General features: G+C 41.4%; 7 protein-coding genes across 10 annotated transcripts; 4 read left to right on the forward strand and 3 right to left on the reverse strand.

Moving 5' to 3' along the window:
* Positions 1-12,238: 12,238 nt before the first annotated feature.
* On the forward strand, positions 12,239-26,303 carry LOC105007988 (leukotriene B4 receptor 1-like). The gene is made up of 7 exons (XM_010867152.5): positions 12,239-12,448; positions 20,364-20,789; positions 21,838-22,098; positions 24,549-24,652; positions 24,784-24,880; positions 25,217-25,257; positions 25,404-26,303. The coding sequence occupies exons 2-7, from the start codon at positions 20,373-20,375 to the stop codon at positions 25,723-25,725; spliced, it is 1,242 nt and encodes a 413-aa protein (XP_010865454.2). The 5' UTR covers positions 12,239-12,448; positions 20,364-20,372; the 3' UTR covers positions 25,726-26,303.
* Positions 26,304-26,400: 97 nt separating this feature from the next.
* LOC105007984 (leukotriene B4 receptor 1) lies at positions 26,401-30,788 on the reverse strand. Of its 2 annotated transcripts, none has more exons than XM_013132916.3 (4): positions 30,517-30,775; positions 28,441-28,978; positions 27,932-28,141; positions 26,401-26,897 (listed from the first exon to the last, which is right to left on the reverse strand). In XM_013132916.3, exons 1-4 carry the CDS (start codon positions 30,531-30,533, stop codon positions 26,517-26,519), a joined length of 1,146 nt encoding a protein of 381 aa, XP_012988370.2. In that variant the 5' UTR covers positions 30,534-30,775; the 3' UTR covers positions 26,401-26,516. The 2 variants fall into 2 exon arrangements, with proteins under 2 accessions (XP_012988370.2, XP_010865448.2); XM_010867146.5 differs by having other exon boundaries at positions 26,668-26,754; positions 30,517-30,788.
* Positions 30,789-36,224: 5,436 nt separating this feature from the next.
* Positions 36,225-40,842, forward strand: ltb4r (leukotriene B4 receptor). 2 transcript variants are annotated; one of them, XM_010867147.5, is made up of 4 exons: positions 36,225-36,509; positions 37,256-38,017; positions 38,423-38,705; positions 39,584-40,842. In XM_010867147.5, the coding sequence occupies exons 2-4, from the start codon at positions 37,284-37,286 to the stop codon at positions 39,956-39,958; spliced, it is 1,392 nt and encodes a 463-aa protein (XP_010865449.3). In that variant the 5' UTR covers positions 36,225-36,509; positions 37,256-37,283; the 3' UTR covers positions 39,959-40,842. The 2 variants fall into 2 exon arrangements, with proteins under 2 accessions (XP_010865449.3, XP_010865450.3); XM_010867148.5 differs by having other exon boundaries at positions 37,283-38,017.
* Positions 40,843-53,895: 13,053 nt separating this feature from the next.
* Positions 53,896-71,450, forward strand: LOC105007990 (solute carrier family 12 member 3-like). Its single transcript, XM_020043196.3, has 27 exons — positions 53,896-53,922; positions 55,170-55,521; positions 56,036-56,152; positions 56,239-56,314; positions 56,517-56,612; positions 56,912-57,051; positions 57,741-57,851; positions 58,006-58,114; positions 58,992-59,122; positions 59,932-60,016; positions 60,302-60,459; positions 60,697-60,804; positions 62,413-62,536; positions 62,639-62,740; positions 64,969-65,124; positions 65,351-65,450; positions 65,594-65,705; positions 65,816-65,959; positions 66,089-66,195; positions 66,345-66,427; positions 66,671-66,748; positions 67,740-67,844; positions 68,066-68,177; positions 68,274-68,360; positions 69,574-69,709; positions 69,847-69,914; positions 70,408-71,450. Exons 2-27 carry the CDS (start codon positions 55,186-55,188, stop codon positions 70,544-70,546), a joined length of 3,120 nt encoding a protein of 1,039 aa, XP_019898755.1. The 5' UTR covers positions 53,896-53,922; positions 55,170-55,185; the 3' UTR covers positions 70,547-71,450.
* A 40-nt stretch (positions 71,451-71,490) lies between these two features.
* Positions 71,491-81,881, reverse strand: LOC114828686 (protein mono-ADP-ribosyltransferase PARP14). The gene is made up of 7 exons (XM_029117393.2): positions 81,394-81,881; positions 76,353-76,477; positions 73,601-76,051; positions 73,249-73,476; positions 72,955-73,179; positions 72,696-72,762; positions 71,491-72,612 (listed from the first exon to the last, which is right to left on the reverse strand). The coding sequence occupies exons 1-7, from the start codon at positions 81,563-81,565 to the stop codon at positions 72,569-72,571; spliced, it is 3,312 nt and encodes a 1,103-aa protein (XP_028973226.2). The 5' UTR covers positions 81,566-81,881; the 3' UTR covers positions 71,491-72,568.
* Positions 81,882-83,009: 1,128 nt separating this feature from the next.
* LOC105007987 (protein mono-ADP-ribosyltransferase PARP14-like) lies at positions 83,010-90,548 on the reverse strand. 2 transcript variants are annotated; one of them, XM_020043195.3, is made up of 7 exons: positions 90,286-90,548; positions 88,971-89,095; positions 87,020-88,495; positions 86,695-86,931; positions 86,395-86,619; positions 86,230-86,296; positions 83,010-83,820 (listed from the first exon to the last, which is right to left on the reverse strand). In XM_020043195.3, exons 1-7 carry the CDS (start codon positions 90,455-90,457, stop codon positions 83,732-83,734), a joined length of 2,391 nt encoding a protein of 796 aa, XP_019898754.3. In that variant the 5' UTR covers positions 90,458-90,548; the 3' UTR covers positions 83,010-83,731. The 2 variants fall into 2 exon arrangements, with proteins under 2 accessions (XP_019898754.3, XP_010865451.4); XM_010867149.5 differs by having other exon boundaries at positions 83,010-85,928; positions 90,286-90,547.
* An 8,634-nt stretch (positions 90,549-99,182) lies between these two features.
* Positions 99,183-107,106, forward strand: LOC114830353. Its single transcript, XM_034290727.1, has 20 exons — positions 99,183-99,243; positions 99,334-99,384; positions 99,476-99,529; positions 99,647-99,745; positions 99,858-99,938; positions 100,117-100,200; positions 100,329-100,412; positions 100,546-100,629; positions 100,763-100,846; positions 100,954-101,037; positions 101,165-101,248; positions 101,382-101,465; positions 101,599-101,682; positions 101,816-101,899; positions 102,007-102,090; positions 102,218-102,301; positions 102,435-102,518; positions 102,645-102,710; positions 103,846-103,946; positions 106,931-107,106. Exons 2-19 carry the CDS (start codon positions 99,358-99,360, stop codon positions 103,900-103,902), a joined length of 1,392 nt encoding a protein of 463 aa, XP_034146618.1. The 5' UTR covers positions 99,183-99,243; positions 99,334-99,357; the 3' UTR covers positions 103,903-103,946; positions 106,931-107,106.
* Positions 107,107-122,408: the final 15,302 nt, after the last annotated feature.

Raw genomic sequence — 122,408 nt, forward strand, 5'->3', positions numbered from 1 at the left:
GCAGGAGTTCGCACTGGAGTTCCGGACCCTGGCAGCGGGATCAGGGTGGAACGAACGGGCTCAAATCGACCACTACCGCTGTAGCCTTCACGAGGACGTCCGGAGGGAGCTGGCTTGTCGAGACGTGTCCCTCTCCTTCGATCAGCTGGTTGACATGTCCATCCGTCTCGACAACCTGCTGGCTGCCCGAGGACGTCCCGGAAGAGACCCGTCCGTTCCACCCTGCCAACCTGACACCGCCGTCCCCATGGAATTGGGGACGGCTGCACTGCCGGGCAGATGTCGGGGAGGGCAGGTGCGGAGTGCCTCCAAGGGGCGACGAGGCCGTACTACTGCACCACACCGCACCTCCCTCCCTGAGTCGAGAGGCGACAGGCATGGCACTTCCGCGTCACCCCAGGTAGCACATGCACATTCGCCACTAACCTCTTCCCTCTCTATGTGCACTGTTCCTGTTAGGTTCCCCAGCTTTCCGCTGATTTCCCGGTGTAAGGCGCTGGTAGACTCAGGCGCAGCTGGGAATTTCATGGATAGGTCTTTTGCCCTGCGGTCACGCATACCCCTCCAGGTCCTCGCCACCCCCCTGCCCGTGAGAGCTTTAGACAGCCGGCCACTAGGGTCAGGTCTGGTCACGAGTTGCACTGTTCCCCTCCTCCTGATTACCGACAGCCGACACAGCGAAACCATTTCATTCCACATCATCGACTCACCCACGTTCCCCGTCGTTTTAGGTTTCCCCTGGTTGTCCCTACACGACCCCTTCATCTCCTGGTCTAGTCGACGTCTGTCGGGGTGGTCGCGGAAGTGCCAGGGTAGGTGTTTGGGTGTTTCCGTTGGCTCGACCTCGGTGGAAAGTCCAGACAGTGCGCCCGCCGTGCCCATTCCCCCCGAATACAGGGACTTGGCTACGGTTTTCTCCAAAGCCAAGGCTGCTGTGTTGCCACCACACCGGCTGGGGGATTGTGCGATTGACCTCGTTGACGGAGCCGCACTCCCGAAGGGTCACGTGTATCCACTGTCCCGCACCGAAACGGAGACTATGAACGCCTACGTTACGGAAGCGTTGGAACAGGGCTACATCAGGCCCTCCAAGTCACAGGTCTCCTCGAGTTTCTTTTTTGTGAAAAAGAAGGACGGTGGTTTGCGCCCGTGCATCGATTACCGGGCGCTGAACAAGATCACCATTCCGTTCCGCTACCCTCTCCCTTTGATCTCTGCGGAGGTGGAGAGGATGCACGGGGCCCGCTTTTTCACTAAATTAGACCTCAGGAGTGCCTATAACCTGGTGCGTATCCGAGAAGGAGACGAGTGGAAAACCGCTTTTAGTACCACGTCTGGCCATTACGAGTATTTAGTGATGCCGTACGGGTTGATGAATGCTCCTTCAGTCTTCCAGTCCTTCGTCAACGACGTATTCCGGGACTTGTTGTGCGAAGGAGTGGTAGTGTATATTGATGACATCTTGATATTCACTGCCACCCGCGCCAAACATGTCTCGTTAGTGCGCAGAGTGCTGGCTCGACTGCTGGAGCATGACCTGTACGTGAAAGCCGAGAAGTGTCTGTTTTTCCAGTCGTCTGTGTCCTTCCTGGGTTATCGCTTTTCCAGCACTGGTGTGGCTATGGAGGAGCCTCACATTGACGCCGTGCGTAATTGGCCGACCCCAACCACGGTTAAGGACGTGCAACGTTTCTTAGGCTTCTCTAATTACTATAGGAGGTTTATCCGGGGCTTTAGCCAGGTCGCGGCTCCGATCACCTCCCTTCTGAAGGGGGGGGCGACCCGGTTGCGGTGGACCGGGGACGCGGAGCGGGCGTTTGTGGAACTGAAACACCGTTTCACCACCGCTCCGGTCCTGGCCCATCCCGACCCGTCGCTCCAGTTCATCGTGGAGGTGGACGCGTCCGATTGTGGGCTCGGTGCCATCCTCTCCCAACGGACGGGGTGTCGTAACACGCTCCGTCCCTGTGCCTTCTTCTCCCAGAAGCTCAGTGCGGCGGAGCGGAACTACGACATTGGTGATCGTGAGCTGCTGGCCGTGGTTCGAGCTCTGTCGGCGTGGAGGCACTGGTTAGAGGGGGCTAAACACCCTTTCCTCGTCTGGACTGACCACCGGAACCTGGAGTACATGCGGGCAGCGAGGAGGCTGACCCCTCGCCAGGCAAGGTGGGCTATGTTCTTCACCCGGTTTGTGTTTACTCTCACCTACAGGCCGGGGAGTAAGAACGTCGGGGCTGACGCGCTGTCCCGCCAGCATGACACGGAGGAGAGGCCAGTGGATGATGCTCCCGTGCTCCCGGAGTCATGCATCGTGGCACCGGTGGTATGGGAACTGGACGCGGACATCGCCGGAGCGCAGCGCGACGAGCCCTCTCCGCCCACATGCCCTGAGGGTCGTACGTATGTGCCGGCGTCTGTCCGCGACCGCCTCATCTACTGGGCGCATACATCTCCCTCCTCCGGTCATCCTGGCATCGGGCCAACAGTGCGCGCCCTGGCCGGTAAGTACTGGTGGCCCACTTTAGCCAAGGACGTGAGGGTATACGTCTCTTCCTGCTCGGTGTGTGCCCAGAGTAAGGCACCCCGGCACCTACCTGTGGGCAAGTTGCACCCCTTGCCCATTCCACAACGACCATGGTCCCACATTTCTGTTGATTTCTTGACGGATCTCCCCCCTTCCCAGGGCCATACCACCATCCTGGTCGTTGTGGATCGGTTCTCGAAGTCCTGCCGCCTCTTGCCTCTGCCCGGCCTTCCTACTGCCCTGCAGACCGCGGAGGCCCTGTTCACACACGTCTTCCGGCACTATGGGGTGCCCGAGGACATCGTGTCTGACCGGGGTCCCCAATTCACGTCTAGGGTGTGGAAGGCATTTATGCAGCACCTGGGGATCTCGGTCAGCCTGACCTCGGGCTACCATCCCCAGTCCAACGGGCAGGTGGAACGGGTCAATCAAGAAGTGGGCAGGTTCCTCCGGTCCTACTGCCAGGACCGGCCGGGGGAGTGGGCAGAGTTTCTGCCGTGGGCAGAATACGCACTGAATTCTCTGCACCACTCCTCCACGGGCGTGACGCCTTTCCAGTGCGTCCTGGGCTACCAGCCGGTCCTGGCGCCGTGGACGCCGAGCCAGACCGGTACCCCTGCGGTGGACGACTGGTTCCGGCGGGCAGCGGGCACATGGGAGGCAGTACAATCCCGCCTCCGGCTCGCTGTCCGCCGTCAAAAGACCTATGCAGACCGCCACCGCGGGGAGGCCCCGGTGTATCGACCGGGCGACCGGGTCTGGCTCTCGTCCAGGGACCTGCCCCTCCGCCTGCCCTGCCGGAAGCTGGCCCCGCGGTTTGTGGGGCCTTTTAAAGTCCTGAGGAGAGTCAACGAGGTAACATATCGGTTACGCCTTCCCCCCGACTACCGTATTAACCCCTCGTTTCATGTGTCTCTCCTCAGGCCGGTGGTGGAGGGTCCCCTCCAGGGGTGTGAGGTGCGGGAGGTGCCCCCTCCCCCTCTGGACATCGAGGGGGCCCCGGCGTACTCTGTCCGCTCCATTATCGACTCGAGGCGCCGGGCGGGGGGCCTCCAGTACCTCGTGGAGTGGGAGGGGTACGGCCCGGAGGAGCGGAGCTGGGTTCCGGTGAAGGACGTCCTGGCTCCCGTCCTTGTCCGCGACTTCCATCAGCGTCGGCCGGACCGCCCTGCTCCGCGCCCCCCGGGTCGGCCCCGAGGCCGGTGTCGTCGCGCGGCTGGGGCCGCGCGTCAGGGGGGGGGTACTGTGACGACTGCGACCTCTGCTGGTTCACCTCCCCCTGCAGCGGGCGGGCCCCAGCGGTCGACGTCACCTGCTTTCTGACACCACCGTCTCATCATACATTTCACCTGTGTCTCGTTTGTGCACCTGTTCCTCATCATCGCTGTTTCCCCCGGTATATATGTTCCCTCTGCTCCCCCTGTCTTTGTGTGTAATTGTCTCTACTTTATGGAAGAGCTGTTCAACGCTTTGTTAATACATTTACTGATTTCTCTCGCTGGGAAACATTAAACTATCATTCCATCACGCCTTCTCCGGTTCCTCCTTGCTCCTCTCAAACCCCGAAGCCGTGACAGCTTGCAAAATGTGGTAATAAATCTCCAACGTCTCCATTTGTGCACAGAGCACAGACACTTCGGAGTGTGTCCTTTTCTTCTGCATCACTTGTGGACAATGTCTCAAGCTTGTCGTATATCTTTTGGTAATTTTCCCATAGTGCAATAGTGGAGTCTGAATGGCAGCTCCTGTGTTGTGCGACTTGAGATCAATTCTTGAATCACCAAATACACAAAATATTGGAAATTATATATATATATATATATATATATATATATATAGTTATTTCCAATATTCCAACACACAGCTCTGGAAAAAATTAAGAGACCACTACTAACTTTTCTTATATCAGCATCTCTACAAGTATGGCAGTCATTCCATTCCAGTGACTGTTAAATTCCAACACAGGCACACCTCATTTTACTTAGCTGGATGGCAAAAACAGTGCAAGTAGTACCTCAAAGGTAATTTGAATTAAAAAGTAACTATTCAGCATGACAACAGAGTTAAGGATGGGTATGTGGAATGGCGGATGTGCCCTCCTTGATGTGGGTCTCCAGGGCGCCCGTTTCGGCCATAGAGAGTGGGTAGATGTTGTTCCTGCCTCTGGCAGGATATCAGTGGCACAGTCCCAGGAATGGTGAGGAGAGAGATACCTGGCTTTTTTGGTGGAGAACCCCCCGCTTAGGTCTCTGTTGGGATGTTTGCTGGGAGGGCTCCCGTGGGACTCTCCACGTATGTGGCTCCACACGTCACCATCAGGCAGGTCTTCCAGCATCCCATCGACCATCCCAGGATCTTCCGTTTGCTCCAGATGATGTTGGGGTTGTGCTTTAGGAGCCATGGAAGACCCAGGATGACGGGGTGTATGGACGACGTCCTGACCAGCAATTCCACTCTCACTCGATGGCAGCTGTTGATGGTGAGCGTGAGACGGCGAGTCACGTGGGTAATCAAGTCAGACCCCACAGAAAGGCCTTCCAAAGCCCGAATGGGCATTGAGGACCTCAAATGGATCATCTGCAGCCGGATCGCAGTGACTAGGGACTGATGGATGAAGCTCCCCATGGCCCCAGAGTCAATCAGTTCTGTAGAGGGGTGAGAGAGAAAACCACCAGACAGCACAATCAGACAACAGAAAGGACGGGTGTAAGACACCTAGTGTGCCGGACTGTATTTTCTGGGTACTCACCCCCTCCCTGCTCTGTGTCTGTGCCAAGGAACACCCCTTCCGGAAATGCCCCTTCTCCCCACAGAACAGGCACAGACCCTGAGGACTCCGGAGTTCTCTCTCCTCCACATGGAGCCTGGTGATTCCCTGCTCCATGGACTTGGGCTCCATCCGAGAGGATAGGCGATGAAGGCGTCTAGCGACATGGAACTGCTTACGCAAGCCACCTCCATCCATAAACTCTTGCAGAAGGTGGTCCTTAGAGCCAGCCGTATGCTGGACACCTCCACTGTCCGGAATGAAAGGGCTGTGCTGCTGCCCTTCCTCAGGCGCAAAAGTCGCTCGCCCCCCATCCCGACCCATCTGCAGCACAGTCAAAAACGGCTCGGAATTGGGCCATGAATCTGGGAAACACCCTCTGTTCCCCAGAACCCTATCCCAAAGCGACATTGCCCATTTGAGGGCAAGCCCAGTGAGAAGGGAGATTATAGCGGTCACCTTCTCGTAATTGGAGACCAGCTGGTCCCCGAAATACAATTCACATTGTAGAAGGAATCCGCAACAACCCTCTGGATTGCCGTCATATTTTTCTGGCAGGGCTCTCCGGAGTTCCCTCTCTGGATATGACTAGACTCCACACAGTCGACTGGGGCAGGCTCAACAGGGCTCTCCCCACCTGACCGTGCTGCCAAGTGAGACATAATCTCGCCGAAAGCTGTTACTAACCCGGCGATCTGTCCCTCCATGGCGCAGAGTCTATCCTCTAGCTGCAGTGCCCATCCAGGGGGATCAGAATCTCCATCATGCCTGCCCTGTCTCATCCCGGGACAAGCGGTGTGGAAGCAAAAATAAACAAAAAAGCCAAACGAAAAAAGCCAAAAAAGAACACAAAGCCTCAGGGCGGACAGATTCTTTTGTGATGGTGCGAATGTAACGATTGCGTAAAAGTGTGGCAAAAAACTAAACAGTGATGTGAAACAGGTGCATCACTTTCCTGCTGGCAGTTAGTAAACCTGCGAGGTGGAGCGCCGGAGATGAAGGGGAGCCACGGTTCCACGCGAAGCAGTCGTTATAAAATGGTCGCCTGGGGAAAAATATGCCTTTCAGTGTAGCTTAACCATGTCATATCACTGACTGAGTTGCCAGACATTCTTCCCACAACACTTGAGCCATTGGAAAGTTTTTAGAACCTTTCACTTTCACAATAGTTGTGTTACAGACTTAAATTAGAATGAAAAACAATTATTGCCATTCACATGTTACAGTGGCAATTTTAAGTTATTACATCGAACAGATTATACCAAGGCCAGGTTTAAAATGTCCCCAAATCTATATTCTCTGAGTGATTGTTAAGATCCTGCCAATCTTATTATTATGTACTGGTTTTGCCCGGGGATTATTATGTTTAGGACAAGTCTTTTCCAAACCATGTGTTGGATGTTTGGAGTCAAGGTTTAATTGTGCCCTCTGGTGGCCCTCTAAGATCTACCACCAACGAAAAACCAACACTGGAGAATATCAATAGATTGTGCAACATACTATATCCATTTTGTGTGATGATTGTTAATTCTGGGTTATGCATTTAACCTTTCCATCTCCTCACATCTTCTACACATCTCATCCAAAGATGTCTCGTTGGCTTGTGAAGTAATGTGATGTTTTCGCTGATGATGCTGCACTCATGCTTGCTCAACCTGGCTCTCCCTGAATGAGAAAGTTACGAACATAGAGACTGTTCAACAATTTCTTCAAGCGATTTATGAATTTAGGCAAACTGAAGATAGTCAACGTTCTCGCCTTCAAGGTTACCCCAGATTAAGCAAGAGGCAATTGCTTTTTCAGATTTTTTTTTGATTTGCATGTGATAACGAAGCCTACATATATCTATTTCTCTCATTGGTATGGCTCTGGCTCAGTTGAGAGTAGATATTACCTGATTACATATGTCGTGAGCTGTGATTTTTGCCTCTGTCATTGGGGATCCACCAGGCTCAATTTGGGACTGGGTCTTGGTGGTAAAGATAGTTTCACGTTCGATATTTGACAGATATTCAGACATTCAAAGCTCAATATCTCGCAAACAATTTCAGATACAAACCCTGTGTTAGTCTCGCAGGGTTTGAAAGAAAAAAGTTGGACAACGCTGCACGGGTCTTGTTTTTTCGATTCAAATCGCAGGAAACATCTATGGCGATATTGTGCTAGTCAGTCCACCCGTAACCAAAGCATGTTGCAAGGGAGCCGCATGGATTTTCCTGACATTTCCCTGACATTTTTTTAGCTGCATCTCAGAGCAAAAGCCATGATCCGCAGAGAGCATCCAAAGCATCAGAGGGATCTCATTGTTGAAAGATATCAATCAGGAGAAAGGTACAAAATAATTTCCAAAGCACTAGATGTACCATGGAACACAGTCAAGACACAGTCATCAACATGTGGAGAAAATATTGCACAACAGAGACATTACCAAGAACTGGACGTACCTCCAAAATCATTGAAAAGACAAGAACACTGGCCAGGGAGGCTTCCAAGAGGCCTACAGCATCATTAAAGGAACTGTAGGAATTTCCTGCAGTGACAACGATCTCCCATATTCTTCATATGAATGGGCTATGGGGTAGAGTGGCAAGACGGAAGCCTTTTCTTACAAAGAAAAACATGCCAGGCTGAAGTATACAAAAACAAACATTAAGTCCCACAAAAGCATGTGGGAAAATGTTTTATGGTCCGATGAAACCATGGTTGAACTTTTAGGCCATAATTCCAAAAGGTATGTTTGGTGCAAAAACAACACTGCACATCAACCAAAGAACACCATACATACAGTGAAGCATGGAGGTGGCAGCATCATGCTTTGGGGCTGTTTTTCTTCAGGTGGAACTGGGGCCTTAGTCAGGGTGGAGGGAATTATGAACTGTTCCAAATTCCAGGCAATATTAGCACAAAACCTTCAGGCGTCCGTTAGAAAGCTGAAGATGAAGAGGAAGTTCACCTTTCAGCACGACTACGACCCAAAGCACACATCCAAATCCACAAAAGCGTAGCTTCACCAGAAGAAGATTAACATTTTGGAATGGCCCAGCCAAAGTCCAGTTCTGAATATAATTGAACATCTGTGGGGTGATCTGAAGAGGGCTGTGCACAGGAAATGTCCTCTCAATCTGACAGATTTGGAGCACTTTTGCAAAGAAGAGTGGAAAATTATTGACACGTCAAGATGTGCCATGCTAATAGGCTCCTACCCAAAAAGACTGAATGCTGTAATAAAATCAAAAAGTGCTTCAACAAAGTATTACTTTAAGGGTGTGCACACTTATGCAACCAGGTTATTGTGAGTTTTTATTTTGTATTTGTTCCCCTCAAAGGTTTCATTTTGTTTTTCAATTGAATGGTTCACATTATAGGTCACATTAAAGATGGAAAAGTTCTGACATGATTTATCTTTGTGTCATTCTTTTACATCACAAGAACCTGGCAGGGGTGTGCAGACTTTTTATATCAACAGTATAAACCTCAACCCATGTATATCTGTTTAGGAAGAAAGGGAAATGGGATGCTCTTTATAGATTGCTAGACTTTTTTTATGGATAATATAAATATGAGTATATTTTCTATGATCACATATTAAAACATTATGTAACGTTTAGAATTTCTAACCCTGGGTTTGTGGCTTAAATTGTTTGAGAGCTATTGAGCTTTGAATATCTGAATATCTGTAAAATATCGGAGGTCTGTGACGCCCTTCTCTGGGTTGGATCCGCAATCACACTCCACTGCTCATGAACGCACCCCAGTCATCAGATCCCAATCACCCTCATTCTGATCACCTGTGTCCCCACCTGTGTCTGGTTTATGTTCATATTTAGTTCTGTTCATTTCTCCCAAGCTTTTGTAAGCTATGGTTTATCTTCTGCCATTCATACTGAGCATTTGGTTTTCACTTCTGCCTAGTGCACTTTTCGTATTGATTCCATGTGTTTGACCTTAGCCTGATTTTCTCCTCGTCTCCGTCTTTAACCCTGTGATTTTGTATAGTTTGCCTCTCGTGGTTTTGACCCTTGCCTGTCTGACTGTGCCTTTGCCTTGCCCCGTCTGGTGTTCATTTCTCCTAAATACCTCTTACGCTCTGCTTCTGGAACCAGCCCATCCCCGCCTTGACCCATTCATTACAACGTCAAACTATCTTTACCATGGTAGATTTTTGTCCAAATTGTACCACTGTACTTGAGGTCAAGAAAAATATTAATGACATTGTTATGAAAGTCTTTCACAGTGTTATAACACGTCATGACATCTTTATGACAAGTCCAAAGTGTACCACCGTACTTGAGGTCAAGAAAAATATTAATGACAGAATTATCATGGTGTCATGACAACCAATGTCAAAACCAACCACATATCACAGTTGTATTTAATCCTAACACATAAAGCTAAATAGTTTCTTCCATCCATCCATCCATCCATCATCTTCCGCTTATCCGGGGCCGGGTCGCGGGGGCAGCAGTCTAAGCAGGGATCGCCCAGCCACCCTGCGGAGAAAGCTCATTTCGGCCACCTGTATCCGGGATCTTGTCCTTTCGGTCATGACCCAAAGCTCATGACCATAGATAGTTTCTTCTAGTTTGATAATCATGTTTATGACAGGTAATGTTTCTGACTAACTGCGCCACAGCATGGTTTGGCGTTTGCTCAGTAGCCGACTGGAAGGCCCTGCAAAGGGTGGTAGAAACTGCCCAGCACATCACTGGTACCCAGCTCCCGGCCATCGTAGACCTCCAGCACAAGCGGTGTCTTCACAGGGTGTGTGGCATCATCAGGGACCCATCACATCCATGCCACAAAATGCCCTCCTTCCATCAGGCAGGTGGTACAGGTCTCTTCATTCCCACACCAGCAGGCTCAGGAACACTTTCTTTCCATTTGCTGTAACCCTGCTGAACTCTGGGACCCATCACTAACCATATCCACCCTTTGTACTACTGGACTCTGACACTGCCTTGCAAAGTCTGAAGTTTTCAGTTGTTACAGGTACATGTCTACCTCGGGAACCTTATTGCTGCTATCCCTGCATTTCAGATGCACATGCTTCCCTACTACTTTAATAGTATTGTACTGTACTTCAATTACAATAAAGTTGAATCTAATCTAATGTCGTCATGGTTAATGTCAGGTTGTCATAACAAAGACATTGACAGGATATTTTGTCTTAGTTAATGTCAAGTTGTCATAACAAAGACATTGACAGGTTGTGTTGACTCAGGTAATGTCAAATTGTCTTAACAAAGACATTCCAAACAATGTCAACCTTGCATAAAAAATGACATAATCAACCGAATGACACCTAATGACCACATTCATAAACGTTCATAATGATTCCTACATGAGTCATTTCATTGCTATGACAGTATCATAACAATGTCATGTAACTCTTATGCACACCCAAAGTGTTACCAAAAAAATTTACTGACCCCTGTTCAAAAGTCTGCATACCCTTAATTCTTAATTCTGTGTATTGCCCCCTTTAGCAACAGTGATAACGTGCAGTCTTTTGTAATAGTTGTATATGAGGCCCGAATTCTTGCATGTGGTATAGCTGGCCATTTAATCTTGGCAAAATGTCTCCAGGTCATGCAAAGTCCATCAAATAGATATAACCTTGTCCGGCACTCTGCGGTCAGTTGGCTAATGACAGTTTTATCCGTACGTGGTTGTAGGTGAATGTGTGGATGTGTGAATCTGAAACTATCTTTACTTCGATGTTTCCCAAAAGTTTAATAAAGATCCCAACAACTGCTTGGTTTCATGTTTAGGTTACTGTATAGGGGAGTCATTTGTTACATACAGTAGGCCTATGTTAGATTTTCAATTTTGTATTATCACAATAGTCTTTTTATCATAATAGTCATCATCATGATAATATTCCCCTCGCGTTTCAGTAACATACATGATCATTTGTATTGCATGTTCTTAAAGTCATTCGGAGACGAACCTGTTTGAAACCAGTAGGCTTAATAACATTTATTATCATTTTATAGTATTCCGATTTAAGTAATATACTGTAGCCTGTTTCAACAAGAGTGAAGAGATTTATTTCAAAACTAAGAGCAATGCGCGTCAATGTACAACAGATTCAGTTTGATGGAAATATGTTAGATTTTTTAACTATCTGAAAATGTCACAGCTTACATCTGAAAAAACTTTAGTGTGCCCCTGTCTGATCAGTTGATAATAGTCATCATAAACCTTTCCAACAGATGGCGATGTTCAGCAAACAGACAAACATGAAAAATAAAGTAGCTTTCTTGGTTTTCTAAAATCATGTTAGACATGCATTGTTTCAAATACAGAATCTAGTGTGAAAGAAATTTAAGTGATGCAACTATTTAGGCAGTTAATATATTGCTTTGCAATTCTTTGTACTCTCTCAGATTGTAACCATCAATTGCTATTGATTCTACTCAGAAGTCACTTTGATTGTCTCACATTAATCTTATTTTTTATCAGTTTGAAAAGGTCTCTTTCTCTCTCTTTCGCCCCCACCCCCACTCTGTCTGTCTGTCTAAAGCTGGAAGTCATCATTTCAACACCTTGGTGGACTTTCAAAAAGAACTACTTACTTAGGCATATGAACATTTTAATTGTATTATTTAGTCAACCATTATTTGCTCAAAATGAATTTATTGTATATTAGTATTTTCAGACACTTTCCAAATGTTTTTTCTAATAAATTCCAATATTCAGCTACTTTCTTTTTCAATGATAAAATTCAAAATATTTGAATATTTAAAATGTTTGTGACGAAAATGTTAATATTTTAAATCAGTTTTAAAACTAAGTTGGATGTGTGTACACTTTGTTGACACAAAAATGTGTTATCTCAAGTATGATAAGGAGTGGATGAAGACAGAGGAACGCAGAGAGGGGGGCGCACAGGGCCCCTCCTTCCCCTTCACTTGCTACAAGTTACAGCAAGCGTGTCAGTTGGACTCGAAACAGCTATGCCAGTCACCGAATGACAGCGTGAGTGGATGTTAGAGGAAGAGAGAAAACAGGATAAATAGGAGAGAACTCATGAGGATAAAGCATCAAGGAAAGTAGGAAAAAGATAATTGCCATATACACTGGAAGAAAGGAAATAAAGGCGGTCTCATCCATCTCTGTCTTCTCCGTCTCTTTAACTACCCCGGGATATTTAGGTGAGTACCTATTCCTGCAATTTCTTTCCCCACATCCCTCCTGACTCTGCTCCTGTCAGTTAATGGCAATAGCAAATAGTGAAGCACTAACAGGAGCTATTTGTACCCTCGGATAACAAATATGCTGTAAATATACAAAGACATATGAATGTTCAGTCATTAGTGGTCCATGTGTCTCAGAATAAACATTCACTGTCTGCGACTGATATAGGATCAGTTTAGCCTTTGAGAAGACACCTAACATTGACTGTGTGGACCACTTTTCTCTGATCCCGTTGATGCATACAGACATTAGCCTGGGCCCTAGGGACAATTACATGTGAGTGCAAATAGTAATTCAAGGGGTTCAGGAAACCTACAGTGACCGGCTGTTGTCAATGCCAACTCATGTGCGTCAGACACCAACTCGTAGAATCAGAGAGAAACGTATTTGTGGATGTGCCTATAGATGTTCTGTTGTGCCTCGGAGCAGTCCTAACCGGTTTTGCTCTATTGATCCTAGTCATTTTGTATCTTAAATGTTGCTCTATATTAGTGGACGTTATTCAGATTGGTTTACATACACTATCCATTTGAACATGTATTTTTCCTGCGAAAATTCTCCGCACTGCAAGAGAATTTACTGAAGTCTCCCTGGGCCGTTTACTTCCCGATACCTCAGTTCTCTCACGCTACCTGTTAGCCAGCCTAGCAGCATTTCTAAGCAGCGTTTCCTTGATGCATGAATGGCTGTCATTGAATGGCTTGACACCCACACCCTCTGCCAAAATTTACTGCCTGACACTGTCAGAAGTAAAAGGAAAAACTATATCTGCGAAATATTTAGAGGTTAGTTTGTGCGTGCGTGCGTGCGTGTGTGTGTTTCTGTGGGTGTGTGCTTGCGTCCGTGTGTTTTAGATTATAAGGTGTGTTCATCTACTGAGTCAAAGCAAAGATATGTTTGACATGTATTGGCTTGCAATAGGTCTATTACTTAATAGACATCAACAGGTGAATAAATGTTTCTTTAGACATATGCTATGTGCATAATGTTTCCCTTTAGACATGCTATGTGCATAATATTTCCCTTTAGACAGGAACACAGTGTATGTGTCGGTTTGCAAATGTGCGGGTGTCATGACGATGACAGGTGTCGCCGATGAGATAAGACGTGTCGAAACGACGCCGTGTTGCAATCTAAACGGTTGTATAGATTTAGACAGTGACGATGGCCCTGTTCCCACCAAACATCATGATACAGGATTTATTCCAAATAACACCCTATCCTCAAAAAAGTTTATTCGGATTCACTGTTCGAAAATAAGTGAGAATGGTTAATTGTCTGTCAGACCCTCTTGTTGATTCTAATCGTATCGTTTAGTGAAGCCGGGATGTGCAGCAATTAGTCATGGAGTTGACACTGACCTTGTGATTCAGCTTTGTTTACAGCACATGTACACGCTGTTCTGAGTAATGCTAAGCCTACCCTGGGAAGTTCTCTCTTAGCATTGCCCTGCATGTGATTGCCCTTCCAAAATCCACTGACATGAAAAAAGACAGCTACTGTATCTATGTGGTTCTAGGTCCAGCACTGGGTTTTGTTGTAGGGTGAGGGATGAATCAATAGGACACTTGTGAAAATTGTGAAAATGGGACAAAAAAAAAATATCTCCATCAAAAAGCTTACATTTCAATTTTTTTTATTGTTCATTTCAGGAGAACATTTATTTGGTTGGTAGATATTTGAATATTGGCATTACTCAAACTGTTGTAGCGTATTTAATGTATGTTCACACTTAATAAAGCATTAATGAAGGATTAGTAAATATTTATCAACGATTGATTAAACATAACTCAAATACAAATATTTATAATCCTAAATTTACAAATCATTAGTGAAGCATTTTTGTCTGACCCTTTTAATTGTAGCTATAGGAGACTCCAGTCGGTAACATTTGAAACATGCCTTTAAGGATTGTAGAATGATCAGCAGTGACCCGCTGCAAGTTGTTACCAATGGTTGAATGAAAAGACAAGTACAGTTGTAATACGATTGCTTTAATTTCTCTTCACCCTATGGCTATTTGTGTATTGACAGTAAACCTGATATAAACATGCTACATGTTCTCCATGCCACATAAAATAATTTGTAGAATTGTTTGAAATGAACTTTATAATGTATGAATCGTCTGTTATGTTTTTTTACTGTGAAGTGTCGGCCGACATAAATCCCGCCCATATACCCAAAAAGGCAAGGCCCTGAGTATCATTAAATAAATACGGTAACCACAAACGTTGTGTTTGCTTAGCCACTCAAGTCTGGTCTTGTTAGGAATGAGTGAAGCAGAGAAATGTGTTATCATCCCTCAACTCTCCTACGTGTGTGAAACAGCTTCTCCCATTGTTTCAGCAAAAACTTACGGTAAATAAATACAGTAATGAAAACAAACCTTTTTGAAGTAAAAACAAAAACTGTTTAGACAACATTGTATGTTGTCCTGTTTTTTATATTTCTGTTTTCAAGTTCTGTCATCTTTTAGTTTTTTAATTAAAGTCCTCTGTGCTCACTTTGCCTGTACATTGGCATGTGTAATGCCAATGTGTAGCATTACACATGTACACAACACGCACACAGCTGGTACACACTTGAGGAATGTATTCTGCATAAGTAAACCTCCAATCTCCACATCTATGTATTCTTCATTAGCAAATGTATATTGTTAACTGCATGTATTCTCCATTAGCAAACCTCTGTGGTTGCCCCCGTACATGTTTTCTTAGCAAACCCATATAATGGCTTGCATTTATGTTTTCTCCATTAGCAAATCCCACCAAGCGCACATTAATCCACTGGTGTTTTATTCTTTCCTGGGTATTCCTTCTGATGCCTCCTGAACTGTCCTTTCCTTAATTATGCTCTCCTCTGTTTTGGCTCGGTTCAATATTGTTGTTGTAGCCTACAGCTCAGTGGGGGTTCTAGCTTGTAAGGCTCCCAGGGCGAACCCCCGTTTAGCAAACCCCCATACAAATATGAAGATATATACAAAAATAACACTCATTAATATAAAAATGTAGTAAGAGAAACAAATTGTAATATATAAATACAAATAAAAAAGATAATAGAATTATAACACTGTGACCCTATTGCTAACAACAAATACACAAATAAAGCTACTGCATAAACCTTTAAAAACCTTTAGGATATCCACTCAATAAAATCAGTATTGTACTAGTTAGGTTAAAACCGTTTTGCTGCAGGCTACACACATTATCATAATGAAACTATGTGACATTTTATATGTTATGTAAGCTAGACAGAAAACTGAATATTGTTGCCTTGTGTGTAATAGCATAGCAAGCAACCTAGGCTAACAAATATGTGTTATACTAGCCTCTTTCATCACATGCATAATATTATAGTCTACTCATAAAGCGAAGACATAGCTGCATTCCTTCATCTTTTGCACGTTTCTGCTCTTCTTTCCACTTTTTTCCTAAACTGGGCATCTGATGGCTTCGACCTTTTCTTATCCAATTGTGTTGATTTGGGACTCGAGCATCAAAACATTACCCATCCTCAACCAAGAGACAACACTTAACTAATTCACCTGGGTGGTGTGCAGACACCAATGTCCCAATGGGCTAATGCCCAAATCACTGCATGTAGATCTAGACTAAGTCTAGTACAGGGTTGCCTATGTGTGTTTTAGAATATGTGATCCTTGTCGCTAGTGATGTGCAGTTCACAAATGATTCGTTCGTTTTGAACAAATCTTTTTAGTAACTTTGGACTCATGAGTCCTTTTTTCTAATGAACTGTATCGTTCATTCAAATGTTTGGCAGTGGATTTCTACAACATGATCACTTGCTTCATACCCGGTTCTCTGCCTCAGTTATCCAATCAACTTCTATGTACATCTGCAGAGAAAAATAGATCAAGGCAGGAACATCATAAAGGCATGTTTACAGCTCTGGAAAATAATTTACACTATTGATCACTCCCATATTGGGCTACATGGACATGTTCTAGCCTGGTTTAAATCTTATTTATCTGAAAGATATCAGTTCGTATGTGTGGACGGCATATCCTCTGACTAATCAAAGGTATGTTTTGGTTTTCCTCAAGGCTCGGTTCTGGGCCCATTATTGTTCTCACCATATATGCTGCCTCTGGATGATGTAATCTGAAATCACAGTGTACATTTTCACTGTTATGTTGATGACACACAGTTATATATTTCAATGAAGCATTGAGAAGCCCCAAAATTTGCTACTTTGGAAGCATGTGTTTCAGATATTAGTAAGTGGATGACAGAGAATTTCTTGCTTTTAAACTCAAGAAAAAAAGAAATGCTCGTTTTAGGACCCAAGAAACAAAGAGCTTTGCTGGCAGATCTCACTGTGAACCTTTGACGGCTGCAGGTCATATCCCAAAAAACTGTTAGAAACCTCAGCGTTTCCCTTGACCGTGGCCTCTCCTTTGACAAACATCTAAAATATGTCTCAAGAGTTGCTTATTTTCATTTTCGAAACATTGCAAAAATCAGAAATGTCCTGTCCTTTTGTTACTTCCAGATTAGATTACTGCAGTGCTCTTCTTTCCGGTTACCCTGATAAATCAATAAATAAACTTCAATTAGTGCTGCACACGGCTGCTAGAATCCTAACTAGAACCAAAAAATGTGAACACATTACTCCTGTCCTAGCGTCCTTACACTGGCTGCCTGTTAGGGTTTGGGCTGATTTTAAGGTTTTACTTTTAACCTATAAATCAATTCATGGACTTGCTCCTACTTACCTTGCTGAAATGATCCAGCCATACATACCTACACGTAACCTACGATCGCAAGATACAGGCCTTTTAATTGTACCTAGATTTCTAAACAAACAGCCGGAGGCAGGGCCTTCCCTAATAGAGCTCCACTATTGTGGAATGATTTGCCAATTAAGGTTAGAAGTGCAAACTTTCAAGTGTCTACTAAAGACTCTTCTCTACAGCACAGTCTATGATTAGGTGTAGCATGGCCCAGGGGCGTGAAGGGTACCAGAATGCTTGATACCGTCCACCCTTGCTGTCTTGCCAGGTGGGCTCTCATCGCGACTGGGATGCCTTCCCTCCAATGCCATTTGGGGGCAGAGTAACTGGCTTGTTGTTGTCTCTCTGTTGAGCACTTGTACAATTGGGCTGTACTCTGCTGGCAATACTCTGCCCTCATTCAGGGTGGTTGCGGTTGATGGGGGTCCCTTTGGTTGATGGTTGGCAATGTGGGTGGATTGATTTTCTGCCTGTTGGGCGCTGTCCCGGGCCTCCCCCAGATAGGGCCACAGTGTCACTGGACCCCCCTGTCTCAGCCCCAAGGTCCTACGCTGATATATTATTGTGCTGAGGGAGTCGGATCAGTTCTCTTTCTCCACTATAAATCCCTGTAGATCTAAGGAATGCATTTTCTCAATTTTCCCTGTCTCCTGACGTTTTAAATTTAGGAGGACATGAGGTCTTGGCCCACACCTGAGGAGTACCAGGCTTGAAAGACCCATTACTTTCCCTGTCCAAAGTCCTCCTGGTTGTGTTGCAGATCGAGACGATACCTGACGATTTCAGCTGCCACTGTGCTGAAACCTCCTCCCTCCCCTGTGTTGTCCCTTTCCCTGTCCATCTGGTCATGCTCTGGACTAAGTTTAAATAGACTCTGGACTCAGCCCACATGCATTTATTAATTATTACAATTTGTACTCTTAATATCTAGTCAGTAGTCAAGCCTCTGAGCCTGGGTCCTCTCTAGGTTTCTTCCTACATTTCGGCCTTAGGGAGTTTTTCCTTGCCACTGAAATTCAACACTACTGTTTTTTCCTCCTTGGGGTTTAAGGCCGGGTGTTTTGTAAAAACACTTTGTGACAACTGCTGATGTAAAAAGGGCTTTATAAATACATTTGATTGATTGATAAATTTGATTAAGAGACCACTGCACCTTTTTCTTTCCTTTCCAAAAAAGGAAGGTTTTGAGTGAGGGACAGAAGTGTTAAAATTAAGAGACCACTGCTAATTGAAAGCTTCTGTTCCTCACTCAAAACTTTTCTTTTCAACTATTTTGGAAAGGAAAGAAAAAGGTGCAGTGGTCTCTAAATTTATTCGAGAGCTGCGGAAAAAATTTAGAGACCACTGAACCTTTTTCTTTCCTTTTCAAAAAAGTTGAAAAGGAAAGTAATTTTTTTCCGGAGCTGTATGTGTATATATAATTTATTTGGGAGTTGTATGTGTATATATTTTTTTGGGAGCTGTATATGTATATATATTTTTTTTGGGAGCTCTATATGTATATATACTGTTTGGCAAGCAGTCTGGTGTTCCTACACCAATGCAGGATAATAACCTATGAATTGTTTATAATGTATCCAAAATTGAGGAAACAACTATTTATAAGGGCAGTATAATTCCTTTCATCCTTTACAAATGTTACCTTACAAAATATGTTAACAATTCTTCACAGAAAGGTCAAATGTTTTGACTAATAGTCCGATTAGTTATTTATTCAAAGAAGATGTCTATGAAATGTTCTTGAGACTAGCCTGCAAGGAATAGTTAAATAACATCACTGACGCTTGATGTGTCTGAGAAGTTCAAATAGCATGACAGCTTTTGTAATGTATTGTTTTTTCAGGGCTGTATAAATGATATTTGAACACAGAATATAATAAGTAGTTTAGCTAGTTGATTACCGATGTCATGATAAACACAGATGAAAAAGGGCACAGAGCCTTTCCCTGAGTAAAAAGACTCTGACTCTGTCAGTATTATCCTTCAATTGAACAGTTGTTTTGTTCATTTCAACGACTGACAGCTGAGTTCTACCCAACCACGGAATAGTTGTTAGTTTTACCTTCACAAAGAGAAATAGTTTCATCATCTCATCTTCATGAGATGAAATAGTTTCAAACAGTAGCATTATAAAGACGTTTGTAACCGATAATTGGACACATTATTAGGTTAATGCAGTAATAGATGTTTTATTGTAATGATAAACACATATGAAATCATACACAGAGCCTTTACTTAAGTAGAAAAGTCTTGTGAACGAATGACTTGTTTTATTAGAACGGCTGCCAGCAGAGTTCTACCCCAACTACTGAATATTGGTTTCCAGGGGCTGTACTCACAAAACCTTTTACCTTTCCACTAGAAGGACTCCCAGCAGAAAAGGTTCTTAGCTAAGAGTTTCCTCTTAAAACCTATTTACAAAGCAGCATTACTGACTCAAATGAACGAAATGACTCGAAACATTCAAATTTATTACTGAATGACTCCACAATATGCGAGTCAGAAGGAGTCAGTTCCAACTGGCTGCACTCCAGAGGCCGATGAGCTACACTGATTTGACTTGCAATTGATACCACCACAGTGTTTGACTTCTACTGAACTCTTGAATGCAAATATATTGTCTCCATCTTGAAAGTCCCATAGGCCTGTTGTACATCTAACTTTGTTTCATATCATATCAAACCTGGGTTCAAATGCTATTTCAAATCTTTCAATACTTGCTGGTGAAGAGAGGATTCTTGATTACAATGGCTGACATTGAGTGAATGTCATGATATCATGAAGACAATGTGCTTTACGTGTTTGATACATTCCTTTATTTTCCCTTCAAGACATTAATCTGAGTGTGTAATCTGAAATGAAGGTGTAACCAGCCGCCTATGATGGGACTGGCAGTCTTGGGGCTATTCTCTTGATTCGTTTAACTAGGCAAGTTCAATCAAGAAGAGCGGAAGCCTGACAAGCTCAGTCAAGCACTGATAGATTATTATTAAGAAATTATTACCAATTTGAAATAGTGTTTCTATAACAAATACCTCAAAAAACGTTTTGATGTTGATTTAGTAAAACATGAGGCAATGTCTCAAATCAATGTTTTTTCATCTTTCTGTGTCTTGTAGATCACAGCAATGTCCCACAACCAAACCAATACCTTCTACCCTACACTGAAACCCAATCACCAAAGCATCCCTCCGTCCCTGCAAAGACCTTCCACGTCCATCTCTCCATTGTTCTCGACTGCGCCATCCATGTTTGTGACCATGTCCGCACACCTAATGAACACCACCACCCAGGACAAAAACGTTGTGGCCAATACCATTTCTACGACAGTAGGGTCTCTCATCCTGGTCCTTGCCTTTCTGCTGGGCTTCCCCGGAAACCTCTTCATCATATGGAGTATCTTGCTCCGGGCCCGCCGCCGCTCTGTTACTACCCTCCTCATCCTCAATCTAGCGGTGGCCGACGGCACGCTCATGGCCATCACTCCCTTCTTTGTGGTTTTCTTGGTCAATCAGGCCTGGGTGTTCGGCAGGGTCATGTGCAAGGTGGGGACATTTGTTCCTATTGAGTGGTATATAATATATTACTGAGTGGTATATAATATATTACTGAGTGGTATATAATATATAATTGAGTGGTATATAATATATTACTGAGTGGTATATAATATATAATTGAGTGGTATATAATATATAACTGAGTGTTTTATAATATATAATTGAATGTTATATAATATATAATTGAGTGGTATATAATATATAATTTAGTGGTATATAATATATAACTGAGTGTTTTATAATATATAATTGAATGTTATATAATATATAATTGAGTGGTATATAATATATCATTTAGTGGTATATAATATATAACTGAGTGTTTTATAATATATAATTGAGTGGTATATAATATATTACTGAGTGGTATATAATATATAATTGAGTGGTATATAATATATAACTGAGTGTTTTATAATATATAATTGAATGTTATATAATATATAATTTAGTGGTATATAATATACAACTAAGTGTAATAATATATACTGTAGTAATGGTCATGTTCCAACGCATAGATGGCTTATTAGCATATCAGCTAGCCTAATGTCGTATTATAGCCCTTCTTGTGTCAGACGGCACAGTTGATAGTATGCTACGTAGCTACAGTAGATATTATGCCATGTAGCTACTGTTGATAGTATGCTAAGTAGCTACAGTTGATAGTATGCTAAGTAGCTACAGTTGATAGTATGCTAAGTAGCTACAGTTTTTAGTATGCTAAGTAGCTACAGTTGATAGTATGCTAAGTAGCTACAGTTGATAGTATGCTAAGTAGCTACAGTTGATAGTATGCTAAGTAGCTACAGTTGATAGTATGCTATGTAGCTACTGGTTGATGCAGTGCTGCAGCAGCAATGTCAACGGCCTTAAACGTGATCAATGGCAACAGAACAATGATAACCTTTTCTGCCCTAAGACTGCCATGTTTGAAAAAGACAGTTGATACTTTATACAATGAGTACTCGACTTTTGCCTTGAATCCTTTCAATATGTACAGAATGTGCTCTCGCTTTTCTTTTGCCATTCCCTCCAGATCCTCTTCTATATGTGCCTGGCCAACATGTACGCGTCCATCCAACTGATTATGCTGATGAGTCTGCACCGTCTGGTCGTCGTGGTGTGGCCGCGTCGTGTCGCTGCACTCGCAAGCCGGAAGCGGGTACTGCGAGGGGTGGCGGCACTGTGGATGCTGGTCATTATCGCATCTGTCCCCCCACTGCTTTTCAGGGAGATCACAAATTTCCAGCAAACGAGAAACAAAGTTTGTACCACGGTACACGAGTACACGAGTTATGTGAGTGTCACATTTAATTCCTAACTGACTCACGGGCATTTTAAATTATTCGCAGTCTTAGTGTAACATACTTAAGCTACTAACACTAAATTACTTTGGAACTTATTAACCTACTTTGGAACTTAGTCCTCTTCATTCCTATTTGATCATTAAGTTTGGCATTTTTGTGATCCCATACGGAAAAAAAATGTATTTTAAATATATTTTTGAATACATTTGGAAATTATATTTCCGAACACATTTGGAAAATATATACCTGAATACATTTGGTAAATATATGTCAAAATGTTTGAAATTGGCCGCTTAAATATATTTGTAAAAAATATATTTCATGCAAGTATACCAGATAAGGTGGTGTTTCAAACCTGCGACCTTCTGTTCCACAGCCAGGCACGCTATAACCACTACTCCAAACAGGAATAGCTTGATAGGAGAGGCAAGTAGTGGTATTACCAAGTTTACCCTGTTACGTTAGACTATATTTGTGACTAAGATTAAATGTATTTTGTTAATGTACACATCTATAAAATGTGTTTCAACACCTAAATGTGATATAATCAATACGTCGGTAATTACAATTTCATCTTTTTCCTTTCACGGGAACTGAAAAATGCATTTTAATATGGGCTTCATTTTGTAATGTATTTTCTATAATCCATTACAATTGTAATGAGAGCACTGTTGATGGTGAAATACATTTGGACAAAACTGAAATGTATTTATACATTTTAAAATAAATTTCGGAATAAAAGCTGAAATTTATTTTGAATAAAGTTAAACCTATTTATACATTTTAAAATACATTTCAGAATAAAAGGTGTAATACATTTTGATACCTGAAATGTATTTTGAATAAAGAATAATGTTTGTATACATTAATAAATACATTTCAGAATAAAAGGTGAAATACATTTTGATGCCTGAAATGTATTTTGAATTAAGTTAAATTTTATCGACATATATTCAGCATACATTCTACATACATTTTGCATTGCAAAAATATGTTTATTTTCCATATGGGATAAGGTAACAGAAAATCAATAATTGCCTGGTAATATATCAGTTTTAAAATGGTGTGAATCAGAAATCCAATGAATTACTTACTCAGAATCAGGCAGAATATCCTGTGGCAGGCAGAATCAACAATGATCCAGCTTTGACCGTGATAAGAAGTCTTATAACAAAGAGGTTGTATTTAGCATGACAATGACCCAGTGATCCTACAATAACCCGACTAGGCAAGCCTAGTTCAGCCGGTCCGCAATAGAAAATGTTGCCACCTCGAGATTCAGACACAGGTCGCCCGCGTGAAAGGCAGTGTCGTTAACACCACAGAGCTGTACATGGCTGGGTGTCAGTACAGCCTCTTATCTCTATCCTGAACAAATTGTCATTTGCCACTGGCCGTTTTAATAGTTAATTGGCCATTCATGAATGACATTGATACAATTGAACTAACTAATGTTTCTCACTATGTATTGCATTTGCAACTGGCTGTTTGAAACGAGTCTGCCAAAGTTATTTCATTTCATGGCATAAGAAAACATTAACTAACTTCACATCAAGTGAAAAGACGAAAGAATCGTGGAATCTACCAGAAATAATGAATGTTGTTGCTTTCAATCGATTCTAACTTAGGTCTTCCATATAAGAGACATTGTTTATAACTGCTACACCATTAAGAATAATCATAAGAATTTAGCAATTTCTAGCAAAACTGAAGATGAACTATTCCAGGCCAGAAACAGTCGCAATATAACTGTATAGAATTTCAGGTTTCGGTTTAAGAAGTTTTCACCAACATGGAATAATTCACAATGCTTCGCCTGCGAGGAGATACAAACTCGGGAGCTGTAGTTCACAACTCTGCTTCTCATACCACTACGCTATTTAACAAGGGGTAGTCAGTCAGGCATGCACTCAGTCGGTCAGGCACTCAGTCAGTCAGTCTGTCAGGCAGGCACACAGTCAGTCAGGCAGACAGTCAGGAACTCAGTCAGTCAGTCGGTCAGTCAGTCAGGCACTTAGTCAGTCAGGCACTCAGTCAGTCAGTCACTCAGTCAGTCAGGCACTCAGGCAGTCAGTCACACAGGCACTCAGTCAGTCAGTCAGGCACTCAGTCAGTCAGGCAGGCACTCAGTCAGTCAGTCAGTCAGTCAGGCACTCAGTCAGTCAGTCAGGCACTCAGTCAGTCAGTCAGGCACTCAGTCAGTCAGTCAGTCACTCACTCACGGAGGGGAGGAAAGAAACAAGTCATGGTATTGTTTTAATTTCAGACCACGCAGTGGCCCTTTAATAGTTCTTTATTTTAACATGAATTTTTTTTTCTAAAAATTAAACTGTTATTGCTCAAATACATTGCTCTAAAAAAATCATCTGGTAAGCAATCAAGCTATAATTCAAGAGGATCTTTCTTCTGATTCAGTAATCCCCCTGTTTCCTCAGCGCAGACGGTTGTCCAGTACACATTGGAGACAGTGCTGGGATTTGTATTTCCCTACACAGTGATTGTAGGCAGCTACATCTGCATCCTGCGAAGGATTAAAAAAACAAAGTCAGTGTTCCCCACTCTTCAGTTCTATACTGTATGTCTGTGTTCACTACATTCATATCTAGATTTAAATTGTATTCATGCTGACCGTATTTACTGGAAATGCACGGTAAAATGCAGTTTGATTTGATTAGGTTTCAGAGGAGGATGCGCAGTGAAAAACTCATCCTGGCCATCGTGGTAACCTTCGGCGTCTTCTGGCTGCCCTACCATCTCATCAACATTGTGCAGGTAGTGAGAGTGTGTGTGTGTGTGTGTGTGTTTGACTGTGAGTGTATGTATTTGAGTCGAAACCAGAGCTTCACACCCCTTATAGCGGGTTAAGAAAAAAGGTCGGAGCCAGAATCAGAATTACATTTAATTTTAACATTAACACAGTTGCAGAATTTGACTTGTTTCTTGGGGCTGCTGGTGGCAGATGATGTGTGAGAACAGTTGACATACATTATATATTAATGTAATATATTGGGATATTATATTACGGTGACCATATACTACTCATAGATTTACAGTTGATTTAACAGTTACAGTGAAATCTATTCTCATGAATAATTGGCGTCTTTACAGATTGCTGCAGCTCTTACTCCAGATGGTCCAGCTAAAGTAAGGTAAGGTTTCTGAAAGGGTTTTATTAAGGACTCATATTGTCTTACCTCTTTCATTTTGTAGTGTCATGATGCGAGTTATTGAATTGTTATCAAAAAACTAACAACCCTGTTTACTGGCATCGCCTCTGTCCCCTTTTCTCGCCTAGCCTCGACAAAATCTGGACATCCTCCCGTGCCATCACCTCGACCCTGGCCTTCATCAGCAGCTGTGCCAATCCTCTCCTCTACACTTTTGCTGGCAAGTCGTACATCCGGAAGAACGGAATTGCATTCATGGCCCGCCTGTTTGATCGGACGGGAAACGACTCGGCGACCAGGAAGAGCCAACAGAACAGTGGAGACAGAGAGAAAGATGTCGGCAGCGTGGAGCTGAAAGACATGGATGAACAGCTAGAATCAACAACTAGCACAAACAATAAAGTTACAAGCCCTATCAATGAGAAACAGTTGAAGAATGGCAATTACTGACCTTGAGATGTGTGGATTTGGATTATATCGCAGAAACTTTAGAAGGGAATGCGCCGCGTATGTGGTGTCCTGCAGATCATTAAGTGACCACCAGAGGATGTAAAAGTCATGTTCCCTAATGAAACCTGCCGAACCACTTCCGAACCTGGGCTGTGTTCCCCATTTAAAAGTAAAACCCACTTGAACATTCTGTCAAACAAAAATTCCGTACTGAACCAGTTGAAAAACAAAAATAGAAAGTGTTGAGTTGGGTTGGGGATCAGCATGGCTTCTTCCACACCATAACAAACGTTCCAGGTGAATGGAATGTACCCCACCTTTCTATGGTTTGAGGTCGTGCATTAAGCTCGGGGCATTGGGTCGGCCTCTCTCTGCTCTATTGGTGTGTGTCTGACTCTGTGGGTGTGTATGTGTGTTGGGGAGCTGTTATAATGTCAGTTTGTGTGTGTGTCTGTGTGTCATAGATTTACTGCTGTACTGTACATTGTAATTTCAAATCATTAAACTGTAGTAACACTTATTGTAATACATTAGTAATTGCAACAAAATGTGTTGCTACATTTAGAATTTCTGTAAAGCTTGGAATGCTATCATGGAAGGTTGGTTGGTTGTGACAGTCAACTTACATTGTGAAATAAAGTTAAATAATAATATTAAAATGAAAAACATCTCAGGCACAATACAGCTGCCATTTATTGATTAAGATCACCACAACACAGATCACAAAAGAGACATATCGTGCAAAGCATGCAGATCCTTCAGAATGTTGAGTAATATTTTGGGCATTATTTTCACTCTTCATCATCTCCCTCTGTTTTACCTAGAGCTGTTGTCATCTGTTTATCCTCCTCTCTTTTCACTAGAACCGTTGTCGTTTCTTCTGCTGCTCCAATCGGTTCTCTGCCATCTCCATATTTCTTCTCCTCGTTCTCTCTATCGTCACAGTTTGTTCTTCTGCCGGCCTTGGAGGCCTGCCTCTCCAGAAACACATCCACATCTTTTAATCTCCCAGGAGAGGAGGCGGAGTTACTGTGGGAGGAGCATGAGCCCGTCAGGGTATACAGCAGAGGGTTGACCGCGTTGGAAAGAAAAACTAGTGCTATGACAATCGTGCTGGCTCTCAGACAGAAGTTGTCCAGTTTCGTGGATGGCCTGTTTAGGACAATCCACACCTGAAATAAATAGTATATTTCATTTTTAATAGTGAATAATGACAATAAAAATATTTTCTGTTGATTTTAATTACATTTCATCGGTCATCTGTCTTTCAATGCAGTGGTAATCGGTTATTTGGACATCATTGGTGCTTCTTCCTTCATTTTGTGTTTATAACCCAGACCTGGGATTAAATATTATTTCCAAGAAAGTATTTAAATATTTTCAAAGTACTTGAAAATGAATAACTCTAATACATGGATAGGTCTTAGTTGTTTGGATGAAATACTTTTAAATATTATTTTAAATAGTATTGCAGAAAAGAGTTTGAAAATATAAACATTCAAATAAAAAGTATTATTTTGGTATGTGTCTTATTTTTTACCTCCTAAGACCTGAGTTTTGATAATGTATGCATTTATTTCTCTTAGCTATTTGGGATTAGCAGGACCTGATAAGTATAATATCTAAGCATTAATCTTGAAAAGGAAATACTATTTGAAAACAATGATGTCCTCATCTGTGGACACAGGGTTTATTTTACTGAGACAGTGACCTCAACTGTGGACACAGGGTTTATTTTACTGAGACAGTGTCCTCAACTGTGGACACAGGGTTTATTTTACTGAGACATAGTGTCCTCAACTGTGGACACAGGGTTTATTTTACTGAGACAGTGTCCTCAACTGTGGACACAGGGTTTATTTTACTGAGACATAGTGTCCTCAACTGTGGACACAGGGTTTATTTTACTGAGACATAGTGTCCTCATCTGTGGACACAGGGTTTATTTTACTGAGACATAGTGTCCTCAACTGTGGACACAGGGTCTCAGGAGGTTAATGATGAAAATGGACATACAGTGAACTACAGGATTATCAGGACACTGATGCTTTATTATTGGCACTTTGGAAACGAAATAACACAATGATTACGGGATTAAAGTGTAGACTGCCATCTTTAATTTATGGGTATTTTCATCCAAAAGATAAGTCACTTTCCAAATGCTTTTAGAGTTCACTGCATTTTACCTCAGGTCAGACATGCCTACCTTCAGCAAGTTGACCATGTGGTATGGAGTCCAGATGAGGGCAAAGGTAGCAATTATCAGGGTAACAAGGCGGTTGGTCTTGCTGTAGGATGGGTGCCGCCAGCGTGCACGGTTAGGTGCTAACACGCGAGCTAGTCGTATGTAGCAGACAGTCATGATGCCGAAGGGGACCAGGAACCCAACAATGGTCTCCATCAAATGGTGACTCACCTGGTGAAGAAACAAGCCAAATGTTAAGTGAGCATTTTAGGGGCCCAGGTGAATCGGTTGATACAAGCATGGCAAATTAAAGATTGGTTCCCACACAGTGAATAGGGGGTAAGTATGAGAATCTATGCACTCACTAATGTATGTCTCTGGATAAGAACATCTGCTAAGTGACTTAAATGTAAATGTACACATATCGTATATGATGTTAAAATGCATTGACTTCAACATGCTGTGTATTCACATTTGGAATAACTGAGATTTGATGGAAAACTGGTACAATCTCAAATGATTAAAGTCACCTTGTGCGCAATGGTGGGGTAATACGTCCTACACATCCCATTTTTGACCTGTCGGTATGCAAGCAACGGTGTAGGCAGTAGCACAGCCAACGCCCACGCTACGACCATGGTGGGCCAGAGCCTAGACTTGGTGCGGACACGCATAGAGAGGAAGGGCTGGACCACACCCAGGTGGCGGTCAATGCTCATCAGAGTGACCAACAGGATGCTGAGGTACATATTTATGCCGCATATGTAGTGCAGGAGCTTGCAAAGAGCCGTTCCGAACTCCCAGACCCCGCCCCTGAAGAGCTGACAAAGAAAAAGAGGCGCCGTGAGCAGCACTAGCGTGTCAGCGACCGCCAGCTGGAGGATGAGGTGGGACGTGATGGAACGGCGACGAAGGCGGAACAGGATGGTCCGAATTACTAGAATGTTTCCGGGTAGACCCATGGCCATAGCAACCAGGAGGAAGCAGATTTCAGGAGAATAAGAGTGGTTTGGAGTGGAGGAGCTGGTGGTGAGGTTAATGATGGTATTCAGTGTTGTGGCGTTCATCCTGAGAGAGGACATGAGAAGGAATGAGAGAGGAAAGAGATGTAAACAAATGTTTCCCATGCCAATTTAGCCTTCTTATTTGGAGCGATTGTCCAAAAAAAGGGACAGATGCCGTGAGCAGAAATCAACGTGCTGCCTAGACACTTACCTCAGGCTAGAACATCAGCACAGGTAACCTGAGAGACAAGGCAAGAAGGGCATTCTATGCCATCAAAATTATTTAAAACTCAACATCCCAATCAGGCTCTGGGCTAAAATACTCGCATTGTCCTGTATAAGGTCTTGGGTTCAATTACCAACACAGAATTATTCAAATGAAAAAGACCCAAAATGACTGCTTACAGAATGTTTGCAAAGGTATTCTTAGAGTACAAACATTGTGAATCACTGTTAATTCCACTCTTATTGCATATATATATATATATATATATATATATATATATATATATATATATATAGGGTTACAAAAAAATAACAATTCTGGAGCTGTATATATATATATATATATATATATATATATATATTAGACATTTTATCAAATTACAAAGCAAAATGTCTACATATTGCACTTTTAAATGCCACACCCACCTAAATGGAATTGATTCTCAAACCTTACATAACAAAGCCCTCGGATAGATTTAGATAATGTCCAAATATTACGTTTTTCCAGTCGAGATCACACACATCAGCAAGGGTGACACGCTCACCTTGGAGGCAAAAGAGTGTAAGGACTAATGCCACCTGTAAATAATGACCAAAAACCAATATATTTTCTATTTTCTCAGTAATGATTTAATACTCCATGTAACTAGTAGGCACTTTTTGTTGTGTTGAAATACATCTAGTCATCTATATCAAGCCTGTTTTACCGCAAAGCAAAACGTAGCGTTGCAGGTAGAGCAGCCATTTAAACAGCCTAATACATGGTTATTTCCTGTCTCTTCATTCCGTTAAATTGCACTTAGTGTCATTCATGTGAATGGAGCCAACAACGGGAAGGAAACACAAACCCCTCTCTGTTGCAAACCGACGCTGCATAAACCCTTCTCAATTACGAAACATTGCTTCGAGGGGGCGTCGCGCGCGTCATGTTTGCAGATACACCACCACGCTAGCACGGTAACCGATAGTTAGTGATACAACTAGTTACGTTAAATCTTAATAAGCTCATTATAAAGTTACAGTTCATCGCAGTTTTCCATACGAAGTAGTCATCAGTCAAAACAAAAACATAGTCCAATCTAACGTAAATCGCACAGCTGGTGCGGATGTAAGTGTGAAGCCTGGTGTTCCAATAACAGGAAGCCTCTGTACGGGGGAAATATATAAGACGCCAAGACTGGAAAACAGGTGGCCAGAAGTCATGTCATTTAAAACTTTGAATAGTTGTCTAGCTATTTATTAAGAGTGAACTCAAGCCTCCACACGGTGCAACATTTGTACATTACTTCCCCCTTGATTTCTCAAAATATATTTGAGAAATCATCCCTTAATGGGAGATACATTAAAAAAGCCTAATGAACAATCTAATTTACTCACAAACTCAAATTTTCCATCTTCCTGGTTGAAGTTCATGGTGGATTTGTCTTCCCATAACTGAACAGCAGTACCCCATAGAGTTCAATGTTAAAAAACACTAGTAATGTAATATTTTTGGAGTAATTACTAGTATCTAACCAACTTTAAAAAGTAAAACTGAAAAAGTTGCCCCGTAAAAATGTAAAAAATAAGTACCAGTTTCTTTTGACTAGTATGTTGAAATGGCTTTTCAAACTAGGCAGACTATGCGCACACAGTCCACAAAAAGAGAAATAGAGCGTCACTTCCTAACCTCATGCCAAATGTATGAACACATTAAAGACACATTTACGTACCTCAGAACACAAAGACCCGCAAATCAGTTGAAATCCAATAAATCAGCAATTTATTCCCTTACATGTCAGGAGAATTACCTAACTGTGTGATCACAGTGGCAAAATTCGAGTTTCTCAGTTGTGAGAAAAGAGCAACCAATGGACCACAAAAGAATGTAAACATATATGTATATAGAGCTCCGGAAAACATTAAGCGACCACTGCACCGTTTTCTTTCCTTTCCAAAAAAGTTGAAAAGGAAAGTTTTAAGTGAGGAACTGAAGCGTTCAATTCACAGTGGTCTCTTAATTTTAATACTTATGTTCCTCACTCAAAACCTTCCTTTTCCACTCAAAATTTCACAGTTTCTGCCAGGGTATGCAGACTTATGAGCACAACTATATACGTTTGCATACCCTGGCAGAAATTGTGAAATGTTGGCATTGATTTTGAAAATATGACATGCAAAAAAACAGTCTTTTATTTAAGGATAGTGATCATATGAAGCCATTTATTATCACACAGTTGTTTGGCTCCTTTTTAAATCATAATGATAATAGAAATCCCCCAAATGGCCCTGATCAAAAGTTTACACACTCTTCAATGTTTGGCCTTGTTACAGACACACAAGGTGACACACACAGGTGAAAATGGCATTTATAGGTGAATTTCCCACACCTATGGCTTTTTAATTTACATTTAATTAGTGTCTGAGCATAAATAGTCATTGAGTTTGTCAGCTCTCACATGGATGCACTGAGCGGGCTAGATACTGAGCCATGAGGAGCAGAAAAGAACTGTCAAAAGACCTGCGTAACAAGGTAATGAAACTTTATAAAGATGGAAAAGGGTATAAAAAGAAATCCAAAGCCTTGGAAATGCCAGTCAGTACTGTTCAATCACTTACTAAGAAGTGGAAAATTCAGGGATCTCTTCATACCAAGCCAAAGTCAGGTAGACCAAGAAAGATTTCAGCCAAAACTGCCAGAAGAAGTGTTCTGTATACAAAGAAAAACCCACAGGTAACCTCAGGAGGCGATGTGGTTGTTTCAAGGAGCACAATACGACGATACTTATACAATAATAAGCTGCATGGTCGAGTTGGCAAAAAGAAGCCTTTACTGCGCCAATGCCACAAAAAAGCCCAGTTACAATATGCCCGACAACACCTCTCCCAACCTATGTTTGGAGAGGCATCAACAAGGCCTATAGTGAACAGAATACCATCCCCACCTTGAAGCATGGTGGTGGCTCACTGATGTTTTGGGGGTGTGTGAGCTCTAAAGGCAAAGGGGATATTGTGAAACCTGATGGCAATATGAATACAGCATGTTATCAGAAAATACTTTCAGACAATTTGCTTTCTTCTGCACGAAAGCTGTACATGGGATGCTCTTGGACTTTCCAGCACGACCATGACCCTATGCAAAAGGCTAAGTTGACCCTCCAGTGGTTACAGCAGAAAAAGCTGAAGGTTCTGGGGTGGCCATCACAGTCTCCTGACCATAATATCATTGAGCCACTCTGGGGAGATCTCAAACCTGTGGTTCATGCAAGACGATCAAAGACTTTGCATGACCTGGGTGCATTTTGCCAAGACGAATGGGCAGCTATACCACCTTCAAGAATTCGGGGCCTCATAGACAACTATTACAAAAGACTGCAATCTGTCATTGATACTTAAGGGAGCAATACACATGATTACAAACTAAGGGTATGCAGATTTTGAATAGGGGTCAGTTAATTTTTTCTTTGTTGCAATGTTTTGTTTTATGATTGTGCCATTCTGTTATGACCTACAGTTGAATGTGAATCCCATAATAAATAAAAGACGTGTTTTGCTTGCTCACTCATGTATTCTTTATATATGGTACATATATTACCAATTGTCCAAGGGTATGCATACTTTTGAGCACAACTGTATATAAAACAATATATCGCTAACAATATAACATTTTAAATGCCATTGTACCTTTGAAACATCTGTTTGTCATATTTACTTGAATTTGTATTATTTTAGATTTTACTTCTATTATTGAAAGTCTTTGGTAATGTCAACAACAAAAGAATCCCATGCCAATAAAGCCTAGCATATTGACAATACATTGAAAGAGACACACATTCAGAAATATATTTAGATTGACAGGGGTAGTCTTCATTAGCAACTGGTTACGAAATAACCATGATTTCATGATTAATCAGACAGAGGAAGTTGCATGATGACAAACCTCTCTTATTGTGCAAAACCACAGAGTAACTACCCTTACTTACAAAACATCAGGAACATTCAATCCATGCTGTTAAACACCTTATTATCAGATTTTAAATGAACATCCATATGAAACATAAGGGGACCATGAACAATTAGAGCTGTATCAGAGATTTGATTAATCCTGTTGTATCACAATATAAAGTACACCTAGCAGAACACTTTCGGGCATACATGACAGAGATCAAAATTCTCTATCACACAATAGCCGTTTTATTAACTTGCAAGGAGAAAGAAATCTTAGCAACAAGGTTATCAGTGAAATGTCTCGGGGGCACAGCTCAGAAATACCTTTTTATGTATTGGCAAAGTATGACAAGATCTTACAAAATAGCTGACCTTTCAGCAAATCATGTATTTTGGTCTCAGTCAGCCTAAGCTTGTTCCTTTGATCAGTTTAGCTCTCCATTAACATATCTTGCATTTTCCTACTGTCTAAATACATCGACTCAGTACTTAACTATCAACCCAGTACTCAGCTAGTGATATTGTTCAATCTCCTATACAATGGTATAATTGATCAATACATCAGCTCAGTACATTTCCACAATAATACTTGTTTCTGACTGGCTTGAAGTGAGTTTTACAATGTACATTCATTCTGGATATATGGTCGGTTGGATTTCTTTAGAACAGATATAGGGGACAATCAATCATGGTCTGAAAGGTCACAATACTGCTATATTTAGAAAGTAATAAATAACTTTCTAAATGTTTATGTAGTTGTCTTTATTGCTTATACCACAGTGGCCAACAAACAACAATAATGACAAGTAGAAATTATTTGATTTTGTTTTTATTTCAATGTTTTATTAGTGATTATGCTTTCTGCTGTGTTGTTGGCTTCTGGTGTAACCCATTAATTCGACAAGGTCTGTATCTATATATAGTTTAAGAACTAATCAGGACTAATCTTCTGTAGCAACCAGGACATAAGAAAGCATAAATAAATAGATTGATAACACATGTCAAAATACATTTAAATGTTTTCTTATGTTGTTTTATGTTGTCAATTGTGGTTTCAGCAGGATAAACACCTCCATTCTATACATTACCTTGAAAATAATGAATGATTCAACGGGACAAGTTGTGACATTGATGTTTATCCCTTACATATTTGCCTTGTTACTGTAATAACTATTTATATGACTGGTCAGAGAAAATGTTTCTCTGTTTGAATGTGCCACTGAGTTGGCTAGCTACTCTACAGTTTTATATTAATAGTTTGTCCCAAGTGCTTCTAGTTTTCATCTACACATGTTTAGAGTTGAAGAGATGAGAAAGTACTATAGGGTCTAACTTTTGGAGTCCTTAAGGCTTTTTTTGATGGTTTTGTAATGACATTTCATAAATGTTTGTCCTCGAAAATGAGAACTTCTTCCTATTGCTGCAGTAGCACTTTGCTGCTCCAGATGTGTAATGATAAAGAAGGAACTGGACAGTCGACTAATCACGTTAAGGTTTTCATGCTTTTACAATTTCTCCATATTGTGGGCTGTCTCTCCTTTCCTCTTGCTCCACATTTCCTTTTTTAAATTCCATGCTGTCAATGTCACTTCTCCAGTCAATCTTAACCTTGTTGTCATCTAATGACCAAAAGGTGCCCATGGCGTCAAAGATCTTTTCCCTGACGATGGCTCATCGCTTATATTACAGGTCAACTTGAACCCCTCCCTGTCTGGTTTCAATTCATTTCTTTCCACCTTTTTCTTTCCACTCATTTCCTTTTTTAACTTCAACCCCTTCCATCTCACATACACTCGTAAGGCACTTGACCTTGGTGGTCTTTATCAACGAATCCCACTTCGAAGCCCCTCCAGGACTCGGATCACTGCTTCACTGCCCTTTCTCTTCTTCTCTTCTCCGTCTGTATCCACTCTGACTGCACACAACTGGTAATACGCCGTTGCAACGTTCTTCTATCCTATCCCCTATCTGATAAATCCACCTGCCTCTGGCCTTCTAATTCATCCTCATCCAGACTGCTCTCCTCCCTGTCCACATCCTATTACTCACACTGTCCCTGTTCCTCCCAGCGTCAATTAAAGGTGTGGATTCATGACACAGCGATAAGGGTTGAAGTGGCAGCTGAACTAACTGCCCAGTGGAAATGTCTTTTGGAACGTTTTTTTTTTTATTCAGACCATATTTATTTTGTTCACTGGCCAAAGCATAGGAAGATGGTATCATGTTTGAATTGTAGCTGGCCAGTCGGCTGTCTACTCACAATTAATCTTTGGTCAATCCCTGTACTGTATGTAGCCACACTATCCTGTGTTTGGGCTACCCGCCCACACCATTCATACACAGAGCTGCTTCAAATGTTTCAGAAGGAAGATTATTTAAGTCCTATTCTAAGTCATTCTGTGTTTTATAGAAATCTGAAAATATTTCACAGTTACTTTAAACAGACCAGGATCCAATGTTTCAGCCTTGGACTCTTAAGCACGAAAGGGATGATGTACCTATAGTTCTGCATTGCAAATATGATGCCTTGATGCTTTATAGACAGACCCTGGGTGGGCTGTCTTAAGCCCTGTCTATCCTTGCCAAGTCAAATGGCCAGTCATTTTCCCTGAACACTTTTCTACAACTGCTTCCAAACATTGAGTAGATATATAAATCTGTGTTGAACCATTATTTCAGAAGATTCGAAATGCTTGATTGGTTTCGAATGAACAGGCATATTTATTTTTCTAATCAGCATTTGGACACTATATCCTAACCCTATCCAATGTAAACTATACCCAAGCAGTGTTTTCAAATGTCAAATGTCAAAAATGTATGGATGGTTTGAGTTCCCAAACAATATAATAATCTTCCAGCATCGACCAATACATACAGAATGAAAGAAGTGTATAAATAGTTTCTTCTGGTCTTTCATTCTCTCTCTATTTCTTGTCTACATACGTCTTTCTGTTTCTCTCTTCATCCCTTCCTTTTTCTCACTCGGTCTTTCTCACTCTGTGTCACGGAGCAATGCTGTTCTGAGAAAAACTGGAAGATCTGAGACCAAACAACCTGTCTGTTCTGAATAACAAGAATCCTTAGAGGTAGTGTACTAAATAGAATAATAGGGTGCCATTTTGGATGAAGATGGAGTTATTGTATGTTGCCTACCTTTGCAGAAGAACAAAGACATAGAGAATATTTACTGTATCAATATTTCCTACACATTTTCACTCCAGTTTAGTTCTAGCTCAAATACTAAATTGACTGCTTACAGACACCATATTTCCTCCTGAAAAGATAAGGTTCGGGTTCAAGTGTGATTACTTCCTCTTTTGTGGTGATAGTCGACAGACACACAGATGGACAACAGAGACTGATGGACAAACTAGCTATGAAATGCCCTTCCTGTTGATTTTCCCTGAGAAAGAGACTTAAGTGAGGACAACCATCTTAAAAAGGTCAGTGTGGTGAAATGTAAAGCTTCTTAAGCCAACGTAAACATTTTTGTACAAACATTGTTCATATTGGTCGTAATGGAAAATTACTTGACAGGAGTTGTTTGTTTTCATAAATTCTCTCAGAAGTGATGATGTCAATACACATACATGCGTGTGTGACTGGGATTTTATATGTGTGTTTTTGGGTACAATATGGCTGCTCAGGTCATTTCCTGCCTGTTAGTGCTTAATGAAAATGTTGCATCCGAGACTCAGCTGCATTCACACATCACTTTGTGGTATTTTCAGCACTTAGTGAATTTTGATCTGTATTTTGATGGGAAAAGGCTTCAAGAACACATGTTTTATTTAATGATTCCCTATTCAGGGACTGCGCAGAAATCATTTATTTGTCGCTCCCAAAGTTTAACATCTCAAACTATTTGTTCAGTCAATCAATCAGATGTATTCATAAAGCCCTTTTTACATCAGCAGTTGTCACAAAGTGCTTTTACAAAACACTCAGCCTGAATCCTTAAGGAACAACAGTGTTGAAGCACAGTGGCTTGGAAAACCTCCATAAAAGGGGCTGAAATTTAGGAAGAAACGTAGAGAGAAATCAGGCTCACAAGGGGTAACCAGTCCTCTTTTCGCTGTGCCGGGTGAATATTTTAAGAGTACATGTTGGAACAATTAATACATGCATGAGGGCTGTGTCCACAGTCTTTGCAATCTAATCAAGATCATAAATTCTTATATCTGTCCAGAGACCTTTTTCTTCGGTTGCCTTCCAGAATGGTATTAGATCTCTCCGCCTCCACGGCCTTCACAGCCTCCACGGCCTTCACGGCCTTCACGGCCTCCACGGCCTTCACGGCCTCCACAGCCTCCACGGCCTTCACCGCCTCCACGGCCTTCACAGCCTCCACGGCCTCCACAGCCTCCACGGCCCCCACAGCCTCCACAGCCTCCACGGCCTTCACCGCCTCCACGGCCTTCACAGCCTCCACGGCCTTCACAGCCTCCACGGCCTTCACCGCCTTCACGGCCTCCTCGCAGTACTCCTCTGGCCTCCCCGCTCCCTCTTCCCCTCCTTTACCTATCTCGCACCAGATCGGCATCTTCATCCTGGTCCTGGCGTTCGTGGTCGGCTTCCCCGGCAACCTGTTCCTGGTGTGGTCTGTGGTGTGCCGCGTGAGGCAACGGTCCGTCACATGCCTCCTCGTCTTAAACCTGGCGGTGGCTGACGCCTTGGTGTTGCTCAGTATCCCGCTCTTCCTGCGCTTCCTGGCGGGCAGACGGGGCTGGGAGTTCGGGGCGGCAGCGTGCAAGACCATACACTACCTGTGCTGCGTTAACATGAACGTGTCCATCTACCTCATTGGCCTGATGAGCATCGACCGCTGGCTAGCTGTCACAAAACCCTTCCTGTCTCAGAAGATGAGGACCAAACAAACCCTGAAGGCCGTGTTGCTGGGAATCTGGGTTCTGGCCTTCATCATGGCTCTGCCCATGCCTTTCTACCGCAGGTGGGTGTATGTGGTGTGTTTGTTTGTGATGGTGCATTTGTGTGTGTGTGTGTGTGTGTGTGTATGCGTGAGTGTGTGTGAAAGTAAATATATTTAATACAGAATCAAAATTTAAAACAATTTGACAGAAAACTCAAAAACAAGATTGACATCTTGTACTCTCGTTTGTTGTTCCCAAGCTGTTATACACTTCTCTAATAACCTTTGAAGCATGACTGCAATATTGACAATCCGGAACACTTCTATTGTCTCAGTCAAACAATCTCATTCTGTGACCTTTATTTTATTTGTCTCTGTCGGTTTCTGTCTCTCTGTGTCTGTCACTATCTCCTCCCTCTGCCTGTCTCTCTATGTCTGTCACTATCTCCTCCCTCTGCCTGTCTCTCTCTCTCTCTGTTTACCCAGTAACCTGCAAATGAACAGCTCTGTCACCATCTGCGTGCCTTACCACTGGAACAGCGTGGGTCACCAGGTGTTCCAATACCTCTTTGAGACCATCCTTTGCTTCTTCCTCCCCTTCACCTTCATCACAGTGTGCTACGGCACTGTCCTCTGCCGACTGCGCGCTGTCATGCTCCAACGCAAAGGACGGGTGCAGCGGGGACAGCGCGGAAACCGCCTCATCATCCTCATCATCGGAGCGTTCGCTGGCTGCTGGCTGCCTTACCACATCGTCAACATCTTACAGGTGCCGGGGTTTGCCGTGCATTTTGTAGGTCCTGCGTGATATGTGTCGGGGTTCGCCGTGTATTTGGTAGGTCATGCGTGATATGTGCCGGGGTTCGCCGTGTATTTTGTAGGTCCTGCGTGATATGTGTCGGGGTTCGCCGTGTATTTGGTAGGTCCTGCGTGATATGTGCCGGGGTTCGCCGTGTATTTGGTAGGTCATGCGTGATATGTGCCGGGGTTCGCCGTGTATTTTGTAGGTCCTGCGTGATATGTAACAGTTATTTCAATTTGTTAAGTAAGACACAGAGAGGGGTGACTATCAAACATGAGAAGCACGGTCAGTTACAAGGAAATGCCGAATTAGCCCTGTCGTTTTGAGCAGTGAAATTCATATGACATAGCAGACGACATCTAGGCAAGTAAGCATTAAGGAAAACATTTTAAAATATATATACAAAAACAATGTAAACTAGCAGCAATTCCAAAGAGTGTAGAAAAGGGTTATATGGACAAAGGAAATGAATATTTAATATTATAAATATGAGTGTAATAGTGCCTATGACTGGTATATTAAAATATGTTAATGTACATTGAATGTGCATAGGAAGTCATCAGAGCATTTGAAGTGATCATGTGATAAATATGATCATGGATAAGTGTTGCTGGTTGAGAAGCCTTATGATCTGGGTGAGAAAACTGTTTGTGAGCCTGGAAATACCCTGATGCTCCGATAACGTCTACCAGACAGCAGCAGTGTGAACAGACCATACGCTGAGTGTGAGCAGACCAAAGCCTGCGGCCTTGATCTCCATCGTCTCTCCCTCATCCACCACTCTCTCATTGTCTCTCTCATTGTCTTTCTCCTTCTCTCTCTCCTTCTCTGTCACTCATTCTAAGGTGACTGGTCTGCTGAGTGGCAACAACAGTCTGATCAAAGCAGCCTTGGTGGCCCGTCCAAACACCACAGCTTTCGCCTTCCTGAGTAGCAGCGTGAACCCTCTGCTGTGTGTGCTGGCCGGGAGCCCCCATTTCCACAAGGCCGGCCTCAGCTTCATTGCTGAGCTCTTCGAGGGCACGAACCCCGAAAGGCGGACGTCCACCTCCTTCTCTCGCAGCACGAGGACCAGTCGGAGTAGCTCCTTCGCTCCGGACGACAGCTTTGCTATGCGCAAGCTGTCATTCAAGCCCGGTCGGAAGGTGAAGGGCAAGGATGAGGATGGGGACGTCCTAGCGGAAAGGCAGGGAGCGCTGATCATGGTTAAGGCTAAGTGAGAGCTCAAAACGTTGACATAAAAAAGGTGCACTAGCCAGCCTGTGCTTTTCAAACATTTTTACCTCAGGTTGTCAGGAGTGCTAATAAGATTAACCCTTTAGTTTGGTCACACAAATGTTCTTTTTAAGTGTTACAAAACTGAACATTTCTTATTTTGATACATTTGGATGTGATGGATTGGTGCAGACTCTGTTGTGAAATTATATTCGTATTACCTCAGGTTGGTGAGGCAGTGGAGCAGGCATGCAATGAAGATGTTGAAATTGTGGTCTTCATACCCACTGTTCCTTGACTGAACATGTTCAACAAAATAGTTGGATATCTTTTCTCATGTTTATGTTGAAGAGTACCTAATAGCTTTAAGGGACTGGACAAAATAACGGAAAAAATATACAAGAAGTAGGGCCAGCTTTTGCTTTCAGCTTTCTTAGAATGCCATCATCCAATTTGTGAACTTTCTGTAGTGTGATATTGAACCATTGTAAAAGAAAAGTCTTCAGTTCTTTGAGGGATGAAGGAAGTGGAAATCTACTTCCCATACAGGTTCAATCATGTTCAGATCTGGTGATTGGGGATGCCTTGGAAGTTGTTTGATGTCATCCTGGTGTTCATAAAACCAATCCTGAATTTTGTAATGCATACAGACATAATCCTCATGGAATTATGAGGGAACAGTATTAGCATGATAGAGTGCACTTTGTCTATAAACTGATTAACTGAAACGAGAACAGGAAAGACCAAACAAGGACATGAAAAACCAAGGACACGCAGAAAACACGAACTGTAATGGTCCAAGCCAGACAGGACCGTTCCGCTTCGTGTTTTCTGCGTGTCCTTGGTTTTTCATGTCCTTGTTTGGTCTTTCCTGTTCTCGTTTCAGTTAATCAGTTTATACCATTCACCTGTGTTTAGCCCCCACCTGTTTCTGTTCTCCTTGTTAGTCTGTGTATTTAGTTCAGCCATTTTCGCCTTGTCAGTCATTGTGTTGTATGTCATGTTCTGTTTTTAGGTTTGTATCGCCTTGTTACATTTTGTAGTGCATGGCCCTTGGTTTTTGTTTTTGTTAAAGATACCTAAGATGGCTGCCCATACCATGATGAATCCACATATATGTTTAACAGTTGGCAGCAGACATTATGGGCTGAAGGCTCTCTTTGGTTTTTTCAAATGTTAACCTTTCCGGATATAGGCAATGGGGTGAAACATTTTATTTGATTCTGTGGTAATTTCTGAAGCTGTGCTTTTTGGGCATTGAGCACTACCCTGTTGAGTGTCTGCCTAACCCTTTTGGACAGATTTCAACCACTTTATTTGCTGTTGCCATTTGTCCATGTTCAGCAGATGCTGCCATGATTTTTGTGTTTGCTCTCCTTGACCAATTGAATAAATTTGCCCTGAGTAAACTCCCAAATAATTGTTTTCTTTCCAAATGTTTAAGTGCAAAAAGTATTGCTTATTTTAAAAGGGTAGAACCATGAACATTTGTAACTATTATATATAAATATACACTCACCTAAAGGATTATTAGGAACACCGTACTAATACTGTGTTTGACCCCATTTCGCCTTCAGAACTGCCTTAATTCTACGTGGCATTAATTCAACAAGGTGCTGAAAGCATTCTTTAGAAATGTTAGCCCATATTGATAGGATAGCATCTTGCAGTTTATGGAGATTTGTGAGATGCACATCCAGGGCACGAAGCTCCCGTTCCACCACATTCCAAAGATGCTCTATTGGGTTGAGATCTGGTGACTGTGGGGGCCATTTCAGTACAGTGAACTCATTGTCATGTTCAAGAAACCAATTTGAAATGATTCGAGCTTTGTGACATGGTGCATTATCCTGCTGGAAGTAGCCATCAGAAGATGGGTACATGGTGGTCATAAAGGGATGGACATGGTCAGAAACAATGCTCAGGTAGGCCGTGGCATTTAAACGATGCCCAATTGGCACTAAGGGGCCTAAAGTGTGCCAAGAAAACATCCCCCACACCATTACACCACCACCACCAGCCTGCACAGTGGTAACAAGACATGATGGATCCATGTTCTCATTCTGTTTACGCCAAATTCTGACTCTACTATCTGAATGTCTCAACAGAAAATGAGACTCATCAGACCAGGCAACATTCTTCCAGTCTTCAACTGTCCAATTTTGGTGAGCTTGTGCAAATTGTAGTCTCTTTTTCCTATTTGTCGTGGAGATGAGTGGTACCCGGTGGGGTCTTCTGCTGTTGTAGCCCATCCGCCTCAAGGTTGTGCGTGTTGTGGCTTCACAAATGCTTTGCTGCATACCTCGGTTGTAACAAGTGGTTTTTTCAGTCAAAGTTGCTCTTCTATCAGCTTGAATCAGTCGGCCCATTTTTCTCTGACCTCTAGCATCAACAAGGCATTTTCACCCACAGGACTGCCGCATACTGGATGTTTTTCCCTTTTCACACCATTCTTTGGAAACCCTAGAAATGGTTGTGCATGAAAATCCCAGTAACTGAGCACATTGTGAAATACTCAGACCGGCCCGTCTGGCACCAATAACCATGCCACGCTCAAAATTGCTTAAATCACCTTTCTTTTCCATTCTGACATTCAGTTTGGAGTTCAGGAGATTGTCTTGACCAGGACCACACCCCTAAATGCATTGAAGCAACTGCCATGTGATTGGTTGATTAGATAATTGCATTAATGAGAAATTGAATAGGTTTTCCTAATAATCCTTTAGGTGAGTGTGTGTGTGTGTGTGTGTGTGTGTGTGTGTGTGTATAAATATATAAATATATATAAATATATAGAAAATATCCCCCACACCATTACACCACCACCAGCCTGAACCATTGATACAAGGCAGGATGGATCCATGCTTTCATGTTGTTTACGTCACATTCTAAATCCTACCCTGGGCCTGTGCAAATTCTAGCCTGAGTTTCCTGTTGTTAGCTGACAGGAGTGGAAACCAGTGTGGTCGGTCTTCTGCTGCTTTAGCCCATCTGCTTGGTTTGAACTTCAGCAGATCGTCTTGACCATGTCTACATGCCTAAATGCACTTAGTTGCTGCCACATGATTGGCTATAAAAAAAAAAATATATATATATATATATATATTTATATATATATGTATATACAGTGGGGCAAAAAAGTATTTAGTCAGCCACCAATTGTGCAAGTTCTCCCACTTAAAAAGATTAGAGAGGCTTGTTATTTTCATCATAGGTACACTTCAACTATGAGAGACATAATGAGAGAAAAAAATCCCGAAAATTACATTGTAGGATTTTTTATGAATTTATTGGTATATTTCTCAGTAAAATAAGCAAGATTTCTGGCTCTCACAGACCTGTAACTTCTTCTTTAAGAGGCTCCTCTGTCCTCCACTCGTTACCTGTATTAATGACACCTGTTTTAACTTGTTATCAGTATAAAAGACACCTGTCCACAACCTCAAACACTCACACTCCAAACTCCACTACGGTCAAGACCAAAGGGCACCAGAAACAAAATTGTAGACCTTCACCAGACTGGGAAGACTGAATCTGCAATAGGTAAGCAGCTTGGTGTGAAGAAATCAACTGTGGGAGCAATTATAAGAAAATGGAAGACATACAAGACCACTGATAATCTCCCTCGATCCGAGGCTCCACGCAAGATCTCACCCTGTGGGGTCAAAATGATCACAAGAACAGTGAGCAAAAATCCTAGAACCACACGGGGGGACCTAGTGAATAACCTGCAGAGAGCTGGGACCAAAGTAACAAAGGCTACCATCAGTAACACACTACACCGCCAGGGACTCAAGTCCTGCAGTGCCAGACGTGTCCCAGCCCGTCTGAGGTTTGCTAGAGAGCATTTGGATGGTCCAGAAGAGGATTGGGAGAATGTCATATGGTCAGATGAAACCAAAATAGAACTTTTTGGTAAAAACTCAACTTGTTGTGTTTGGAGGAGAAAGAATGCTGAGTTGCATCCAAAGAACATGTTAGATTCTGTCCAAGTTTGATCCATGAACAAAATAAATGCAACCAGAAGTCAGGGGAGAGCCATCTTTATTCAGCATGAGTCTATGATGTTGACCTTCCATTTCTCATTTCTATCTCTTCCATAATTACAAGAGGCAACACAGTCTTTTATGCCAGGATACATAGGAGGTGGCCAGTGGTCATAACCAACCTTACACATTCCAATATCCTCCAATAAGAAAGGTTTATCCTACAACAGACCCTTGTATGGTATGTTCCAACCTATGGTCAATGGACCTATCCATATAGCCTATGTCAGTCACATGGGGAACTCCTAGGAGGAGGTATGGACATAATGTATGGACAGGATGTGTGGGGCCTATCTGTAAAAGGCAACACGTCCTATCTATGGTCATTCTTTCAGAGTTAGTCAGCACATCTGTGTTGTGTTAAGTTTCTCATGCCCATTTCCTATCAAACACCATACCTACTGTGAAGCATGGGGCTGTTTTTCTGCAAAGGGACCAGCACGACTGATCCGTGTAAAGGAAAGAATTAATGGAGCCATGTATCGTGAGATTTTGAGTGAAAACCTCCTTCCATCAGCAAGGGCATTGAAGATGAAATGTGGCTGGGTCTTTCAGCATGACAATGATCCCAAACACACCGCCCGGCCAACAAAGGAGTGGCTTCGTAAGAAGCATTTCAAGGTCCTGGAGTGGCCTAGCCAGTCACCCGATCTCAACCCCATAGAAAATCTTTGGAGGTAGCTGAAAGTCTGCGTTGCCCAGCGACAGCCCCAAAACATCACTGCTCTAGAGGAGATCTGCATGGAGGAATGGGCCAAAATACCAGCAACAGTGTGTGAATACCTTGTAAAGACTTGCAGAAAACATTTGACCTCTGTCATTGCCAACAAAGGGTATATAACAAAGTATTAAGATTAACTTTTGTTATTGACCAAATAGTTAATTTCCACCAACATTTATCAACAAATTCATAAAAAATCCTACAATGTGATTTTCTGGATTTTTTTCTCCTCATTTTGTCTCTCATAGTTGAAGTGTACCTATGATGAAAATTACAGGCCTCTGTCATCTTTTTGAGTGGGAGAACTTGCACAATTGGAGGCTGACTAAATACTTTTTTGCCCCACTATATATATATATATATAAATTAAAAGACCACTGCATCTTTTTCTTACCTTTCCAAAAAAGTTGAAAAGGAAGGTTTTGAGTGAAGAACGGGTTAAAATTAAGAGACCACTGCAAATTGAACACTTCTCTTCCTCTCTCAAAACTTTCCTTTTAACTTTTTTGGAAAGGAAAGAAAAAGGTGCAGTGGTCTCTTCATTTATTCCGGAGCTGCGGAAAGAATTTAGAGACCACTGCACCTTTTTCAAAAAGGAAAGTAATTTTTTCCCGGAGCTGTATATATAATTTTTTCCTGAGCTGTATATGTATATATATTTTTTTCCGGAGCTGTATGTGTATATATAATTTTTTTGGAGCTGTATGTGTATATATAGTTTTTTTGGGAGCTGTATATGTATATATACTATTTGGCTAGGAGTCTGTTGTTCCTACACCAATGCAGGATAATAATGTAGGAATTGTTTATAATGTATAGAAAATTGAGGCAATAACTGTTTATAAGTGCAGTATAATTCCTTATATCCTTTACAAATTTTACCTTACAAAATGTGTTACCAATTTTATACAGAAAGCTAAAATGTTTTGACAAATAGTCCGCTTAGTAATTTATTCAAAGAAGACGTCTAAGAAATGTTCTTGAGACTAGCCTGCAAGGAATAGTTAAATAACATAACTGACACTTGATGTCTAAGAAGTTCATATAGCATGACAGCTTTTGTAATTGTGGTAAATTATTGCAAAATTTTCTGGGCCAATGGTTCCATGTAAAATGGCAGTTGCCAATAATTGCAACATCATTGAAATACTTTGGACACATGCATATCACAATAAACGTTACATACAGTGACAGCCTAACTAATTGTGAAAGTAAAACTGAGAATTTGGTAAAAGTGTTTTGAATGCACTGTTGCTGTTATTCAGCTAACCTACAGATATATACTTAAAATAAGATGGTATTTTAGCTGTCAATGGTACACTCTAAATGGGTTGCTTTCAATTTGACAGAAGTATTACAGTACTCCTGTAGTAATATAAGTATAATAATAAAGAAAGTGCAGTGTAATACCGTAATATTAACACATGAATAAATATAAGAATAAACAAACTGATGTGAAGGAAACTCACTGAAAGGATGGATCATTTGAATTTAATCTATAACTCCAGGAAATTGGCGCATAATGCAAGAGCCAGTAAAAAAAAAGGATAAGAAACAGATAGTAAAAGAGTTAATGTTAAGGACATAATGTAACAGGAGGGTGTAATGGGACGATGGTAAAGAATAGAAATAGGAAGATGCGTGTGGATTTTTATGGTTTATTGGACAAATGTTTTTGAGTTTTCATAAAGGACTGATTAATCCCATATGGATTGTTTCATATGTAAATATTTTATTCATATAATATACTGTATATGGACCTATACAGGGATGTTTTTTTTTAGGTCGTCAGTCTGTATAGAACTGAATAGGAAAATAAATTATATTTCAGAGAGAATGTAATAACAATTATTTAATATTTAGACTGTTGGCGTTGAAAATTCTTGGTATGTACACATTTTTTATTATTGTACATATGTCTGCTCAGCTGTACTAAACTAAAGTACTTTGAAATGGAGGCAGCATTACTTGTGCCTTTGATTATTTTAAATGATCTACCATGTACTATCTTACTATGAATGTACTTTCTTTAGCTAGTCAAGAATTGTTCTACCTTTTGGCCCTGAAAAACATGTTTTTTGTAATCATACTGCTGCTATCCATTGAGTTTAGAGGTATATGGTTTTATGAGCAGATAAGACACCCCTAACACTAATTGGCTGGCCATCAATGTTCTAAATTGTGTTCCTGCAGAATTTTCTGGAACTGTTACATGGGAGGTGTTAAATGCTGTAAGACGGAAGTAAAACTATGAAAGCACTGACAAAAAGACTTGTGCCTCCTCTGTCAATCTCTCTGTGTAACCTAGTTTGAACCCAGCCCAGGACATAATGCAGCCATGGGCAATTGTATTTTTCACAAGCTACTTCTTCCTTATTGATATTAAGGTTAAAATTTAGTTCATATCAGTGCCGCAGGCCTATATTACACAGTGTGTGGTAAAGAATTGCTAGAATGCTAAGCCATGAAAAAATTACAAAATTAAAGCTCTATACAGTGAGACCTTATTCATGAACTATGGCAGAAATTAGGAGAAACAAGTCTTTGTTGAATTATTTCATTCACATGTTTGTCATCACAAAACCAGCAGATCCTTTTGTTGAATCCCATAAAGAATATTACAGATAACAAACATATTTTAAACCAGTTACAATAAATCTGAAAATACAAAACAAAGAGCTGCCTTATCTTTTCCAGAACCATTTTAACATAAATCAAGGATTCTTAGTCAAATACTGTAACCAAAAACAGTTTAGTCCAATCAAGGTACTGCTAACCTAAATTATATAATGCTCTGGTAGTCAATTCAATCACATTGATTTTATGAATCCCTTTTAATAACAGCAGTTGTTACAAAGTCCTTATACAGATACCCAGCGTGAAACACCAAAGAGTAAGCCACAACAGGAAATGATGCACAGTGGCTTGAATAGATTTCCTGGTAGTGTCAGGACCTAGAGAGGAGCCGAACACTGAGGGGTGGGCAGTCCTCTTTTGGCTGTGCCAGGTGAGATTATAAGAGTATTAACCAGTAATCCTTTGCCATTATGTAAATTTGCATAACAATGCAAGACAATACAACCTTACCAATACTCCAGTGGTGCAATGGTGCTCAAATATTCATTTTCTAGTCTTAAATCAAAGTTCGATTATTGATCTCAGCGATTTTGGGTCCACAAAATACATTTATGGGATGGTCCGAAAGCACATTACTGATATGTTCATCATAACTTAAAATATGCAAATGTTTATGAACAATTCCTCCTGCCACCCTTAACAAAAGATATCATGTCTTGATTTGTTTTACATTTTCTCAACAGCAGTTTTGGCTGTAGGGCAAATTATTTTTCAGTGAAAGTGTTTGACACATTTTCAGAAAAGAAAAGAAATAGCCGCACTAGATGCTTTGATGCATTCATTTATTACTTGCGTTTTGACAGACAAGCTGTTTTAATTATAGCTTTTCTGTCAAAGGTATTACTTGATTTGCATAAGTTACCATTCCTTTTAAATAACCAATAGATAAAGGAAACTGAATCATCCTACGAAAGGTTTTGATATAATTCCAAAGCTGACAAAAAAAGCGTTCCTTAAAGATGTTTCTTGGATTTTTGGCCACTGGTTATTAAAGTGCTGCTGTGGTCTCCATACCTTAATGTCATACAGCACGTGTCGATACAGGCCCCATGTCATCACAACTAAACTAAATTAAACTTTTAATGTCATTGCTAACCGGGGTATGACCGAGATTCTACTTATAGATTAATGGAGACACTTTTTAGTTTTTTCTCTGTATCCCACAACCTTCCAGCTCTCTACGTGGCCCTATTCCAACTAAACTTCTGAAGAGGCAACATCCTGTGCTTGTCTTTTCTATGTGTAACATAACATTATTAATGTGTCCCTTTCCATATACAAAACTCACTAAAAGCTATGGTAAAGTAAATCAATGACCCAGAACAATGTAGGATTTTTATAACTAGTGCCTCAGTGTAACTTGAAAGGTGTGGGGCACTTGTTGTGTCATATCAGGATTACATACATGTGTTGGGTGCACATAGGGGCCTGTGGGAATGTAACCACAGTCCTCCGTTGCAAATGGGAAAGATTTGAATGTGGTTTGAGGGCAAAGGTCCGATAGGACTTGGACTTGAACAAGAGAAAGTTAGGGTTAAGGTTAGGTAAGGGTTAAGGTTAGGGTTTAGGTTAGGAACAAGCACTAACTCCGGTCAAATGTCCTCTCAGCGTGTTTGAAAAGAAAATATATACTTTGCTGGCTTCAGGGCAAATCTTCTTCCAAGATATTTTTGAGCAAACAAATGTCCCATGTGCAGTAGTGCAGTAGTTTGTGTTGGTGACATGATAGTGGAAAGTTGCTGTGCAGCTTCAACCGAGTAAGTATGCTCCTTTTGAGACATTTGCAGTCAGGAATATGTATTGTAAAGAATATGTACTGTTTGCAAACGGGCAAGTTTTCGTGGTAGATGTATTCCAGTGTTGAACTGTACAATAATGTAACATCTAGACTGACATCTTTGCAACATTTTGCCAATTAGGAAATGTCCAGTACTACATATGTATGTCATAAGGTAAAGAAAAAATGACGTATGCTGTTTTTTAGGCATTACCTCTAATTCTTATTAACTTTGACATGTGGATGCAGGTCTGGTTGGTTAGTCAGTACCATGGAAGAATGAAGTGGAAAGCCTTTCTCCATCTGGACATTTAGAATTGTTTCGGTTGATTGCATTTGTGGCATACTGATTTTAAACACACATGTAACAACACTGACAGATATTTCCCAATGTTACAGCCAGAGGATATAACAAATCATTGTTTCATTTAACGCCAACATGTGGGGCTCCAGGTGGTGTAAATGTTAGCAAAGCTGACATGCCTCTGCAACAAACTGTGAAACGCCCCTTACTGAGCACTTGCAGTTCTGGGCACAGTACCATCACCAGCCCAGGAAATGCCAGGATGAAAAATATGTGGGACATGTTCAGGGAGTGCCATCTGTGGTAAGGCCTGAACATCAATAGGTGTGTGTAGCAAACGTAAGCTGAAAGTAGCACAAACACGTCTGAATTGTAACACAATGTACTGCTTTTAACCATGACCGATTAGAAGGAATAGAACAGATGCTACATGACCGAACTTGGGTGTTGGGGCTTGTGGCTACTAAAGTTCTTCAGCACCAAAACTGTAGGCACTGACACCACCAGTACCAACCCCACAGGCACAAACAACTCCAGTACCAACACCGTAGCAACCAACACCACCAGTATCAACACCACAGGCACCAACACCACCAGTATCAACACCGTAGGAACCAACATCACCATTACCAACCCCACAGGCACCGACACTCCAGTACCAACACCACAGGCCCCAACACCACCAGGACCAACCCCACAGGCACCAACATCACCAGTACCAACCCCACAGGCACCAACACCACCAGTACCAACCCCACAGGCACCGACACTCCAGTACCAACACCACAGGCACCAACACTTCCAGTACCAACACCACAGGCACCGACACCACCAGGACCAACACCACAGACACCGACACCACCAGTACCAACACCACAGGCCCCGACATCACCAGTACCAACCCCACAGGCACCAACACCACCAGTACCAACCCCACAGGCACCGACACCTCCAGTACCAACACCACAGGCACCAACACTTCCAGTACCAACACCACAGGCACCGACACCACCAGGACCAACACCACAGACACCGACACCACCAGTACCAACACCACAGGCACCGACACCACCAGGACCAACACCACAGACACCACCAGTACCAACACCACAGCCACCGACACCACCAGTACCAACACCGTAGCAACCAACAACACCAGTACCAACACCACAGCCACCGACACCACCAGTACCAACACCGTAGCAACCAACACCACCAGTACCGACACTACCAGTACCAACACCACAGCCACCGACACCACCAGTAACAACACCATAGCAACCAACACCACCAGTACCAACACAACAGGCACCGACACCTCCAGTACCAACAATACAGCCACCGACACCACGAATACCAACACCACAGACACCGACACCCCCAGTACCAACACCACAGACACCGACACCACTAGTACCAACCCCATAGCAACCAACACCACCAGTACCAACACCACAGGCACCGACACCACCAGGACCAACACAACAGGCCCCAACACCACCAGTACCAACACCGTAGCAACCAACACCACCAGTACCAACACCATAGGCACCGACACCACCAGTACCAACACTGTAGCAACCAACACCACCAGTACCAACACCACAGGCACCAACACCACCAGTACCAACACCGTAGCAACCAACACCACCAGTACCAACACCATAGGCACCGACACCACCAGTACCAACACCACAGGCCCCAACACCACCAGTACCAACACCATAGGCACCGACACCACCAGTACCAACACTGTAGCAACCAACACCATCAGTACCAACACCACAGCCACTGACACCACCACTACCAACACCACAGCCACCGACACCACCAGTACCAACACCACAGGCACAGACACCACCAGTACCAACACTGTAGCAACCACACAGATCTGCGGCCTACAATGAATACAGTAGGAGTGAAACCAGATCTTCCGCCTCAGTGTTTACAGAGATGTACCCTGACCACCAACTCAAAGGGGGACACGGCATAATAGGTCCTGCTACAGGCAGAATAAAAACAAAATATTCGTTAATAATTGATCGCTATACAAATATTGTCCATTGTCTATTGAATGTTATTGTCCTACATCCTGTCTCTAGTTAAGATAAAATGTGAACATTTTATTCCACCAAGAGCTGTCACAATCTAGCCTGGGTGTGGCCACAATTTGACTTTGTTTCCAAAGTATTAAGAAATAATCTTTCTTACATGCCTAGCAATCAGTTTTATTAGATCCCTAGCAAACAGTTTTATAAGTTTAGACATGAATGACGTTGAGACGTTCCAGGAAGTGTCTCTGGCAATAAAAGGATTGTCATACTTCCTCTATAAACAGTACACAGGGAAGGTACATGCAGGCTTATTTTTATAGAATTTGTAAGTGTGGGGCTAGACTTTTCTTCAGCAATATTAATTTCATAAAAAAACAAAAAAGAATATTTACTATTAATATTATTAGTAAAGAAAATGCTAGCAATTCAACATAAATCAATTCATAGATTGTGCATACAAAAGAAATAGAAGGCAACATATTTTTTTTCCCCAGGTTTAAAAGCCTTTACTGCTATTGTACCTGGTTATATAGGTACACTATACTGTATGTATAGTGTCTATTAGGAATGTGGTTGTGAGGGGGTGTGTTATTTGGTCAGTATACCATGGTCAAGGATTATTGTGAAACACAAAGCAATACAGAGTGCCTGGATACATTCCCCTGCTGGGATATACTGTTTTGACCACACATCCCTGAGGGGCTATTATTTATATGTTACCAAAATATTTATAACAGCATAGCTATGTAGAGACAATGTTATCTTATTCACATTTTTTTTTTGTATAGACCAAGACCTGTCGGTTCCTAAACATAAAATATGTACACTCAATAGCAAGAGATTTGCAACTTGTTTCATGTGAACTGAAAGGCCGCCATACCTTCTTTCAACTTTGTGATTAGCTGCTAGGGCATTGAACCCTACAGTAACTGTCCCTGGTGTTAGGAGAGATTAAACGTACCTGTTGTGAATTTTACTAAAATGAGATTGTTCTACAAGCTAAAAGAGCTTGGAGTGCTATCACATTGTGTTTATGTTTGTAAGACATTGTTCCCTGTCCAGCTGAACAGCAACATGCCTGGTGAACCACAACCCCTCTTCACTTCTCAAGACCATGTCTGGAGATCCTCTCCAATCTTTAACTTAAATTCATCTCTGATCACTGACTGTGTCCAAACAGACATCAAGATGCCAGAGTTGCCATCCTGCACCAGAACCCAACCCTTGAACCTTCTAATCTAAAACATCCCACACCATTATACCTTCTTTCTTTTCCTAAACACTTGTAAACACTAATAAAGAAAGACAAAACACCAGTAAAAATTCAATGAGACAAAAACACTCATAAAATATGATGACCAAGGTAATGTTAGGTTAAGCATTCCTTTCCTCTCCCCATTGTTTCCTCTCAATCTTTTACTCCCTTTGTCTCCTTCCAAATCCTCAACATATTGATTGCATAAATATAAAAAAAGGATGTTTTATTCCATGTGCGTCAAAAGTACTTCACTTCCATTGTTTAAAATTATCTCTTAGAAATCATCTTTAAAAGGATTTGCTTGAAAATTAGAGAATTAGTGACTAGCTTTTGAATAGCTATTGATTAAATAACGTAGTTGTGATGATACAGGCCTTAACAGGCTTCAAGGCCCGTGCTGGTTACATATTGGAGAGTCCAAAAACTGGACATAAATCAGTTGATAAAAGTTGGAGGCATCTTTCCAACTCAAAGGCACCTGTGGAAGACCAGTCTATGACAACATAGCCTAGTTGATTGACTAAACAGAACAACAAAAAATTACATATGCACATACATTTTTAAACATGGGATCCATAAATGTGCATGATACAAAACGTTACATATACATAAAGCGACTTCACACATACATGGGTAACCCTAGACTTGGTAAACATCTAAGAGGTAGGATAATTCAGAACCCTGACCTTGACATATTTTTCCTATATCCGACAACAGTCCAAAACATTGGAGTCTATGGTCAGTGTCAGCTCTAGCCTTTTGGGGGCCCTAAGCAAAATTTTATTTGGGGCCCCCGACCCCCTAGCGGTCGGGTGCCCTAAGCGACTGCATATGTCGCTTATGCTTAGAACCGGCCCTGCCTATGGAAAATAGTATCATTAGGGGCCAAGGCCAATTACACATTAAATTATATTAAGATAAAATTGATAACTAATGTAATGTCTTTTGATAGATTTTGGAGTATGTGTGTGTGAGTGAGTGAGAGGGAGAGCTCAGTGATTGGTTCCATTTGTGTGTGTTTGTGTGTGTGCATGGTTTACTCTGTGGGAGGGTATGTGTGGAAGTGGAGAATGTCACCTAATGAAGGTATAAATTAAGTCGGTATATGTCACTTTGAAAGGCGTTGCAGACACAGAAAGTGGATTGAATACAAGGGAGTCTAAATCTACACTGTAAGAACATACTCTTTAATGATATGCTTCTTAGAAATTTGGAAATTATCAGCAATTTTTACATTATTAATAACCTTTTGGTTCCTTTTTTTTCATATAAATTGTTTGATTTCTGGCTAAATCGGTAAGCATTTAGAGCACAGATAAATTAAACATTCATGTATTAAACACATTTGTACACTATTAAATATGTGTATTTATAATATTTTAATAGAATAAGCATACCAAAATATTCTGTGTTCACTGTAGTTATGTTTGATTGGAATTGGTAATATTGTAACTTACTGACAGAATAGTAGATTATGTAGAGTATCAAGACAGTTAGAAAAATCGAATAAATATTTGGAATATTAATACATGATTTACATAACATGTAGTGATTGTTTAGGGATTATTTCTGAGGTAATGTTATTTTAATCGATTTAAATGAATAGTGCATTTAACATAATTTTTTTAATTAGTTATAAGGTTAATTTATTTTTTGTTTAACTCGTCTGACTTTGTTTTAAATGGATCATTATTATAAAAAAGCAATAAATTATATCACTACCATCTTCTCATGCAACCCAAGTCTGAATGTCTTGAAAGTTGGTTTTATGTAGAGAACTAACATATTTTAGGCACTAGAGTGAGTGAAAGAAATCAAATAACAATAATAAGACTATGAGAGAAATTTTGTTAAGCGTTGCCTTAAAGGCAAGCCCACCTTGAAATGTATGAGCAGTCAATATTGCTTTGTAATGAACTGGGTGTTAGTTAGTTTTGGTTGTCACTGCAAGGTGACATGTCAATGCATTGGAAAACTATAGAACTGTTCCAAGTGTCTGTCAATGTGGCACAAGTTCTATACAATCACTGTGTTATCTTACAACTGCACGCAACTGCAAAGCAGTCTACAAAGCAGCCGCTCCTATGTGCAATAGGAATTCCTTATATCAACACCAGTAAACACTATACCAAGGTGTCAAGTATGGAGGCCTCATTGTTCACACCTAAGAAATTAGTGAATTGTTTGAGCTACAATTTCTGTTGAACTTTGTCTAGATATTTATGATGGAAACACAGGGTTTCCTAACTATCTGTATTAAATAAAAATATTAACTTTAAATGTCTCAAAACAAATTGTGTTAACAAGTTGGCGAGCAGATCACTTTTATTTTCAAGCGTACTTAAATCCTGTACCATGGTTCTACAACGTATATCCTGAATTATTCTCCAAATGTGCCTGTGTTTAATTACACAAACAGGTTCTCTGGATCCACGATGGGCCAGCGCTCGTCCAAACACGACATGGCAGATCCAGAAGTGCTGCCAAACGGCCGCTTCTCGCTGAGTGAAGATGTGCTGCCACGGTATGCCTTTGAGCGGCGGCCTCGCGGCACTGTCACCTTTGACAGCCACATGCCGGCCAGTAGTGGTACAACCGACACCGAATTACCCGATACTGAACGGCGTGACTCCAGGATCGACGGAAGACGGTCTTCCATCTACAGCACTATGGATCCGGTGCCACAGTTGGATTTTTACGCGCACTCCTCGATGACAGGGCGTCAACAACGCAGCAGACCCTCTCTTGACATTCTCCGTAAATCCTTTGATGTATGTATTTGGTCCTGTTCCCCTGCTGAGATGTCGTATACATCAACCAGCGGTTGAGTGCCACGCCATCGCCTGTTGAGTCCGGCCCTGGAATAGAACATTTAAAGTGAATAGCTAACAGCTAAAATACAATTCCAGCAATAACTGAGTGGAGGAACGCATCCAAGATAAAGCCTGATTTATTGGTTGTTGTCGATAACATGAGAAAAACGTTTGAGCCTCTTTAGAACAGTATTTTTGCTTTGATACTGTACCGTAAGACTGCGTATGTTGTGTTTTGGCAATAGTGGTTCGTCTCCATAACATTTGGGGGAATTGTTTATGGCTGTTGATCTCTATCAATGTTTATGACTGGTTAGTCCCAAAACATTAACATTTTGTTCAAATAACAAATACTACTTTTAACCAGTGTAATTATGCCCACTGTTGGTGGATTAGCATCTCCAGAACTAGAAGTAAACCATAAAGAGTCAAATTTCTCTGTGTTTCTCTGTGTTTTCTCTGTGTTTTCCAGGACGGGGAGTCCAGCACTCAGAAGGATGAGTCGGGCATTGTACAGCAGGACACCAGCTTTTCAGAGGGAGAGAAACCCTTTGTACCTGTACGCTTTGGCTGGGTGACAGGAGTAATGGTGAGAAAGAACGAACGATCTCACACCCACAGACACACAGAAACACGACACACCTGAAAGTGATAGTAATGTGGGACACTTTGCAGGTTCGCTGTATGCTTAATATCTGGGGTGTCATTCTATTCCTTCGTCTGTCCTGGATCACATCTCAAGCAGGCATCAGTGAGTCTCTCTTTATTGGTCTACTGAACCCTCATTAACAACATCTATCATTTATGTGGTATTGTGGCACCAGAACACTTGAAGTTGGAAGGTTCAAGGGTTTCACCAGGCCATGTTGTTTTTTAGGGGAAAAAAACAGTTGTGATGAATAAATGTTTTTTTAGGTGAATTCGTAGAACTGACTTCATCTTCTTCTTCATAGTTCTCACCTGGCTCATCATCTTAATGTCAGTCATTGTGACGTCAGTAACAGCTCTGTCCGTCTCTGCCATTTCCACCAATGGGAGGGTGGTGTCGGGTGAGTTTTATTTATCGCTCATTTTCTTCTATCGAGGACGCTCAAGGAAGACCTAATTTAGACCAAACAAGGCAAACTCCATGAATGGCTTTGGAGTTATGTAAAGCTTGGTTATGCCAGGGTCGCTGTTCCTCGTGGGAGACCAGTATGAAAATGAACTGAAAAAATGGAAAACTAGCTGAAGGGAGAGAAGCTTATCCTGGATTTGCACAGAGGGGAAACTTCCCCCTAATTGTTGTCTAATCTAACCCCGCTGAATCGGATGCCTCTCTGATGTCTGTGTTTGTCTGGTCTATCAGGTGGCGCCTACTTCATGATATCTCGGACACTGGGTCCCGAGATGGGAGGGCCCATCGGTGTGGTCTTCTCATTCGCCAATGCCCTGGCCTGTGCCCTCAACACTGTGGGCTTTGCAGAGGTTGTCCGTGACATGCTCGTTGTAAGTTCACCACAGAGATCACACGTCAGAGCAACATCTGGGGAAACTTCTCACCTAACATTATGAATAATATCGTTATGATTATCCAGAATTGTTGTAGCATTCACATGAATTTAGAAACATCCATTATTTATGTATTACATTTCTTCTATCTACTTTTTGCACTTCAGATGAGGATCTGAACATGTTTTAAAGGATGTGAAATGTTACTCCAGTCAGTATACATAAAAAAAAATGCTTCTTAGCAGATCTGCCATACATCCAGTGGTCTGACCAAAATAACCTGCCTTAATTCTGCAGCTGCTGAAATTGAACCCTATCCTCTGCACTATACTGCATTTGAACAAATCAAATAAATGCGCTGAATGGAGATTTTAAGAACTTGATGTTAACCCGGTGTGTTCAATAATGATTGGTTATTTGTTCAACCATTTATATATACAGCTCAGGAAAACATTAAGTGACCACTGCTCCTTTTTCTTCCCTTTCCAAAAAAGTCAAAAAGGAAGGTTTTGAGTGAGGAACAGAAGGGTTAAAATTAAGAGACCACTGCAAATTGAACGCTTCTGTTCCTCACTCAAAATGTTTTTTGGAAAGGAAAGTAAAAAGTGCAGTGGTCTCTTAATTGTTTCCAGAGCTGTATATGCACGTGTGTGTTTGTGTGTTAAATTACAGTTATTTCCTTTCAGGAGTATGATGCGCTCATGATAGACGAAGTCAACGACGTTCGTATTATAGGCGTGGTTACAATCTGTCTGCTTCTGCTTATCTCAATGGCTGGGATGGAGTGGGAAGCAAAGGTTAGATCGCATTAATAATCTAATCTGTCGTAATTACTTCTGCATTTACCTAATGTCTTTACACTTATCCCTCCACACTGAAACAATCAAATAATCTCTTTTGATATCTCTCTTTCTCTCTACCCAACCCATACACCTTTCCTTCTTCTATCAGACCCAGTGGCTGTTCTTCATCGTTTTGATGGTGTCCTTCGCCAACTACTTTGTTGGCACAGTTATTCCAGTGCCTGAGAAGGAGGCCATGGGCTTCTTTAGCTATCACAGTGAGTACCTGGGTCTGTTTTCACAAAGAGTCTAAAGGCAGTACCAGTCTAGAATGTATCGATCATATTTGATCATAATGAGCAAGAAACCGGGCAAGCCAAATTCTGATTTGTTTTAGTTTAGAATGATTGGTTATGTAAATTTGTGGGCTACATTAAAGGTGGTCAGATACGTTGGCCAGTCTTATTGACAGCATGCAAAAGCATCCATGCCTGACTTCAGTGTGTCCTATATTAAGTATATGTAGTTGTAAAATATAGGCTAGTTGTCTACTAAGACAACCATTTATATGGCAGCATCCCAGCAATCTGTACAACCTCACACAGTTTCATGAACGTAGGAAAATCCCATTTGCCTATGCCTCCAGCAATACAACTCTTTCACATTTGGGGAGAGTAATGAATGATTGGACATTTCTGTCAGTTAGGTATTCTGTCATGCAGTGAGGGGTTAAAGAACCAGGCGCAGGCAGAAGCTAGTCGGTGTTGACCTTTTAATTTAACAAACACCGAGCACAAAAAGAAGGAAAGAAAAGGGCTGGCTTTAGCAGCAAAACAAACGTAGGCAAAGGTATTATGGCACTTACATTAAGCGGCAACAGACACGACAACATCCAGCAACAATGATCCACAAATGCAGGAAGCAGAGGGGAAACATTTAAACACTTACAAATGATGTGATAGGGACCTGGTGTGGATGATTAAGGACATGTGACACAAAACAAGTCCGGGATGTGTTCATGAGTGATGGGAAGTGAGAGTGCACGGAACGGTGGCGCTGCTGCTCACCATACCGTGACAATTTCAGGAATAAGGAGATAGTATTGGCACATTATAGAATATTTCTTACCTGTGTGTGTGTGTGTGTGTGTTTTAGGTGAGATCTTCATGTCCAACCTGCTCCCAGACTGGAGAGGACCAGATGGAAGTTTCTTCCAGATGTTTGCCATCTTCTTCCCATCAGCCATTGGCATCCTGTCTGGGGTCAACATCTGTGGAGACCTCAAGGTAACTCAAGGTTACGCAACAACTGACATCTAATAATAAGAGTCAGATGTATGTATTGAAGTATCAACACAAAAACGCTTCAAAAGACAAATACGGTGTTTCAAATCCAGTCTAGTGCATAATCAGACGTCCTGTTCTGGAGAATTTCACAACCAGCACCTTTTTTGTCAAACAGAGCCCACCCCCCCACCCCCCCAAACAAAACACACAACTTGAAAATAATTTAAATTGTGGGTGTTTAATATTATAAAATAAATGATAAGAGAGGAGTGGGAATAATCACAAATACTAAACCAATCACTGTGATAGTGAGGCGGTGGCTTGGGGCGGATGAGTTCAGGCAGTTCTCTCGCAGGCTTGTCCTTTCGTCTTGTCTATACTGCCCTACACCCCCAAGAAGCTGCGACGGATTCTTCCTCTCGAGCTCCTCGTACCTTTCCCAGGCATGGTTTCTGGCTTATTCAGCTCTTCCCCCTGCCTGCTCTCTGGGAGCCTCTTTAAACATCAGGTGACTGGGGCCCGATTTGTTGCGGCTATGCAGGGGCGAGGCTAGCCTTTCTGGGTGCCAATGGGATGTTCCGGAACTTGCCAGCCTTCTTTGGGAAGCATTGGTTCAATGCTGAAGAAGCAAACAGGCACATTTGCACCACAATATTTACACTTACTGTACTACGAAAATACATGACTATCAAAGTCTTGTTTAAACGTATAATGAGGGTATGCTTATCTCATTTATGTCAATATAAAACTGGAGGAATATATAACTATAAGAAGAAAGTGTTTAACAGTTTTTGCTCCGTTTGCTGTAGGATCCAAGCAGTGCTATCCCTAAAGGTACATTGGCGGCCATATTTGGGACTACAATCAGCTATCTAGCCATATCTGCAACAGCTGGTAAAAGCTTATTATATGCTTACTATTCACAAGTTAACTTCTCAAAATTGGAAATCACATGTCAGTCAAAATAAAAGCAAAGCCTGTTATTGAAACTTGACAATGAACTCTCCAAGTAGCCCGTAATTCATTTGAGTAGCAATTTTTCTTATCCTCCATTTTGGGTTGCTCTCTAGAAAGTTATTTCCTTGTATCACGATGTACTACAATAACTATAACCCTGTGTAATCATATTTCATGTTATATTAATAAAGATGTTCCCAAACCTAACACTTCCTCCTGCAGCATCGTGTGTGGTTCGGGATGCCTCTGGAAACCCTAACGATAGTTTGTCAGCAAACTTTTCCGAGCCGTGCAATGGACTCGGTTGCAAACTGGGCTGGAACTTTACTGAGTGTGAGGAGACCAAGTCCTGTGCATTTGGCCTTGCCAACAGCTTTAAGGTGTGCTTTCTGAGATAATTCACATGTATCAAAAATACAGTTTGCTGTAAATAACTATTTTTGCTTGGTCACATTTCGAGTAGTCCTAAGTCCTAAATATTCCATATACAAATACTGCAGTGGCAACTTGCGTTTGACAAATGTTTGTGGTACGTTATATGTAATGTCACCATGAAGACCTTCAGACCTTAGCCAAAGCAGACGTATACAACATACTGCTCTCTGTCTAACCCCAAGATCCTTAGCTTGGCGTCAGGATTCGGTGGCCTTATTACAGCAGGTGTCTTTGCAGCCAGCTTATCATCTGCCCTCGCCTTCCTTGTTTCCGCTCCTAAAGTTTTCCAGGTGAGCTGTGTGATATTTCTATATGCATGACAAACGACAAGGAGATGTCCATACACAGCTTGACATTCGTTTATGTGCAGATGGGTGACCAGTTAAAGGTAAAAACATCATAAAGTGTCTCACTAAGGTGTTGGGCCACTACCAGCCGCCTGAACAGCTTCAATCTCCAGAACACCATTCTTCCTAAAGATCTGACCATTTTTTGTTTTGACGATGGTGGTGGAGAGTGCTGTCCAATATGTCAGTCCAAAGTCTCTCATAGGTGTTCAAATGGGGCGGGTTTGGGTGACGGCAAAGGACAGATCACATGATTTGCATAATTTTCCTACTGATCAAACCATTTAGTGACCCCTTGTGGTGTATGGATGTGGGCGTTGTCATCCTGGAAGAGACCCCTCCCATCAGGATATACATGTTTCACCATAGGATAAAGGTGACCAATCAGAATAACTTTGTATTAACTTGCAGTGACTCTTCCCTCTAAGGGGTCAAGAGGACCCAAACCATGACTGGAAAATCAGACAGACTGTTCTTGCGGACACAGTCTGATCATGTCCCGCATGGACATTCTCAGTCACCTGAGAAAGAGTTGCTCTTCTGCACAAGCATCATTCTCATCGAATGTGCACATTGGAACACAATTCCAATCATATTTACTGATGTCTTCCCCATAGATCTAAATGCAGATTTAACTTTAGTAACTGTTCTTATTCAAACACAAGTCAGTTGAGCAGATCTTGTGACTGAAGCTCCTGCCATCTGTGCCCCAATGGTGAACCCTCTTTCAAAGTCAGTTCCTTTTCTCTTGCCATCTTGATCCAAAATAGAAGTCAACTGGGCCTGCTCAGCATTTGTATACATGCCACAGAGCAGGATAGGATGTTAAATGCTTAGTTATATCATGCAGTACTCCTATATGGAAGCATCAGCATTTGTTACGGTCCTCCACTCATTTATTTTGGTTTCTTCTTTAGTTTGTCACCCATCTGTATATTACCTGGCTTGCTCATTTTAAAATCATGATACAAACCAAACATCAAATCGGTGCAAGGGCAGTTTGTTCAAGAGTAAGGCCGATTGACAGGGTCTATTAATAAGCATTTTTATAGATGCAAATGACTTTGTCCCATTTTGGGCTGTATGTGTAATGTGCATAAGTGCTTGACAGCACCACTTCTACAGCCAATGGGCAAAACCCAGGGATGCATCTTTAAGAAATATTTGACAGTGAAATCACCATGCATGCATCCAGTCTATTTTAGGCAATGTATGCATTTTAATAATATTTTGAAAGCCACTTCTTTTTAAGATTGTGTGTTCTTTATGACACTTTCTGCATAGTGTTTTGGAGTTTTTTCTATATTAGGCCAAACATATATGATATTGGGTCCTTCTATGTTGCTATTAATTCCCTGAATGTGTTTGAATTTGAGTCACTGTCATAGTAGCTCACAAGCAACACTTTGTTGACAAGATGTACGTATGTATTATCACCATGGTCATGCACAAACCTTTGGAAGGGCAGGATGTATGTGAAAGACAAGGTTGCACATCCCTGGCATTCCGTAAATAACTATTTCTATTTCTTTTGTTCTCCTTCTCTCTTAGTGTTTGTGCCGAGACAATATCTACCCTTACATTGGGTTCTTTGCAAAGGGTTATGGGAAAAACGACGAGCCACTTCGAGCTTACTTACTAACTTTTTTCATTGCTGTTGCCTTCATACTCATTGGTGGGTTTCTATGTCAGATATTGGCCATGACCAATTTAAATATTTCCAATTCCTCTCCCTCCCTTTCTTCTCACATATATACTTCCCTTGTGTTTCTTCCAGCCGAGTTGAACATCATCGCAGCCCTGATCTCCAATTTCTTCCTGTGCTCCTATGCTCTAATCAACTTTAGCTGCTTCCATGCCTCCATCACCAACTCCCCAGGTGAGTGAGGGAAAGTATCCCCTAAATACTGGTCTGTGGTATATTTGTGCATTGCAGTGTTTTAGGGAAAACTTAAATCTGCAGATATTGGGATAACTGTTAGGTTATATGTAGGGTAGTTTATTGAATGTAAAGTTCCTGATTGGATTAGATAGATAAGCGGTAGGTCTTCTGATTGGATTAGATAGATGAGCGGTAGGTCTTCTGATTGGATTAGATAGATGAGCGGTAGGTCTTCTGATTGGATTAGATAGATGAGCGGTAGGTCTTCTGATTGGATTAGATAGATGAGCGGTAGGTCTTCTGACTGGATTAGATAGATGAGCGGTAGGTCTTCTGACTGGATTAGATAGATGAGCGGTAGGTCTTCTGACTGGATTAGATAGATGAGCGGTAGGTCTTCTGATTGGATTAGATAGATGAGCGGTAGGTCTTCTGACTGGATTAGATAGATGAGCGGTAGGTCTTCTGATTGGATTAGATAGATGAGCGGTAGGTCTTCTGACTGGATTAGATAGATGAGCGGTAGGTCTTCTGACTGGATTAGATAGATGAGCGGTAGGTCTTCTGATTGGACTAGATAGATGAGCGGTAGGTCTTCTGATTGGACTAGATAGATGAGCGGTAGGTCTTCTGATTGGACTAGATAGATGAGCGGTAGGTCTTCTGACTGGATTAGATAGATGAGCGGTAGGTCTTCTGATTGGATTAGATAGATGAGCGGTAGGTCTTCTGACTGGATTAGATAGATGAGCGGTAGGTCTTCTGACTGGATTAGATAGATGAGCGGTAGGTCTTCTGACTGGATTAGATAGATGAGCGGTTGGTCTTCTGATTGGACTAGATAGATGAGCGGTAGGTCTTCTGACTGGATTAGATAGATGAGCGGTAGGTCTTCTGACTGGATTAGATAGATGAGCGGTAGGTCTTCTGACTGGATTAGATAGATGAGCGGTAGGTCTTCTGACTGGATTAGATAGATGAGCGGTAGGTCTTCTGACTGGATTAGATAGATGAGCGGTAGGTCTTCTGACTGGATTAGATAGATGAGCGGTAGGTCTTCTGACTGGATTAGATAGATGAGCGGTAGGTCTTCTGATTGGACTAGATAGATGAGCGGTAGGTCTTCTGACTGGATTAGATAGATGAGCGGTTGGTCTTCTGATTGGACTAGATAGATGAGCGGTAGGTCTTCTGATTGGATTAGATAGATGAGCGGTAGGTCTTCTGACTGGATTAGATAGATGAGCGGTAGGTCTTCTGATTGGATTAGATAGATGAGCGGTAGGTCTTCTAATTGGATTAGATAGATGAGCGGTAGGTCTTCTAATTGGATTAGATAGATGAGCGGTAGGTCTTCTGACTGGATTAGATAGATGAGCGGTAGGTCTTCTGATTGGATTAGATAGATGAGCGGTAGGTCTTCTTAAGGGACGGTCAAGTCTACTCCTCAGGTGCCGGGGCCAGAGCCTTATGTAACTGCCTACCTGATTTGACTGACTAGCTAGCTGGATTTGTTTGATGGTATACAACATGTTATAAAGGTCACTAGCAAAACTAATCAGTGCAATTTGAGATTGGCAGCAGTCTCTGAGCCTATATCAGAATAGAACAGTAAAATATATACAAGCCAAACAAACTAAATTATACAGTAAAACCGGTTTTAGCAGATTACACTGTTGCATCTTGCTAGCTATCTCTAAGATCACTAACTAACTAGCTACATATTAGCATCATATCGCAAGTTTCAGATGATTCTGAATTTTCAGATGATTCTGAATCTCACTTTGCCCGATTTGTCACCTCTCTCCCGGTTAGGGTGACTCTAACCCTAACCACAACCACTCATGGGTCTGATAGTCAAAACAACATAACAATGGGGAGGAACGTGCATGGAGTAGCAGATGGGGAGGTAACTCCGTAGGCCAGACAATTCAGGCAGACAGTCAGATCATTCACTGATACCGGACTTGTGGTTACCGTACAAAAAAACACCTGGGATTAAATTAATTGCATTCCTTAACTGAATTACATGATTAGTTGAAAATATGACACAAATAAAGGCCCAGTTGGTTTTGGTTCAGGTTTCGAGATGGTAAAGTTGGCGATATAGTATGGTCTTAGGCAGGGGACATCTCAATGCCTTATGGCTTTATTATGTCTTATTCCATAAAATGGATGTAATGCATTTACCTCCATCAAATACTTTGCTCTGTCGCCCTCCACAGGCTGGAGGCCGTCGTTTCGGTACTACAGCAAGTGGGCGTCTCTTTTTGGAGCTGTGGTTTCAGTGGTGCTTATGTTTCTTTTGACCTGGTGGGCAGCTCTCATCACCTTCTGTGTCATCATGTTTCTCCTGGGATATGTCACCTACAACAAACCAAGTAGGGCTTATTCACTGATCCTCTCCTCAGTCTAAATGTAATACGTAATGAGTGGATGTGAAATGGCATTTCATTTTTATCCTGATTGTAAGTCTCTCTTACACCTCACTCTCTCTGTTTCCCCTTCATCTTCCAACTATTTATATCGTCCTTTTTCACTCGTTTACTGTTCTACAACTTCTTTGTGCACTCCCTCCACCTCTTCTCTCTGACTCTCCATACTCAGAGATCAACTGGGGCTCCTCTGTCCAGGCTGGTACGTACAACATGGCCTTGTCGTACTCTGTTTCTCTCGCAGGGGTCGAGGATCATGTCAAAAATTTTAGGTAAGAGATATTGCATCGGCAAGATATTACTTTCCTCATTCTTCACAGCGTTAATAATTAGACATTTATTTGACTTAGAACAATGGTCCAGTTTTCAAATAAATGCATTCCTAACTAGTTTGTCTCTTCTCCTTGTCATTTAGGCCTCAATGCCTGGTATTAACAGGTCCTCCAAATGTGCGTCCAGCCTTGGTGGACTTTGTTGGCTCCTTCACTAAGAACATCAGTCTAATGATTTGTGGAGACATCCTCATGGTCAGTGGTGGCACCATCTATGGGCAAATTATGTTTGAGTCCCGTCTTTTCTTATTTTAGTGTAGCTGCACATTCTTTTGTTTTCCTCAATCCCTCCTCTCTCTTTTTAGCTTTCTCAGGAAGAAAGTGGCTTGCCCCTTACCCAGCGTGGGGCAGACATCTTGGTGAAGTGGTTGAACCGCAGGAAGGTTCGTTCCTTCTACACCCCCTTCACCGGAGATTGTCTTAGAGAAGGAGCCAAACACCTCCTCCAGGTATTTAGTCTATGTTTCACAGTAATCAACATATTTAGTCCACTTCTCTCATTCTTTTATTCATTTTACAAGAATGAAGAAATGAGTCAACAATTAAATATGTGTCTTCTCTGTTGCTCTTTCACAAAGGCCTCTGGTCTGGGCAAACTCAAGCCAAACACTCTTATCATGGGCTTCAAGAACAACTGGAAAGAGTGCACACCACACAGCATGGAGGACTATGTCAACACTATATAGTGTGTTTCCCTATATTACATAAACATTACAGAAATATATAGAAGAGTTTGCTAAGTAGTTATAGAGGCACTGGGCAGACTGGCAGTTTGTCCGACTATGTGTTATTTCTTTTGACTGACAAAGTACCAACACTAATCCTTTCTTTAAGTGACACATTTGACTCTAACTACGGGGTGTGCCTGCTGAGGATGATGGATGGACTAGACCTCTCTGAGGGAATACAATGTCAAGGTGAAGATTATTCAAATTCGAATTCAGAAATGGCTGTTTTCCCCCCAGTTGTTGTTTTCCAGTGATGGATAAGACACTCATGTAACAGGACATTGGTTCTCTCAAAAGGCTACAAATAAAACAGGAACAACCTATCAGTTGTTACTGAAACACAAAAACAGTCATCTTGTTGAGTAAATTGGAAGACAGAAATGTGACTAAAATGTAGGAAAGACTATAATTCATGGAATGTTAATCTTTTAGTAAACCAAGGCTTTGTGGCAGATGAAGTGACGGAATCAGGGGAGCGAGACGAAACAAACAGTAGTGACAAAGAGTCAGGTGAGTTATATTGCATTCATACCTACCCACAAACACACAGACACACACACAGACACACACACACACATACAAAAGCACATTAACATAGGCAACACTAGTAGTTTAAATGTAAGAGTAATAATGGATCAATGGTGTTTAACAATATTTCTGACTAGCTAATATTGTGTCTGGCTAGTCGTATCTTTCATTTGTCCCACCAATATGAAGTCAATGGAATGCCACACCCTTGAATACTCACCTATTCACTTCTACCACTGGATCAACCGGCTGCGAAAAACTTTAAAAACCAAAAGGTTGGAACCCCATGTGTAGCACCATTAAAGAATAAAACATTCTGGTCCAAACCTTTAAATCCCATGTGTAGAACCATTAAAGAATAAAACATTCTGGTCCAAACCTCTAAATCCCATGTGTAGAACCATTAAAGAATGAAACATTCTGGTCCAAGCCTCTAAATCCCATGTGTAGAACCATTAAAGAATAAAACATTCTGGTCCAAGCCTCTAAATCCCATGTGTAGCACCATTAAAGAATAAAACATTCTGGTCCAAGCCTCTAAATCCCATGTGTAGAACCATTAAAGAATAAAACATTCTGGTCCAAGCCTCTAAATCCCATGTGTAGAACCATTAAAGAATAAAACATTCTGGTCCAAGCCTCTAAATCCCATGTGTAGAACCATTAAAGAATAAAACATTCTGGTCCAAGCCTCTAAATCCCATAAGTCAAGGTTTACATACACAATTGTTTTAAAATTGCTTTTGCAGAGATAATTTTGTATTTTTAAATTGAGTTGTAGGACCTATGTAGCTTTGCTGAAAAAATAATGGACAAATTTTTGATTTGACAAGGAAAGCGCCTTTAGTGTTATTGTGCAAACAAAGTAGATCCTACAAAATGTACCAGGTTTTCCATAAAATGTGGAAAGTGCGTGATGATAGATGTATAGATTCAAACCTTTCCCCTCTCCTTTTTTCCTGTGGTTTTGCAGTAGACCTGCCTTCTGGTGCTGTTCTGAATGACCAAATCAAGACAGTGTTCCAGAGCAAACAGGGGAAGAAAACCATAGATGTGTACTGGATATCTGATGACGGAGGTGAGAGACATCTAGGATTTATATATATATATAATTGTTAGACTTCACAAGTTACAGTTAGAGGCAGGATTGGCCACATGACCTACTGTATAAGCACTTTGTGACAACTGCTAATATGAAAAGGGATTTATAACTACATTTATTTGATTGATTGATTGATTAATGAAGTAAACTGGATAAACATCTGGGTCCCTAGTGATATCGTCTCTCTGTCTTCTCAGGTCTCACTCTACTGGTCCCTTATCTGTTGTCTAGAAGAAAGCGCTGGAGACAGAGTAAAGTACGGGTCTTCATTGTGGGAGAAGAACATACTATAGAGGAAGACCGCAAAGAGTACGTTGCCTCAGTATGAACACGTTTCTTTTCTAGTTGCTAGTATAACCATTGTTAACTAATACATGTTGACTGGTGTTTTTTGCTTGTTATCAGGATGATCTTACTGCTGCAGAAGTTCCGTCTGGATATCCATGACGTCATTATTATGACAGACAGTGAGAAACCACCTCAGGCCAAAAAGTAGGTTAAGAAATCACTCAGATACTTAGTAACAAAATAAACAGTCTGCTGACTAATTAACTCAAATTAATATACAGATACTATAGAGTTAACAAAGTATTTGTACTTGCATCAAAAATCTTCCTTCGTATTCCAGCACGTTGGATTGAAATGATTGACTACAGGGTTAAATGGAGACTGTAAGCATTTATTTGAGGGTATTTTCATCTGCATCAAATAAAACATTTAGAATTTAAGAAGGTTTTGTATATAGTTTCCCTGTGTCAGGGAACCAAACTATTTGGAACATTGGCTTTTTCCCTGTGTCAGGGAACCAAACTATTTGGAACATTGGCTTTTTCCCTGTGTCAGGGAACCAAACTATTTGGAACATTGGCTTTTTCCCTGTGTCAGGGTACCAAACTATTAGGAACATTGGCTTTTTCCCTGTGTCAGGGAACCAAACTATTTGGAACATTGGCTTTTTCCCTGTGTCAGGGAACCAAACTATTTGGAACATTGGCTTTTTCCCTGTGTCAGGGAACCAAACTATTTGGAACATTGGCTTTTTCTTATTAGCCCTATGCTAGGTTTGCATTAGTGCATGCACAAAATACTGCACTTTTATAGTACGCTTTTCACATTTGCATTTGTAATCCTTTATGGTACACTTTTCATATTTGCATTTGGAGTCTCCACACTAGTTTTTACAACTACAAGAGGACCAAATATGCATTGGTGCAAGCTAGTCCTCATGAGGCAGACACATCTGAATAAATCAATTATACACATTGCCAAAACATTAGATGGGCTTTTGGCACTATTTGGGATATTTAGAAAAAGAAAAAACTGATGATGATAATTTCCTACAACCAAATACCTCTAAACCCCACTGGCAGTTATTTCCCCATGCAGCTTGACAATGACCCTAAACAGCCTGGCAGAGTATCACCTGAGAAAACACAGTGTCTGATAATGTCTTTGGTTGGCAGACTGCAAACAATAAATCCACACAAAGGATGCGCAAAAAAGTAGTAAACAGTTGTATAATTTCATATCCAAATAAGTGGAAATACAGAAATGGAAAAGTAAAAAATGTGTCACTGTGTACACAACCCACTGTCTCTCGGCCATACCTGGTATTACTTTTATTTTAGTCGCTGCCTTGTCCTTTTCAAATGAGATTCACCCTTTTGACTGAGAGTGACGACGTCTTCTTGTTTTCCTCATCTAGCCTCAAACGATTTGAGGACACCGTTGCCCTCTTCCGGTTGAGAGATGAACAGCAGGCTGAATCCGTTGTTCAGCAGCTGAGGAAGGATTACCCCTGGAAGATATCCGACAAGGAATTGGAGGCCCTTAGACAGAAGGTGCGTCTGTTTGCGTGGACGTCTGCTTGTTGGTGTGTGCGTGTGTGTTTGTGTGTGGGTATGTGAACATCTGCTTCTGGGTGTATATTTCTTTTTAAGTGTTTTTTCCAACCATTTCCCCTCTTCTCTCTCCCCAGTCCGAGCGGAAAGTGAGACTAAATGAGATTATTCGCAGGAACTCACAACAAGCTGCCCTGGTCTTAGTGTGAGTACAAACCCTTTCATCCTGTCACGTACCAGTCCCTTTTCAGACAGGATCGTTATGACTTGATTGAGTCATTACTGACATGACTGAGACACGACTGAGTCAGGGTTAGACTCAAGTCTTAAAGTGCATTAAAATAGCGTCATGTTGTATTATACCCACACATTTTGCAAAGGAAAGCATCATTATATGCTAAGCCAGTATTAATAGTATGTCTGACTGCCCGTGATGTTATATTGTCTCTTAGTTGATTCATAGGCATACTGCATGCATGCATACATTACAGGGCTACTGTGAAGTGTAATGTGTACTGTATGAACCTGCCTGTGTAACTGTAACAAAGGCTTTTTTGAATACATCCATAAGGAAGCCTAAAGTTAAATGTTTTGTATCTGCTTGGATGGTGACAGACTGCCTTAGTAGCCGTTTTGAAGGCTTTACATATGGGAAGCTAGAGAAAGTAAAGTGTTACCTGTATGTTTTTGGATGCCAGGAGCCTGCCTGTGCCTCAGTTGGACTGCCCCAGTGCTCTCTACATGGCCTGGCTGGATACTCTGACCTGTGGCCTCCCCTGCCCCACTGCCCTCATAAGAGGCAACCAGCAGAATGTTCTCACCTTCTACTGCCAGTAGGCGACCAGCCTCTGAGTCAGTCTTCCACATACCTCTCCTCAGGGGCCCCAGAAGTACGATGCATTTAAAGTATTCAACACATCCCAGTTGTATCATCACCATGGTACTTCATTCGGGTGTTTTCTAGTTTAGGGCTAGAACCAAATGGTAAAACAACAGGGTGCCATGGAGGAGAGGTTTGTGAGACACTGTGGACAGAGGTGTTTGTGTATCTGCTCACACTACTGAATAAACATAAATGTTAAATATTAATGGCACTCTGTGGCACATTGTCAACAAGTTCCATCTCACTGACTTACAAAGACAATTCATGCTAGAGGTTTTGTGAATGTGATTGTGGAAGACACATTGATGATAAGGCTTGTTGACAAGGTTCCATTGTTTAAATCTTAGTAATAGTATAAAAAATGTATTCTTTGTTTTTGCAGACAACGTGGAGCTTTCAATGTGTTAATATTGTACCAAACAGTTGTCTTCCCTACTCTTCCCTTTCAGAATATTTAATGTAATTAAATATTATGTATACTTTACATGTTGCTATAAGCTATTATAATGACTAGGTCTATGAAGAATACTTGTAGACACAAAGACTTAGGAGGGAACGATGCATAAATTATTGAGATATCCCAGAGGTGAATGGTACATTTTACTGTAATAAATGCTTTAGCCTTAATTCAGGAATGTTTTATTGTTGGCATGTTTTGAAAAGTTACAGAATATTGACTACTTATTACACTACTGATTACAGTACATTTGGCACCCTAAAATGCGGCAACTATGTAGAAAACTCAAATTGCTGTAAGCCCATGGTAATTGTATAAGATATATATCAGTGGTTCCCAACCAGGGGTACTAGGACCCCTGGGGGTACTTGGCCTTTCCACAGGGGGTACTTGAAAACACTCATGACACCATAGACTTACTAGTGAAATGAACATGAGGGGGTACTTCAGGGGTACTCCAAGCAGTGCAAATTATTTTTGGGGGTACAGTAACTGAAAAAGGTTGGGAGCCACTGATATATATAAACAAAGTATATATTGGTATATAAACACAGGTGTTTATCCTCCCTTTATAACACAGTTGACAACAAACAAGAACATTTGTGCACATTTCTTGGTAGAAATGACGTTTTCCATGACAGGAATAACCTTCGTGTTAATCTCTGTGGCCAGAATAAAGATTTTACTTTGCTTGACCCATTCTGCTATGGTTTATCCATGTATATGAGGAAAGGTAATCAGTTCTCTTTGTGAGGCTGATGACAGAATTTCTTTGAAAACAGCAGCAGAAAGTCAGCATTTTAAAATCTGCTTTTGTAGAGACTAAACATATTTCTAGGTGAATAAACGTTAAGAAACACTATCATTCCACTATAACTGCAGGTACTGAATATTATGGACATTTTCTGATATTACAATGGAAGGTGCTTTAAGGTTAAAGGATTCCACACCCTGATAGTGGTTTACTGGCAACAAGAAATCCATGGTTACATTTTCTTACAGCCATGGCAAACTTTAGCTAACTTTAACCACCGCTAGCTGAAAATAAATCAATAGACGTCATAGGGGCTTTATGAATAACTTTAGTGAAATCCCATTTAAATAGCATTAAAACAAATATATTGTTACGTTTTCGCACTGTTATTATGGTGTAGTGTATTGATTGAGGGCAAACAATATTTTATCAATTATAAATGAAGTAACACAACAACATGTAGAAAAGGTGATGGGGTCTGAATACTTCCCAGTGGCATTGTATACAAGTTCTTGGGCTCAATGGTCAAACTGCTGAGCTTCCCCCATAAGTGAAGAGCCATGAGGCACATTTGAAGACCTCTGGTTATGGTTTCTTTCTCGTGGACTGTGTACCCTTCTACTTTTATAACAATGAGAAAGGCATGTGCCTCTGGAGAACATTGTAACACATTAAACTATAGGTTTCAATTCAGGAACGTTAGTATCACATAATCCAGATGTATCAGTCACAGTGATGTTTCTTGGACTGAGCTTGGACAAAAAATTACTGTACAATGCAGGTTCTTCCCAGGAGCGCGCTCCAGTTGTCTATTGGGAGGGTTTGTAATTAAAACCTTTAAAATGGACCCATTAAACAAAATAAGATTTACATGGGAATTTTTGTAACTCACTTTCCTCTGGACGAACAACCATTTTGAAACCGGTTACATGCAAAGCATTCTGGGCGGTCTGGAATGCCTGCAGATTACAACGAACAAGGAAACAGCAAAAAATGACTTGTTGCTATAATTCTAAATAAAAACTGTTAGGATGGTGTACATATTATCATAAAACGGCTTCATAGAAATCTACATTGTAATTGGCTGTAACATACTGATGTTAGTGGACATGTTCTGTTACGGTTTTGGAACTTAAAGAGTCCTTCCTCACCTTGGTAGACTCTATGTCATTGGGTTGGACAAGGATGCGTACCAGGAAGGGACGTCTGTTTAATCTGATCTGCTCATATCTATGGATCTCTTCGAGCAGAGTCTGCGCTGCCACATTGTGAGGGAACTGGAGATCAAAAATGGTTCCATCCACTGGGAAAGCAATGGACAGGAGTCCTTGGTCATCACAGGAGGTCAGGATATTCCTCACACCCTGCCTCAGAGCCTGGGGACCAGAGGGGATGGATCAACTGAGGTTCCACGGTCTTGAAATGCATGCACGCACCGCACGGACCTGTACTGCTGGAGTGTTCCTATAGTGGGCACAGCTGAGGAAGAACACACGGCTAGACCGCAAACCAGACAACTCCTCCACCAGGACGGTGTCACCAGGAGCAGTTAGATCTCGTGATCCCCTCCGAAACTTTGCCAGTAGCTCGGGTCCAGCAGCCTCTGAAAGGACCTTCCCAACACGAGAGGACAGAGGGTCACTCCCAATCATGGGGGACACCAGGGCATCCACCTTCAGAAAGAGAAAGATATAAATACAGTGAAAAACAGAGACAGAAAAACAGAAAAATAAACTAAAAGAGATTAAAAAAAAGATTGAAATAGAATCTGAACAAAGAAAAAGTATGAACTCTCACCTGCTGCTTCTCTATGGTTCCCTGGACAATCTCTACCTGGACACAGCCCTCTGAAGCGACTGCTCCCCTGGTGTAAGTATCAGTGTCCCCATGAGAAGTATTTGTGGTGGTAGTGGTGGTCCTGGACCCTCCCTTCTGCTCAGATGATTCCTTCCTCCCCAGTAACAGCCTATCACAGGCCTCTTGCATGGCTCTCACCACCTCTGCACGTACATCAATCAGAGTGACCTTGGTAAGGATGCGTTGTTCCCTCCCAAAGTCCCTCACAGCAGAGACTATGGCCTCGGAGCACACCTTCAGAGGAACCCCAAATATCCCTGAGCTGATGCAGGGCATGGCCAGGGTCTGGAGCTCCAGGGTCTCTGCTAGATCCAGGGCTGTCTTTACCGTCTTCTCCAGTAGAGGGCGCTCATTCCCGCGGCCCCCTACTGGTCCCACAGCATGCAGCAGCATCTTGCACGGCAGCTTCCCTCCAGTGGTCTCTACCACACTACCTGTAGCTAATCTACCTACCTTCCTAACCAGATCCCTGCTGGCCTGCTTTACCTCAGGCCCCCCTGCCCGACTCAGAGCTGCAGCCACACCTCCACCGTGATCCAGATCCCCATTGGCAGCATTTACCAGCGCATCTGCTTCTTCCTTGGTGATGTCCCCCTGACGCACCACAACCTGCAGCCCCCATGGGAGGTAATAGCTGGTTTCTTCGACAGTAGTAGTTGTCCTGGACCATCCCTTCTGCTCAGATGATTCCCTCCTCCCCAGTAACAGCCTATCACAGGCCTCCTGCATGGCTTTCACCACTTCTGCACGTACATCAATCAGAGTGACCTTGGTAAGGATGCGTTTTTCCCTCCCAAAGTCCCTCACAGCAGAGACTATGGCCTCGGAGCACACCTTCAGAGGAACCCCAAATATCCCTGAGCTGATGCAGGGCATGGCCAGGGTCTGGAGCTCCAGGGTCTCTGCTAGATCCAGGGCTGTCTTTACCGTCTTCTCCAGTAGAGGGCGCTCATTCCCGCTGCCCCCTACTGGTCCCACAGCATGCAGCAGCATCTTGCACGGCAGCTTCCCTCCAGTGGTCTCTACCACACTACCTGTACCTAATCTTCCAACCTGCCTAACCAGATCCCTGCTGGCCTGCTGTACCTCAGGCCCCCCTGCCCGACTCAGAGCTGCAGCCACACCTCCAGCGTGATCCAGATCCCCATTGGCAGCATTTACCAGCGCATCCGCTTTTTCCTTGGTGATGTCCCCCTGACGCACCACAACCTGCAGCCCCCATGGGAGGGAATAGATGGCGTCTGCAACCGTCTCTTCCCATCTAGAGTTGATGCCTGCTTCGCTGACTAAGCCACTCTGGTACGGTTGAGGACATCCCACTGCTCTTGCACTGGCCCAGTCAATCAGAAAGGCTTGGATTTCTTCTCTCAGCTCCTGAACCTCCTTAAAGTGGCCCAGCAGCTGCACTCGACAACCAGGGACATACCTGGCCACCACCCTGCGTCTGTGTTGGTTCATCTCCATCACCTTCTTCTCAATGGTGGACGTTAGTTCAAGTGGGTCACAATTGGGTACGTCAATCATCTCCTCCCCAAACTCCCCCAGCAGAGCCTTCTCTGCCTGGTCAAGTTTCTCAGGGGAGAGTGCAAACAACCGGAGCTCTGTGACCCCTAGATCCACCTGCACCTGGCTTCCAAATCCCAGCAGGCTGCCCAGGGACCCAGGCCTACCATATGCCTCACTCAGAAAAGTCAGGAGGTTGGGGGACACCCCAGACACTACTCGCTCCATCACCAGAGAGGTTTTATCTGTAACCAACTGCCTGGCTGTCCGGACTTCATTTGCCGAGCCCTCCAGCACCAACTGAGTTGAGTCAACGCGTGTTACCTTCACCCCTGGCACAAACTCACCTAAATCCTTCTCTATCACTTCCCCAAGAAGGCGGAGCTTAGCCTGTCCCAGTAGACATACGGTTCTGATCTTTGCCTGATTTGTTGAGCTCAGATGCTGAACCAGGTTGGCCTCAATCTCCTTCAGCTTGGCCTGAACCTCAGAACCCTCCCCAACCACCACAGCAAACCCTTCTCCCCCCTCCTCGTACACCCTCACGTCCTCTGAACCCAGGGTACTGCTCTGCAGCAGAGTGTGGACCTTACGTGGGTCCATTTCATAGTGGCATTTGTACCGGTCCACAAGCTGTTCAAACAGTTTCTCTACCTCTAACTTCCATCGTCCCAGCTCAGTACCATCCTCAACCCCAGCTCTGCATAACTCAGCTTGGCCTGAGCCTCTAACCACTGCTCTCCCCTCCTCTGAAAGGAGCTGGACAGAGCAGCCCAAAGAGGACAGCTTTTGCTGAAGGTCTCGTCCAGCCCCAGGGCTCTCCTTTAGGTAGCGCAGGAGGTAAGAATCTAGATGAAGTTCATGCTCTGGGCCATCAGGTGGTGATGCCTTGACAAGGTAGAAGGGATAGAAAGGGGGAGACGGGTGGAAAATCCACTGTTGTATAGATATTTTACTTATAATCATGAACATTTCTTCTCTTTTTTGAAACTGCTCACTTTCTAGGTAAATATACCTTTATTTATTACAATTTTGTATTATGTATTTGCTTACATTCATGGATGCATTATTGTAGGTTGACTGAAGCTGATTATGTATAAACTTGTTGTGTATTTCTCAATTTTGCAGATTGTTTTCAACCCCCCTGTACTATGTATTGTATAGATGGGTTTGTAAATTCAGGCCTCACCAACTGTCTGAAGTCATGGGGGAGTGTTGTGGTTGAAGGATCCAGGCTGCCTCTCAGATTGAGGGAAAGAGTTCCCCCAGGCAGCTCCAACACATGATTAGTTCTCTGAAGTACTCTCTCCTGGTCTGGAAGAGTTCAAGAAGCACGAGTTAATAATAAGAGCAATAAATGTCATAATTTATCATGTCAATTTCTAGGTTATTTTCAGTGCATTCGGGAAGTATTTAGACCCCTCCACCATTTCCACATTTTGTTATGTTACATGGAAAAGAACATTACTCCGACATGCACTGCTAACTGTAGGACCTAACATAAACAGGTCTGTGCCTTTCCAAATAAGGTACACTCAATGGAATGTACCACAGATCCACGCTGATCAAGATGTAGAAACATCACAAGGATGATCAATGGAAACAGGATAAAACCAAGCAAATTTCCTGTGTCATTGCAAAGAGTTGGAATGTACCTGTGTTATTTCTGTTTTTTTTTCTTGTTTCACCTTTGTCATTATGAGATATTGTTAATAGATGGCACCGCGAATGGCCCCCTCGGGTAAGTTGGTGGCCAATTCTTTGAATTGTTTTGCTTGTTAAATCGGTGTTCTGCGACAATTCTCTGATAGTTTTCTCAATAGAGGAGATCATAAAGATCATGGAAACTACTCCTGTGGATTTATTCCAAGATTTTTTGTAACTTCCATTTAATTACTGGACATTCTGGTTAAAGCTACAAACCCAATTCCAAAAAAGTTGGGACACTGTACAAATTGTGAGTAAAAAAATGGAATGGAATAATGGAATGGAATAATTTACAAATCTCATAAACTTATATTTTATTCACAAGAGAATATACACTCACCTAAAGGATTATTAGGAACACCATACTAATACTGTGTTTGACCCCCTTTCGCCTTCAGAACTGCCTTAATTCTACGTGGCATTGATTCAAAAAGGTGCTGAAAGCATTCTTTAGAAATGTTGGCCCATATTGATAGGATAGCATTTTGCAGTTGATGGAGATTTGTGGGATGCACATCCAGGGCAGGAAGCTCCCGTTCCACCACATCCCAAAGATGCTCTATTAAGTTGAGATCTGGTGACTGTGGGGGCCATTTCAGTACAGTGAACTCATTGTCATGTTCAAGAAACCAATTTGAAATGATTCGAGCTTTGTGACATGGTGCATTATCCTGCTGGAAGTAGCCATCAGAGGATGGGTACATGGTGGTCATAAAGGGATGGACATGGTCAGAAACAATGCTCAGGTAGGCCATGGCATTTAAACGATGCCCAATTGGCACTAAGGGGCCTAAAGTGTGCCAAGAAAACATCCCCCACACCATTACACCACCACCACCAGCCTGCACAGTGGTAACAAGGCATGATGGATCCATGTTCTCATTCTGTTTACGCCAAATTCTGACTCTACCATCTGAATGTCTCAACAGAAATCGAGACTCATCAGACCAGGCAACATTTTTCCAGTCTTCAACTGTCCAATTTTGGTGAGCTCGTGCCAATTGTAGCCTTTTTTTCCTATTTGTAGTGGAGATGAGTGGGAACCGGTGGGGTCTTCTGCTGTTGTAGCCCTCAAGGTTGTGCGTATTGTGGATTCATAAATGCTTTGCTGCATACCTTGTTGTTGTAACAAGTGGTTATTTCAGTCAAAGTTGCTCTTCTATCAGCTTGAATCAGTCTGCCCATTCTCCTCTGAGCTCTAGCATCAACAAGGCATTTTCGCCCACAGGACTGCCGCATATTGGATGTTTTTCTCTTTTCACACCATTCTTTGTAAACCCTAGAAATGGTTGTGCATGAAAATCCCAGTAACTAAGCAGATTGTGAAATACTCAGACCGGCACCTTCCTTTCCCATTCTGACATTCAGTTTGGAGTTCAGGAGATTGTCTTGACCAGGACCACACCCCTAAATGCATTGAAGCAACTGCCATGTGATTTGTTGATTTGATAATTGCATTAATGAGAAATTGAACAGGTGTTTCTAATAATCCTTTAGGTGAGTCTAGATAACATATTGAATGTTGAAATTGAGACATTTTGTAATGTCATGCCAAATATTGAATCATTTTGGATTTCATGAGAGCTACACATTCCAAAAAAGTTTGGACAGGTAGCAATAAGAAGCCGGAAAAGTTAAATGTACAGAGCTGGAGGACCAATTTGTAACTTATTATGTCAATTGGCAACATGATTGTGTATAAAAAGAGCCTCTCAGAGTGGCCGTGTCTCTCAGAAGTCAAGATGGGTAGAGGATCACCAATTCACCCAATGCTGCGGCGAAAAATAGTGGAGCAATATCAGAAAGGAGTTTCTCAGAGAAAACTTGCAAAGAGTTTGAAGTTATCATCATCTACAGTGCATAATATCATCCAAAGATTCAGAAAATCGGGAACAATCTCTGTGCGTAAGGGTCAAGGCTGGAAATCCATACTGGATGCCATGATCTTCGGACCCTCAGAATGCACTGCATCACATACAGGAATGATACTGTAATGGAAATCACAACATGAGCTCAGGAATACTTCCAGAAAACATTGTCAGTGAACACAATCCACCGTGCCATTCACCGCTGCTGGCTAAAACTCTATAGGTCAAAAAAGAAGCCGAATCTAAACAGGATCCAGAAGCGCAGGCGTTTTCTCTGGGCCAAGGATCATTTAAAATGGACTGTGGCAAAGTGGAAAAGTGTTCTGTGGTCAGACAAATCAAAATTTGAAGTTCATTTTGGAAAACTGGGACGCCATGTCATCCGGACTAAAGAGGACAAGGACAACCCAAGTTGTTATCAGCGCTCAGTTCAGAAGCCTGCTTCTCTGATGGTATGGGGTTGCATGAGTGCGTGTGGCATGGGCAGCCTACACATTTGGAAAGGCACCATCAATGCTGACAGTTATATCCAAGTTCTAGAACAACATATGCTCCCATCCAGACGTCGTCTCTTTCAGGGAAGACCTTGCATTTTCCAACATGACAAAGCCACACCACATACTGCATCAATTACAATGTCATGGCTGCATAGAAGAAGGATCCGGGTACTGAAATGGCCAGCCTGCAATCCAGATCTTTCACCTATAGAAAACATTTGGCGCATCATAAAGAGGAAGATGCGACAAAGAAGACCTAGAAGCAACTAGAAGCCTGTATTAGAATGGAACAACATTCCTATTCATAAACTTGAGCAACTTGTCTCCTCAGTCCCCAGACGTTTGCAGTCTATTATAAAAAGAAGAGGGATGCCACACAGTATTAAACATCGCCTTGTCCCAACTTTTTTGAGAAGTGTTGATGCCATGAAATTTAAAATCAACAAATGTTTCCCTTAATGTGATAAATTGTCTCAGTTACATTTGATATGTCATCTATTTTGTGTTTTAAATAAAATATAGAAATTTGAAACTTCCACATCATTGCATTCTGTTTTTATTCACAATTGTACAGTGTACCAACTTTTTGGAATCGGGTTTGTACATCTGCACTTTGTCAAGTAGGTAAACCTCCGGGTAAACAGCAATCGGTGAGGTAAACAGTCAAGGCGCTGTGGACAAGGACTCCCCTACCTGGAATATTCCTTGCCAACATGCAATCACTCAATAAACTGGATGAACTTCACTTGCGGTTGAGGAAAAACAGAGATCACCTTATCATCCGCCTTGTGTTTCACGGAAACGTGGCTGTGGGGATCCATACTGAACTCAGTGCTGCAATTGCCTGTTTTCTGAATCTTCCAGGCGGATTGTGACACAGAACTCTCGGACAAAACAAAGGGAGGAGGAATATGTTTCTACATTAACAATGGCGGGGCAACGATGTGACAATCATACTACAGTACTGTTCTCCTGACCTGGAATCATTTATATCAACAATGTGACCATCATACTACAGTACTGTTGTCCTGACCTGGAATCATTTATATCAATGATGTGACAGTCATACTACAGTACTGTTCTCCTGACCTGGAATCATTTATATCAACGATGTGACCATCATACTACAGTACTGTTGTCCTGACCTGGAATAATTTTTTCATCAACTGCAAACCTTTTGAATTCTCATAATTTATCCTCGGTCTTTTCATTCCACCGTCAGCCAAAGTGCACGAGACACAACGGCAGATTCTCCAAGTGGAGCAGCCATACCCGGACTCCTGAATTATTTTTTATGGCGACTTCGACCAAGGTAACCAAGGTAACCTAAGCCGCGAACTCCCAAAATAGAAATGTTTTATTGAAATCCTGACCAGAGAGGCAAACACTTTGGATCACTGCTACACTAAAATCAATGCCTTTCACGCTGTGCCCCGCGCTGCTTTAAGACACTCAGACCACGTCATGGTCCGTATACCCACAGGCAAAAAATTTAACTTTCTAAGCCTGTTGTGCGAAGGTCAAAGATGTAGAGCAGTGAAGCAACAGATGATCTACGTGTGTCTAGAAGGCAATGAATGGGTCATATATGATATATAGTCTGCCACATTAATGGTCTTGATAGGTACACTGATGCTGTGACATCATCAGCTTCTGGGAGGACAGCTGCGTACCAACAATTGGACCAGGGTGAGTTACAACCACGACAGACCCCTGCGTTCGCAAAAGTTGACTGCATTCAGGAGAGATCAGGGGTCCAACGCGAATGCTTATTTTGCTTATGCCTAGAACTGGCCCTGACGTATATAAGTATGTAGGTCTACTAACTTAACATAAAAAGGAATTACATTTATGACGATATGTGACCAAAAAGCCTTGCCACTACAGTATTCCTTAAAAAATGGTTGAGAATGTAACCGCTCCCGTCACAAAAAACATTACGATTTTATGTTTTGTGTGCGGGCATAGTAAGTCTGAAAGTGAAACTGCTTCTGGTTCATGTAAAAAAATAAAAATAAAAAATAAACTGTGTGTGTGCTTGCATAGTCCAATTTCAACCTGAAATTGATACTAGAGCATTTTTCTGATTTTATGAAATACATGTTCAAGTTTCACCTAAACATTTAGAGTTCAATAGGTAATCTCAACATTTACATACCTGCCTGGTCAGTAAATGCAATCTGGTAGATATTTTCACCAACTTTGTGTATAGAACTGCAGTCTCCACCACCAGATTTCCGGCGAATCTTAAAGTACTTTTCTATATTTCCTTTTTGTTCTGCATCCAGACTGGGGACCTCGAAGAACACTGGGAATTTATGAACGTTCATATTTTGAATGTTTATAAATAATCACTTTGTTATCGTAGAAGTCTACAAACAAGTCTGCCGATTGGTAAGGGAAGCCTACCGTTCACTCCCCAGAGTTGACATTAGTTTCACTTTTGATATTCAACAGACTTCCACATTTGTACCTCCATATGCTTCCTTCCATATTTAGGGACTAGGGTAAAAGAGTCAACAGCGCAAGGGCTTAAAAGTTGGCAGATACTTATTGTATATTTTTGTAAAGAAACAACCTTGTTCTAAACAACCCACATGACAATTATTCTGCAACCTATATTTGGTCAAAAAGGTTTGTATTGACGTTTAAATGGGCATTTCACTATACCACAACTACTACATTTACTAATTACATTTGTATCACAAAACAACAAGATCTCTTTTATTAACAACCATTAATGACCAAAGTCATTAAATTCAGTGGTATTCTATTTCAAACATGGTCATAGACACATCAACGTTGATGCATAGTTGTCTAGTTGTAGCTGGCCTTCTTGAACAACCTTTGTTTTAGGGGAACATTTATTTATTCATTAATAATTTATTTCCATAAAAAATGCCATACATCTTTAATAACTTTGTAAATTATGGTATACACACCACTGTATGCATGCCTATTATTGGAATATTAGTTGACCTACTTGTACAACCTTTACTTTAGTCAAAAGGTCATTAATTATTACATTTTAATAATTTGATTAATTATGTTAAGATTTATCAAGGAAAGTGAAAATATTTTGCATGCATCTTTAATAAAGTCTTTAACATTGGTCATAGGCCACACAAACTGCGTTCATCTATACATCTGAAATATGTGTTCAACCTTAGTTGGCAGGTTCAAGTGGATAACATTTTTCTATTTGCAAAAATCTAAATAAAAATGTGTCAATCCACCAATTTTGATTGTGTGATATGACATAAAACAAATACTTTTATAAACAAGGAGATTTTCTAGACCGTTTTTTTTAACGACGCCATTAGATTGTTGGACGATCCAAAAACATCAAAATAGTGGTTGTTTTTGGTAATTGAATAACTGATTTACCCAAAGTTTAAGGGGATGGGATTTGTTTCTCATGCAATATAATAACAGTTATATATTCAGAGACTTCCAGAACTATTCTGCAGGGGTGAATTTAAGGATGTAAGGAAGTAAAAGTACACATGCTAGCTGGATTTCCAACCTGAATCAAATTGGGTGTGTTTCACTTGCCGAAGTCAAGACTGAAGGAAAAACATTTCCGAAACAAACAGGAAGTGAAGATGGCTGCAGTCCAGGCTTCGCAGATCATCACCAGAGAAGATACCCAGAGTCTTGTGATGTCTAGGGGTCGAAGACTTCAGGCAGCTATCTGATGAATTTAGGATTGTTAAATGTCAAATTACATTCGCTCTTCGAAAATGTGGGTACTGTGTATAAAAGAGACTGCAATTCCTAAACAGTTCAAAGTTTATAGATGAAAATACCCAAAAATGACAGATGACTGTGCACTTTAACCTCTTACTGTTTCAATACAAATCCAACAGGTTAGAGAACAGATAGAAATTCACTGAAATCACCTTTTAAACATGATTCCCATGAACTTTCTCAGCAAAGCTGTGGCTTGTGCAATTAACTAATTAGATACACATCAAACAATTAAACACCTAAAGAAATTATGAACAGCAGGAGGATTCATTGATCTGAAGAGCTTTACTTTGAAATGTTGTAATAATGTTTCAATGATAACTAGATAAATTGTCCAATGTCCAAATTTCTCCCTCCTGTAATTTATTGTGATTGCCCAAGCAGGTGAAAGGATTCCGTATCAGAAGAACAGTCATTGAGCAGAGGAAGAGTGCCATTGCAAAACTTCAATTGTTACAAACAGAAAAGTCTTACACCTGCCAAACTGTATTGTAATTCAATCCAATCATATACATATTGATATATGAATAACATGACAATACATTGTAATACGTATACGACATACTTATACGTCTTCATTACAAGACACTATAATGATATAAATATAAAGAACTAAACTAATCAGTGCCCAATTTAAAAACAACCCCTTATTGTTTACACTCTTTTATACAATTTTGTACCATGTTATTTTACATTGTAATAATTTAAGACATACTCCAATCCAGAGTGATTTGCAATTACTAATTTCATTTAAGACAGCGAAGTTGGCCAACCACAAAACCCAGTAGTAGTAAGTTTGTGTTACTCAAAGATGTTGCTGTCAGCAAAGTCAGTGCTAGAAAGAAGAGGAAAAATTACATTTTAATAACACACATTGGTTCACAAAAGGGAATGGTGGGGGAAGAAAGAGGCAAGAGATGTGTCACTGTTGGAATTATTTTAGAAAACATTCCCATTGGCGGTAAACACAGGGCCAGTTCTAGGCATAAGCGACATAAGTGGTTGCTTAGGGCACCCGGCTACTAGGGGGCCCCCAACCATTAGGGACCACTGGGGGGGGGGGGCTCAAATCAAATTATGTTTAGGGCCCCCTCTCCTTTTGTCTTTATATCCCGTAACGGGGACCTAAGAGTCTAATATCTAGATATCTAGACAGATAAAAATCATAAAAACGCAATACTATTTTCAGTAATAGTACACACCCTTCCCTTCAGTATCTGGTGATTTATCAGTATAACGTTTGGGTGTTGCCAAGGTTCCAGGTTGTTGATCTCACCAAACCAGCTTAAATGTCCATGATTGACTCTCATCTCAATGAAACCCATTACTAATAATGACAGGGAGAGGGAGTGTGTAACTTTTCTTTCCACAACCCGGTCTGTAGTAGCTCCACCCCCGGTCTAAACATTCCACATCTTATAATCTATTTCTGTTCTAATTTGGAACCACCCATATCAACTTTGCCTGATGGTTGGTGACCTCCCTTGCCTCAACAGAAATGTACTTGACTCTGGTGTACTTCATGCTTTACATACAATCCTTCCTATAGAGTATTAACATATTGTCCTTACTCTGAGTATTTGTATTGACTGCTGAGTTATGAACACTCCTCCCTGTTTCAGTCGCCATGACCCAAAAATTTAATCCTGAATTACTAGAAATATAAAAATGTCCCTGTGTTACACCCATGTGACATGCCAAATCACTTAACGCTTGTTTTTATATAGAAAAAATATATGAACACATCTATAAGGGCTAGTAAAAGCTAGTTAGTCAGATGGTGAATCACACATCACCATCACAATATGACTCCAGCTTTAGTTCACTTCTTCCCAATCCCTTTGATAAAGTCCTCTGCTTTCTTGTAAAGATCCACAGCTTCATCGTAGACTGCATTAGCAGCGTTCTCTGCTGCCTCCAGTACTGTCTCAGACTTCTCTGCTGCAGTAGCGCCAACTATCCCTCCTCTAACCGCTCCTGCAGTTGCGGCCGTGCCAAGGACAGCGCCTGCGGCCAGTGCGTCAGTACTTACGCCAAATGCTGATGCTGCAAGTAACCCTGAACTTCCTGGCCTATTCGGAGTAGGTATCACAGTGCGTTTGAGTAAACTGAGCAAAGACTGGGCAGGAAGTAACAATGGGATCCCTATCGCCAGAGCCATCCCAAGGAAGGCACCTACAATTGTACCTACTGCTATCCCAGTTAGTTGGATCAGGAGTCTCTTACTCACTCTTCTTTTGGCCTGTTTTCTCATCTCTTCATCAGACATCCTGCCATTAGTCTCCTTTCTAAGGCTCTCTATCTCTTCTTGGATTAGTCTCTCTGCCGCTTGGAGCATCTCGTTGGTGTAACACCCTCCTCCGTTCTCTCTCACCATCTTCTCTATGGTGTTGAGTAGCTCAGTCACTTGGTGCTGGTTGTTTCTGTACGGATCCGGATGACTGTTGTTCCAGTGTTTGTTGTCGATGACGTGACAGCGTCCTCCACATTTATCCACAAGTGCTTTCAGTTCATCGTTCTGTTGGACAAACTCCTCAATGGTCAAACCATTGAGGTCCTCGCCGTGAGTGAATAGCACTGTCGCATATTTGAAGGCCTCTGGTGAAAAATATTTCTCAATCTTTGTTACGCTTTCTTTCTCGTGGACTGTGTAACGTTCCACTTTCAGCACGATTACAAAAGCATGTGGCCCTGGAGCAGACTCAGTAATACAGTTGACTATTCTAGGTTTCAGTTCCTCTTCAGATATGTTGGTATCAAATAATCCAGGTGTGTCAATCAGGGTGATGTTCCTTCCGTTGATGCTTCTGGTCTGCGCTTCACATATCTGGGTTGTAGAGATGGAGGAACTTTCAGCGAGGAAAACACTCTCTTGTCCTAAGATTGTGTTTCCTGAACTGCTTTTGCCTCCTCCGGTTTTTCCCAGCAACACAATCCTTATGTCTGTTGGGAGGGTTCACGATTACAACTTTGAAATGGATACATTATTAAGGAAAGATATGTTGGATTGAGGTGTTGTAACTGGGACCTAAAGTTTATACCTGCCAAATTTAGTTAGATGTTGGCAGGTGCATGTTAATTTCATCAGCCACAAAGGGCTCCATATAGCGCAAGTGATTTACTTGTTTTCTTCAGACATACTTTACTTGAGAGTATTTTTTACTTGAGAGTTTTTGTATTTTTTTATCTTTTTATCTACTTTGGTGAACCAAAATGTTAGTTTCAGGCCCTGGTATTTACTCACCTTGCTTTGGACAATCAACACTTTTGAAACTACTGAGACACAAAGTTTTCTGGGCTGTCTGGAGAGCCTGCAGATTAGAACAAACAATAGAGCTGCAATTAAGGATATGTTACTGTGACTATGAAGAAAAACAAACATTTGAGACCTTTAATAGTCTCGCCCCACCTTGGTAGACTCTCGGTCATTAGGATGGACAACAATAAGGACAAGGGAGAGACTTCTGTTTGCTCTGCTCTTCTCATACTTATGGATCTCCTCAAGCAGAACTCTTGTTGCCACTTCGTCTGGGAACTTTAGTACAATACCGGTCCCGACCACAGGGAAAGCAACGGATCGGATGCCTTTGTCATCACAAGAGGTCAAGATATTCCTCACACCCCGTCTTAAAGCCTGGGGACAAGACGGGGTGGATCAACAAAGGATCAAAGGTCATAACCCCTACACACCACACTGTAGAACACCAACCTGCACTGCTAGTGCTTTAGAGTTGTACTTCCACTGGGTACAACTGAGGAAGAACACACGGCTAGAGCTCAAACCGGACAGTCCCTCGACAAGAACAGTGTCACCAGGAGCAATTTGATCCTGTGATCCCCTCCGAAACGCTGCCAACAGCTGGTGTCCAGCTGCCTCAAACAGGGCATTCCCAACACGGGTGGACAGAGGTTCATTCCCATCCATGGGAGACACCAGGGCATCCACCTTCAGGAACAGAGAGAGGGAAAAAAATTGTTAGATTAAACAAAAGTGCAAAACAGATTTTAAACATTGAACAAGTATGAACTCTCACCTGCTGCTTCTCTATGGTTCCCTGGACAATCTCTACCTGGACACAGGTCTCTGAAGCGACTGCTCCCCTGGTGTAAGTATCAGTGTCCCCATGAGAAGTATTTGTGGTGGTAGTTGTGGTCCTGGACCCTCCCTCCCACTCAGATGATTCCCCCCTTCCCAGTAACAGCCTATCACAGGCCTCCTGCATGGCTTTCACTGCCTCTGTATGTACATCAATCAGAGTGACCTTGGTAAGGATGTGTTGTTCCCTCCCAAAGTCCCTCACAGCAGAGACTATGGCCTCGGAGCACACCTTCAGAGGAACCCCAAATATCCCTGAGCTGATGCAGGGCATGGCCAGGGTCTGGAGCTCCAGATTCTCTGCTAGATCCAGGGCTGTCTTTACCGTCTTCTCTAGCAGAGGGCGCTCTTCCCCACCTACACTGCCACCTACTGGTCCCACCGCATGAAGCAAAATCTTACAAGGCAGCATCCCTCCAGTGGTCTCTACCACACTACCTGTAGCTAATCTTCCAACCTGCCTAACCAGATCCCTGCTGGCCTGCTGTACCTCAGGCCCCCCTGCCCGACTCAAAGCTGCAGCCACACCTCCACCGTGATCCAGATCCCCATTGGCAGCATTTACCAGTGCATCCGCTTCTTCCTTGGTGATGTCCCCCTGACGCACCACAACCTGCAGCCCCCATGGGAGGGAATAGCTGGCGTCTGCGACCGTCTCCTCCCATCTAGAGTTGACGCCTGCTTCGCTGACTAAGCCACTCTGGTACTGTTGAGGGCATCCCACTGCTCTTCCACTGGCCTGGTCAATCAGAAAGGCTTGGATTTCTTCTCTCAGCTCCTGAACCTCCTTAACGTGGCCCAGCAGCTGCACTCGACAACCAGGGACATACCTGGCCACCACCCTGCATCTGTGTTGGTTCATCTCCATCACCTTCTTCTCAATGATGGACATTAGTTCAGGTGGGAAGGAGTCACAATTGGGTACGTCAATCATCTCCTCCCCAAACTCCCCCAGCAGAGCCTTCTCTGCCTGGTCAAGTTTCTCGGAGGAGAGTGTGAACAACCGGAGCTCTGTGACCCCTAGATCCACCTGCACCTGGCTTCCAAATCCCAGCAGACAGCCCAGAGCCCCAGGCCTACCATATGCCTCACTCAGAAAAGTCAGGAGGATGGGGGACACCCCAGACACTACCCGCTCCATCACCAGAGGAGTTTTATCTGTAACCAACTGCCTGGCTGTCTGGACTTCATTTGCCGAGCCCTCCAGCACCAACTGAGATGAGTTACCGCGTGTTACCTTCACCCCTGGCATAAACTCACCTAACTCCTTCTCTATAATTTGCCAAAGAAGGCTTGGCCTAGACTGTCCTAGTTGACAGGTGCTGCTGATCTTCTCCTGCTTAACTGAACTAAAACCTCTGAGTACATCTTCATGACCAGATGGTGATGTTTCAACAGGCATGGAGAGGCAACTCTAGAGGTGAAAAAAACAAGTAATTCCACTGTGATAAACACATTTTTAATCATGTTTTTGCTATGACCAAGCAACATATAACAATCACTCGCCAATCATTAACCCAGGATATCAAAATTACATTTTAACCATGTTTTCAGACTACATTTACTGTGTTTACAAAAATAGGCTTATATTCTGAGTTTCTATGGAGTTTGGTGAGGAATTAATAGTGAAATCCATAAAGAATCAATTAGTGCATATAGTGTATTGGCCCGCGAATGAAGTTAGCAACTGCAGATCTTTCTCTATTTTAACAAATGGCTTATTCTTTCCAGTTTACATTATATTGGTAACCACCTACATATTTCATACAAAAACCATACATTAATGTACCTTTGACAAAGATGTGGTTCGACCTCATGTGACTGAAGAAGTTATTATCTTACTATGCATGTGACTCAGCATGATCTAGCTTTACTTAGTCATGATTTACCGACAGTCTGCTTTCTGAGGTGTGAGTTGTGGGTGGAGGATCCAGGCTCTCTCTCAGATTCAGGGTCAAAGATCTCCCAGCCAGCTCCAACACATGACAATTTCTCTGAAGTACTTCCTCCTGGTCTGGAAGAGTGAAAGAAGCATGATATAGATGTTCTAGTTTATTTTATAAATATAATGAAAACCGTAAATAATGCTTTTGTGCATGGCTGTCATTAGGCCAAGTGAGCCACAAATGTTGGTTCCTCACAGATGAATAATTTAATATATAACCTAATTACCTTAAAAGTTGTAAAGTATGTGAGGTTAAAGTATGAGGTTAAAGTATCGATTATCAGCTTTAATCTGACACATTTTATTGTGGGCGGGCTGAACTAGGCTTGCCTGGTTTATTGTTACTTAAGATCTACTAAGTTATATTTTGCCCCATATATTTTTTACGTCATACTTCCATGAAACTCACATGGATCCACACTCTCATCAGCAAATTTTCAACAAATAAAGTTCACATTAGCTAGCTCATATAGGGAAAATGTCCTGTACATATTTTGATTAGACACTATAAACCATTGTGTTAAATTGAGTAACGTTTCTTATTAAGTTTTCCTCCACCACAAATAGCATCTATTAACTGTATGGCTTTGCCACTGGCCGTTTTAACAGCATTAGCCATTCGTGAAATTAATAAAATTATTACTGTATCAATATAAGTGACAATAACAGAATAACAGACACGATTCTCTCGTATTTTCAAGTGAAAACGGTTTTAGCCAGCAAAGTTTTCGTCTTAATGGAATAATTCTTAATGCTGAGGACCTATAGTTCACAAGTCCGATTCTCTAACCACTACGCTATTTAATGCCAGCCAGCCAGCGACATTCGCTCTCCTTGGCCGGCGCTGCTTACGCGGTCCGGCAAAAAGGACTCACGAGTCACTATATTGAGTAGTGAGCGAGGCTGCCTACTTAACATCCCTAGAGTAGGGTTCCAGACTCTCGTAGAATATATGCCAAGGCGCATTGAATGTGTTCGTGCGGCCCAACACCGTCCTGAAGCACTTTATTCAGTTTTTTCCTTAAATTTCTCACCCGTCTGTATCTGCAGTCTATGAGGCAGTTTACCCTGCTTGCTCCCCACATCGTTGCAAATGAGAATGTTCTATTTTGTTTACCGTTTTGTTCGCTCATTTACAAAAACCTGGGATCGATTTATAAACTGACTTTGGAAAGTGTAGCCTAACACTAGACTGTTGTACAAAACAACACAAACCAGGCGATTGTTTGGGGTAAAGGTTTTCACGTGAAATACAGTACCTGTCTGGTCTTTGAAAGCAATCTTGTAAACGCAGTCACCAACTGTTTCCACTTGTCCACAATCTCCGCCACCGGATTTTCGTCGAATTTTAAAGTACTTTCGTATCCTCTCTTTATCGAATAGATCAAGAGTCTGGCACTCGAAGAATACTGGGTATTTGTATACGTCCATATTGTACCCTTTCTGTTGGGTGTTTGCTGTCCGGTTTTATGAACTCGAAGTTACATTCCAGGAGTTGCCTAAATACATCGGTTGTTCGCAAAAGAACGCCTCTCGGGTGAACGTTGGGAGGACCTTGTCTGCAGGTCCGTGTACATTTTGGTCATTGGAATATTTTGTGCAATTTTACAACGGAATAACAAAAAAATCTATTGAATTCTATTTTTTTCTGTTGAACATTGGATATGGATTAATAGTAATGTATATCCATCTTTCTATTTTTTTTGTTTAGTCAATACCAGGAAGTGCCCACCTTGTCACCAGTGGTGTAGTGGTGCCTGTAGAAGTGGGTATACTGTAATCAGGGGCGTAGAATTAGCGTGCCCACCTTGTCACCAGTGGTGTAGTGGTGCCTGTAGAAGTGGGTATACTGTAATCAGGGGCGTAGAATTAGCGGGGACGGGGGTCATGCAAGTATCAACAGAACTTATCAAGGAGAATTAACCCAACTCCAACCAGTGAATGTATTGAGAGATGCAGAATAGAGGTATAGTGTAGTAAGAGCATTTACTTAAACTCCAATAGAGAATACTATAATAGAGAATACTACAACAGAGAATACTACAGACCAGGTATTCCAAAACAGTCAAACTTGTGAATGAGTGTGGGTGTGAAAGTAAGCATGTGATTGAGTGAGTGTGTGTGAGAGAGGGAGTGTATTGAATGAGAGTGTGTGCCCTGTGGCCTACATTGCAGAGGTCTCTTTAGCTACTGATGCCTTTAAGCACAACTAACTTTTCAAAAGGTGTGGGATTTAGTAGACGTCGTTGATGGGGCCGGTTGATCAGTCCAGCAAAGGAAAATAAACGCTCTACTGGAGCTGAGGATGGGATGATTGTGTTAAACCTCCAAAAAGGTGCTTGATTAGGGGATACTCCTCCAAAGATGCCAAATACACGTTTCTCACCTTGACCTTCTTCAGGTATGGATGCCTTTTCTGTTCTGATCTCAACATGTATGGGCAAATTACTGAGTAGGCACCTATCAGAGGCAGCATTTTTATGATGTCATCATTTAGACTTTTTACAGTGTTTTTAAGCTACAAAATACAAAACACTAAAGTATTTTGATATAAAATATGAAGCAATTTTCATCAAATACAAATGACTAAATTCTATTTTGTATTTGAAAAACATATTTAAAATACATATATTCATAAATACTGCCCATCCCTGTCCAATGTACCATGTAGATACATTGAAAACCAAGTCTTAGAACTACCCTAACCTACCCAGTTTCTTGCATCCTAACCAGAGGTTTTTGGACTTAAATATTTCACTTACTTTACTGTCTATACACTCACCTAAAGGATTATTAGGAACACCTGTTCAATTTCTCATGAATGCAATTATCTAATCAACCAATCACATGGCAGTTGCTTCAATGCATTTAGGGGTGTGGTCCTGGTCAAGACAATCTCCTTATCTCCAAACTGAATGTCAGAATGGGAAAGAAAGGTGATTTAACCAATTTTGAGCGTGGCATGGTTGTTGGTGCCAGACGGGCCGGTCTGAGTATTTCACAATCTGCTCAGTTACTGGGATTTTCACGCACAACCATTTCTAGGGTTTACAAAGAATGGTGTGAAAAGGGAAAAACATCCAGTATGCGGCAGTCCTGTGGGCAAAAATGCCTTGTTGATGCTAGAGGTCAGAGGAGAATGGGCCGACTGATTCAAGCTGATAGAAGAGCAACTTTGACTGAAATAACCACTCGTTACAATCGAGGTATGCAGCAAAACATTTGTGAAGCCACAACACACACAACCTTGAGGCGGATGGGCTACAACAGCAGAAGACCCCACCGGGTACCACTCATCTCCACTACAAATAGGAAAAAGAGGCTACAATTTGCACGAGCTCACCAAAATTGGACAGTTGAAGACTGGAAGAATGTTGCCTGGTCTGATGAGTCTCGATTTCTGTTGAGACATTCAGATGGTAGAGTCAGAATTTGGCGTAAATAGAATGAGAACATGGATCCATCATGCCTTGTTACCACTGTGCAGGCTGCTGGTGGTGGTGTAATGGTGTGGGGGAGGTTTTCTTGGCACACTTTAGGCCCCTAAGTGCCAATTGGGCATCGTTTAAATGCCACGGCCAACCTGAGCATTGTTTCTGACCATGTCCATCCCTTTATGACCACCATGTACCCATCCTCTGATGGCTATTTCCAGCAGGATAATGCACCATGTCACAAAGCTCGAATCATTTCAAATTGGTTTCTTGAACATGACAATGAGTTCACTGTACTGAAATTGCCCCCACAGTCACCCGATCTCAACCCAATAGAGCATCTTTGGGATGTGGTGGAACGGGAGCTTCGTGCCCTGGATGTGCATCCCACAAATCTCCATCAACTGCAAGATGCTATCCTATCAATATGGGCCAACATTTCTAAAGAATGCTTTCAGCACCTTGTTCAATCAATGCCACGTAGAATTAAGGCAGTTCTGAAGGCGAAAGGGGGTCAAACACAGTATTAGTATGGTGTTCCTAATAATCCTTTAGGTGAGTGTAGGTCTAGCCAATCTTTGGTGTCTATGAAGAACAAAAAACATACAGTATATTCAGTAATTTACAATGAAAGTGCAAATAAGATGACCAATTTACACCACAAATTTGCAATATTGTATTAAAAAAGCAAGCTATGTGCTGTATAATCCACTCTTGGCCATATGAAAGCTGAAAGGTTTTAAATAAGAAATCTAGCTAACTGGCTACCAGTCCTGATGTCAGCTTCCCTACCCGCATTTTCCAATTGAACTAGCTACCATTTCCAATACTAAAAAATTGTCAACAGTAGAGTTAGTTAGAAAACTTTAGCTAGCTAAGGCAGTTAACGAGGGAGTACTGCCAATCCGCAACATTGACAAATTGATTTAAGGCAAAAATATGTAATTTACTGACATACTGTACGATACATTCTGTACCAATAGAGGTACCAAGTCCTTACCATGGAGTATCCGGTTGCTTCCAAAATCTTTAAAAATCTGGAAGTGCACTCTGCAGTCTGCTGCTCGACTACATTTATTTGGTTGGACAAATGACAAAGTTGCTTCATGAGTTCGTTTCATAATGTATTTTTGAAGCAACGTTAAGCCTATGGAAATTTCATTTTGCCTTGGGGAAAAAAAAATTGAATATTCTGCCAGGCAAAAATATTAGACAGGAAGTAACATGAGGTTCTCAATAACCGAGCAATCAGAGCTGTCATACGTCGGTCTCTGGCACAGTATTTACATTATTTATTTAATAATTATGCGACTGGCTTTTGTATGCTAATTTTGCATGCTTTATCACAAACATTATGTATATTGCATATACATTCACTGTACTACATTCATACGCATCAGTAAGAAATCAGTGTACGTTATGCCCGCTGACAAAAAAGTGGGTAGAAAGCATATAGCTGCGTATACCCTCCACTAAACCACTGGCAAAGAGTGAGTGTACGCAATGGCAGCTGACAAAAAAGTGGGTATAACTGCGTATACCCTCCACTACACCAACGCTTGTCACATAATATTCGTATGGTCCTCATAGAATATGTATAGGGCTTAGGGTGCTTTGGTAGCACTAAGAAAAGTTTTGATTGCCACTACGTGAAGATCAAAATGTTGATGTTGGCCATAGATTCAAAAGTTATCTTGCAGATAATGTGCCTACACAGAAAACATAACTGAAATAAGTTAGCTTGCACTAGCTTGACAGTAGCAAGCTGGCTACCTATTTGCACACAAGCTGCCTTCCTAGCCTTACCAAGTTAATACAGTTATTGTAATAGCTAGTGGATGTCAGTCCCTCAACATTGAACATTGATCATTTTCTGGTCTGAGCTGTTGTAGAAAGGTGAGATTTATCCTTTAGTTTTTGTAGCTAACATAGCTAGGTCTTCTGTTAAAATAGTTAATAGTACAAATAGTGCTTATAAATGACTAGTAATGAACAGCGTTTAGTGTATATGGTAACCAGTTTGTCACTTTGCATAGATTACTTAGATATTGCTTTCAAATACAGAAATATCAAATTATGTTAGTAACATTGACAAGGTATGTGATATATTATAAAAAAAAAACAACAGCTTACTTTTCCCTGACCTATCTTTAAGAGGTCATCGTGTTAAAGCCACCAAACAGCCATCTTGAAAAAGCTCTTCCATAGACTCCCTTCTGTGTAACTGGCACATCTTATAGAGGAATTTGTGCATTATCCCATAAGGTTCATGTCCATTCTAGTATTCTAATTCTCAGTTATACGGGGCCCAAACCGTATGCAATTTCCACATGCCTATGTCATTATTTCTACAGGCAGGCTACAACATAACCCCCACACCCCGCTCTGTTCTTGGTTCCAAATCCCTGTGAAGGTAGTTTAAATGAAGGTAAATCTAGTCTCTCACATTCTGCTCATCTTAAGACATTAAATATGTATGAGCCCATCACTGGAGACTGAATTCTCAGCCTGGATTCTCAAATCAAATTCAAGATCATGTCATTTCTTTTACATCCACAAAATTTTTTAGCAGCTCATGAAATCTATTGTCATTATTGTAATACTCTGAGTATTTTCTGTAGCACAGATGCTATTAAATATAATATTTTTGTCCCTCTTCCCTGATTTCCAATCACAAGCCCAACATTAAATACCAGAGTGTATTAACAAGCATGTAAAGAAAAATGTAATCTGTGACTGTGTCAGAGCCAATGCTATAAAATACAATTAGTAACCATAATTGGCAGTGGTTACTAAAGAAAAGTAGGTATCTCCACAATGTAAACTGCGTGAGAACTACAGTCTTTAATTACTCAACTCTCCAAAGCTGGTTTATGTTGTGACTTTTAACGAAGAGGACCCGCTAAGGAAAAAACAAAGGACCCGCAAAGGAAAAAACAGGACAGTTAGAACACTGACTGGCAACAGCTACAGCATGGGGATTTCTTCGACTTTTCCCAGCTTTTAAGAAAATCCCACTACTGGACTCACCATTCCCCCCAGTTCCAGCCCTTTACTTACAACGAGTGTCCACCAGTAAAGACATTAGAATATTTAGCTACTTTTACCCCCGTAACCCCTCCCATTGTCCCACCTTCTTTTTCAACCCCACATTACATCCCCCCCAGTAAACAATTACCGTCTTTCAACGTTGAAATATGGTTGAAAATAAGTCGGTCCGCCTTGGACTGGTTTTCGACGTGATTTCAACGAAGTAGTTTGGCTGGACTGTTTGACTACGTCTTTCAACGTTGAAATATGGTTGAAAATAAGTGGTTCTTGCCACCTGCCATAAAACCAAAGAAGAAGAAGCACGCGAATGTGGCGCGCTCTGTATTACCCCCCCCCCAACCATCAAGCCAACCGCCAGCAGCTGTGTAAAGTAAGTAAGCAAGCTATGCCAAAATAATTCGATATGATAGCAAAATAAGTGTAACATTATAAACTTTTACCTTATTTCATCCAAACCTGACTTTTTTTTTATAGTAAACGTAACGTTACTGTAGACATTCGGCTAACTTTACCACAAGTGCACACCGATGGGCAGTTAACGTTAGTGTTAAATTCCCAAAATGCCTTTAAGGTTTAACTGTTTGTGATTATTTTGTAACTTATGTTACATCGAGGTAGATATCCAGATTAATTAATTTCAGCTTTGATTAGGCGTTGCAGTACGGCTAAGTGAGTTTTGTGGGTTTTGTGAATCCAGTGGGTTTTTCTTCATACTAGCATGCACGAAAGTTAGCTAGCTAACGTTAGATGGTGAAGGTCAAGATTGAGAATTGGACGTCACGCGTTTAACACCGCGAAGGCGCCGCCATTTTAGGTGGCTATCCATTGCCATCAGAGTCCTACAACGGTTCGGGTAGCTGCTACCCGCATAAAAGTAGATAAAACGAGTTTTTCTAAAATTTAAAGTTAAACTAGTATTAAAAAAAAATCACTATAAGGATTTTGTATATATGACTAATTATTTATTTAAAATACAATTAATATAGGCTATTTGTGAATTTCCCAAAAAAACATTTGAGAATGGAGAATTAAACTGATCTCAAGAACCACAAATATTAGTATTATTACAAGAAAGATATCCTTACAAAACATTGCCAGGATTACACTATTTAAATTGTTCAGTAGCAAGCATCATGATGTCTGCATATAAATTTACCTCCTATTATTAGTGGGAAGTTGATTGACAATTTCTGTGTTTTGGATTTTAGTTTCTTTGCAAACATTATTAAGCTTTTTGTTTGTTTAAAAATCAAATCAATAAAAATAAATTATGTCAACATACACTTATTACTGTTGCAGATATGACATACTTAAGAAGTTGGAGAAAAAGAAAAGCAGAAGTTAATGCCATTGCTCAGTTGGATAGTGATGACAATGACAACCTTGATATTCGTTCGCTACCGAGTGATAGAAGTGATGGTGATGGACTTCAAGAAGTTGTACAAGATAGCGGATCTGATTACGGATACACAGAATATGTAGAATCCTCTGAGTCTGAGCCTGAAATCCTGAGTTTACACCCTGATAGTGATGGACCAGATATTGGCTGTGATTTAAGGAATTGGTCAACAACTAATTCAGTCACTCAAACGTCATTAAATGAGCTACTAGGCATCCTACGTAGACATGGGCACCAGCTGCCAAAGGATGCACGCACCCTCCTTGCAACCCCCAAAACCGTTGAATGTATTTCTAAATGTAATGGGCAGTACATTTATTACGGTTTAGAACAAGGCATTCGACAGAAGATGGCACAGTGCCAATCCTTTTCACAAAACACTGTTGATTTGTGTGAACATTGATGGCGTACCACTTTTTAAATCAAATAGTGTTCAATTTTGGCCCATAATGGCACAGGTTTGACAAATTTGATCCTTTCATTGTTGCACTTTTCTGTGGAAAAGCAAAGCCAAGTCCTTTGGATGATTTTGTTAAAGACCTTTTGGAAGAATTTCAGCATCTCAAAGCTGTTGGGATGGAGTATGAATGTAAACTTTATGCTATCAGCCTTAAGGCCTTTATATGTGATGCACCAGCAAGGTCATTTTTAAAGTGCATAAAAAACCACAATGGGTACTTCAGCTGTGAAAGGTGTTTGGCCGAAGGATCGTGGGAAGGGAGAATGGTTTTTAACAGTCATGAGAGCTTTAGAGCAAGAACAGATGAGGAGTTTAGCCAAGTACTGTATGAAGATCACCAGACTACAAAAACCCCACTTATTGATGCAGGCATACCTTGCGTGAGCTCTTTTGTATTAGACTACATGCATTTGATTTGTTTAGGAGTAGTAAAACGTGTTCTAGTTTTTTTGTCTCGGGGTCCAAAAGTGTGCCGGCTGTCTGCAAGACAAAAAGATGAGATCTCAGAAAAACTAAACAAGCTGAATGGATCCATACCAAGTGAGTTTGCAAGGCAGCCCAGGGGTTTGAGGGAACTGGATCGATGGAAAGCCACTGAATTTCGTCAGTTTGTTTTATACACTGGACCAATTGTTCTTCGAAATGTAGTTTCACGTGAAGTGTATACTCACTTTTTGACATTGTCAGTGGCTCTGTCAATCCTGCTGAGCTCTGATGAGAACACACGACGTTCATATATTGCATATGCTAAGGAACTCCTAAAATACTTTGTTAAAATGTGTGATGACCTTTATGGAAAAACATTTGCAGTCTACAATGTGCACTGCCTGTTGCATCTGCATGAAGATGCTTCTCGCTTCAACTGTTCACTAAATGACATCTCATGTTTCCCATTCGAAAATTATCTGCAAGTAATAAAAAAATTGGTCAAAAATAGCCGCAATCCAATCGCTCAAGTAACAAAGCGGATGAGTGAGATCGAAAATGCAAAGAAATGCATTAACAAGCATCAAGAGACAAGATCATGTTTTTATATATCAACAAAAGATAAAGACAACTGCTTTATGCTTCACAATGAAAGTTTTGCATTTGTGAAGGAAAAAAGGCAAGATGGAACTCTGGTATGTGATGTGCTGAGCCAAAAGGACACAAGAGACTTTTTTAAGAAGCCATGTGAGTCAAGGCTATTCAATGTAGTCTATGTTCAAAGAAAACGGACAAAGACAAAGTTATTGCAATCCGAAGACCTTTACCGGAAGGTTGCTTGTCTTCCTTGTGAGCAAGGGCATGTCCTTTTTCCTCTCCTCCATGGAATGGAGCACAGGAAATGAACACAAATAACGTATGTAATATTTACTATTATTCGAAATAGTAGTGCACTGTTAGCATCATGTAGAAAAGGAAATGTGTAGTTCTAAATTAAATGATCTAATTGTGTTACAGGCAATGGTATACGCACGGGCTGTTTGGGTGGAGAATGGGAAGCAGATGGAAGGAGTTTTGCCATTGAACTGGATCAACACAGAGACCAAAGTGGTGCGATGGCCTCTAAAAAATGTGTCTGTGGCACATAAGCGCCTTTTACAACCACAAGAGGACTGGTTAAGCTTTGAATTTGTTAAGGTCAAAGTGACATCAGGTGAAAAAATATTTTGAATGTTAATTCTGGCATGTTTTTTTTTTTTTTTTTTCAGTACAATTCTCGGAATACGTATTACTATCGCTACTAGTGGTTGTTTTCATTCTTGATTTTTAGTAAGCCGACAGGAGTGTGAAAAATATAATTACACCTCACCTCAAACTGAAGAGGAGGACAGTACTGTCAGTCAAAAGAGAATGAAGAAAAGAAGGAAATTTGAAGATTACGTTCAAGGTAATTTATTTGGTCCTATTTAAGGACCTGCATTACACAATGAGCGCATGATGTAAACAATCACATATCATAAATGACAAATATTGGCAGGGTCAGATTTGTCTCCTGAGGAGGATGAGTCCTTGCCAGACAAGAAAAGGGGTGAGTAAAATTTAAGTTGTTTATGTAAACTTTATTAAGTATTCATTGTTTTCTTACTGTGATTAATTTCATTGTGCATGTTCTTGTCAAGAGGATACAGTGTTGCTTCCGGTTCCTCCACCAAAGATTAAGCTCTCAAATAGGGGTGAGTAAAATAGCTGGGCTGGTCCAGTGGTATAATTCAGTTATCAAACTTCAGGGAATGGTTGGCAATATGAGCAATATGTTGCTGTACTGCTTCTGGTTTTGGAATTTCTTTTAGCAACCACAGGACAAAATGCAATGCTGCTCGAGTTACCTGCACCCCCAGAACTGGCTAACACCATCAATAGACGACCAGAGAGTCCTGCATCTTCAGACAGTAATTTCATGTTTTTATTTATTCTACTTGCTCACAATGCAAATGGAATATAAAGGTTTTTTTAAGCCTGGGTTCAAAACAAAGTATTTTAACCTTCCTGTTCCTTTTTCAGTTTCTGGATGTTCTTGTCCAATGCCTCATTGTTCACCCACAAGGTCTGAATCAGCAGAAGAATTTAGTCCAGGGTCAGCCAGTAAGTCTGTGTAATTTTATTTTTTACAACCCTCTACATACACCTTGGCAATAGAAATGTAGTTAATTTTTCATGTCCATGATTAATTGCATTCTTCATAGTTGTCAATTCTCCTACCTCACTTATGAACATATTAACAACATTATTCAATGAGCTTCAACTGTTTTTTTTTGTTTAGGATCTAACCGTTCTCACACACCTCAGCGTGGAGTTTGTAATCCATCACATTTTGGGAGCAGAAAAGGTTGGGCATCCTCATCCAGTGAGTCAATGATCAGTTGCATTCTTCATAGTTGTCAATTCTCCTACCTCACTTATTAACATTATTGCAGGAGAAAAAAAATATTTCAATGAGCTTCAACAGTTTTTTTTAAAATAATTTTTCTTCAGGATCTAAGCGTTCTCGCACACCTCAGCGTGGAGTTCCAAATCCAGCACAGTCCGGGAGCAGAAAAGGTCGGGCATCCTCATCCAGTGAGTCCATGATCAGTTGCATTCTTCATAGTTGTCAATTCTCCTACCTCACTTATTGGCCATATTGCAAGAGCACCTGTCTTTAAAAACTATTTCAAATAGTTTCAATGTTGTTGTTTTTTTCTCTCTTCAGGATTTAGTCGTTCTCGCACACCTCAGCGTGGAGTTCCAAATCCAGCACAGTCCGGGAGCAGAAAAGGTTGGGCATCCTCATCCAGTGAGTCCATGATCAGTTGCATTCTTCATAGTTGTCAATTCTCCTACCTCACTTATTGGCCATATTGCAAGAGCACCTGTCTTTAAAAACAATTTCAAATAGTTTCAATGTTGTTGTTTTTTTCTCTCTTCAGGATCTAGTCGTTCTCGCACACCTCAGCGTGGAGTTCCAAATCCAGCACAGTCCGGGAGCAGAAAAGGTCAGGCATCCTCGTCCAGTGAGTCCATGATCAGTTGCATTCTTCATAGTTGTCAATTCTCCTACCTCACTTATGAACATATTAACAACATTATTCAATGAGCTTCAACTTTTTTTTTTGTTTAGGATCTAACCGTTCTCACACACCTCAGCGTGGAGTTTGTAATCCATCACATTTTGGGAGCAGAAAAGGTTGGGCATCCTCATCCAGTGAGTCAATGATCAGTTGCATTCTTCATAGTTGTCAATTCTCCTACCTCACTTATTACCATTATTGCAGGAGAAAAAAAATATTTCAATGAGCTTCAACAGTTTTTTTTTAATAATTTTTCTTCAGGATCTAAGCGTTCTCGCACACCTCAGCGTGGAGTTCCAAATCCAGCACAGTCAGGGAGCAGAAAAGGTCGGGCATCCTCATCCAGTGAGTCCATGATCAGTTGCATTCTTCATAGTTGTCAATTCTCCTACCTCACTTATTGGCCATATTGCAAGAGCACCTGTCTTTAAAAACTATTTCAAATAGTTTCAATGTTGTTGTTTTTTTCTCTCTTCAGGATTTAGTCGTTCTCGCACACCTCAGCGTGGAGTTCCAAATCCAGCACAGTCCGGGAGCAGAAAAGGTCGGGCATCCTCATCCAGTGAGTCCATGATCAGTTGCATTCTTCATAGTTGTCAATTCTCCTACCTCACTTATTGGCCATATTGCAAGAGCACCTGTCTTTAAAAACTATTTCAAATAGTTTCAATGTTGTTGTTTTTTTCTCTCTTCAGGATTTAGTCGTTCTCGCACACCTCAGCGTGGAGTTCCAAATCCAGCACAGTCCGGGAGCAGAAAAGGTTGGGCATCCTCATCCAGTGAGTCCATGATCAGTTGCATTCTTCATAGTTGTCAATTCTCCTACCTCACTTATTGGCCATATTGCAAGAGCACCTGTCTTTAAAAACAATTTCAAATAGTTTCAATGTTGTTGTTTTTTTCTCTCTTCAGGATCTAGTCGTTCTCGCACACCTCAGCGTGGAGTTCCAAATCCAGCACAGTCCGGGAGCAGAAAAGGTCAGGCATCCTCGTCCAGTGAGTCCATGATCAGTTGCATTCTTCATAGTTGTCAATTCTCCTACCTCACTTATGAACATATTAACAACATTATTCAATGAGCTTCAACTTTTTTTTTTGTTTAGGATCTAACCGTTCTCACACACCTCAGCGTGGAGTTTGTAATCCATCACATTTTGGGAGCAGAAAAGGTTGGGCATCCTCATCCAGTGAGTCAATGATCAGTTGCATTCTTCATAGTTGTCAATTCTCCTACCTCACTTATTAACATTATTGCAGGAGAAAAAAAATATTTCAATGAGCTTCAACAGTTTTTTTTTAATAATTTTTCTTCAGGATCTAAGCGTTCTCGCACACCTCAGCGTGGAGTTCCAAATCCAGCACAGTCCGGGAGCAGAAAAGGTCGGGCATCCTCATCCAGTGAGTCCATGATCAGTTGCATTCTTCATAGTTGTCAATTCTCCTACCTCACTTATTGGCCATATTGCAAGAGCACCTGTCTTTAAAAACTATTTCAAATAGTTTCAATGTTGTTGTTTTTTTCTCTCTTCAGGATTTAGTCGTTCTCGCACACCTCAGCGTGGAGTTCCAAATCCAGCACAGTCCGGGAGCAGAAAAGGTCGGGCATCCTCATCCAGTGAGTCCATGATCAGTTGCATTCTTCATAGTTGTCAATTCTCCTACCTCACTTATTGGCCATATTGCAGGAGCAGCTGTCTTTAAAAACGATTTCAGTAAGCTTCAATGTTGTTGTTTTTTTCAGGATCTAGTCGTTCTCGCACACCTCAGCATGGAGTTCCAAATCCAGCACAGTCCGGGAGCAGAAAAGGTTGGGCATCCTCATCCAGTGAGTCCATGATCAGTTGCATTATTCATAGTTGTCAATTACCCTACCTCACTTATTGACAATATTGCAGAATCAGCTGTCTTTAAAAAACTATTTCAATAAGCTTGACTTTGTTTTTTATTCATTTATTTATTTTATTTTTTTAGGATCTAGGCGTTCTCGCACACCTCAGCGTGGAGTTCGAATGCCATCCCTGTCCGAGAGAGGCTTATTCCCCATGTCTCAAGCTAGTACGTCCAAGGTCAACATTTATTATTGTATGATTTTTTTAATAATCATAATAAAGGAATGTATTTTCTTCCACAGAATACCAGAAGTCAGTGCTTGGAAAGCTAGTTGAACTTCTTGATGAGATAAAAAGAGTCGGAAGGCACTATGAGCCCCTGAATTCTGCTGTCCATGTTGCTAGACTAGAAACCTTAGAAGATTTTGCTGAAGAAGAGGCACGTCTCAAGGACCGCAACCTCTGGGAACAAAGGGTATGATTTCTACAGAAATTGGATTAAACTGTGTCAAAAAGACTAGACCTCAAAGTCTCCAAAAAGTCTAAATGATCTATATTGTTCAAAAATATGCTTTTCTCATGCATCTGTTAACATGTACAGCTTTATAGTATGTGTTATGGAGGGACACACAGTGCTCAAATTTTTTGAAGGCGTATTTTCATGCCTTTTGTATTGGAGGTATACTACTGTCCCATAATATTATGCATGGACTCAACATTTATGGATGAGTCAACATGACCAGTTCCCATTAAAGCTCAATCTGGCAACAATCCGTAAATTACCAACACCATTGGTTTATTCATAATGTATTGAGTGGCTTTTCATGTGTTGTGTACAGGTGTCCCAGCTCTCAAAGGTGGGAGGGAGAAACCATAAAGACTGCGTCCATAAAGTGATGGAGAGGTATAAACAACTGTCACATGGTCAGAATATAGAATGTAATTATGCAGTTAAATTTTTACTCATTGCCTGCTCTGTTTACCGCCCTCTTAGCACTTAGAAAAGCAAAAATATAGAAAGAGATGATTCATTAGGAATAATGCAAGCATAAAGGAATATTTGTAGAATGTAGGCATGGACCTATATATATGATTTTCTGCATATTTTCTCAGGCTTTTCACCAACAATCTAATGGCTGGTTTCAACATGAAGGGGCAGGGTCGCAGTGAGAAAAAAGCCTTCCAGGATACAGTTTTTTACTCTTTGGTAAAAGGTAACTGCATTTTTCATGTTAATACAGGTGCTTCTCAAATTAGAATATTGAAAAAAGTCAATTCATTTTAGGAACTTAACAGGTGAGACCAATGTATTAGACTCATTACATGCAAAGTGAGACATTTCAAGCCTTTATTTGTTATACATTTGATTATGGCTTACAGCTTATGAAACCCACAAATTCAAAATCTTGCAAATTCAGAATATTACATCAAATCGATAAAGGAATTTTAAATACAGAAATGTTGGCTCTCTGAAAAGTATAATCATACATACTCTGTACTTGTTTTTTTTTAACAGAATTTATTTGTATTTTTTAGAACAAAACTGTGTGGTCCAATAAATGCAGTGCCAAATTTAATACCATCTATATTAGAGCACTGGGCATTTCAAATATTTTTGAAATCATGCTTATTTTCTAAACAAGTATTTATTTCCAGAATTTATTTGTATTTTTTAGAACAAAACTGTGTGGTCCAATAAATGCAGTGCCAAATTTAATACCATCTATATTAGAGCACTGGGCATTTCAAATATTTTTGAAATCATGCTTATTTTCTAAACAAGTATTTATTTCCAGAATTTATTTGTATTTTTTAGAACAAAACTGTGTGGTCCAATAAATGCAGTGCCAAATTTAATACCATCTATATTAGAGCACTGGGCATTTCAAATATTTTTGAAATCATGCTTATTTTCTAAACAAGTATTTATTTCCAGTTTAATTTTCTGATTTCCCATGGGCCCCCCCCTCACTGGTTCTTTGTCCTCCATTCATAAAATCCTGGAATTGCCCTGCTGAGTACATATGCATGATTATACTTTTCAGAGGGCCAACATTTCTGTATTTACAATCTTTTTTTTTTTATTGATTTTGTAATCTAATTTTCTGAGATTTTGAAATTGGTATCATAAGCTTGTAAGCCATAATCATCAAAATTATAACAAAGCCTTGAAATATCTCACTTTGCATGTAATGAGTCTATATAATATACTAGTTTCACCTGTTAAGTTGAATTCCTAAAATAAACTTACACAACATAATTTATTGAGAAGTATTTCTTTTGGGAAGGTATGCAAATCCATGCAATTGTTAATTGATAAAATGTAAATACAATGTGTAGTAGGAGTCTTAATGATGTAAGATTGCATTGCATCATCTTCCGCTTATCCGGGGCCGGGTCGCGGGGGCAGCAGTCTAAGCAGGGATGCCCAGACTTCCCTCTCCCCAGACACTTCCTCCAGCTCTTCCGGGGGGACACCGAGGCGTTCCCAGGCCAGCCGGGAGACATAGTCCCTCCAGCGTGTCCTAGGTCTTCCCCGGGGTCTCTTCCCGGTGGGACGGGACCGGAACACCTTCCCAGGAAGGCGTTCCGGAGGCATCCGAAACAGATGCCCAAGCCACCTCAGCTGACCCCTCTCGATGTGGAGGAGCAGCGGCTCTACTCTGAGCTCCTCCCGGGTGACCGAGCTTCTCACCCTATCTCTAAGGGATCGCCCAGCCACCCTGCGGAGAAAGCTCATTTCGGCCGCCTGTATCCGGGATCTTGTCCTTTCGGTCATGACCCAAAGCTCATGACCATAGGTGAGAGTAGGAACGTAGATTGACCGGTAAATCGAGAGCTTCGCCTTGCGGCTCAGCTCTTTCTTCACCACGACAGACCGATACATCGACCGCATTACTGCAGAAGCTGCACCGATCCGTCTGTCAATCTCCCGTTCCATCCTTCCCTCACTCGTGAACAGGACCCCTAGATACTTAAACTCCTCCACTTGAGGCAGGCACTCTCCACCAACCTGAAGTGGGCAAGCCACCTTTTTCCGACTGAGGACCATGGCCTCGGATTTGGAGGTACTGATTTTCATCCCCACCGCTTCACACTCGGCTGCAAACCGTCCAAGTGCATCCTGAAGGTCCTGGCTTGAAGGGGCCAACACGACAACATCATCCGCAAAGAGCAGAGACGAAATCGTGTGGTCCCCAAACCTGACACCCTCCGGCCCCTGGCTGCGCCTAGAAATTCTGTCCATAAAAATTACGAACAGAACCGGTGACAAAGGGCAGCCCTGCCGGAGTCCATCATGCACAGGGAACAAGTCTGACTTACTGCCGGCAATGCGGACCAAGCTCCTGCTTCGGTCGTACAGGGACCTAACAGCCCTTAGCAAAGGACCCAGGACCCCATATTCCCGAAGCACTCTCCACAGGATGCCGCGAGGGACACAGTCGAATGCCTTCTCCAAATCCACAAAACACATGTGGACTGGTTGGGCAAACTCCCATGAACCCTCCATCACCCTGTAGAGGGTATAGAGCTGGTCCAGTGTTCCACGGCCTGGACGAAAACCACACTGTTCCTCCTGAATCCGAGGTTCTACTATCGGCCGTATTCTCCTCTCCAGAACCCTGGCATAGACTTTCCCGGGGAGGCTGAGAAGTGTGATCCCCCTATAGTTGGAACACACCCTCCGGTCCCCCTTCTTATAAAGAGGGACCACCACCCCGGTCTGCCATCCCAGAGGCACTGTCCCCGACTGCCACGCGATGTTGCACAGGCGTGTCAGCCAAGACAGCCCCACAACATCCAGAGACTTGAGGAGTTTCTTAACCACCTCGGTGACTTCAGCCCGGGTGATGGACGAGTCCACCTCTGAGCCCTCATCCTCTGCTTCCTCAATGGAAGACGTGACGGCGGGATTGAGGAGATCCTCGAAGTACTCCTTCCACCGCCCGACGACATCCCCAGTTGAGGTCAACAGCTGCCCACCTCTACTGTAAACAGCGTTGGTAGGGCACTGTTTCCCTCTCCTGAGGCGCCGGATGGTTTGCCAGAATCTCTTCGAGGCCAGCCGATAGTCCTTCTCCATGGCCTCACCGAACTCCTCCCAGGCCCGAGTTTTTGCCTCCACAACCACCCGGGCTGATGATGTAAGATGTGGTTTATTTATGCACCATTGATTTATTTTTTTCTTTCTTTGCAGCTGCAGTAATGAAGTGGAGTAAAACTGCCACGGAACTTGAAATTAGGGCTGCTATGGCTGAGACACTGAAACATGCTCCCGGGAGAGCTGGAGGTGGAGGTCGTCGCAAAGTCTGAACATTGTGTATTGTACATTCTTAGAGTTTTTTTTGTTTTTAACTCTTGGAATGTGTTGCTTACCGGACCGTTTATTGCACTGACACTGTAAAATCTGTTAGTTATGCACTAATTAAAATGTGTTTAATAAATAAAGTTATTCTAAGCTAACCCTTTAAAGCATTGTTTCATTCATATGTTAATATAAAATGTTATTTGAATGTGTAGACTTGAGAATTGACAATTGTCAATAGGCATTGAGTAAACGTTAAAGATCGACCTGTTTTCAACGTTGGACAAATTCGACGTCTTTTCAATTTTCATTTTCAACCTTCAGTGGACCGTAATTAGACGTTGAAGGTTTACGTCTATTCAACGTCTAATAGACGTCTTTTTGCTAGCTAGCTTTCTATTCCAGGGACTGGATTTTGACCCTATTAAGATTAATTCCGAATAGTAAATTAATGAATGTAACAAATTAATTTAATATATAAAGAGAGTATCACAATACCAGTACACAAATCAAAGATAAAAGTTCTCCGGAGATTCAAGATGTTTGCAAGAGCAACGAGGAAAATGAAAGAGAGAGCTTTTCCAAACTCCACTCTGGTTAATATCCCTTAACTAAGGGTGTGGGGGTTGGTTTACTGACCTAAGGATACAACTAGTCCTGAAGAATAGACCCCTTAGGTCAGTAAAGCAATAAATGTGAAAATCCTTTTTGTTATTCTAGGTATGTATGTGTATAAATATCTATATAATGTTTTACTAGAGTTACAGTGCAGAGTTACAGTATTTAACTACTGTACAAAGCTAGCTAGTTATCTGTAACCCAAAATAACTCACTACTGAACGTACTGCTGGGTGTAATGTAATCTCTTAGTTGACTCTTACCTTGATTTGGATTAACAAAACTACTCGGACTGCCTTGAACTGTTGTCGCGTTTTCAGTATCCATTTCCACGGCTTGGCGAATTAAATAGAAATTGCCATAATGCATTCTCGACGCTGTACTGAAATGTTAGATTCTGATAAAAAATAAATTAAATCTAATTTACAGTAATGAAGTGAAACGTGTTCTTTAGTTTAAAAAAGAAGAGGAGTTGCTGTGATTTCCAATCCTCTTAATTTCATTGAAAATTGCCACACCCTCACTTCTGGTTTTCTTCGCCTGATTGACTTATTTTGTTTTCCATCACTATGCCCTCCTACTTCCATTAACTTGATTGGCCATCGAAATATACAGTCTGTGCAGAAAATTCTAAAATAGGAGCAATCGGTTTTCAGAGATACAGTAATATTATACATAGAAAATGTTCTGTCGGAAATCAATGTGTGTGATCTCCGCTCTGATATTTATTTAATGCCTTACATGTACTTGAGTAAGTAAAAATATTTATTATTGTAAAAAATATCTCTGCTCGCGTAAATTGGTTCCAAAAACATGCAAATCAATATAATTTCAAGTGCCCTGTACAGGTTTGGGACATATTGTTAGAATCTGGATGATTAGCAAACTGCCATTATAAAGTGTAGTTTGCTAGAAATTACAGACACTGTCTTAGTGCTTGTACCTGTATCGAGTTCGTTTGCTTTTTAGGCACTTGCTTTTTTATTGTTGTATTATCTATTTTTCTTGAACTTTGCAATATTACGTCAAACTTCTTGTGAATCTGAAACCACAACCAGCCTTTTTATAAAGCCCTTTATTCACTGACTTCTCTGCTATTTAATTTATCCTTTGTTGTCATTTTATTGGCTGTTTATTCTTGATTAATATTGTTTACAAAAATGTGTGGTTGTTGTTATGGAAATTTCTTGAACTGATGTATTCTTATTGATTAAAGTATTTAGTCCCCATGTTTATATAAGAAAAGGAATGTCGGTTGTGCTGTGGTAAAGGAGGTATGAGGTGCTGAGGTAAACGTAAATCTTCAGCAGGATGGGGGTGGATGCAGACCAAGGGGTTTTAGGACAGGATAGAGGAAGATACACAACAGTAAACATTATGGCAGGAAGGATAAGATTGGGGGACAGCCCGCCCTTTGGGTGTCTGTACTTACTCCTTAGAAAGTTCCGATCAATGGAATTACCCATCACATTGTTTACCATTCACTTCAAATAAAAGTTGAATTACATTTTTATTTGATATTGGATATTTTTTCAATGAGGGGATATATAGGACAGTCACTGAGAAGTCATGTATAGTCAGTCATATACTGAATACTTTTTATTTTATTTCCACCCTCTTCTATTTAGTATTGCCATTTGTACTGAATTTGCCTTCATTGCACATCTACAGTGGATATAAAAAGTCTACACACCCCTGTTAAAATGCCAGGTTTTTGTGATAAATCATGTCAGAACATTTTCCACTTTTAATGTGACTTATAATGTGAACAATTCAATTGAAAAACAAACTGAAATCTTCAAGGGAAAAAAATAAATAATTAAAAACTCACAATAATCTGGTTGCATAAGTGTGCACACCCTTAAACTAATACTTTGTTGAAGCACATTTTGATTTTATTACAGCATTCAGTCTTTTTGGGTAGGAGTCTGTTAGCATGGCACATCTTGACGTGGCAATATTTGCTCACTCGTCTTTTTAAGTTTGTAGACTTTTTATATCCACTGTATACATTCAACTTGTAATATACATATACTTAATACTTGTACATTTGTTGTTCAATGACAATGTTCAATGACAATAAAGTTGAATCTAATCTAATAATAGGCTGCATAACTCTCAAGCTTCCCACTGGGGGCTTTGACCCAAAAAGGCAAACATTTTGTTAAATGTGGTTATTTAAATTCTTAACTTGTATTTAATGTCCTAATCAATCAATGTATTCTTAAATGGGAATAACAGTAAAAAAATCACGATATTTGAATTAATACAGTCTCCCAGAAACAAAAAATAATTTAGTCTTAACCTTATAATCTATAATTCCTGTTGAAACTTTACTATTTGAAAGGTTCTCAAAAAAAAAACGATTTTAAAACCATGTAATGTACTAAATATCTTTCAGTGTGCTAAGATGGATGCAATTATTGGATTTAAAATAAATAATATACAAGTAGCCTACACAACATTTTGAAATCATTGGGTCCATTTACTCTCACTGAACTATTTCAATACTACTTTTTGTCCTATAAAAGGTGTTTCCAAAATAATACATTTTAAGTATACTGCTTTTTAAACTTTAAGTTGCCTGCAGAGCGTAACTGGAAATTAAAATGAGGACAAAGAACAAATGTTAAGAGCTAATTTGAATGTGCAAAGATCAAGGAGTTTCCAGAAATGTCAAGAGCTGATTTCATACAATCTTTTTATTTTGCGACTTTTCTGTACTGGCTTTTGTCATCATTACAAAGACTTTTACTGGTATGGACACTATCTGAAACAGGCAGTGGTAAAGACACTATTAGGATACATAGAGGTGAAAATTCTCCAGCACCACTACCTACAGTAATAGTCATGATAACTTTTACATTATTGTGATAACTTTCTAATAAACTGCAATAACCAGCCGTTACTGTAAATGGTTACTTTGTTTGCATAGACAATCAGTAAAAAAGCTGTAAGGAATTGTATTTGCATTAAAAAAGCAGTATGGAGTGGGATTGGGCAAGAAATAGAAACTCAGATTAACCTCTATTCAGAACTGGTCTCACAGCTTTATGCTTAAAATGCTCAGTAATCCTGTCCATTTATTATACAATTCTCTGCTTAAGTGGAATAAACAATCTAAATAAAGTTTTTGACCCTCTGACAAGGGCAACTGACTGAAGACACAGCAAGTCTAAAAAATAAATCCAATATTAACAATTATTCCAAAATGTATATAACAAAATTTAAGAACAAATAGAGCCATTTCCCTTTGGGTCAATATTGGTTTTGAATTGGAAATAACAGAAATCAAATATAAAAAAAATAAACACATTTATTTATTCTGCTTTTCCACTGTACAATATGATCCAATGACCAAAAGGTACACGGACCAATTGGGAGATGACTGGCACTGGTGAATGGAGAAGTTCATTTGAAACAAACAAACAATGATCATTTGAAGATAAGTTACATTAGTATTCACTAAAGATCGCACATCCCCACTGGAGAAACAATAAATACACATTTTAATTGTTCTGAGATTTTTGTTAAACATTTTTACAAAGATCCCTTTGGGAGCCAAATGAGCTGTCACTTTAAGGAGAACAGAACCACAAGAGCCAGCTCACAGAGGAGTAGGAATGCCCATTTCCACTGAAACGAAACTTTGCCAGTGAAGTTGGGCGAGGTCCATCTGAAACAATCGAAAGCACACAGGTTTTCAAAAGAAAGGCTAATAGAAGCATGGCAGGGTTTACAAACACTGATGAGCCATAGAATTATGACCACTGACAGGTGAAGTGATTAACACTCCTCTCCAATGAGTCCCCATGAGTGATTCGATGGGGTCTTTGCTCCCCGCAGAGTAGACTGTCCCCACTGTCTCCTCCCAAGCGAATCCTCAGAGATTGTTGGGGCCTTCCACCGAGGACACCGTCTGCAATGGGGCTCTGGATCTTCCAGCCAGGGATCCAGACCCCAACTCCAAAACCTCCTCAAAAACCCAGCGGACCTTCTCCGCTGTTATTTGCTGCTTCTGTTCTATTGTGGTCGGTCATTCTGTCACGGTTGTAGGTAGGCAGGATGTATGGAGCAGGGCAGTCTTCAAACATTCCTTTATTGACTTAAATAGGGTTCCCAATTAGAGGCAACACGGGGCAGCTGCCTCTAATTGGGGAAGGTCAAAACGGCAGCACAGAGATGCCAAGAAGAGCCTCTGTGGTCAGGGCCTGACTGTGGCCCCCAGGTGCATAGAGATGCCTGGAGGCCCCCAGCCAGGACCTGACAATAGTAGATGAATGTTGAGTTATGTGTTATGTTGTCGACATGTTAGGCTATATTACCAGTAGCCGAGTTTACATGTTCTCCCGATCTACTCTTCTTTTTAAAACAATATTATGTTGAAATCTTGGAGTTAACCTGCAGCAGTAACTGGTACGGTAGGCTGCTACTGATACAGATGTGCTCAAATGTTTGCATACCCTTGGAGAATTGATAATGTATGTACCATTTGTAAAGAAAACATGAGTGAGCAGGCAAAACAAGTCTTGTATTTCTTATGGGATTCACATTCAACTGTAGGTTGTAACAGAATGGCACAACCATAAAAAAAAAACATGGCAACTAAGAATAAAAATTAACTGACCCCTGTTCAAAAGTCTGCATATCCTTAGTTCTTAATATTGTGTATTGCCCCCTTTAGGATCAATGACAGCGTGCAGTCTTTTGTAATATTTGTCTATGAGGCCCCGAATTCTTGCAGGTGGTATAGCTGTCCATTCGTCTTGGCAAAATGCCTCTAGGACATACATTTGGTCGTCTTGCATGGACCGCACGTTTGAGATCTCCCCAGAGTGGCCCGATGATATTAAGGTCAGGAGACTGTGATGGCCACTCCAGAACCTTCACCTTTTTCTGCTGTAACCACTGGAGGGTCAACTTGACCTTGTTCCTAAGGTCTTTGTTGTGCTGGAAAGTCCAAGAGTGTCCCAAATGCAGTTTTCATGCAGAAGAATGCAAATTGTCTGCCAGTATTTTCTGATAACATGCTGCATTCATCTTGCCATCAATTTTCACAAGATTCCCCATGCCTTTAGAGCTCATACACTCCCAAAACATCAGTGAGCCACCACCATGCTTCACACTGGGGATGGTATTCTGTTCACTATAGGCCTTGTAGACCCCTCTCCGAACATAGCGCTTATGATTGTGACTATAAAGCTCTATTTTGGTCTCGTCACTCCAAATTACAGTGTGCCAGAAGCTGTGAGGTGTGTCAAGGTGTTGTTGGGCATATTGTAACCATTTTTGTGGCATTGGTGCAGTAAAGGCTTCATTCTGGCAACTCGACCTTTGCATCAACATTTTGTATCATGAACTTGAAGTATAGTAAACTTTTGATCAGGGCCATTTTAAATCATTATGATTTAAAAAGGAGTCCAACAGCTTTTGCATGATCCGTCATATTTTCAAAATCAATGCCATAATGTCACAATTTCTGCCAGGGTATGCAAAATTATGAGCACTGTAAATGAAATGTGTGACTACAGCTTGTCTTTTCTCTGTTCTACCTTGACTACACCATTGTCCTTTCAAAGATGTTCACAATATACAATATAAATGTTGTTTTTACAATACATTATATATTTTAACAGGGAAGAAGTAGTGTAACTGTCAGATCGGGTCCCATTTTCTTTTTAAGCGCTATTGACTTTGAAAATGTATTTGAACATATGCTCTGTCAATTATATAGTCTGTCTGAACCATCTTGGCTGTTGCCCACTGTTTATGACAAATACTTAATATAGATTGTTATAATAGATAAATCAGACCACTTCCCCCATAAAAAAGGGTACATAAAAACAATTGTACAACCTTGTTTCCAAAAAAGAATGCAATGATATACAAGTCCTTCATCTGTAAAAACGGTGTCGTCGTGGTGTGTGAAAATAAAGGAGCCAAAGGCAGGGAGGCGGTAAACGTAGTCTTGTAATTTTCTTAATAAAATGGCACGCAAATAAACAAGGCGCACAAGTGCAAAATAAGCATGCACGTTTCTCTCCAGGACAACACCCAACAAGACATGACAGTGCCGTGGGAGGAGGAGCGGCGTGACTAGAAGGCCGGCGAAGACGCACGCCGAATACCACGCCGGGGGGGGATGGCGCACGTCTTCCACGCGCGTCCTCGTTACATCATCCCTATTGAAACTAGTACAAAGACAACGTATCAAATGTTAAAACTGAGATGTTATTGTTTTTGGAAAAATACAAGCCCATTTTGAATTTGATGCCAGCAGCACGTTTAAAACATTTTGGGACAGGGGCATGTTTACCAGTGTTGCATTACTTCTTGTAGTAATATTATTTAGTAGGCGTTTTTGGAACTGAGGAAACCAATTGCTGTAGTTTTGAAAGTGAAATGTTTACCTATTCTTGCTTGATATAGGATATCATCTGCTCAACAATTCAGGGTCTCCTTCATTGTATTTTTCGTTTCACAATGCACCAAATGTTTTCAGTGGATGAGAGGTCTGGAATGCAGGCAGGCCAGTTTAGCACCCAGACTATTTTTCTACAGAGCCACCCTGTGGCTGTTCAGCATTAACACAGCATTCACAAATGGGCAAATCGCCCCAGCCATGTGCACTAATGCAATGGTTCCCAAACCTCTCCTGGGGCCTCCCAGCCATCTCACAGTTTTGTTTTTGCCTTGAAATTACTCATCTGATTCAACAGGTAAGGGTTTGTTAATTAGTTAATCAGTTGATTCAGGTGTGCTAGCTCTGGGATACATCTAATAGATGGAATGGCTTGGGGTCCCCAGGAGAGTTTTGGGAAGCACTGCACTAATGCCCCCCTATAACATCATGGATGATGGCTTTTGAATAGGGTTACCAGACATCTCGTTTTTCCTGGGACAGTCCTGTATTTCTGTTTTCAGATGTCCTGACTTATTTACACTGCATGCACAATTATTAGGCAAGTGAGTATTCTGATCGTATCATTATTTCTATGCACATTTTCCAACTCCAAACCATATAAACTTGAATGCTCATTGGATTGAAACATTTTCAGGTGATACGTATTTGTGTAAACAGGGAGGGTGTGGTGAAAGTGCATTACACCTTATTTCAAGGTGTGCATAATTATTAGGCAGCTTCATGGGCCATAAAGAGATTTAACTGACACTGAAAAGTCAAAAGTTGTAAAATGCCTTTAAGATGGATGCAACACTCTTGAAATAACTAAACTATTGATGCGTGGCCACCAGCCAATCAAAGGTTTTGTTGTGAATAGTCAATTAGGGTGCAAGAAATGCATTGAGAACAAAAGACGCAAATTAACTGCAAAAGACTTGAGAAGAATTAAAGGTGAAGCTACCAGCAACCCATTATTCTCCAGTGCCACCATATTCCAGAACTGCAACCTACCTGGAGTGTCCAGAAGTACAAGGTGTCAAATGCTTAGAGACAAGGCCAAGGTCAAGAAGGCTGAAAGAAGACCACCACTAAATAAGATTCACACGTTGAAGTGTATAGATTGGGCAAAGAAATACCTGAAGACATATTTTTCAAAGGTTTTATGGACAGATGAAATGAGAGTGACTCTTGATGGACCAGATGAATGGGCCAGTGGCTGAATCACTAATGGACACGGCACCACTTTGAGTCAGGCTCCAGCAAGGTGAAGGAGGGATTCTGGTATGGGCTGCTATCATTAAGGATGAGGTAGTTGGACCTTTTTGGGTTGAAGATGGACTAAAACTCAACTCCCATACAGACAGTACTGCCAGTTTCTGGAAGATACCTTCTTCAAGCAGTAGTACAGGAAGACATCCTTAACATTCAAGAAGGCCATGATCTTTATGCAGGACTATGCTCCATCACATGCATCCAAGCACTCCACTGTTGGCTAGCAAGCAATGGCCTCAAAGATGCCCAAATAATGACCTGGCCCTTTTCCTCACCTGATTTGAATCCTATTGAGAATTTGTGGGCCTTCTCAAATGTGATTTACAGTCTCACGTTTGAGAAGGGCCCAACCCCCTTTCCACAAAAGTTTGAAAGCTGAGTAAAATGTGAAGAAAAACCGAATGTAATCTCTGTACACAAGGAACAAGTCCGAAAACCAATATTGGATGGCTGTGATCTTCAGGGCCTCAGGCGGCAATGCATTAAAAACAGAAATGATTTGGTATTGGACTCACTGCATGGGCTCAGGAACACTTCCTAAGAACCATTTTGGTCTGTGAACACAGTATGTCGCAGCATCCACAAATGCAAGTTAAAACTCTACCATGCAAAGAACCAACCATACATAAACAACATCTAGAAATGCCAATGCCTTCTCTGGGCCCAAGCTTATTTAAGATGGAAAACTGTCGTGTGTTATGATGAATCAAAATTATTTTGGGAAATTATGGACGCTGCATTCTCTAGACAAAAGAGGAGAGGGACCATCTTCTTATCAGCGCACAGTTCAAAAGCCAGCATCCATGATGGTATGGGGATGCATTAGTGCACATGGCATGGGTGACATGTACATTTTTAAAGGAACCATAAATGTTGAACAATATATAGAGGTTTTGGAGCAACATATGCTGCCATCCAGACAACATATTTTTCAGGGAAGGCCTTGCTTATTTCAGCATGACAATGCCAAACCCCATTTTGCAGGTGTCACAACAGCATGGCTCTGTAGTAAAAGAGCCGGGTGCTAAACTGGCATGTCTGCAGTCCAGACCTGTCCCCTTTTGAAAACATTTGGTGCATTGTGAAATGACACATACAGAAAAGAAGATTCAAGTTGTTAAGCAGCTGCAATCCTATGTCAAGCAAGAATGGGAAAACATTCCACTTTCAAAAACTACAGCAATTGGTCTCCTCAGTTCCCAAATGCTTATAGAGTATTGTTAAAAGAAGAGGTGATGCAACACAGTGGTAAACATCCCCCTGTTCCAACCTTTTTGAAACATGTTGCTGGCATCAAACTAAAAATAAACATTTTTTTAAACTAAATGATGTTCATGGTAGAGCAGCTGTCCCTGAAGCTGTATCAGTTGATTATGTCAATATTAGATATATTGGGCCCGAGCTACAGAACATTATTGATATAAAATGTTTTAGAAACTATTAAAGCTATATCAGTTGGTTATTTCCATATATATTTTAATGGGTTTGAGCTATTGACATTTCTGTGAATTAATGTTATAAATACTATTACTTCCTAAATTAGAATACTGAACGATGTTCACGGTAGGGCAGTTGTCCCTGACACTATAGCAGATGGTCTATGAAAACATTTACATTGGGTCTGAGGTATTGACCTTTATTTTAATAACAGCGATAAAGGTATTTTTACTTTGACAATTTTTATAACAATGATCACGTAAATGGTAGGGCACTGAATTCTGAGCTCTTTATACACTGAACAAAATTATAATCGCAACACCTTTGTTTTTGCCCCCATTTATCATGAGATGAACTCAAAAATACAAGACTTTCTCTATGTACACAAAAGGCCTATTTCTCTCAAATATTGTTCACAAATCTGTCTAAATATGTGTCAGTGAGCACTTCTCCTTTGCCGAGATATTACATCCAACTCACAGGTGTGGCATATCAAGATGCTGATTACAACAGCATGATTATTGGACAGATGTGCCTTAGGCTGGCCACAATAAAAGGTAATTCTAACATGTGCAGTTCCATCACACAGAAGAAAGCCACAGATGTCCCAGGTTTTGAGGCCACGTGCTATTGGCATGCTGACTGCAGGAATGTCCACCAGAGCTGTTGCCCTTGAATTGAATGATCATTTCACTACCATAAGCCATCTCCAAAGGCATTTCAGAGAATTTGGCAGTCATCCTCACAACCGCAGACCATGTGTAACCACAGGACCTACTGTGATGGTAATTCCATCGATCAAAACTTTTTACAGGACAATCATCAGTACTTATAGGGGAAAAAAGGGTGTGGTAAGTTGCTGCCCATCTGTCTTATTTCACATAGGTTTTACCCAAAGGGTGAGCTGTCCCACCCCTTATCCTTCCTGCCATAATGTTTACTGTTGTATATCTTCCTCTATCCTGTCCTAAAACCCCTTGGTCTGCATCTTGTGTATGAGCATATTTTGAATGTAATAAAATGGAGAATGAAGCGATTTACGTTTACCTCGCCACCTCATACTTCCTTTACCACAGCACAACCAACATTCCTTTACTTATCTAAACATGGGGACTCAATACTTTAATCAATAAGAATACATCAGTTCAAGAAATGTCCATGACACTCCACATCCAGCATCTTTACCTCCAAGATCGTCCAGCCACCCGGACAGCTGCTGCAACAATTGGTTTGCATAACCAAAGGATTTCTGCACAAACTGTCAGAAACCATCTCAGGGAAGCTCATCTGCATGCTCGTTGTCCTCATCGGGGTCTCGACCTGACTGCAGTTCATCGTCGTAACCGACTTGAGTGGGCAAATGCTCACATTCGATGGCGTCTGGCACTTTGGAGAGGTGTTCTCTTCACGGATGAATCCCGGTTTTCACGGTACAGTGGATATTGGCAGACAGCATGTATGGCGTTGTGTGGGTGAGCGGTTTGCGGATGTCAACGTTGTGTATCGAGTGGCCCATGGTGGCGGTGTGGCTATGATATGGGCAGGCGTGTGTTATGTACAAACGAACACAGGTGGATTTAATTGATGGCATTTTGAATGCACAGAGATACCGTGACGAGATCCTGAGGCCCATTGTTGGGCCATTTGTCCACAACCATGTTGCAGCATGATAATGCAAGGATCTGTACACAATTCCTGGAAGATGAAAACATCCCAGTTCTTGCCTGGCCATCATACTCACTGGACATGTCACCCATTGAGCATGTTTGGGATGCTCTGGATCAACGTATACGACAGCGTGTTCCTGGTCCTGCAAATATCTAGCAACTTCGCACAGCCATTGAAGAGGAGTGGAACAACTTTGCACAAGCCACAAACAACAAGCTGAATAACTCTGTGGGAAGGAGATGTGTTGCACTGCGTGAGGCAAAAGGTGGTGACACCAGATACTGACTGGTTTTCGGACCCCCCCCCAAACCCCCCCAATACAGTGAAACTGCACATTTTAGAGTGTCGTTTTATTGTGGCCAGCCTAAAGCACACCTGTGCAATAATCATGCTGTCTAATCAGCATCTTGTTATGCCACACCTGTGAGGTGGATAAGCTTGGCAAAGGAGAAGTGCTCACTGACACAGATTTAGACAGATTTGTGAACAATATTTGAGAAACATATGCCTTTTGTGTACATAGAAAAAGTCTTAGATCGTTGAGTTCAGCTCATGATAAATGGGGGCAAAAACAAAAGTGTTGCTTTTATAATTTTGTTCAGGGTAGTTGTTGTTGAAGTCTAACACTTCCCCGAGTTGGTTTATTGGAAAGGAGAATAACACACCAGGAGTCAGGTCAATTCCAATTCTGTATCATCCATTTATTACAGAAGCTTCTGTAGAGTGTCGCCCCACAATGTCCAAAGATCAACAGTCACATCAGCATTATTCATACTTCAAACACACCTAAAAGTGGAGGCATTAAGCTAGCCAAGCAAGTGTGCCATTGGTCCAATTTATGTTCTATACCTTATATGTGTAAATGAAGCCCAAGCATCATCTTTGCCCTTTATGTTTTCCTGTCTTGTCTGTCAGACTATGTGTGTGTGTAGTTAACCTGTTTCCTGTTTCTCAAAAGACAGACATGCTAAATCTTTCTCTCCCCTGCAACAGCTTGAACAGGATTTCCTGTTCTCCAACTTGCACCTTCAGTTTTAGCTCATGTTCCAAACACTTAATATTTTGCTTCATTGCTTACAACAGTTCAATAACTTATACAATCAATATATCTACATTGTTTTGATGTTTTTTCGGTTGCAATGTAATTGGCGTTTGTCATTAAACACGATAATCATTATGCACTTTTAACACGCTCCCTTAACTGAGAATACACGGAGAATCCGCTATAGACGTGACTAATGTTGTCTTTTGAAAATTGAACACAACAGAGAAAACAAGGAGTACGTGTTGCTTGTTCGCTATCGCTAGCACATTCAGAATATGTAATAGCTGTCTTTCTGGCAGGTTTCGTTGAGGAAGTATTGACAATCAAAATCCGAATCTTGAATATAAAGCTAACTTCACCGCAGTCTTCATCTCAGTAGGGGCTACATCCCTCAAAGCGACGCGGACGTCCACCACGGTCACATGGACGTTCTCGCTAGGGGGAGCCCTCGAGTGGATGTTTAGTAGGACGGACGAGTGACGAGGGATGTTGTGCTGGATGTTGAGCTGGACGGACTGGCGATGAGGATGGAGGGCATGGTCCGGACGGACAGGAAAGTGGCCTGAATGTCAGCATCCAGCTCTAACTGGATGTACATTGAAGCGAACTGGATTTTTTGTGTATGAGCATATTTTGAACGTAATAAAATGGAGAATGAAGCGATCATCAATCAAATTGGCCCTCATTTATCAAAAGTGCGTACACCAAATTTCCAGCGTACACCTGGCGTACACCCAAAACCACGGTGACTTTGAGATTTATCAATATGGACGTTGGCGTACGGCACTCTCAAATCCTACGCCAGCTCAGGAGGTGGTGTACGCACGTTTTGAGTTAGTGCGGAAATGCGCATGTTGAGTTAAATGTTCTCATCATTTATGTTATATTGTGTTTTTTAATTATGATACTGACTGTTGTATACCCAAAATTGTGCAAGAGTTAATTGTGCGCATGTGTGAAGAGACCGGACTTTTATTTTGACCTGTCTCAAGTAAAAAATGTGTAGCCGTATACTCAGCCCCTGCTACAGTTCCCTCGTGCACTGATGTTATGCCAGTGCAGAGATGTGAACTGAAAATAAAACAGTATTAATAGTTATATTTGGAGTGATCTTTGGTGGATGGATGAAAACAAAATATTGCACATGGACATGGCGGAGAGAAATGAAACCTTAACAGCGCAGAAAAGAAAATCCTAACGCACTGACAAACTAAAAGATATGATATATTATGACCCACTGTAAAAAAAAACAACAACAACATAGTAATTATAAAGTTCAGTGTTTATTTTTGTACAACATGGACTTCAATGTTTAATTTGTGTGACTTTACCAAAGCATTTGATTTATATGTATTCCTTCAGATGCGAGCCTGTGCGCTTTACATGACGTTTCAGGGTTGGGCCCGGCAGTTGCGCGCGGACTGGGTTCAGTAATAAAAGGCTTTTAATGACCAAAATATAATTCAGACTGACAAAATAATAAAAATGACATTCTTCTTCTTTTAAATAATAATAATAGAAATAATAATAACGACATTCTTCTTCTAAATAACAATAAACGTCATTAATAATAAAAATCATAAAATAATAAGACGAATATTACAAATTGTCATGCAATTATTAATGTGAATGAATGGTACTCCACATCACATCATCATCATCACTATTGAACACCCCAATACATGTGACGTGATACGAAATGAAATGCTAATTGTTTCAAACGCGTGCTGTAAAATGCATTGTGATAGGTCATTTGCTCATCCAAACAGCTTTATAAACTGGATTTCCACCGTACAATTTTATTTCTCAATCGTCACGTCAGAGAAGTTTCTCTTTTTTGCCGTCTTCCGTGTGTCCATGGCGTAAAATGAGGGCGTGGGGGAAGCGGAGACTTGAATATATAGGGGCGTGTTATTCTAATGACGATCGTCTTCAGCCACGGCATTTATCAAGGGCAGGTATTGCATACACCTGGATTTTAAAGGTACGCACAGCTTCATAAATCAGGCGGTGAGAGGAGTGTAAGCAAAATCTTACGCCAACTTATACGCCCGTTTCTACGCAAAAATTATAAATGAGGGCCAAAGTCACCGTGGTTTTGGGTGTACGCCAGGTGTACGCTGGAAATTTGGTGTATGCACTTTTGATAAATGAGGGCCACTGTCACTACTGGTAGCATGAGGCGGTACCTGCAGCCCATTCAGGTTGCACAGGCAGTCCAGCTCCTCCAGGATGGCTAATCCATATGTGCCGTCGCTAGTAGGTTTCCTGTGTCTCTGAGTATAGTCTCAAGAGCATAGAGGAGATACAAAGGGATGAGCCGTTACACGAGGAGAGCTGGCTAGGGCCGTAGACCTTGTTGTGCATACAATATGCACAGTCGAGGCCGTCGGCTTTCTTGCAGAAAACACCCTCAGACGAAAATGTTTGCTCTGTTTCAAAATATGAAATGTTTTTGAATACTGTCCTTCAATACATTTCATAGTTGCCAATTTTGAAGAACAGTCCACTACTGTAATCACTTCTGTAGACTTTATATACATGTGCTGGTCATAAAATTAGAATATCATCAAAACGTTGATTTATATCAGCATTTCCATTCAAAAAGTGAAACTTGTATATTATATTCATTCATTGCACACAGACTGATGGTTTGGGGTGCTATGTCATCTGCTGGTGTTTTCCACTGTATTTTCTGAGGTCCAAGGTCAATGCAGCTGTCTACCAGGAAGTTTTAGAGCACTTCATGCTTCCTGCTGCTGACCAACTTTATGGAGATGCAGATTTCATTTTCCAACAGGACATGGCACCTGCACACTGTGCCAAAGCTACCAGTACCTGGTTTAAGGACCATGGTATCTCTGTTCTTAATTGGCCAGCAAACTCGCCTGATCTTAACCCTATAGAAAATCTATGGGGTATTGTGA

Source organism: Esox lucius, chromosome 24 (genome assembly GCF_011004845.1).
Source record: "Esox lucius isolate fEsoLuc1 chromosome 24, fEsoLuc1.pri, whole genome shotgun sequence".
In the NCBI taxonomy this organism is placed as follows: domain Eukaryota; kingdom Metazoa; phylum Chordata; class Actinopteri; order Esociformes; family Esocidae; genus Esox; species Esox lucius.

Bases quoted from the DNA above. Each gene is read 5' to 3' on its own strand.
- ltb4r (XM_010867147.5), top strand. From the start codon at position 37,284: ATGGTATTAGATCTCTCCGCCTCCACGGCCTTCACAGCCTCCACGGCC. The intron at 38,018-38,422 runs GTGGGTGTATGT...CTGTTTACCCAG, and splicing joins CCCATGCCTTTCTACCGCAG to TAACCTGCAAATGAACAGCT. The intron at 38,706-39,583 runs GTGCCGGGGTTT...ACTCATTCTAAG, and splicing joins ACATCGTCAACATCTTACAG to GTGACTGGTCTGCTGAGTGG.
- LOC105007988 (XM_010867152.5), top strand. From the start codon at position 20,373: ATGTCCCACAACCAAACCAATACCTTCTACCCTACACTGAAACCCAAT. The intron at 22,099-24,548 runs GTGAGTGTCACA...TCCTCAGCGCAG, and splicing joins TACACGAGTACACGAGTTAT to ACGGTTGTCCAGTACACATT. The intron at 25,258-25,403 runs GTAAGGTTTCTG...TTTCTCGCCTAG, and splicing joins GATGGTCCAGCTAAAGTAAG to CCTCGACAAAATCTGGACAT.
- LOC105007990 (XM_020043196.3), top strand. From the start codon at position 55,186: ATGGGCCAGCGCTCGTCCAAACACGACATGGCAGATCCAGAAGTGCTG. The intron at 62,741-64,968 runs GTGAGTGAGGGA...CGCCCTCCACAG, and splicing joins CTCCATCACCAACTCCCCAG to GCTGGAGGCCGTCGTTTCGG. The intron at 68,361-69,573 runs GTAGGTTAAGAA...TTCCTCATCTAG, and splicing joins AAACCACCTCAGGCCAAAAA to CCTCAAACGATTTGAGGACA.
- LOC114828686 (XM_029117393.2), bottom strand. From the start codon at position 81,565: ATGAACGTTCATAAATTCCCAGTGTTCTTCGAGGTCCCCAGTCTGGAT. The intron at 76,478-81,393 runs GTATGTAAATGT...GAACTCTTCCAG, and splicing joins TGCATTTACTGACCAGGCAG to ACCAGGAGAGAGTACTTCAG. The intron at 73,477-73,600 runs GTGAGAGTTCAT...CTCTTTCTGAAG, and splicing joins GAACCATAGAGAAGCAGCAG to GTGGATGCCCTGGTGTCCCC.
- LOC114830353 (XM_034290727.1), top strand. From the start codon at position 99,358: ATGAGTCCTTGCCAGACAAGAAAAGGG. The intron at 99,746-99,857 runs GTAATTTCATGT...TTCCTTTTTCAG, and splicing joins GAGTCCTGCATCTTCAGACA to TTTCTGGATGTTCTTGTCCA. The intron at 100,201-100,328 runs GTGAGTCAATGA...ATTTTTCTTCAG, and splicing joins AGGTTGGGCATCCTCATCCA to GATCTAAGCGTTCTCGCACA.
- LOC105007984 (XM_013132916.3), bottom strand. The intron at 28,142-28,440 runs GTGACTTTAATC...TTTCTTCACCAG, and splicing joins ACCCCACCATTGCGCACAAG to GTGAGTCACCATTTGATGGA. The intron at 26,898-27,931 runs GTAGGCATGTCT...TATTTATTTCAG, and splicing joins ACATGGTCAACTTGCTGAAG to GTGTGGATTGTCCTAAACAG.
- LOC105007987 (XM_010867149.5), bottom strand. From the start codon at position 90,457: ATGGACGTATACAAATACCCAGTATTCTTCGAGTGCCAGACTCTTGAT. The intron at 88,496-88,970 runs GTAAATCATGAC...TTTCACCTCTAG, and splicing joins CCTCAGAAAGCAGACTGTCG to AGTTGCCTCTCCATGCCTGT. The intron at 86,932-87,019 runs GTGAGAGTTCAT...CTGTTCCTGAAG, and splicing joins GAACCATAGAGAAGCAGCAG to GTGGATGCCCTGGTGTCTCC.